Raw genomic sequence first — 144,179 nt, forward strand, 5'->3', positions numbered from 1 at the left:
TTTCTCCTTCTCCAGGAGGTGAAGGCCATCAACACCATCTAGCTGCGTAGGCTCATTCTCCTGGGCAACGTGAACCCCATTGTCACTGGCTTTGCTGTCATGGGCTTGCCCAACTGCAAGGGGGGGGCATTGACGGTATCCACTTCCCCATCCAGGCTCCTGACCACCAGGCATCTAACTACATCAACCATAAAGGGTACTTTTCCATGGTTCTACAGGCCATTGTGGACCACCGTGGCTGCTTCATGGACATTAATATTAGGTGGTTGGGGAAGGTGCACAATGCCTGCATCTTTAGAAACTACAGCCTCTACCAGAAGATACATGCTGGCACTTTGTTCCCCGACTGCACCATCAAGATCAGGACGTGGACATGCCAATGTGTATCGTGTGGGACACACGCTACCCTCTGCTCCCTTGGCTTATGAAGCACCACACCAGATGCCTGGACCCCACCAAAGAACCCTTAAACGCCAGACTCAGCAGGGTCTACATTATGGTTGAGGGTGCCATTGGGCATCTCAAAGGAAGGTTTCACTGCTTCCTCACCAGCCTGGAACCGAGCAAGCAGAACATCTGCCAAGTGGTAGCAGCATGCTGTGTCCACCACAATATTTGTGAGACTAAGGGGGAGACATTCCTGCTAGGATGGGTAGTAGAGGCTGAGCGGCTTGCCAGAGCTTTTCAGTAGCCACACACAGCTGCCATCTGGCAGGCCCATCAGGAGGCTGTGCACATCTGGGAGGCCCTGAGGGAAAGTTTCAGATAAAGACACCTGTAAGACTCTCCCCTGGGCCTCCCACAAGGAGCCTCTGCAGTGTCCCAGTGTGCCTTTTCTCCTTCCCCACCCTCACTTTCCCTCTTGCTCCCCCTTCTTCTTCCCCTTCCCTTCCCTGAAGCTATAAGAGAGCAGACTTTTTGGTTTGGAACAATGAACTATAGTGTGATTTTTTTTTAATTTGGGGTAACAACAACTGGGAGGGACTGAGGAAAGAACCTGGAAGGGGGAGGAGGGAGGTGGAAAGAGGAGGAGAGGCTCAGGGACGGGGCTGGGAGCAGAGCAAAGAATATACATTGATGCATAAACAATACTGTGGAATAATTAATTCAAACAAGGAAAGCAAAAGGCAAACATTGTAGGGACCAGGAACATAGGAGAACTAGAAATGTTATAGAACACAGATAATCTTATCCAAATGAAAGATAAACCAAAGGCAAAGCATGAATGGAAAGAAGACCGACTGAGATAAAGAGAGTCATGTTCAAGGAGACTGTGAGGCATGAAAAATTTAAAATGCAGAAGAAAGGAGTGAACTCTAAAGAAAAAATATGAAATAATTACCAACTTTTTCTAGACAAGGATGTAGCAAAATTAAGAGCATAATCATGCGCTAAGTGTTTGGTGTAGTTCAGTTGTTTTAGTTCAATAGTCAGACTTCATCCTTAGACCTTCTCCTGATAGGAAGCGGCAGCAGATAAAGAAGCACCACTAAAAGTGTATGTATACTTTAAATGTATCTAAGATAGAAAGATGCAGAATGCCTACATTTGTCCCAGCACTGTAGTAACTTAAGCTCTAGTTAGTTTCCCTCAGAGAAAATTTGCATAAGGAATGGAATACTTAATTACCTAATGGGGACACTAAGGAGCTAATTGTCCCACCGGCTGAGAGAATCAGATAAATAGTACAGCAAGGCATTGCAGAGCTGAGAGAAAAGGGATTTCAGGAGGGTTGGATCGTTCCCTTAGAAACTGCTGACATATGAAAAATGCTGTAGACAGAGCTGCTGCACAGGACACAAACCACAAACTGAGGTGTTTTTAACTTGGGGTAACAAAAACTAGAGAGAGACTGAGGAAAGAACCTGGAAGGGGGAGGAGCGAGGTGGAAAGAGGAGGAGAGGCTCAGGGACGGGCCACACTTAAGAAACCACACTGAAGTGTTAACATGCTAAATGTGATTATTCCCCTTTATTCAGCACTGGCGAAGCCACTTCTGTAGTATTGTGTCCAGTTCTGGGACCCCCACTACAGAAAGGATGTGGACACATTGAAGAGGGTCCAGAGGAGGGCAACCAAAATTATTAGGGGGCTGGAGCAGTCTGGACACTCCGCAGTCGACAACTCTGTTATGCCTCGTGAAATGAGGTCTACTGGTGCGGTCAACAAAGGCTTCCATTGTCAACCATGGAGCATCCAGACTGCCCCGCTGTACCGCCAAACAGCTGATCGGCACAATGCGGTGGTCATTTTGATGTAAATGAAGTGGCAATTATTTAAATCGCCACTTCATTTTCCTATGTCTAGTAAACTCATCTACATGGTTCTGTCGACAGAGCCATGTAGTCTAGACATACCCTTAGAGACTAACAAAGATAAATATATATATCATGAGCTTTTGTGAGCAAAACCCACTTCCTATGAAGTGCAGTTCAGGATAAAGGAAGTTCAAACCAGTTAATTTAGGTGTGGGGGAGGGAATTTGAAAAGGTGACATTGGGGAAACCTTGGGTTTCATAGAAAAAATCATCTGAAATGTTATATAATAATTAACCAGATATTCAGGAACAGATTCTGTTCAGGATTTTTAAAATAATGCCTTTCCATATATACAGAAAATCACCTAGAAAAATATATTAACTGAAGGATATAATGGTTATATTCTGACATGTATTGGACTTTCTCTAATAAAATATACATATGGCTCCTCAGATTCAATGAAAGTAAGGGTATGTCTACACTACAAAGTTAGTTCGAACTAACGGACGTTAGTTCGAACTAACTTTCATAGGCACTACACTAGCGCTCCGTTAGTTCGAACTTAATTCGAACTAACGGAGCGCTTAGTTCGAACTAGGTAATCCTCATTCCATGAGGATTAAGCCTAGTTCGAACTTACTAGTTCAAATTCAGGGCTGTGTAGACCCTTAATTCGAACAAGTGGGAGGCTAGCCCTCCCCAGGTTTCCCTGGTGGCCACTCTGGCCAACACCAGGGAAACTCGTCTGCCCCCCTCCCGGCCCCGGACCCTTTAAAGGGCCACAGGCTGGCTACGGTGCCCGTGCCAGGTGCAAGCCTGCCAGCACCCAGCCAGCAGACCCTGCACCTGGCACGGCTCGAGCCACCCACCCGATGCCCCCCAGCCCTCCCCCTCTTCCCGGGACCAGGCTGGCAGCTCCCGGGAGCTTGCCCGGGACCGCAAGAGGCGGGCACCCGCCTGGGCTAGTGTGGAGATCGTGGACCTCGTCCACGATCTCCGCACTAGGCACAGGAATGTGGCCAGCTAGGGCAAGAGAGCTGCCAGCCTGGCCACCCAGGAGCAAGTGTGCATGAAAATCAAGGGGGTCCACTGAGACCCCCGACCCTGAGCCCTGAGCTTACAATGGCCGTCCTGGGTCAGACCAAAGGTCCATCTAGCCCAGTAGCCTGTCTGCCGACAGCGGCCAACCCTAGGGACCTTGGAGGGGATGGACCGAAGACAGGGTATGTCTACACTACCCCGCTAGTTCGAACTAGCGGGGTAATGTATGCATACCGCACTTGCTAATGAAGCCCGGGATTTGAATTTCCCGGGCTTCATTAGCATAAGCGGGGACCCGCCATTTTTAAATCCCCACTGCTTCGAACCCCGTGCAGCGCGGCTACACGGGGCTCGAACTAGGTAGTTCGGACTAGGTTCCTATTCTGAACTACCGTTACTCCTCGTGAAACGAGGTGTACCGGTAGTTCGGAATAGGCACCCTAGTCCGAACTACCTACTTCGAGCCCCGTGTAGCCGTGCTGCACGGGGTTCGAAGCAGCGGGGATTTAAAAATGGCGGCTCCCCGCTTATGCTAATGAAGCCCGGGAAATTCAAATCCCGGGCTTCATTAGCAAGTGCGGTATGCATACATTACCCTCCTAGTTCGAACTAGGAGGGTAGTGTAGACATACCCTCAGTGACCAAGCCATTTGTCTCGTGCCATCCCTCTCCAGCCTTCCACAAACCTTGGGCAGGGACACCACTCCTACCCCCCTGGCTAATAGCACTCCATGGACCCAACCTCCATGACTTGATCTCACTTCCCTTTAAACTCTGTTCTAGTTCTAGCCTTCACAGCCTCCTGCAGCAAGGAGTTCCACAGGTTGACTATTTGCTTTGTGAAGAACAACTTTCTGTTACTAGTTTGAAGCCTGCTACCCATTCCTTTCCTTTGGTGTCCTCTAGTCCTTCTTTATGGGAACTAATGAAGAACTTTTCTGTATGCACCCTCTCCACCCAACTCCTGCTTTTAGAGACCTCTATCCTGTCCCCCCTCCGTCTCCTCTTTTCTAAGCTGAAAAGTCCCAGTCTCTTTAGCCTCTCTTCATATGGGACCTGTTCCCAATTCCTGATCATTGTACTTGCCCTCCCCTCTCCCCCCCTCTCTCTTTCCCTCTCCCACCTCCTTTTCCCAGTCTCCCCCAGTTTTGTTCAATAAAGACAGATTCCATTTTTGAACACAATTGTCCTTTATTTTGTACGTCAAGAAAAGGGGCTAGGGAAGGATAAGTGGAAGGAGGTGAGGGAGGAATGGGGTACGAGCCCCCGATGGGGAGGACTGGGCTGGCTCTGCGGACTTCTGGGTGTGGAAGCTCTCCTGCAGCCCCCCAATTGCCCCCTCTACACAGATGGCAGCCTGCGGCAAGTGCAGCCAGGCTGATGGCCGAGTGGTGTGATGTGCCCAGTGTGGGTACTCCGGGCACTCCAAGCCAGGACTGCTTTGCAAGCGGGGCACCCTGAGAACTGTCTGTCTGGGGTGGGGATCGGGACCCTTTAAGCACAACCCTCGGCTAGCCTGAGACAGCATCTCCACGCTCTAAGTCTTCCTCTGATGCCCTGCCGGCACTGCTTCCGGCCATCCTTAAGCCTGGTTCAGGGTCCACTTAATGTGGACGCGCTAGTTCGAATTAGCAAAACGCTAATTCGAACTAGTTTTTAGTTCTAGACGCGTTAGTTCGAATTTGCTTAGTTTGAATTAACTAATTCGAACTAAGTTAGTTCGAATTAACGTTGTAGTGTAGACGTACCCTGAGGGATCATGTGCTTGGCCTCTAGGAAAAATAATTGCAAATGCATGGGACACTTAAAGCACATCTAGAATCCGTCTGCATGGCATATGTTCTCAGGCCTACTACTCAACACAGTAATAACTTTAAAAAATATTGGGTCAGAAATCTCCCCAGCTCTGGCTATGCCCTAGTACTCAAGCAGCTGCAACTGGCTCCTTTCAGTCACCCCTGTTCTCCACTGGAATCTTGACATTTACTATATGTGTGCATGTATGTGTGTAAACTAAGCATCCAGATTGCAAGCACTCACACATCCCCCGTTGGGAAGATACTAGAAAATTTGAAGAACGAGAATTTCTGAGTCAAATGTCAGTGACCTATTGCATTGAAATATCGGGTTTCTTAAAACCAGTTTCTCTATAATATCACATATTGGATAAAGGTACAGACATATCTCATTTTCTTATAAAAAGCCTAAATAAATACACATATTGACAGTACCAAACCAGTTTTGGAAATAGAAAACCACATTTATTCTTGCCAAAGTTTCTTTATGACAAACAAGATTCTTCATATTACAAAGCAGTAATTTGGAAATGCATGCAGATTATATTTGCAAGTATACTAATAGAAATATTGCTATGTAAATATTTCCTTTTATGCTTTTAATTTGCTGTGTTTGCATAAGTGGATCATTTAGCCTGGAAATCTTCCCATCTATAAATTAACACAATCTATTAAATTAGACTCCTCAATGTAATATGAGATGTTAGAAACACGGTCTTGAAAGGAAGGGAAGGAGAAAACTTTCAAATAGCTTGTTGATTAACATTGACTGAAGTATGTTACGTAGGCATAAAAGGTAAACATAAAAAATAATATCAGATTGCTCGCTATTATGTATCAAATTGTCAAAACAAAGCAATATCTGTCTATTTTAGGTACTTGTATGGCCCCTTTTCCTGCTCATCTCACAGTCATAGATGCATTTCTTCTTGCACAAACCCTGTGAGGTAGCGGAGTGCAGTTATCTTCATTTTATAGATGGACACCTGAAGCGCAGACAGACTGTGGCTCACTCATGATCACACAAGGTATTTGTGGTGACATAGGAATTGAACCCAGTTTTTGGTCTATCTAGACTAGAGATAGTCCTGATCTGAAAAGTTTGGTTTTAGATTGAGGGGAGGAAGCTGGTAGGCTAGACACAGGGCTGAGGTTCAGACAATGGAAATGGCATCAGGTAGGAGAGTTGAAATTTGGATTCAAACTGCTCCTGCCTTTCCATGTTATTTGGACATGGGCTTTTAACTGCAGGCCCATCTCTCACCTGAATTTACCAGAACTCCGAGTGTAACCTCATTACAGTAATGTTTTCATACTTCCTCTTTTAAGCATTAATTGTCGTGTAGAAGTTATTTAGTGCAAATGCTAGAAACTGAATCATTAGGCAAATGCTAATTTATAACTGAGATATTATTGGTTACCACATGCTGGTGTCTTTATTGTCTCACATTATCTCATACAGAATTGGGGGTCTAGTTTATTTTTCAAAAGAAATGCAAGAACAGTGAAAAGAACAGCTGACAGCACCACAGCTGTAACAATAAATGGTGCCTAGGAATGACCAGCAATAGCAGGAACTGAACCACGTGAATCTACATCTTCCTGATGTTTGGAATAGTCCAGCTCTGTGAAATAAGAGAAAGAGTTTTGGTTTCATTTTGTTCTCTGCTCTAGTTATTGCCAAAGATATCATGACAAGGCCACTTGAATTAAAAAGTTACATTCTAGATCAGGTCAAGAAATAAATCAATTTCATTCTATTTTATACAGGACATTCTAGACACATCAATCCATGACATGCCAACTACAATACTTGAACAGTTTGGGGAGAGTTAAATCAATAGAGCTATAATGAGACAGACTGCATCTCATCTTTCTTCCTGATGGGTAGCTACCTGGACTATCTGTGAAAATTCTCAGAGAAGAATTTGAACAAACTCTACATGTAGACTGCCTATTGTACAAAAGCCTATATAACTGACTCTAGACAGACTTTCACAAACCAGCAGCCTCATCATCTTTATTATGAAACTGACCTAAGAACTTTACTTACATCTGCATGTATAATGATCTTTGATTATAGTAAATCTTTCTTTTCTTTATTAATAAATCTTAGTTTAGTTAATAAGAATGGTCTGTAAACCTTTATTTGAGTCAGATCTGAAATATTCATTGACACGGTTGGTAATAGTGTCTGATCTCTTGGGATTGGTAGAACTCTATGATGAATAAGGTTTTAAGTCAACCTCACTGTATAGACTTGGCTGTCTGGATGGGAGCCAAATTCTGGATTGCTTAAAAGGAACTGTATTTTCATCTTTTGGAAAGTGTTTTGTTACTAGTTTGGTGAATCTAATTATAAGAATAAATCATCAGTTTAGGAGATTGTGTGCACTATTTTTTGCAGTTTGCCCGCACTGAGCATTCTCAAACTGGCCCCTCCAATGACCATAGTCACACTTAAACATTAGAGAAGTGTTTACACAATTTACCAGCATTCCTGTTCTCCATGCGATCTTTCCGAAGCTGAATGGGCCCAACAATAACATCCACTTTTTCCTGGTAAGAGCTTGTATCTCTCTTGTGCCTGGGTATGCAGCCCCGGTAGCATCGGGAATAACCATCATCTACCCTGCATACCACCATTTTAAACTGCAGGTAAACGGATGGATGTCGGTTAATAAATGTGAAGGCATTGAATTTGAACCGTATGATGGAGCTGGAGGGTGAATAGTATGTAGTGTAGGTAGCATCTCTAGGACACCTAAAATAAATACATAAAATGCAGTAAGTCTTCATACATACACACAAAGATAGATCACTGACATCAAACATGCCCTGTGTGCAAAGATAAAAAATAAAATAAAATAAATTAATAATGCATTGACCAAAAAAGGGAGAAAATATATAATTACAGTAAGACTAGAAAATGAAAGAGGTTAAAATAGTGGCAGTGACTAGTCTGAGAGCAAAATGAACAATACTGATTTTCCCTAAATATACCAGGTGTTTACATGCCTGTCTAACTCTAAGCGCGTGAGTAGTTTTTGTGAACTTGCATGCTTAGAATTAAGCTTGTGCATAAGTCTTTGCTGGATTAGGGCTCAGGTCTCACAACTGGCTAAGAGGGCCCATAGAAGTATCCAGGCAACAAATCTATTAAGAGAGCCCAAAGTTGCTCATTTATGTCTCCAGCCTGCAGGACCCCTATAGAGCAGCGGAAGCAAAAGGTGTTTATTGTTTTTATTAAGAGAACAATGAAACTAAGATTTAAGTCCTTAAATGAGACTGACCAGAAACCAACAATTCCATTTCACACACAATTTTGAAATTTGCTTTTGTTTCAATGCAGATGAAAAATGAAGTATTTCAATTTATTAAAAAAAACCACACATGTGAGAGAGATCCAACTCACACAGGAAATGCAGAGTCAAGTGTCTGCTCCACATAATTCGGAACAAGGACTTGAATATGGGCCTTCTATAGCCTAGGCAAGCAGCCTAACGACTTGGTGTGGGTTTCTTTCTTTGTCTCACCTGATAAACCCTCCTCACTGACAGTTCAATCAAAACTGATGCCTCTGTGAAACATTTTAAATATCTAATATTTATCTTCTGCAACAGATGGGGTATTACATACTATCATATAGCTTGTTTTAAACTTAACTTCTGTATGCCTTGTAGCTCTAGTGCTACCTGGCTGAATTATTTTGAAACTTCACTCTTATTCCCTATTATTTATATGCAATTAGGATTGCACCAATACATGAATGAGTCATATATTCATTGATAATGGACCCTACTCAAGAAAGACTTGTATGTTCTTGTACGTGTAGAGTTTAACAATGGAGAAATTCTGGCAGGTAAAGCAGAGAAACATAGACATTACTATTCTAGATGAAATCTATCAGGGATGATCTTCTAGACGGTACTGGTCCTGCCTTGATGGCAGGGGATTGGGCTCGATGACCTCTTGAGGTCCCTTCCAGTTCCAGTGTTCTATGATTCTGTGATCAGTGATTTTGTTTTCTTGCCACATCTAAGAATCTAATTTGTTTTCTATCATTTTTTATCTGACTTTTCCACAAGAAATGTTGTAAACTGAGCCTGGTGAACAATTTTGGGTTGTCTGAGTGGCATTAAAATTAAATTAAATTAAATTAAATTAAAAAAGAGAACAATTATGAAAGGAAACTGACAATATTTTCTAAAATGCAGAAAAGCAGGAAAATCAAACATTAAACTTCAGATTTGAATCATACATTGCTTTACAAGTAATTTGAAATAAAATTTTCACTATGCTACCCCAACACAAAAATTCAAAAAAAAAACCCACACACAAAAAAACCCAACAACAACCCTAGGCCACGAAAGAATGATTTTTTCTTTTAAAAAATTGAGCAGAATATTTTAAATATACACAGTTTAATTCTATAGACAAACTACAGGTTGAACCTCTTTAGTCTGGCACTCTCTGGCCCGGCAACATCCATGGTCCAGCATGATTTTAGTTAGCTGGATGTCTACTTACCATAGTAGTGATCAAATTTCCTATAGTCCATAAAGTTTGTTTACAGCCACTAGTTGTGGCTGTCAGTGTTCTATGCTGTTATTTAGCTCTAATTTACCCCTAACTGTCTTCTAAGGCTACGTCTAGACTGCAAGCCTCTTTCAAAAAAGAGCATCTAGACTACAACCAGTACTTTAGAAAAAGCAAGTCGCTTTTTCGAAAGAGAGCACCTAGGCAGTCTGGATGCTCTCTTTTGAAAAAGCACAGTTTGCACTTTCAAAAAAAGGCATTCTACCTTGTAAAATGAGGTTTTCCGTGGTCGAAAAAACTGCCACATTCTTTTGATTTACTTTCGAAAGAATGCGGCAGCAGTCTAGAAGGGGAAGTTTTTTAGAAAAAAGTACACTTTTTTTGAAAAAACCCTGTAGTCTAGACACATCCTAAGAGCCCAGTAAGCAGTGGAAGTGTTGGTAACACTGCTAGACAATATTGACCTCCTGTGGTTTGGCAAATTTTCTGGTTCAGCAGTTCTCAGGTCCTGAGGGTGCCAGACTAGAGAGGTTCAAACTGTATTTTGGGAGTGAATTAAATCTTGAGGTTGGCAGGTGGAAATCCACTGACATCAGTGATGGTTGAGGTTACTCCTGTTTCTATCAAAACTGAATTTATTTCTTTAGTTGCTACGTTACATCCTTGAATGGAATCACTGATGCAGGGTTGCATGGTGTAACCATCATTTCTATTGTTTCGATTGATTTCTCATTTTTGCCAGGATTTGCCAAAAACGTTTTTTAGTATATGGACAAGGGAAACTGAAACTAAGTCCTATTGGCCCTGTTCAAATCTTACTATATATTTTGGAAATTTGCATCTGTCTGTCCATCTGTATGTGAATCTGTTTGTTCAATAATTCCTCCTAAATGATAAGAGCTAGGACCACCAAATTTGGTATGCAGTTTCCTCTTATCATAACTTGAAGTGAAGTAAGGGTTTGGCACTGCTAGGACAATTGGATACACCTTGAATTTGACAGTTTCTCATAAAACAGAAAAGGAGGAGTGTGGTAGGAAGAACAATCATACTATAGAATGGACACAGAGAACAGCAGTGGGCCAGAGATGGGGTCCAGAACCTCTATAACCCTGTTGGGCCAGCAGGTGATGAGTGTGTGTGTTTGTGTGTGTGTGTGTGTGTGTGTGTGTGTGTGTAGGGGGACAATAGCTAGCTATCTACTATATATTTGAGAGAGTTTGTCTGTGTGGGTATGTCTACACTACCCTCCTATTTCGAAGTAGGAGGGTAATGTAGGCATACCGCAATTGCAAATGAAGCCCGGGATTTGAATTTCCCGGGCTTCATTTGCATAAACTGGGCGCCGCCATTTTTAAATCCCTGCTGGTTCGAACCCCGTGCCGCGCGGCTACACGCGGCACGAACTAGGTAGTTCGAACTAGGCTTCCTAGTTCGAACTACCGTTACTCCTCGTGGAATGAGGAGTAACGGTAGTTCGAACTAGGAAGCCTAGTTCGAACTACCTAGTTCGTGCCGCGTGTAGCCGCGCGGCACGGGGTTCGAACCAGCAGGGATTTAAAAATGGCGGCGCCCAGTTTATGCAAATGAAGCCCGGGAAATTCAAATCCCGGGCTTCATTTGCAATTGCGGTATGCCTACATTACCTTCCTACTTCGAAATAGGAGGGTAGTGTAGACATACTCTTGGTGTGTCTGTGAGGGGGACATGCATTCCTCAACCAGCTGTGTCCACTGCACTTCCAGTGGCCGTGGAGAGGTACTTCTCACCTGGCCCCAAGCTGCTGCAATGAGAGAGGGCTCAGGCTCTCCTGTCCCCCAGGGCAGCCAGCATACAGAACCCCTCATCCCCAGTCCCCACCCCAGAGCAATGCAAAAAAAAAGCTTATTTGAGTTCAGGACCTGAGCGATGCCAGGTAAATCTTCTAGTTATTCCATAAACAAAAGAGATACAGAACTACATGCACAAATTCACTGTAAACCATTTCTGAGACTGTTCTTACCCGCTCCTGACAATGGTATAGGTTATTCTTGTAAAATCATTGGGATCAGGTGATGCAACACACGTGTCCAAAAACAACACCAGATTTGGGTCAGAACTGTGAATTGAAGCTTGAAGGAATAAATTCTGATTCAAGTCAACGTAGTACGGAGACGCATACACTGGTCGTAAGAAAGACGATGATTCGTAAAATGAAATGTTCATATCGTATCTGCTGTACTGCAATTCATTCACTTCAGTAATATCATCTGCAACATACATTTTTTCTATCCATTTATTCTGGAGCATTTTGCAGGTGATGTGCAAGTAAAGATCTTTTTGCCTTTTGATTATGTAGCCAGAAGAGATTGCTTTGATCAAGTTGGAATAGATGATAGTGTCGTTGTTTCCCTGTTTTGCACATTAAATACAGAATTAGCTAATGTGGCCACATTTTTGCCTAGGTCACAATGACCATAATGGTTACCAAGCACCCATAGAATAACATGGATTTTCAGGCCCACTGTTGGGGGTGACAAATGTGGCAGTTGTCCCTGTGCCTAGCAATTCAAAGGGACCTGGGGCTTCCGGCTGCTGCCACAGTTACTGCTATATGCTCTGTGTGGCTCTGAGGGTTAGGGAGTCAGGGGCGCCATACTCTGGGTGGTGCAGAGTGCTGACTTCCCTGGCCCCTCCCCCTTTCACTGGGATCCACCCTTTCCAGGAGTGCAGAGTTGGACACCTCCCCCACTATCTTGAGGGGGGGGCACATAGGCTGTTGGCTCCCTTGTGCATTTTAAAAGCATTGTTTCCATTGGCAGTATTTTAAAACATGTGACTTTGATCATTTCTATTCACCACACATTTTAAAAGACTTTGCTGGCTGTATGTGCTAGTGCAGTTTTTCTCCAAGTGGTTCATGAACCCCACTCTGAGAAAGCTGCTAATGGTTCACTCTGGTTTGTTTACCTACCAGCTCCACAGCCACAGAGCCTCATGGCTCCCATGGGCTCTGGTTCACCGTTTACAGCCAAGGGGAACCATGGGAAGCAGCAGCCTAGGCTACTCTGCTTCCCACGGCTCCCCTTGGCTGGAAATAATTTACTGGAGCCAATGGGAGACATGAGGCTCTGTGGCTGTGGAGCTGGTAAGTAAACAAACTGGAGCAGCCCGTTAACAGCTTTCTCAGAGTGGGTCCGTGGACCACTTGAGAAACACTGCTCTAGCAATTACGCTGAGATATGAAAAATATTTTTTTTGAAACTAACCACAGCCAAGTTAGTTAACATTTGTGCAAAATTTTGAACATGTAATGCACAAAGGTCCTGATTCAGTAAGATACTTAAATACAACTCTAATGTAAAGCACTACAGAAGTGAATGCTTTAAATTGGTACGTTGTTGAACTGTGGCCTATGCAAGTGCCATGTATTATTCTATTTATAAGCACCATCTCATGCTCAAAAAATGTCTGGGAGCATAGGCTAAGGTTGTTCACATATCTTTACTTTCCCCCAATATTTCCCATAAGGTCAATCTACAATAAGTGAGGTGTTCTCAGCAGGCCAGGTAAGAATAGGTGGGAGTGGTCAGTGCATCCGAACCTTCAGCTGTTGGTTCACTTGTAGCTCCTGTGAACCACAGGAAAGGTTTCTGTTCATGACCCCTTTCCAAATGAATTGTGCAGTTTGCACAGACCTATTTACACAGGTTGCTAAATATTCAATTTCATACCTCTCGGCTTGTGCCACATCTATTGTACGGTATGTTGAATATAACATGGCTTGGTGTAATTGTTGGTGTACAAGAAGTATCATTCAAGCTGACATCCCATGCACTGTAGCCATGTGAGCGGAGATAGGCTCGGCTGACAACTGCATGCATGTATTCTGGCAAACACAGAAGAGCTGGTGGGTGGATAAAACATACATTATTAGTGCATTCAGGCATACAGTAATAAATAAATGTTGCAATCTATACATATGCTGTTATCTATTCTGTTATTCTGTGTTTATGTTGGGAGAGAGCAAACAACATAAGCCAAACAACATTATTTTACTACCTTATGTCTTAAAAATTGAATTATGCATCAGGGGCATGTGGGTTTTGGTTGTGGATTATTATTACTATGAAAATCCACAAATCATAACTTCTCTTCCTGTGATCAGAAAGAGTCTCATCAATGATGACAGTTATTGAAGCACAACATTTTTTGGAATCAGGTAAAAGTCCCATTGATGTTGCTTAGAATTTTGCTTGAATAGAATTTAGAACAGTATTAGCAAAGTGATTATAGAGCACATAAAATAAAGTGTTTCAGTAATTATGGGAGAGAATAATTTAAAACACAGGCGGTAGTGAAGACAAAAGGAACTTGATGTGGTTGTCAACAGCAATTTATGGATGAGATTTTGCTATCTTAAATTATACTGATCAGGTAATGCAACTAACAAGTTATGCGCTCTTCAATACGATCAAGGGTTACAGAATCAAGTATTTGTATATATGATCTCATATATGACATGAGAAGTCATTCTTCCGCTCTATTCTGCATTGATTAAGTCTCAATTTGAGTATTGTGTCCAGATCTGGGCACCCCATTTCAAGAAAGATGTGGAGAAACTGGAAAAGGTCCAGAGAAGAGCAACAAGAATGATTGAAGGTTTAGAGAACATGACCTATGAAGGAAGACTGGAAGAATTGGGCTTGTTTAGTTTGGAAAGGAGAAGACTGAGAGGGGACATAATAGCAGTTTTCAGGTGTCTAAAAGGGTGTCACAAGGAGGCGGGAGACAAATTATTCTCCTTGGCATCTGAAGATAGGACAAGAAGCAATGGGCTTAAACTGCAGCAAGGGAAGTTTAGGATGGACATTAGGAAAAACTTCCTAATTGTCAGGGTGGTTAAACACTGGAATAAATTGCCTAAGGAAGTTGTGGAATCTCTGTCTCTGAAGATATTTAAGATATTTAGACATCTATCAGGGGTGATCTAGATGATACTTGGTCCTGCCATGAAGGTAGGGGACTGAACTCGATGACCTCTTGAGATCCCTTCCAGTCCTAGTGTTCTATGATTCCATATGAACCATATGGGGTTTGGAGCTGCATGTGCAGAGGCCGAATGAGCGTCCAAATTAAGGATATTAAGAAGTGGGTACTTGGGTAATCATGTAGTTGATACAATTTGTATTGACTACACAATTAGTTGATAAGGGAAGGTGCTCAGTCCTGGTCCAGGAGCTACCCCTGCTGCGGCTCTGCAGTTTAAATGCAGAAAGAGCCCCCCAGCTATTACTACATTTAGAATGCAAAGCCGCAGTGAGGGTAACTCCAAGACATGGCACAAGCAGCAGCTCCTGTCCATGGGAGAGGTCACAGCTCCCCACTTGGACCCTCCGCAGAAAGGGGCTATTCTGCAGAATGCGGAGACGCCTCTGCTCACAGTGAGCTTGCTTCCTCTAGGCAGCAGGATGGTGGCAGGGGGGCAGGCAGCACCACAGAGATAGTACTGTGGGTGAACTGGCTTTTAAACTGGCTCCCTCCCAACACCTGCCCCTGCTCCCTCGCACCTCGCACCTTTCTGCCTCTGACACAGAAGCAGCAAGGGAAGAGCAAATGGGAGTAGTCGGGTACCGGATAAGCCTAGGCTTCTTGGATAGTCAACAACTCGACTAGTCGCTTACATTCCTAATCCCAATGAGCATCCAAGTGAGAGTCATTCATTGGGAAACAGATCCTATGGGCTTTAGTTGGGGGGAAAGCACATTAAAAAGAATTTGAGTCTTGCCTGAATGAAGACGTAAGGATCAGGCTTTGTATGCCTATGAAAGAGGTTCAAGTTCACCTCTACAGCTGAAGAGGCAGACAAATTATAAACAACTCAGGAAAGAGCCTCAAAAACTGGGAAAGGAAGTGGAGGGACTTATTCTAAGTATAAATAATTCTAATATAAAGCATGTTCCAATAAAATGCTCAACAGGCACTGAGCTCAGATAAACAATAACTAATGAGTTGGGGGGAGGGAGAGGACATGAAATTGACGATGTTATTTAAAGAGGAGTGCTCGCAATGAAAATTTTGCCGGAATCAGGAGTAGGATCACACCCAGAGTGAAAGAGCAGTTAGGTTGTACAAGAGGTGGTAAATAAGAGTAATGAGCTGATATGAAGAAAAAGTAACTTTAGGATGAATATCAGAGAAAACATCATAAAATAATTAATTTTATAATAACAAACATTAATTTTGCTTAAATATAAAACTGAAAGTAATAGGTCTATAATCACACAGTATGAAAGATAACAATGAGTGTGCTCTACTGAAGTGCTTCGACAACATTAATAAATGGTTATTTAGCAACATAAAATCAATAAATAGGCTTGTCTGCTGAAAAGCAAAGTTCTGTATTGAACATGAACTTACTAATATTCTGATCTGCTGGAATGGTGTAATACTCAGCACGAAACCCTGTGTTTGTGACACTCGAGTCACTGTGAAATCGAACTGTCATCAAGTTTGAGGATGATGTATATGAGAGGTAGGAGCCATAACAAATTTTTGCTATTAAGGGGGATGTATTGAGTGGCCCATCATATATCTCAATATAATCATACCGGCAGTTACCATCTTCTGTCCTGGGGAATAAACATGAACATTTTGTTATCTATTTTGTTAACTCTGATTTAACTAGTCATTACTAAATCACAATTTACAACCTTCATTCTGCAAGGTGTTTGTGACAGAGATTGTTTTCAGTTTGCATGTTGTAGGACTAACAAATAACCACAAATAATACTATATTCATACACTCTTCATTTTAGATTTACTGGTAAATTTACAACTATTAAAACCTGATGAGGAATGTCCTTGAAATGGAGAAAGCATCATTTTCAAAATTCCATGATTTTGAACCCATGAATTGCCTGGGAAATTAGTGCTTTACTTACGCTATATCTCTAAACAAGAGAGTTATACAGAAATTGTTCATGGCTTCTATTTCCCATACACAATCTGCATTGTTTGGATAATTTCCAGGATAGAATGGGCTGCTCAATGTCCCAGATGAATGTTGAAGGACACCACCACAAGTATATCTCTCTGCTGAATAAAATTTAAGAAAAACATATTTATGAGTTATTTATATGTACAGGTTGCACCTCCCTTAACCGGGACACATCCATGGTCTGGCAGGACCACAGATGTTCCTGGACTGCAGATCCCAGGTACTGGGAGTCTGGCTGTGGGGCAGGAGAGTGGTGGGGTGGGGAAGGGACCGTGACACAACCAGGAGCCCCATTTTGGTAGAGAGGGGGTGTGCCTCTGAGAGATCGTGTCTCAATGGCCGGGCAGTAGCAGGGGGCTAGCAGCAGCAGCTGTGGACTTCCTGCCCAGCCACGCGTACCAGCCACGAAGCTCTGGCTCCAGTTGCACAGCTCTGGTCCCAGCAACAGTGGGGCCAGACAGCAGCAGGGCTGGGCTGGAGCCCTAGCAGTGGGGCAGTGTTAAGCTCAGGCCATGAGAAGAGGGACTTCCCCTGGTCTGGCAAATCTCCTCATTCCGGACCGGTTAGGTTCTGAGGGTGCTGGACCAGAGAGATCCAACCTGTACTTATCTGCACACATTCATATATGACTAATCAGTCAGAATCAAAGTCTACTGAAGTTAAAGGGAAAGCCTCCCATAACTTCAATGGTCTGAACCTGGGTATGTCTATACTACAGCGCTATTTTGAATTATCTTAATTCAAAATAGTTAATTCGAATTAAACTAATTCGAAATAATGCAACTATACACAAAAGCTATTTCAAAATAGTGCATCCACACTTAGGACTTAATGTGTGGGGCTGCTGCCTGAGGCTAACTGAGCTCCATGCTTAAAGTGACCCTACTCCTACCCCGGACAGACAGTTCTCAGGGTTTCCCGCTTGCTTGTCTACCTCGCTGAGGGATAGCACAGCAGTCCTGTCTTGGAGTGCCCTGAGTACCCACACTCGGGACACCACAGCACTCGGCCGCATGGAGCCAGAGCTGCCCCTGGGCATGCCAGTGCATCTCATGAAGTCATTGCCATCAGCCCAGCTCCCCTTGCCGCAGGCTGCGATCCGGGGAGTCTATCGGGGGGCTGTTAGGATCCAGGAGGCCCTGAGAGAGAGCATCCACCCCTCAGAGCCCTCGGAGTCTCCCCGGTCCTCCCCACGAGGAATGGCTCATGCCCCATTCCTCCTTCACATCCTTCCACTTACCCCTCCTTAGCTCCCCTTCCTGATGTCAAATAAAAGACACGTATGTTCAAAAATAGAAACTGGGTTTATTGAACAAAACTGGGGGGGGGGGGATGGACCTCTGGGGAGACTGGGAAAAGGAGGTGGGAGAGGGGAAGAGAGAGGGTGGAAGAGGGGTGGGGGAAACCTGGGAGGAGGGAGCTGTAAGGGGGAAGCAAGCGGAAGAAGGGGGAGGGGAAGCTCAGGGCTCAGTGTTGGGGGTCTCATCGGGCCAACCTGACTTCCATGCAAACCTGCTCCTGGGTTCGCATGTGGCCTTTGGTGGCCAGGCTGGCAGCTATCCTCCCATAGACGACCGTGTTCCTCAGTCTAGTGCTGAGATCATGGAAGTTGGGGGCATCCCCCTCAAACCTGAATAAGGTCCATGATCTCCACCCTGGACCAGGAAGGTGCCCGCCTTCTCCAGCCCCTGTCAGGCTCCTGGGAGTTGGCAGACTGCGAGGAGGGCTGGCTGCCAGTGGCTTGCTGGCTCATGTTTTGGGGCCACTGGATCAGGGACCCCAGTGGCCACTGCTGGCTCTGTGCTGGCAGGCTTGGTGCTGGCACAGGCACTATGGCCAGGGTCTACCCCTTTAATGGCTCTGAGGCTGGGGAGAGGAGAGTAAGTTTTCCCGGTTGTGCCCAGAGTGGCCACCAGGGCTCCCTGGAAAGGGCTGGAGCCCCCCTATTTCGAAGTGTACACAGCACTTAATTCAAAATTGTTATTTTGAATTTGGTGTTATTCCTCATAGAATGAGGTTTACCAAATTCGAAATAAGGGACCACTATTTTGAATTTATTTCGAAATAGCGGTCTGTATGTGTAGACGCTATTAAAGTTAATAACTGCTGTCATTTCGAATTAACTTTGTAGTATAAACATACCCCCTGAGATCTATAGAATCCATTCAAAATCTCATTCAATGCTCAGAACTCTTAAGATTAGGCACTACATGGATTCATATGAAGACAGAAAATAAAGGCCAAAGAAAATGTGCAGGGAAGAAAGAGTTTGCCTTTTTCCCTTTGATAACCTTTTGAAGAAGCACTTGGTGCTCTGGAGGCAAAAATTACAGTCTGAATGAAAGTAGCATCTACAGCCAACTTTGCAATGTAATAATTTTTATTTAATGTAGAGCTTTAACTGACATAAGGCTTATATAAAAAAGGAGAAAAAAATCTAGGAAAGTCATTCTCTTGCTGAGTGACACAGAGAAAAAATATTGGATTTTTATTTTTTTCACCTGCAAAGCACACCAGAACTGACTTTAATTGCATGTATTTGTTGATTGTTAAGTCTCTGTTTTATTTGGTCCGGTGATTGCCCCAATCCTGAATCCATAGTTAATTCTACTGACATAAAGAGTTTAATTGAGGACATTGGGACCAGTCAAATTTGTCAACTTAAGCTCATACATATGTGTTTGTATTATTGGGTCCTAAGTGTTTCCTTTAAAATAAAAATGACTTAAAGTATCTCACTGTACTACTCTATTCTTATTTAGAAGTACTAGCTGCCGAAAGAAATAAAAAGATGCTATTCAAAACATGTATTGCCTTTAGCCTGAAGATAGCTTGCAAAAAGTAGTAAGATGCATCACCATACAGTGATTATTTTCCTGCCAAGGAAGCTGATACCATTTATAGGAAAATAATGTGTGGATTACAATGAGGTAATTAAGATGACTACAACATACAAATAAAGTAGTAAGATAATTATGAATTACCTGTTGAAGACAGCCATGATGTAGTTGTAGTAGGATCTGTTAATACAAGGAGAACTATACTTAAATGGACAGCATCTTTAACAGAGACATATCTAGTTTCTGAATACTGTGCCAAATTCAAGATAATGCTAATAAAATCATACAACTAAACTGACAGTATAATTCAATGGGCCTCAAACTGTGTGTTGGGACCCCAAAGTTGATCCATGACTGCATTTTAATGGGGTTGCCAGGGCTGACTTAGTCTTGCTGGGACCCAAGGCCAAAGCTGAAACCTAAGCCTCAGTACTCAGAGCTGAATCCTGAGGTGAAACAAAAATGGATCATATAACAGAAAGATTGGGAACCCTAAAAAATTAGTTCATCTATCCAGATTCACTGAATATATGCGCCATGCTAACCAACGTGCCTGAAACAAATTTACCAGTAATTGACCGACTTACCAGACCTGTGGGCCACAGTTCTAAACCCTTTTTTTTCTCTTTCTTCATCATCATTGGTAATAAGTATTTTGCTAAATAAATTATGCGTTTCATAACAGCTGTGCAATACAATTGGTTTCTCTGGTTTTTCACAAATTTACATACAATATTAAGGAATTTGGTACATACACTTTTTGATGATGAAGGGTTAACAGGATTAAAATGCAATAAGCACTTATTTGTGTCATTGACCGGTCAGCAAATCTGACTGAATGAACAGGCAGTAGATGTTCTGAGGTAGGAATATCATTGCACAGTCATTCTTCAAAACAAACTACATTCTTTAACCTTTGTAGAAAAAAATGAAAAATCTTAAATCAGCTCCAGCAGAGGTCTCTATTGCATAGAGCACAGAATTATATTCATGTGTTTGTGACCAAATACTCCACTGTGTTCACACCCTACATACCACTATAATAATCTTTATAGTGAAATCTAATAACCTGCTGGTCCATAATTTCACAGTAGAATGTGTGTAGCAATATTATAAGTAAAGTTATACTGCATGCTCATACTGCAGCCCAGGTATAAAAGTCTGGAGAGAGGCTCAGTCTGGGCTGACTGCTGGGGAGGAAGGACCTCCATGGGGAGCTCCTGACCAGCAGCAGCCAGCCAACCAGAGGGCGGACAGCAGCGACCCGAGCGCCAGTTGGGACGTCTCTCCTGCAGCCGATGAGGGAGAAGTGGCTCCCAGGGAAGGAATGGACCCGGCAAGCACGTGGGACGTTATCTCACAGAAGCAGGTAGGAAGTGGCCCAGGGTGGGGACAGAAGCTGCCTCTCCCGTCCCAGAGTCCTTGGTGTGTTTTGGATGGATTCCCCATAGAAGGAGTAGTGAGTTCTCCTGCCACTCACAGGGCCCTGGACCGGGATCAGGTGGAGTATGATGGACTTGGGTCCCCCTACCAGGGGTGTAGTCCCTACCTGTGACATTGTGTATTGACTCTGGCCAGTGGGCCAGTGGATCCAGCTTTAAAGGACCAGTGGGCCTTTCTATATGACCAGTTCTGGTTGTGCAGCCCATCAGGCCCCAGAGTTGGGCCCAGAGTAGAGAGCGCGGGACAAACAATAGACCTGGGAGGGGGAAAGAGAAGCCGCCCCGCGTCACCCTCCCAGTCTGAATTACACCTCAGAATGTGATAAGAGTCAAGGCATCCACAGCCCCTAGTTTGAGAACCACTGAGGTAAAGAATAGCATGGTTTTGTGTACAAATCTGCATCAAGCTGTTATTTCTGCCTCTTCTTCTGAAGTCAATGGAATTCTATGGTCCAGATGTCAATAAGAACAAATTTCAACCTAAACATTTTTAGAAATCAGTCATTAACTTCTCAAAGTTTAATGAATGCTTCTGGTTTTGATCTGGAGACATTTGCCTCCTTTCACAAAGTTGCTTTTTAACCATCAAGTTAAAGGAGCCTAAAACAATCATGCGTGCAGGAGGAACAGCACTTCTGAAAATCTGGCCCTTAAAACAAAAATTGGAACAATCACAAATGTGCCTTACTGTCTGTGGGTAATGATAGGGAACAGAAGTGTGAGAGAATGGGATGCACAAAAGAGAACTATATTTATTCTCCACACCTCATGCTCTGACTATAAGAACATAAGAATGGCCGTACTGGGTCAGACCAGAGGTTTATCAAGCCCAGTAGCCTGTCTGCCGACAGTGGCCAGCGCCAAGTGCCCCGGAGGGGGTGGACAATGATCAAGCAATTTGTCTCCTGTCATCCATCTCCAGCCTCTGACAAACAGAGGCCAGGGACACCATTTCTATCCCCTGGCTAATAGCCTTTTATGGACCTAACCTCCATGAAATTATCAGGCTTCTCTTTAAGGACTATAAGGACTATAGGACTATAAGGGTATGTCTACACTACCCCCCTAGTTCGAACTAGGGGGGGGTAATGTAGTCATACGGAGTTGCAAATGAAGCCCAGGATTTGAATTTCCCGGGCTTCATTTGCATAAAGCCGGACGGCACCGTTTTTAAATGCCGGCTAGGTCGGATCCCATGCCGCGCGGCTACACGCAGCACGGACTAGCTAGTTCGGATTAGGCTTCCTATCCGAACTAGCTAGTCCATGCCACATGTAGCCGTGCGGCACAGGGTCCGACCTAGCCGGCATTTAAAAATGGCGCTGGCTGGCTTTATGCAAATGAAGCCCGGGAAATTCAAATCCCGGGCTTCATTTGCAACTCCGTATGACTACATTACCCCCCCTAGTTCAAACTAGGGGGGTAGTGTAGACATACCCTTATAGTCCTAGCCTTCACAGCCTCCTCTGGCAAGGAGTTCCACAGGTTGACTATGCGCTGTGTGAAGAAGAACTTTCTTTTATTAGTTTTAAACCTGCTACCCATTAATTTCATTCTGTCAACGGAGCCATGTAAAGTAGTTTACCCGGCATAGTCAAAGAAGCGGGAATTTAAATAATCCCTGTTTCATTAAAATAAGAATGGCCGCCGCGCTGTGCCGACAATCAGCTGATCTGACACAGCTCTGTAGTCTAGACGCAGCGCGGTCAACAAGAGAAGCCTTTGTCAACCGCTCCGGTAAACCTCGTTTCATGAGGCTGATCTTGCAGAAAAGGGGGGTTTTGCATAAAAAGGAAACGTCCACATTGCTTGCTTTTGTGCAAAAACCCCTAGCACAAAAACGGATCAGCAGAAAATATGCAAATGAGATCACAACTCATGCAAATGAGTCCATCGTTAGCATATATTTTGCTGAGAAAACTCATAATGTAGACATAGCCTTAGAGAAACAGAATGAGTTAACACTTACCAGTAGTTGTGTACCAGGGCCATGGTGGGTCATATGTTGTTGCATGTGCTGGAAGATAAGAAGTAAAATTAGAGATTATGGTGAATTTTCACAGGTGGTCAAAAGGTATTCCCCTTCGCCAAGTTCCAGATTCCCTGCATCCAATCATGGAGGCATGTGGGCTGCTCTGTGAACAATTTTTGATGTGGGCAAAATAAGTGATGATGTTTTTGAAAACAGATGAACTTATGTATTGGAAACTTCCCAAAATACATGAATCTGTGGCAAATATTCAGCATGGGTTTGAGCCTAAATGGTGACAAAGTTATAAGAAGCTGAAAACTGGATCTTATCATAAACAAAAGTTTTAGGCAACCTCAACTAAAATGACACTGACAGTTCTGTCTTAAATACATTTCAGTAGAGATCATATACATGTTAATTTCAGCATATTCAAATGTATGTGATGATGGATAATATGTAAATGATGTTACCCATTGACATAAATGTTGTATACCCAGAAGCTTCTAGGATGACACATGAGAAATGTTAGCATCAGTTAATAGTGTCTTATAACTAGCACTGGTTAAAAAAATAGGCCAAAACTTTTTCCTGAAAAAAATGTAGATTCAGCAATATCAAGCCATTTTGTAATTTGTTTAGCACTGAAATTGTAAATTTAGAAGCAATGTACAATGCTATTGGTCACCTAAAGGTGACCTGAAGTTATTTTTCTTGCAGTCAATCTATGTCTTTCATCAGTAACAAGACTTAACACTAGGGCTACGTCTACACTGGCACCCTTTTCCGGAAATGCTTAAAACGGAACAGTTTTCCGTTATAAGTATTTCCGGAAAAAGCGCATCTACATTGGCAGGATGCTTTTCCGGAAAAGCACTTTTTCCAGAAAAGTGTCCGTGCCAATGTTGACGCGCTTTTCTGCAAAAAAGCCCCGATCGTCATTTTCGCAATCGGGGCTTTTTTGCGGAAAATAAATCTGTGCTGTCTTCACTGACCCTTTTCCGGAACAGTTTTCCAGAAAAGGACTTTTGCCCAAACGGGAGCAGCATAGTTTTTCCGGAAAAGCACTGATGATTTTACAGTAGATCGTCAGTGCTTTTCCGGAAATTCAAGGGGCCAGTGTAGACAGCTGGCAAGTTATTCCGGAAAAGCGGCTGATTTTCTGGAATAAGTGGCCAGTGTAGACATAGCCTAGGAGTGGGTGAAAGAAGGAGTTTTAAGTTCTCTGGCAATTTAAAAAAAATAATTAAAAAATCCATTTGGGTTGACCTGAAACTGAAAGTGCCAAAAAAAATCAAAATGATGAAAACATTATTTTAGGTCAAATGAAGTGATTTTGGGAGCATTTTAAAATAAAAGCAGAGAAAATAAAAGATTAGATTCACAAAACAATAGGAGGAAGTGGTAGCTGCTCCCTAAGGGTACATCTGCACTAGCCCCCTAGTTCGAAGTAGGGAGGCTAATGAGGGTGACTGAAATTGCTAACGAAGCACGGGATTTAAATATCCCCCTCTTAATTAGCATAATCCTGTCCGGTCGCCATTTTGGAAATTGACTAGCCCGAAGTAACTGCCTGCATCTAAGATAATCCTCGTGGAATGAGGTTTGACAGTTAATTTGAACTAAGGGGTTTATCTCAGAATCCCACTTCTCTGCCGCGTGTAGACGCGGGCAGTTACTTCGGGCTAGTCAGTTTCCAAAATGGCGACCAGACTGGATTATGCTAATCAAGCGCGGGATAGTTAAATCCCGTGCTTCATTAGCAATTTTAGTAACCCTCATCGCCTCGCTAGTTTAAACTAGGGGGCTATTGTAGACATACCCATATACCCTTAAGCTCAATGGCTTGGACACTTACTTTGGATGTGGGCAGGGCCGGCTCTAGGCACCAGCAAAGGAAGCATGTGCTTGGGATGGCACATTTTCAGGGGCCTCATTCTGGCCCACAGGAGGAGCAGGTGAGGAGCCCCATAGAGGCTGCCCCGAGCTGGGAGCCCCGCGCCTGGCTTCTTGGAGCCTGTGCCTGGCCCCGGGGCACTGGGAGCTCTGCGCGGGCAACCTGCTGGGGCACTTCCTGGAGGGTAGCACAGGGCCCCGGCTGGCCACCCCATCCCGTGTGCCCCCCCGCAACTCCCGCTCGCTTGCCTCCCACCCATGGGCCCCCCAGCCAGCCACCCCCTCCCCGTATTCTCTCCCTCACAACTCCCCTGCCCGTGAAACCCCCTTGCCCGGCTGTCCCCACCCCTTGTGCTCCTGCCCTCTGTCCCACGACCTCTCCATTATCTCCCCCCTTTCATCTTCTCCCCCAGCTCAGTCTCTGCCCAGCAACCCTGCACCCCACCTCCTGGCCCACTGCAACCCTTCTGGGACCCCATCTCGACTTCTACTCCCCGCCCACCCTGCCTTCCTGCTGCTCACTTGGATCTCCATCTCCTGTCTGGCTCTTTAAACAATCCTTCCTCCCCCTGCTCTTGGGGCCCTGAACCTTCCCCCCTCATATGCACACGCCTGCCCAGGATCCCAGCCTCCTTGTGCTGTGTCCTGACAACCTCACCCTTGCCTGGGACCCAGGTGATTCTCCCTCGCTCTTTGTCTGACGAAGGGAAACTCTGGTGTTCCCAGTGCCCGGGTCCCCAAGTCCCTTCCTATCTGGGGCAGGAGAGCTTTATTAAAATTGGAACTGTGATCCCATTTAAATAGGCTTTGTTTTAAATAATATACCTTTAAAATTAAATTAAAAATGGTTATGGCCTACATTTATCATGACCTATTTAAATAACTTATGAATTAAATTTAAAAATTAAATAGAACATGTGTCCCATCAACTTTTAAAGACATTCTGCTGGTTCATTAGTGTAAGCTGCTGTGTAAACACCCAGAACCAGTGTTTACATCAGCAGTAGCTTCTTCTGCAGGTGTAGAGAGAATGTTTTATCAGTTTGGTTTATTCAGCTAGTTCAATTCAATGATTAGTTCATTCACCATTGCAAAACTGAGAATTGACGAAGCAGAAAAACTTGTTTTGCTCTTCTCAGTAAAAAAACAGGTTATGAGAGCATTCTAACATGTTGAAGAACATGATGACTAGAATCAATCTGTTAAATTCACTATGGCTATTTCCTTTGTTTAATAAATTAATTTTAGATGCAAAATGTGTTTGGATACTTTTTTGTTATGTATCCTTCACATTTAAGGTAGTTTTATTTCATACAAAAATTAAATGCTGGTTTTGTTTATTTTAAATAGAATTTCCGTCCAGAGAGAAGTAGATGAAAATCGTATCTTTTAAAAAAAAGTAGCTACCACTTAGCAAATAATAAATGGGGTAAAACCTGTCTCCTAAGTGTTCCTATTATACACCATTTTGTAATAGAATAAAAATGTAAAAATTAAGAATCTGATTACATGTAAGTTACACAATTATTTGGGCATTTATTTAGTTGGTATCTGAACTGAGTGTATTTTCTTGGGATAGTAAATAGAAGTACCAAATTTGGCATAAAGGTTATATTTAGTTATAAATCAACATGTTTTAAAGGTTGCTAATCAATAAGACTCAACCATACTTTAGAAAAATATTTTAAAAGTATAATTTAAATGATTAATTGCTCATTTAAATCAAGGTTTTCTGCTTGCTGGTTTAAATCATGATTAAAATTAGAGATTTAAATCGAAGCTATTTAAATCAATCCACCCTGCTTCAGAGGCTGTTTGGACCATCCCTGAAGGAAAAAACACAGGGCTGTGCTCATGGAATAGGTCCTAGGCTAGTGGGGTTTTGTTATCTGGTGCCTGTCTTGCTCTGGACAGTTGAGCTGGGGAGTTGAAACAAAAGTTCTCTTAATCCCTTTGAACTGTCTCATTGTATAGTGAGGCTGATTTTTGTCCATGGACACCAAGAGTTGGGGTGTGTGTAATATTTCATCTACCCTGTGTACACTATGATAACTTTAGGCATATCTGCTTATACAATTAAAATATATTTAATGAAATATAAACTGGGTGATTCATTGTGCATCTGGAGTATTATATCTGAAGCACTTTAAATATACATTTTAGCAAGAGAAACCACATTCCTCCTTCATTCACACCATGAACACAAAAATTTGGCAACATTAAATCAGTAACTTACAACATATTGATTGACTTGATTGTAATTGTAATACAAGCCCTTAACACAAAACCCTACATCATGGGAGCAAGGTTAAATTAATCATACTAAGCAGCACATTTAAATGGTTCAAATAATAGTTACGGTCAACTAGCATCCTTGGCTCATATTTTTCAATAGAACAAAGCTGTGCCATCCAACGTGGCCCTATACTGACACTACCTTTAATCTTTGCACAAAACTCCAATTGCCATGACTGGAAGTTCTAGATGTGGACCCAGTGAAAACAAGCAGAACTTGTCGTTACATTTTTGTAAGGATGGCTTTGCGAGGACTATAGTCTTTTTTTTTTTTTACCTGGAGTTGTCTGCAGAATTGCAGAAATTAACAGACACAGCCAAGTGAAGAACATTGTGGTACTCATCTCGTCAGGATTCCTGACAAAAGCTGCACCAGAATTTATAGGGTCTCACTATGGGATTATGGATGGGTGAGGCTCAATATTCTGTTTTGCCTCAACATTAAGTCAACAGAAAGTGTTTTCATTTTAGCCTCAAAGGGAGGTGTGTTTCATTTGTTCTCAGTTTTATTTTATTTTATAAGTTCCTGGTTTCTTCAGAAAGAATTTGAACAATAGCACATCTCACTTTTTCTAGAACTTTTGGCATAAATTGCCTCACATGCTTTTTACTCACGTTACCATTCACAATTCTAGGATGATCTGGGTGCTTTATTCTTCCTGGTTACTGCCTGGTGGCCTGAAAGGGTTGAGGCTGCATATGGTGATGATGTCGGCTTGCGCAGGCCCTTCAGATTTACCTTCCTTCAAGAAGGAATGGCATTTGAAGAGCCAGTTGTCTCCAATTCATAGTTAAGAAACGTGACTGAGTCACGGCATCATAAATAAATTACTGTCAAGTATTAGTAGAATATTTTATTAACATCTTGCCATTATGATGTTTCAAGGCTCACTCAAGCCAGTTTTGGGTTCTATCACTTTCTACCTTGTAATGCTGGGTGTCTTGTGGCTGTGTGGCTTTGGTTCATGGTTTTGACCCAATGCACTAACTGGCTTTGCCCAACTTGATTACTCCTTGCAGGCTGTACTTATTGCCCTGAATTGATCCCCAAACTCATCCTACTGCTTCTCTCTTGCAGATCCCTCAGAGAAAGAATTAAGTTCATTGCCCCTACACAGACAATAAAAGATTCCAACTGATTAGATTTCTAGAAGCACACTTTACTTATCTTACACTGTCCTGCTGATAGCAAAAGCTTGTGAGCAGATGGACATGGATAAGTGATATCAAGTAAAAGGGATGAAATTAGAAATGATGTCAAGCAAATAAAAGTGATAATATGCTTTCAAAAAACTAAGGCTACGTCTATACTGTGCAGCTTACAACTAAAGACTTGCTGCTGTAAGGCATGCAGTGTAGCCTCTTTGTTGGCAGGAGAGAGCTCTCATGCTGACAAAATAAAACTACCCCAATGAGGGGCAGTAGCTTTGTTGGTGTGGTAGCATCTGCCATGGACAAAGAACCGCTCGCACAGTGGCTTGTCATCCATAAAACTTTTGTCAGCTGTGGTATGTTTTTTTCATATCTCTGAATGACCAAAATTTTACCGACAAAAGTGCAGTGTAGACATAGACTAAAACTTAGTCTGCTCAGATATAGTTTTTGTTCAAGATGGTTTCTCTGACCCAGGAAAGGAGCATAATAGCACTGTTGCAATGGAATGGGGAAATGGAAAAAGGAAAAAAGAAAAAGGTCAGAGATATAGTATGAAATCTTGAAAGCAAAGCACAAGCAGTATAACTGATAAGTTCTATAATAAAGAACAGCCGAAGGCCTAGGCTATGCGTCACTCATTAAGTAAATAGGATGCTGGTTCTTCTGTGTTCAAATAACTGCATTTGCTGGTGAATGAGGACACTTAAGCAGGAACAAATGTATTTGGTATTCACCACTCATAATTTTCCAACTTCAGGCATCTTGGTAGAAAACAGAATCACACACAAAGTAATGAAGCAAAAACAATGCAGAAGATGTCATTTCCTCTATTAAAACTATTATGAATAGCAAATAAATTAATAAAAAATCCATTCATAAACGTCTCAGGGGGTAGCCATGTTAATCTGTAACTTTAGAAACAATGAGTAGTCCTGTGGCAACTAAGGGTATATTTACACTACAGGACAAAACCAAATTAAGATACATAACTTCAGCTATGTTAATTATGTAGCTGAGGTCACCGAAGCTTAACTTGGCTTTTGGCGCTGTCTACACTGCAGGAAGTTGAAGGGAGAGCACTCTTCCTTTGACTTCCCTTATTCCTCATGAAAACAGGGTTACCGCCATCGACCGGAGTACCCCTTTCACTTCGAATTATCTGTCTTAACTAGATTGCTACTTTGAACCCTGGAAGATGGACAGCGGCAGCTTTGATCTTCCTCTGTAGTTTAGACATACCCTCAGAGACTAACAAAAATATATAGTATGAGCTTTCATGGGTAAAACCCACGCCATCAGATGATGAACTTGAGTGGAAATAACAGAAAACAAGTTATATATAACAGAAAAAAAAGGTACCTGTCAATTATAGGATTGGTGCTAATGGGTATGTCTACACTACAATGTTAGTTCGAACTAACGGACGTTAGTTCGAACTAACATTCATAGGCGCTACACTAGCGCTCCGCTAGTTCGAATTTAAATCAAACTAGCGGAGCGCTTAGTTCGAACTAGGAAAACCTCATTTTACGAGGATTAAGCCTAGTTCGAACTTACTAGTTCGAATTAAGGGGTGTGTAGCCCCTTAATTCGAACTAGTGGGAGGCTAGTCCTCCCCAGGTTTCCCTGGTGGCCACTCTGGCCAACACCAGGGAAACTCTATGCCCCCCTCCGGCCCCGGACCCGGACCCCTTAAAGGGGCACGGGCTGGCTACGGTGCCCGTGCCAGGTGCAAGCCTGCCAGCACCCAGCCAGCAGACCCTGCACCTGGCACGGCACAGAGCCACCCACCCGATGTCCCTCAGCCCACCCCCTCTTCCCGGGACCAGGCTGGCGGCTCCCGGGAGCTTGCCCGGGACCGCAAGAGGCGGGCACCTTCCTGGGCTAGTGCAGACATCGTGGACCTCGTCCACGATCTCTGCACTAGGCACAGGAAAGTGGCCGTCTAGGGCAGGAGAGCTGCCAGCCTGGCCACCCAGGAGCAGGTGTGCATGAAAATCAAGGGGGTCCACTGAGACCCCCGACCCTGAGCCCTGAGCTTACAATGGCCGTCCTGGGTCAGACCGAAGGTCCATCTAGCCCAGTAGCCTGTCTGCCAATAGCGGCCAACCCTAAGGACCCTGGAGGGGATGGACCGAAGACAGTGACCAAGCCATTGGTCTCGTGCCATCCCTCTCCAGCCTTCCACAAACCTTGGGCAGGGACACCACTCCTACCCCCTGGCTAAGACTACTCCATGGACCCAACCTCCATGACTTGATCTCACTTCCCTTTAAACTCTGTTCTAGTTGTAGCCTTCACAGCCTCCTGCAGCAAGGAGTTCCACAGGTTAACTCTTTGCTTTGTCAAGAAGAACAACTTTCTCTTACTAGTCTGAAGCTTGCTACCCATTCCTTTCCTTTGGTGTCCTCTAGTCCTTCTTTATGGGAACTCATGAAGAACTTTTCTGTATGCACCCTCTCCACCCAACCCCTGCTTTTAGAGACCTCTATCCTGTCCCCGCTCCATCTCCTCTTTTCTAAGCTGAACAGTCCCAGTCTCTGTAGCCTCTCTTCATCTGGGACCTGTTCCCAACCCCTCATCATGTTAGTTGCCCTCCCCTCTCCCAGCCTTTCTCTTCCCCTCTCCCACCTCCTTTTCCCAGTCTCCCCCAGTTTTGTTCAATAAAGACAGAGTCAATGTTGGAAGAAACATTATCTTTATTTTGTACATCAGGAAGGGGGGCTAGGGAAAGGTAAGTGGAAGGAGGTGAGGGAGGAATGGGGTACGAGCCCCCGATGGGGAGGACTGGGCTGGCTCTGCGGGCTTCTGGGGGTGGAAGCTCTCCTGCAGCCCCCCAATTGCCCCCTCTCTCCAGATGGCAGCCTGCGGCAAGTGCAGCTGGTCTGATGGCCGAGTGCTGTGATGTGCCCAGTGTGGGCACTCCAAGCCAGGACTGGTTTTCAAGCGGGGCATCCCTGAGAACTGTCTGTTCGGGGTGGGGGTCGGGTCCCTTTAAGCGCAGCCCTCGGCTATCCTGAGACAGCATCTCCACGCTCTAAGTCCTCCTCTGATGCCCTGCCGGCACTGCTTCCGGCCATCCTTAAGCCCTGTTCAGGGTCCACTCAATGTGGACTTGCTAGTTCGAATTAGGAAAACGCTAATTCGAACTAGTTTTTAGTTCTAGACGCGTTAGTTCGAATTAGCTTAGTTCGAATTAACTAATTCGAACTAAGTTAGTTTGAATTAACTCTGTAGTGTAGACGTACCCAATTAGGCTAATTAAGTGGGCTGGAAGTGTCCCATACTTAGCTTTTGATTTTAAAAATGCAGCATTAAAGACAGGGGAGACTGCCTTTATTATTTGCCATCCAATTAATGTCTTTATTCGAGCCCAGGGAAACAGTATCAAATTTGTAGATGAGTACCAATTCCACTCTCTCTCTCTCTGTAAGGGTTTGTCTACACTACCCCGCTAGTTCGAACTAGCGGGGTAATGTAGGCATACCGCACTTGCAAATGAAGCCCGGGATTTGAATTTCCCGGACTTCATTTGCATAAGCGGGGAGCCGCCATTTTTAAATCCCCGCTTGTTCGATTGGCTGCACGGGGCTCAAACTAGGTAGTTCGGACTAGGTTCCTATTCCAAACTATCGGTACACCTCGTGGAACGGCTCCCCGCTTATGCAAATGAAATTCAAATCCCGGGCTTCATTTGCAAGTGCAGTATGCCTACATTACCCTCCTAGTTCGAACTAGGAGGGTAGTGTAGACATACTCTAACTGACTGGTGAAATTCCTTTGTATAAGAATGGCTACCTTTAAATCCATGATTGAGTAACCAGGCAGGTTAAAATGTTCCCCTACAGGTTTATGCGTGTTACCATTCCTGATGTCTGATTTGTGTCCATTTGTCCTTTGTGGCAGAGACTGTCCAGCTTGGTCAATGTACATGACAGAGGGGCATTACTGGCACCTGATGGCATAGATCACATTAGAGGATATGCAGTTGTATGAACCTCTGATGTGGTGGCTTTTGTGATTAGGTCCTGTGATGCTGTCACTTGTATAGATATGTGGACAGAGTTGGCAACGGGGTTTGTTGCTGGGGTAGGTTCCTGGGTGAGCGTTTCTGAGGTGTGATGTGCAGCTGCTGGAAAGTATTTGCCTCAAGTTAGGGAGCTATCTGTAAGCAAGGATTGGCTTGTCTCCCAAGACCTGTGAGCGTGAAGGATCATTTTCCAGGATAGGTTGTAGATTATCAATGATGCATCGGAAGGGCTTAACCTGGATGCTGTAGGTGATGACCATCACTAAAAGGGTACAGAAGATTAATCAGATGATAACCACTATACCTTTAAGAAAACCTCTGTTTGAAGAGGCAAAGCATAACCTTCATAATGAGGGACCGGCCCCTTGACTTCTTATTGTGGCCCACCTTTATGAAATAGTAATAGTATGGTTCACCTGATATTGTATGGGCCTAGAAATCACCATTCTGAGGTTCTACTTCCTGGCTCTGCCCTGACTTTGCTGTGTGACCTTGAGCATGTCACTGATTGCAAGACTGCTCCCAGTTCAAATCAATGGAGAAACTCCCAGTGATTTCAGTGGGGAAGGATCAAGGCCAGCATGCCATATACTCTTAGAAGCAGGCTGACTCTGAGCCTCCAACCTATAGCTGTTACAAAGATAGACACAGTAAGGATTTCCTCCTTTTATTTCCTCCTCTTTTTTATATTGTGTGTGAAATTGTGAGTGGCACAGAAGAACAGAAAACAATCTATGAAGACATATGGAAGACCATTGCTGACAGCACATCAGCACTATGGGTGTGTCTAGACTACAGGGTTTTGTCGACAAAAGTGGACTTTTGTCGACAAAACTATACCTGCGTCCACACTGCCTTTGAGTTATGTCGACATAACATCGACAAAACTCAGCAGTTTTGTCGACATATGTAAACCTCATTCTACAAGGAATAACGCCTTTTGTTGACAGAGTTCTGTCGATAGAAGGTGTTATTGCATCTACACTGTCCTTTGCGTCCACACTGTTATGTCGACAAAGCGGCTTGCTTTGTCAACAGAACTGGATATAGTCTAGACGCTCTTTGTCGACAGAAGTTTTGTCGACAGATACTGTCGACAAAACTTCTGTCGACAAAGAGCGTCTCGACTACATTGAGTTCTGTTGACAAATCAAGATGCTTTGTCGACATGGTAGTGTGGACGCAAAGGACAGTTTACATGCAATAACACCTTCTGTCGACAGAAACTCTGTCGACAGAAGGCATTATGCCTCGTAAAATGAGGTTTACCAGCGTCGACAAAACTGCTGAGTTCTGTCGACGTTATGTCGACAGAACTCAGCGGTAGTGTGGACGCAGGTATAGTTTTGTCGACAAAAGTCCACTTTTGTCGACAAAACTCTGTAGTCTAGATACACCCTGACAGCTCAGAAGATGCCAGTACTACATCTGCTCATGGAACATCCTAAAATCCAATTGCACAGTATCTGGTGGCAACATTTTCCAGCATTTGTAATTAAACCCAGCTGCTCCAAGAAGCCAGGCACCAGTTAATTCAGTCTGCCTGGTGCTGGATTTTAATTGGTTAATACAGAACCAATGATTTATTAAATATGAAGATAGGGATAATTTGTCTGTTTATCGAGCAAACTGATGTTTGGTGTATAGCACCAGTTAATTATTTACTATATTATTCTATTAAATAGTCATGTAAAAAAAGATCTCAAGTCATTTATCTGACTCTTCTATGCAAATAATTTATTCAACATAGGCAACTTCGTTACATAAAACCATTTATAAACTTACCCAACAGTTATCAAAGTAATCTGTAAAAGTCACAAGTGTGTTTGTGGACAATTCATAAACAAAAATAAATGAATTTAATTCACCGTTAAGGTTGATGGATCTGACCTCCAGCTTGGCACAATCAACCATACCTACTTCAGTTTGTAGCCCTTTCCCCAGAGCTCTGATTATCCTTCATCACAAAAAAGGGAAATGGAACATTAACAAAAAAAAAACAGTCTTGTTCTCAGTTGATATTATGAGACCCTCTGGCCTCTGATAGTTAATGGGCTAGACCATCCCTCAACCTAGGGGTGTCTGCAAGGCTAACTTGTCTTCCCACAGCCTTTTGCTGTAGCCACATTAGAGTTCATTCTCTACCCTCCTCTAGCCTCAGGCACCGCTATGTCCTAGCTTGGAATCCTTGGACCTCATCGCTAAACATTGTTTAACCGGGCCAAATGATTCATGGCTGCCCCCTCTCAATAATGGAATCACCTTCTTCCTGTGTTCCTTGAGCCTTAAAAGAGGCAGACCAGTTTGCTACACACTGTATTTTTTAGAGAACTGTTTACATTATTCTAATCTTTACCTTTATCTTCCTCCCTCTGCTTTGTCCATCCACAATTTTCAGTCCTGACTATGACATCTGGTCCTGCCCTTAAATTATTCAACATCCTTTAGAGTAAATCCTCCATTACAATTTTTCCTCTTCGTTTAACCTCTACCCCTTCCATACTAAAGAACTCTGCCTCCTCCCTTGCTAACTCAGGTGACTACTGTCCTAATTAGCTGTCTGACCGTCTCTAAAAATGTCCCATGCTCCTTTCCCTCCACCAAAAATGGCTGAGATTGAGGGTGACTCGGGAGGTTGCAGTAGTAGGTTGCCCACCGAAGATTAAAGGCCACGTGCAACATTCTGAATCGTAGAAGGTTTTATAGTCATTTTCAAAGGAAACGGAAATGTAGAACAATGACAAGTGCCTGCTCAGGGTATAGAAAGATTGACAGACATGCAACTATGGGATGGTGCCTGAGCACCTGGGGAGAATGATGGTGGGACAGTGGATATGAAGAGCAATGTAAAGAGCTGCACAGAGGAATAAGAGCAAGACAAGATGTTTTATTGGTCCTATTAACCCTAGGAACCATGCCACATATTTTTGAGTGCTGTGTATCTATTAGCTCTTTGTCTAATACTGACTGACGTACATTTAGAGAACTCCTGTAACAGGGGTGTGGTTGAAAGCTAGGGAAAGTGAGGGAAAGATTAGGACATCTGGATGAAGGGGCTGAAGGAAAAGGGGAAACCCTTGAGCCAGCATTGGATTCTTTATCGTGTGTCCCTTTCAGGTACCCAGACTTCCTCACTTGTATCCAATAGGAAGAGCAGCAAGAGAGAACCTGATCCTCACCAACCACTGGTGGCTAAAAGGAACTGCTGCAGAGAAATAGCTGCAATGTGCTGTAGCCCATAGGCCTGTGTGAGAACTGATCTGCAGGCCAGAGTCATCTGAGCTGCATGACTCTTGCTAGCAGTGCAAATCCAAGCTTCTCTGGGTATTATATTATTTATTACCAAAAAGTACACAAAGAGAACAAAATCAGACATGTGAAGTTTATTGAACCACAGCCTAGTTTCCAAATAAGAATAGGTTTGATCCATTCCTGAGATAGTTCACTACACCCTCCTTGCTATAAAGCAATAAAATGAAACCCTGAGTTTCAGCACCATGAGATGTAAAACATAAACAGATCCTGACATAAACAAGGTGACATATTTGAAGTTCATCTGCTTGTAGCCTTCACACATCATACCCTCAGCCCATTGCTAGAAAAATCCTGCTTTTTTTACTGTATATTGATAAAGTGATTTATTTACATATTTTCAACAAACTGGCAGAATTACTTGGCCAATTTAATATAATAAGAAAGAGAGAGAAGAAAAGGAAGCAGATTTGTTTCATTTTAGTTGAAAAATGTGGGGACTGATTCCAGGGTTTGCCCAAGCAAGTAGGTTCACAGATCATCTAGTTAAAATTAAAGAGATGCAATTAAGGAAGGGGAAAACTGGATGCATTTCGACCTGTTGTCTGGGTTTTTTCAGAGCCCAAAGCAGGGGTAATTTAACTATTTCACTCCAGATAGCATCAGAAAGACATCCATAGGAACATAGTGCTTCCTGCTGATAGAAGATTGATACAAGTAAGTGTGCTCTCACAGAAAATGTTTATTTATTAGATTTAAGCACACACAGATATGAACAACAGATTAAGAATATATCAAATAACTACCTAAAATCTGACATGGCAGAGAGTAATTAGCAGCAGATCAGCGATGGCTGATCAATTCCCAGGTGGTCAGTTTGGTGTCAGGAAAAGGTCTCTCAGGATAGCTTCAGAGAACTGCTCTATTTGGTCACTACTTCTCAACTACTTATCAACAAAATAATCTTAACAATCTTTACCATAAGAAACTTCAATTTCAGAGGTACCCAAACTCAAGGTCTCCATCCATTTTTTTTCTTTCAGTCTCATAATGTCTTGACTCCTTTATCCCCTCTCTTATTCTGCAGCTAGTATTGGACCTTGCCTCCAAAATCCCTGTTTGTCCAAATTAACCCTTAACTATATGATGTTCTATTTCATTAATCCATGGTAGCTGAAGGCACACAATCAGGCAGCAATTAGCTTGATCAAATTCTGTAGTAACATTCCCCTGAATAGTTTCCCAAGGAAGTAGAGAAAGCCTCATTACTTGAGACATGTTTTCATTTGGACAAAAGATGGGGAAAAGTACTGTACGGAACAAACCTGAGCTAGCAAGGGGAAGAGATTGAATAGAACAAGTCTATCACTAATATTTAGGGATCCCTGGTTTATTTGGCACATGTATCAGGGCTAGTATGGGTTTCTGAGACCTTCATACTGTGTGAGCGATAAATTTTTCCATGTATTGAAATAGAATATCCTCCAGCATAATAGCGCTATTCACAACATATTCCACAAATGCTATGCCAGGCTCTCAAAGTGCTTTGCAAACAGGAAACTTTTAAAATCCTCTTGGGAGATAGTATGATGAGTTCGCATTCTGCAGAAATACTGACCTTGGAGATGGAGACTCTAGAACCTTTTAGCCAACATTATCAGAAGCTTCTTACCAGGAACTGGAAAGATGAAGTGTGCTCTAATCTGCACAGTATACTTACCTGAGGGTGTATCTACCCTGCACCATAACTCAAAATAAGATACGCCATTTGAGCTACCCAAATTGCGTATCTTATTTCGATGCTATTTCAAAATAGCTTATTTCTTCATTTGGCGCTGTCTACACAGTGCCAAATTTCAAATTAAAGCACTAGTCCGAAATGTCCCTTCCTCTTCATAGATTGAGCTTTACAGGGACATCAGAATAGTGAGCCTGAAATAATGGGCTTGCTGTGAAGATGTGGAATAGCTATTTTGGGATATCCCAGTATCCCGAAATAGTGTTGCAGTGTAGACGTACCCTAAATGGCAAAGGTTGTGTACAGCTCTGCTGAATAGTACTCTGGAAAAAGTTACTGCTATTTAGAATGCAGTATAAAAAGATAAGAAAGAGACATCAGGTTGCATCTTATTTACATTTGTCAAAGACTGAGGTATAGAGATTTCAAGAGAGATTTGAAAATGATTGTAGCTTTTAAAATCAGGAGACTGGGTCCAGTCCCATGCCAACTGAAGTCGCTGTGACTTTGGGCAATGTGCATTGCAGGGGATTAGGCCTAGTGCTTTGGAGTTTGCCCAGAGCCTCATTTTTCTCTCTTTGCAGATACACAGTAAAAGTTGTTATCCGGCACTTGGTTAACCAGAAAACTTGGTTAACTGACATTGCCCTTAAGCCACAATACCCACGTCTTCAAATGCACATGCCTGACTGCTGCCTTGATGCCTCCAGCCACTGTGAGGTTTCTGACAACTGGCACTGCCGACTGATGTCATTATCCTACCCCCTCAGCCTGCCTCCAGCCTCATTGTCTGCTACAGGGGTCTCAAACTCTTGGCCTATAGGTCATCTATGGGTTGGAGCATATTCACGATCCAGCCCAGGAGATATAGCAACCTGGGGTGCATGTTCAAACCCATCCCCCTCACCCTGCCCATTGCCACCACTGCCCCATCCTCTCCCATGGGACCTAGCCTCAGGGATTACTGTGGGGGCCTGGTATCGGATGGCAGCAGCAGTTGGGTCCCCTGCACAGCCCACAGTGGCAGGAGACATGGGGAAGTGGCATGAGTGTGCTTGCAGAGTCCCATGGTGGAGCAGTGGTTGGAAGGGGCTGGGTTTGGGGGAAAGGTCTGAACATACATTCTCAGGATGCCAGATTGAGCAACTGCTCCTGCCCATAGATGGCTCAAGGCCTGGGAGTTTGAGACTTTTGGTCTACTGAGTAGGATTTGGGACTGTTTGAGGATCAAGAGATCTGGGTTGAGAGTTTCAAGGCTAACTAGCAGATTTATCGACACAACTCCCATCAATTTCAGTGTGGCTACATTTCTTAGCTCTGAAAATAGCAACTTGGGGCTCTGTTCCTGATTCTGCTGCTAGCCTGCTGTGAGAGAACTTAGGACAGTTACTACTCTGTGGCTTGGATTCCCCTTCTGTAAAGCAGGGAGAAAGTTACTCTCCTTTGTAAAGAGCTAGGAGGTCCATAGATAAAATGTGCTATATAAAAGCTAATTTATTATGTGAAGCCCAATAGAAGACTACAGTTAGTACATACTGATCACAGCAGCTAGCGGAGGGCAGTGGGATGTCTGATACTCTGATACTGGGTGTCAGCATTATATGTAAGATGCTCACTGGTATTGCTTGGACTAACTAAGCCATCTTTGCAATCAGTGGATATTAATTCTGAAATCCAAGAAGCTACAGCTTGACCAATTGAATTTAGTATGTGGAGTACTGGTGGAGGGGGCCTGTGATATACAGGTGGTCAGACTCTGGGGTATCTAGTTTTGGCCACTGTTGGCAGACAGGATACTGGGCTAGATGGACTTTTGATCTGACCCAGTATAGACGTTCTCATGTTCTTATCTGGTGGGCCCTTTTGACCTTAACCTCTATGACCTTTCTGAACCCAGCAGGAGTGTAATTGAAACCATCCTAGTGTAAGACACTAGCCACTAAAACATATTGCAAAATAAAATATACTATAGACTAGTTTATAGTGTTACTATAATAAATGCACTAGTATTTACTACATCACAGTAAAATGTAGCTTGAAAGGAATGTCAAAGTTGCAAAGACAAACATTCAGAAGTTAAGATATGCCAGAATATCTCAAATACATGGAAAAGAAAACATTTTAAGAATATGAATCATGATTCTGGAAGAAGTCATGCATCTTGATAGGACAAGAAGCAAGGGGCTTAAACTGCAGCAAGGGAGGTTTAGGTTGGACAGTAGGAAAAACTTCTTTACTGTCAGGGTGGTTAAACACTGGAATAAGTTGCCTATGGAGATTGTGGAATTTCCATCTCTGGAGATATTCAAGAGCAGGCTAGACAGATATCTATCAGGGATGGTCTAGACCAGTGTTTCTTAAACTTTTTGAGACCATGGAACACCAAACAATAATATATTTTTTATGCAGAACACCTATGAAAATTTTCTTCAGAATAAATTGTTGTCAGACAAAAAAGTCAAAAGCAAAGAAGTAACAAAAACAAAGAAGAGGTTGCGGCACACCTGCAAGTTGTTCACAGAACACCAGTGTTCTGTGGAACATAGTTTAAGAAACACTGGTCTAGACGGTACTAAGTCCTGCCATGAGGGCTGGGGACTGGACTTGATGACTTTTTGAGGTCCCTTCTAGTTCTAGTATTCTATGATTCTATGACCTCTTAGTTGTGTGTCTTCAATTCCCACACCTTCAATGATTCAGTACCTCATAGGAGGCCCTAGGCCCCCTCAAAAAACATTTACACATTCTAAAGTCTGGTCTACATATAAAAGTTTTATTTCAGTTACAGCAATTATTTTTACAAGAATAGTTTTACCGGTAAATTTCCAGTTACGCACAGTTACACCTGCAAAGTGACAATTCAGGGATAATCATTACTCCTTTTTTATGGGAATAGCTATATTGATAGAATACCCCTTTACAGATATATTGCTGAATCCATGCCTTGGTGGATTCTATGCCTTAAAGTATTCCTGTAGAGCTTTCTAGAATAGGCAAGTCCTACCTAAAATTAGATTGTGAGGTTTAGAAAATGGAATTAGAAGTTTAATAACAGTTGATTTACGTAAGCAGTAGTAAGGAAATATGCACACAAAGAAGTAATACACATTTTCAGCAGTGTGGGAAAGACACAAGATACTGTATAGTTAAGGACTAGCTGATCTACCAGTCCTTATGGGGATTTCATGCCATAAGAGCAAAAGAACATAAGAATGGTCATACCAAGGGTCCATCTAGCCCATAATTCTGTGTTCTGACAGTGGCCAGTGTCAGGTGCTCCAAAATGAATGAACAGAATAAGCAATCATCAAGTGGATCAAGTGGGGCAGAAATTGTTGAAATCCCAGTGGGGACCATCCCTGCCCCCCTGGCTAATAGCCATTGATGGGCCTATCCTCCCTGAATTTATTTAGGTTTTTTTTGAACCCCTTATAGTCTTAGCTTTCACAACATGCCCTGGCAAAGAGAGTTCTGAAGGTTGACTGTGCATTGTGTGAAGAAATGCTTCCTTTATTTGCTTTAAACCAGCATCAATCTATTTACAGTGTGTTGCTCAACTTCAATATTGATTGAAGCTATTGTACTGGCACAATCTCTCACCTTTTCACTGGCTAAATCTTTCACTCCGTGTATCACTGACCTCTTTCTTTTTTTTCCACGTCCCTCATGACTTGGCTGTGGCAACACATTTCTGAAGCCTTGATCCTTATTTTGGAAGATTCATTCAAGATGTGGGTCCTGAGGTGTCGAGCATCCTTCAGCTCCTTGGGCTTTATTTGCTCTCACACTGTTTGTTACCAGCATTTGTCAGAGATCAGTTTCTCTCTATCCAAGGAGCCCTTCAGCAGTCATCTGAAATTAACCATCTAGAAGGTATAGCAGCCGTTATCTTAAAAGCAGATTTTATTGAAAAGAACAGAAATGGAAAGAAAAGCATGAAATAAGTTGATTAAAATATACTCTCTTGTAACATCACTATAGGAAGCATCAGTAAAGAGGTCTCAGATCTACTTTAGACACAGCATTTAATAAAGTCAGAAAGTGAATATGAGCTGCGATACTGAGCACCTAGCCATGATCCAAGTCCCACAGTCTGTATATTTCAACTAAGTTGCTTGTTGAAGAACAGCCTGTGTATATAGAGTGGGATTTCAAAAGCATCCATGTCATTTAGAAATCGATGTTCTATTAACCAGAAAGTTGTACTCCCAAATTACAGAGGCACTTCTCAATATGCTATCCACAGTCTTCTTTCCTTTCAGTATTTTTGGCTGCCATCACTTGAGTCATTAAACAGCCTTATTCCACTACTGTACAGTTTAGGGAAGTTAGCTTTCATGTTCAGATTCCCCTTATTCTAAAATCTTCTCTTTTTTCACTGGAATCATTCATCAGAAAGTCTCTTTAGCTCTCAATTATCTTCCATGCTTTTGGGGAGAGTTTCCTAGCCTTGCAAACTGTAACTCAAACTCATCTATCCTAACACAAAAATTCATGGGACAGAGCATAAGTATGTAGTACAATCACTAATAACTCTGCAGCAGGCACAGATTACAGACAGCATAAAGACAGTTTCTCACAAAGGCATGTCCTGCTGCAAATGCACCAGCAACAACTTCAAGAAAGGAGGGTCAGGAAGGATTCATTGCTGGCAAGAACCCACTTTCCCCAAAGTTTTTGCTTATATAATTATATAATATATATTTTTAATTTAAATATAATCTGAAGCATTACAAAGCTGATGTTTTTGTAGCACTGCAATATCTATGAGGCTTTCTAAAGCATATCCCAGATGTCCAGTTTCTTTCGGTGGGTGTTGCACAAGACCCTATGTTAGAATCTCTGTAAGCTTTACTTAATGTTGGTATGTGCATACAGATGCCATGTGAAAGGGTTAGCTCATGTCCCCCACACAGTATTAGTGTAGGTGCCTTTATTTATAGAGCCAGTGAACAAAAATGGGGTTCTCCTCAAGGGAAAAAGGTGGTGGAGTGGAGCTACCCCAATTTAAACTCTCTAAAATAAAAATATCCCCTGAGTTCTGTTCTGATGCAGCCAATCTCTTCACTCCCCATCACATTCTTCCTAGGGCAAAACCCTTACAATAGCAATCCAATGGCAACTCCCAAACCTGTATAGAACCTCCCACATGGCAATGAGATTCACACCAATTAAAGAACCTGCTGTTTATTTTATAGATGGTACAATATAAGAAACTGAACATGAACAGCATGGGTCTCACAGTAGTGCTGTGGCAGACGTCATTATACAATACATCTCTATTTGAAGTTGGTTAATAATGTACTACTTTCAAAATCAGGTTAGACATTACCTGAAACACACAGCAAACAAACCAGTAGGTACTTCATGATTTTTTTTTTTGGCATATTAACCTACTAATTTCTACTAGTCCCATGCTCTAGGACAACAATGCACTCAATTTGTCATTTAATACACGCTGTGTTGTAAGAGTTCATTAAAAGAGTCCATTTATTGCACCAAATTATTAGTCCCATATGACAACATGAAAAATTTAATCTGCCTGATCTGGTGGAACATAAAACACCCTTGAACAATTCATAGCAGAGGGGAAACGTCATAGGGAAGGAAGTTTCCAAAACCCTATACATCTGTAACTCCCATGTGCAGGGTTTCTTGAAACTTCCTATGAAGCGTCTGGTACCGGTCACTGGATGGTGAGCCATAAGTGGACTATATATTTGGATACAGTATGGCAGTTCCAAGAGAGAGGATTCAGGTGCAAAGTTCAGTTCTAGATTTCCAACACTTCACAGTTTGTAAGAGACTGGATTTAGAGGTTTGGGTTTTTCCCATCTTTGCCTTATGTATTAAAATAATGTGGTGAGGGTTCCACACGTAAATAAGTCCAACACAATGTTTTCAGTAAATAGCTTTATTCCAGCCAGAAGAGTGCACGGAAAGGTTGCCAACACATAGCTCCACTAGACAGATGTGGGAAACTCTAGCCTAGTGCTTTACTTATGCAACATGGTCAAATTGGAGGTTTATGTAACCTAGGGAGCTCTTCACACAGTCTTGGACTGATGCTTGAGAAAGCTCTGACTCCTGTCCCGATGAATGTTGTGCTTGAAGAACTGAGTTGGTGACCACAGTCTCCAAGCTGGAGCTTTGTGACATCTTTTAGCTATCCAGGGCCCAGGACATTGAGCACCTGAAGTCAATCAAAGTTCCCTTCCTGAAATGCCTGTAGAAATGTGGTAGACGCCTGAATAAATGAACTAGAAAGGAAGAAGCAGAATGATCACTATGGCTACGTCTAGACTACATGCCTCTGTCGCCAGAGGCATATAGATTAGGCTACCAGGCATAGGAAAATGAAGCGGCGATTTAAATAATCGCCGCTTCATTTAAATTTACATGGCTGCCGCGCTGAGCCAATCAGCTGTTTGTCGGCTCAGCGCGGTAGTCTGGACGTTCGGGTGTCGACATCAAAGGCATTTGTCGACCACCCAGGTAAACCTCATTCTCATTCATTTAAATGTATGAAGCGGCGATTATTTAAATCACCGCTTCATTTTCCTATGCCTGGTAGCCTAATCTACATGCCTCTGGCGACAAAAGCATGTAGTCTAGACGTAGCCTATGATTCAGTTATACCCCACCTACATCTGTAGGTATGCCTACACTACAGCACTAATTCAAATTAACTTAATTCGAATAACGCATCTAGACACAAAAACTAATTTGAAATAGTGTTTTTCTAATTCAAAATAGCGCGTCCACATTGAGTTGACCCTGAATTGAAGGCAAGGCTGGCCGGCACCAGTGCCGACAGGGCATCAGAGTCGGACTTAGTGTGTGGGGCTGCTGCCTCAGGCTATTTGAGGTCTGTGCTTAAAGGGACCTGACCCCCCATCCCGGACAGACAGTTCTCAGGGTTCCCCGCTTGCTGATGTAAGCGGGGTCAGGGTAAACTCTATCCTGACATCTGGTGGTGAACTGTGGCAAGTGGTGCAAAGAGACTTCAGGGGCTGAGCCCAATTTGCACAGACACATCCACCCTGTCTAGTATGTGCTCACAGCAGCCCAAATGGTCACTTTGGCTACTGTGGGATCCCCAGTCTCTCTGTTATTGAAGCAGGGGGGATAAAAGTGTTGTTACCCTGATTAGGCGAATCAAGGACAATGGAATGGTAGAACTGTTTATGACTGAGGGATTCACCATAAACTAAGTAGCACTCGCTAGACAAGGGGCATGGGTTCCAAACCCAGTCAAATTGAGAGAGGTTGGGGGTAGGTCTTTGTACTTGGTAGTGAGGCCCTGTCTGAGGGCCTAAACAACACTGATTGCACCCCCTCCACTGTGGGATATCAGAGTTAATTTGGATTCCATTAGGAGTCTAGTTGTGAGCTGTGGAGTTAACGTCACTGTGGGCCAGTGGAGCACTAGCGCTAAGGCTCCTCTGTTATGAGCTGAAATCACTGTGTGCTGTGCTGTGGACGAGAGCTGAAATTGCTTTGGGGAGCCTGGAGCTGTGCTGTGGACAAGAGCTGAAATCACTGTTGCTGAGGGGAGCCTGGTGCTGAGCTACTAGCAGAGCAGCTTGCAAGGGACATCCAGCAAGCACAGGTGGACAGCAGAGCGGTTTGCCGGGACGACTGCTGAGTGCAGGCGGACAGCAGAGCAGCTGACGGGGACGACCTGCGGCCGGTAGGAGAGGCAGCAGACAGCCAGCGGAGCAGCGGCAGGAGCAACCAGCTGGCAGCCAGGGGGTGGACCGAGATGGCTGGCGGAGCCGGACAGTGGAGGCGGCTCACTGGACGGCAGGTGGAGTGTGGCGGAGTGACTCATGGCGGCGGCAGAACCCCACGGAGAGGTGGAGCCATCGGCGGAGCCACCAGCGGACCACGTAAGGTGTATCGATCCCCGCCCCTCCATGTTGGGATGGTGAAACCCTGCCGGGTGAACTTTTGAACCCTGGGGCTTCACGAACCCGGGGCAGAGACTTTTGGGGTGTTGGACTTTTGGGACTTTGGGGGGGATTTGTGGCTGGGGGGAGGGCCTTTGCTCATGTTTGGTCTGTAAATCCGAGTTGTGGTGTTTCCCAATTTAATGCTGATGTCGGTTACCTCATGTTATTAAAGGTTTGCTACTATACTGAGGCTCTGTGCTTGCGAGAGGGGAAGAATTGCCTCTTTTGAGGCACCCAGAGGGGTATGTAAGATTTCCCAGGTCACGGTGTTGTATTACCTTGTTGGGAGGAGACCCCTAGATACTGAACCCGGCCCTTGCTGCTATTTACTCGGCCTGGCAGAAGGGCTACACTGGTCTACCTCGCTGTGGGACAGCAAAGCATTTGTGTCTCAGAGTGCTCTGCTTGCCCTCACTCGGGACACCATGGCACTCTGCAACATGGAACCAGACCTGCCCCTGGGGACTCTGCTGCATCTTGTGGACATGTTGCCAGCAGCCTGGCTGCACTGTCTGCAGGCTGCCATCTGGGAGGACCATTGAGGGGCTGTCAGGATCCAGGGGGCCCTGCAGGAGAGCTTCCACCCTGAGGAGCACTAACAGTCTACCCGGTCTGCCCCACTGGGGGCTTGTGCCCCATTCCTCCCTCTCATCCTTCCACTTACCCTTCCCTAGCCCCCCCTTCCTGATGTCAAATAAAATACGCGTATTTTCAAAAATAGAAACTGTCTTTATTTAACACAACTGGGGAGGGGGAATGAAACTCTGGGGAGATGGGAGAAAGGAGGCAGGAGAGGGCAGGAGAGAGAGTGGGAGAGGGGAGGGGAATACTGGGAGGAGGGAGCTGGAAGTGGGAATCAAGGGGAAGAAGGGGGAGGGGAAGCTCAGCGCTCAGGGGTAGGGGTCTCGCCGGTCCAACTGTCTCTCAGCACCATGGGGGAGGGGGCCTCGGCGTCCCCGGGGGGATGGGGAGGAGGGTGCGGAGGTTGAGGTGGGGTGTGTGGAGATTGAGGAGGAGGGTGTGGAGGTTGAGGTGGGGTGTGTGGAGATTGAGGAGGAGGGTGTGGAGGTTGAGGAGGAAGAGGTGGGAGAGGGGGCAGGAGTGGGAGGAGGAACAGTAGCTGGGGGGGCAGCAGGTGCAGGACCAACACGGGGCAGCATGCTCTGCACCAGGGCCTGCAGATAGTGACAGATGGCACGACCCTAGGCAAGCAGCTCCCACTGGAACTCCCGGTTGTCCTGCGCCCGCTGCTCCATGATCCGGGTCTGGGCTCGCAGGGCCTGCTTTCTATACCCCTGCTGCATGGTGGTGGTCCTGCTGAGGCCGCAGGTGCGAGAGCATGTCCCAGGCAGGGTGGTGCGCCCTGCACGAGCAACTGGTGCAGCTGTAGAGAAAGAAGAGAAGTGGTCAGTTCTCCCTGGGGACACAGTGGATGATGCCCCAGCCCTCCCTGTGTGTTGAGGGTGACCGTGCCCTGCACTGTCAGAGCCAATGTGCTTGCACAGAGGCCATGGTCAGCATGTCCGGCTCTGCCCGGGAGTGGGAGCTGCCCCTGTGCTGTGTATAGTGTGGCCGGAGTGGGAAAAGAGATGTTCCCTGCCGCTGTAGGGGGCATGTGAAGGGAGGTTGTCTTGCTGTGTCCCGCCCCAAGGTTTTTTACCTTCCTCTGTAGCATGGGGCATGGATCACTTGCTGGAGGATTCTCTGCATCTTGGGGTCTTTAAACCATCATTTGAGGACTTCAGTATCTGAGATATAGGTGAGAGGATTATTCCAGGAGTGGGTGAAATTCTGTGGCCTGCATTGTGTAGGGGGTCAGACTAGATGATCATAATGGTCCCTTTTGACATTAAAGTCTATGAGGCTGGGAGCGTGTCGGGTCTCTTCACACATATGTGTGGCTAGCGGGCCACAGCCCCTGTGTGGCATGCAGCTGGAGCCACCTGCCCAAGGGTGGCATGGCACGTGCCCGCACGTGCACAAGTGGCTGCATGATCCGTGGGAGGCATGACCCACACATGCAGTCCCTGGTCTCCCTCTCTGCCTCCCCACTGGGTAGGGGACAGTGCTGGCACTTACCTGCTATGACCTCCCCGGACGACCCTGCCAACTCCAGTGCCGGGACAGCTGGTGGTGGTCCCTCTGCTGTGCCCAGGTCAGGGCCCTCAGCTCCCAGCTCTCTGCCCCCTGTGTTGGCGCGGACAGCCCAGCCCCCCCCCCAGGATTCGGTTGAGGGCGGGGAAGTAGGGGCAGGTGTCAGCCCCTTCTGTGGCGCCACCCGGGATGGCCTTGGCGTATGCCTGCCACAGCTCTTTAACCTTCAGGCGCACCTGCCCCTGGGTGCACCTGTGTCCCTTGTGGGCCATGGTGGCCACTATGTGGCCATAGACGGCCTCATTCCTCCACCTAGTGCGGAGATCATGGACATTGGGGGCCTCCCCCCAAATCTCAAGGAGGTCCATGATCTCCGCACTAGTCAAGGTGGGCGTGCGCCGTCTATGGCCCCTGGCTGGCCCCTGGGTGCTGGGGGACTGGGCAGGGGACGGCTGGCTGCCACTGTCTGCCATTGTGCGGCGGCCAATGAGGGTCTGCTGTTGCTGGCAGGCCCGGCTCCTACATGTGCTCAGTGGCCAGATTCTACTCCTTTAAGGGCCCCGGGGCTGAGAGAGAGAAGAGTTTTCCTGGTTGTGCCCAGAGTGGCCACCAGGGGAAACTGAGAAGAGCTGGAGGCCCCCTAATTCAAAATAAGTGTCTACACAGCACTTATTTCGAATTAGCTATTTCGAATTTGGTGTTATTCCTCATAGAATGAGGTTTACCAAATTCGAAATAAGTGCTCCGCTATTTCGAATTTATTTTGAAATAGTGGTTTGGCTGTGTAGACGCTATTAAAGTTCATTCAAAATAACGGTTGTGCTACTTCTCGCAAAGCATTTTAAAAACAAGCAAAAATGTTGCAGCAGCCATACAATAGCATTAGTAAAACAAAAGCTCATTAAAAGCAGTGAGAACAAAACAAATCCATTACCCATAAAGGTGGCAATAATGCTGGTGTAGGCACAAGTAAGTCTTACATTAACCATTCCACTACATATATATTACAAGTTTATAACAGCATATTGCCCCTTTTCCTGGAGATCAATAAAACATGTTTATTGACACATTTGATGACATATTTTATTTTACACTCTGTGTATCATTCTTTCACAAATTGCTGCCTGCACAAGACAGCCTTTCTCTTTCAGCTAGTGAGGATACAGCTTTTCTGAGGCTAATTTGTTCACAGTACAAATACCATAGGAAAGACTCGGCAACCACAGATTACAGCAAATTCATTAGCTTGCTTTCCCTAGCCACATCTCATCAATATGAATATAGGCTCTGTGGTCCACTCCTGCAGCCTGTTGTCTTCTATGTCAATTCAAAAGGCAGCTGGCCCATGAAGAGGTTCTTTTCTCCCAAATTTCTCAGCAGGTAACTTACCCTTTCATACCTGTTTCTTTCTCAATCTATATGAAAATATTTGTTTCACATGAAGAGAACTGACCCACTTCCATTCATTAATTAGAGAAGTGTTTTGCAATGGGGTTTCACAGAGCTGGTTTACTTGGCACTTCTGGCTGATGTACAATGCTCTTTTCTTAAGAGCACTGATCTACAGAATTTACAAACTGTCACACAGCCCTGCTTAACCAGCAACTGTTCTTCACTGCAAATCACATTCTCATAACTAAAACACAGATCAATCTGTGCCAAACAAATGTCATTCATCATTGTTTAGAGCTGTTTGGATACAGCATGAATCTTTGTTTAGTCATTATTCTGCGCTTGTGTTTACTTTCCTTGAACTTTTGAGTGAGCAAGTTTCTTTGATGGAAACATTTGTGAAGAGTGAATTTCAGAGTTGCCTGGACCATTGTTCTGAGATCAGATTTTTAACTCTTACCTTGGAATGTTCTTACGAATGGACTTGTACCATCATTCCCTCAGGGAACAGATACACTGATAGGGTATGTCTACACTACAGCACTAATTCGAACTAACAATTCGAATTAGTTAATTCGAACTAAGCCAGTTCAAACTAGTGCATCTAGACCTAAAAACTAGTTCGAATTAGGATTTTTCTAATTTGAACTAGCATGTGCACATTGAGTGGACCCTGAACCGAGGTTAAGGATGGCCGGAAGCAGTGCCGGCAGGGCATCAGATTAGGACTTAGAGCGTGGAGCTGCTGTCTCAGGCTAGCCGAGAGCTGTTCTTAAAGGGACCCGACCCCCACCCCGGACAGACAGTTCTCAGGGGTTCCCCGCTCGCTTGTCTAACTTGATGAGGGACAGCAAAGCAGTCCTGGCTTGGAGTGCCCTGAATGCCCACACTCGGCACATCACAGCACTCGGCCATCAGCCCGGCTGCACTTGCCGCAGGCTTCCATCTGGGGGAGGAGGAGGTCAATCAGGGGGCTGCAGGACAGCTTCCACCCCGAGGAGCCCGCAGAGCCACCACAGTCCTCCACATTGGGGGCTCGTGCCCCATTCCTCCCTCACCTCCTTCCACTTACCCCTCCCTAGCCCCCCTTCCTGATGTACAAAATAAAGGACACGTGTGTTCAAAAATAGAATCTCTCTTTATTGAACAAAACTTGGGGAGACTGGGAAAAGGAGGTTGGAGAGGGGAAGAGAGAGGGTGGAAGAAGGGAGGGCAACTAAAATGATGAGGGGTTTGGAACAGGTCCCATATGAAGAGAGGCTAAAGAGACTGAGACTTTTCAGCTTAGAAAAGAGGAGACTGAGGGGGGATATGATAGAGGTCTATAAAAGCATGAGTGGTGTGGAGAGGGTGCATAAAGAAAAGTTCTTCATTAGTTCCCATAATAGAAGGACTAGAGGATACCAAATGAAATGAATGGGTAGCAGGCTTCAAACTAATAACAGACAGTTCTTCTTCACAAAGCAAAGAGTCAACCTGTGGAACTCCTTGCTGCAGGAGGCTGTGAAGGCTAGAACTATAACAGAGTTTAAAGAAAAGTTAGATAAAATCATGGAAGTTGGGTCCATGGAGTGCTATTAGCCAAGGGGTAGAAATGGTGTACCTGGCCTCTGTTTGTGGAAGGCTGGAGATGGATGGCACGAGACAAATGGCTTAGTCATTGTCTTTGGTCCATCCCCTCCAGGGTACCTAGTGTGTGCCACTGTCGGCAGACAAGCTACTGGGCTAGATGGACCTTTGGTCTGACCCAGTACAGCCGTTCTTATGTTTTTATGTTCTAAGCTCAGGGCTCAGGGTCGGTGGTCTCACTGGACCACCTTGATTTTCATGCACACCTGCTCCTGGGTGGCCAGGCTGGCAGCTATCCTGCCCTAGATGGCCACTTTCCTGTGCCTAGTGCAGAGGTCGTGAATGAGGTCCACGATCTCTGCACTAGACCAGGTGGGCTCCCGCCTCTTTCGGCCCCGGGCAGGCTCCTGGGAACCGCCAGCCTGGTCCCGAGAAGAGGCGGAGGGCTGGATGGCAGCGGGTGGCTGGTTTGTGCTGTGTCAGGTGCAGGGTCTGCTGGCTGGGTGCTGGCAGGCTTGCACCTGGCCCGGGCACTGTAGCCAGACCGTGTCTCTTTAAGGGCTCCGGGGCCGGAGGGGGGCAGACAAGTTTCCCTGGTAGTGCCCAGAGTGGCCCAGAACTAGCCTCCCACTAGTTCGAATTAAGTGGCTACACAGCCCTTAATTCGAACTACTTAATTCGAACTAGGAGTTAGTCCTCATAGAATGAGGTTTACCTAGTTCGAATTAAGTGCTCCGCTAGTTCGAATTAAGTTCGAACTAGTGGTTTGTATGTGTAGCGCCTATTAAAGTTAATTCGAATTAACGTCTGTTAGTTTGAATTAACTTTGTAGTGTAGACATACCCATACAGAGGCTAGCTGAATGAACACAGCTATGACACAAGAACACACAACGCCACAGCAAGTACTATACATTCAAAATAAACTGTTGGCAAAGCAGACAAATAATCCTGGGATTTAACTTCTATTTCACATAACCTCCAGACAGAATAAACACGCGTAACAACATAGTTGAAGTATCTAGCATACATACTGGAAAACAAATAGACATGATTTTATTCCTGACCAGCTATTTGCCAGTGGTTGTCACTCATACTAAGCTGGTGGTGAGTGTGGATCCTGGATCCCATTCTCACATGCCCGCCATACAACAGTCACATGCCATCCTTTCCTTGATACATGGTTGCTCAGAGAGCTGTGACTCAAGTTCATTTCCACACCATTAGGAACAATATGGACGTCTGGCCACTCAACAATCCCTACGTTTACTATATTATCTTTCTAGTTTCCTCTCACAATTGCCTTTTAACTCATTTGTCAATAGTCCATGTGCCCCTATACCCACACCATTGTACAGCTGTCAGACTGCCTAGATGAATAAATGTCATGCTGCTTAGATGAATAAATATCTACAGATTGTGGGGGGGCACATGTAAGCTACACAGAAGATAGGCGTTGCCACAGTCAATCTTCCTGGCTTCGATTTAGCAGGTGTAGTATAGACCCACTACTCAGTGGTTCCCAAACTTTTCGGCATCATGCCCCCTTTTTAACTTTTGAAAAACCCTCACGCCTCCCCCTCCAAAAAAATAGTAGCAAAACTTGTTGAGAAAAAAGAGGGGAAAAAAAGGAACTGACTGGGGCAGCAAAACTTGATGGGGGGAGGGGAGGCTGGGTTGCCTTGTACCCTCCCTGGAATTTCTTCATGCCCCCCAGTTTGGGAACCCATGCACTAGATCAAAATCAAAGGGTTCCCCATTGGTGCTGGTACACCTACTCCTCGTGAGGAGTAAGGGAAGCCAATGGGAATGTGGATTAACATTAGGATTATATGGATCTCCTGCTGTGTGGATAGGGTTTTAAGATAGGTCTACTCCAGATACGTAATGTATCTGGAGTTGTGTGTCTTACTTCGACCTTCCTTTGTAGTGTAGAACAGACCGGGGAGTGCAGCAAGGTTATTGCATTGGATGATCTCAGCTCTCCCCCTAGGGACCAATATAAATCGCTATGCTCAATACAATACTGCAAACAAAGGGCCAATCCAAAGGGCTGTTGAACTCACCCAACTTCCATTGGTCCTTGGGGGGGGAAAAAGACACGGTCAGGATGGGGCCCACAGCTAGTACTTTATTGGAAATAAATCACAGTGTCACAAATCATGGGTAGTGTGAATGGTTGGTATGAGTGAATTAACAGTAAGTGAGCTGAAGAGAGGCCATACTATGGTCTGAGTCAGTGCTCCAGTGGATTATGGACTTATTGATCACTCTGGAAAAAAAAAAGGCTGTGTGCTGAGGAAGCAAAACTGCACAAAAGGAGGCAAAGTCCCCAAATAAGAGGAGTCATTGAGGGAGGAACCTGACCAAGGACATTCCATTGCTTATGGCTCGTGGCTAGGTAAGCATATTGCGTGTTGTAAGCAGGAGGTTCCAAGATGTTGTGAAAACACCCACAGGGTGGGGTGCAAACAGTAGACATCACCCCACCCAAACTGTCCCTCACCAAGGGGCTATATCCCACACCAATTTGCCACACAGGTCAGAGTCCATCAATTCGGCATATTGGGGTGACGTGCACATCGGACTTCTGTCTCAATGCAAACTATTGAAAGTTATATTTTATAGTTTACATCAAAATCCACTAGAGTGCGCCCAAATTCCTTGTAGCACTCATGACTACAAGCAGGACAGGGAAATAGGAAAAGAAAATCTAAAATTCACAATTAATATATCAAAAAATTTGTGAAATTAATTATTTAAGGAATGTTCTCCAATCAGCTCTGTCATGACTAAAGTTTCCATAGGTCCTCTTCAATCAATAGCACAAACAAAATACAAAGATAGATGAACAATGCTGTAGAAAAATCAATCAAATCAGGAAAATGAGCAATGCCAGGGCCAGGAAGGGAGGTGAACTAGGTTACAGAACACAGATAATTTTATTAAAATGAAGGATAAGCTGAAGGTGAAACATAGAAAAAGGACAGTGAAGGAAACTGACTTAAAGCAGATCTCAAAAGAAAAACATTGAAATCACGAGGTGGCGGTGTCCCCTGCTCAGTACACTCACCAACTCCCCTCTCTCTTGGGGGTAGGTGTCTGGCCAGGGAGAGGATGCAGGAGTGGACTTGGGGCAGGGTGTCTGGCCAGGGGGAGGGGACAGGAGTGGGCTGAGGCTGCAGGATCTCAGTGGAAGGGGTGAGTGAGAGGGATGGAGGTGTGGGGTCTCAGGAGGGTGGCGAGTGAGGAGACTGGGAGGGTGGCATTTCAGCTTGGGGCAATTGAGTGAGGGGGCTGAATGAGGGGGATGAAGGTGCAGGGTCTTGGCAGCGCGGTGAGTGAGGGGGCTGAGGGTGCAGAGTCTCGACAGGGTGGTGAGTGAGGGGGCTGGGTCTGTGCGGCACTCCAGCCTTGCCCTCCCCAGCCAAGACCTCCACCCCCCACCCTCCTCACTCACTGCCCTGCTGAGACCCCATCCCTTCACCCCCTCACTCATTGCCTTGATGAAACTCTGCACCCCAACCTCCTCACCTCCCTGCTGAGACCCTGAACCCCCAATCCCCTCACTCGCCTCCTTGAAGTGCATCACACTGCTTCTGTTCCTCCAGCTGGGGGAGAGGGAAAGGTTTGTGGGGGGGAAGGGGGGGCAAGGCCTGTCTAGCTCGCGTGGGCTTGGGAGAGTATGCCTGAGCCAGGGGCCTGGTCCTGGGTCACCAGCACATGCTGGAGCTACTCACTCAGGAGGAGTTCTGTGGCGTGGCGTTCCCTTTGCACCAATGCAGCATTTCCAACATGGGCTGCGTTGGGCAGGACAGGCCTGGCTGGGTCCGATCTCGGTCCCTGGCATGAGTGGGCTGCACCACAGGCCTCACACCTGCTGAAGCAGCCCCCTTGAGCTGCGTGACAAGTTACCCAAAAGGCTATGGCCAGAGCTGAGCAGGCAGGAGTCTTGGGAGGCAGAATCTGTCCAGGCCAGGGTGCCAGGGTGCCAGGAGGCTTTGCCAGTCCCCAGTGTTCAAGACAGAGAGCCCATGTGAGGTTGGCTAACAGGGGTGTATTTGTCCAGAAATCATTTACTCCCCGTTCTGTGTCAAGGGAAAGAAAAACAATGCACGCCTGCATTTGGGAAAGACCCTTCCCAGGCTGGCAGCAACGGCGCCTTTTGAGACCAAAACAGCAGCAGCGAGGGGCATGAACAGCCAAGAGCCTGTTGACGCTGATGACGTTATGAAGTCATTCTCTTGTTCCACAGGAAAAACTTTTATATATATAGAGAGAGATTACTAGCATGTTCTAGAAAAGGAAGTAGAAAAGGGAAAAGCATGATTGTGCCCACACAAGTGTTCGGGGGAGTTCAATAGTCAGGCTTCATCCTTAGACTTTCTCTCACAGGGAAGTGGTAACAGACAGAGAAGCGCCACTAGTAAGTATGGCTACGTCTAGTAAGACAGCCGTTCTTCCGCAAAAACTTGCCGGCTGTCTACACTGCACAAGTGTTCTTCCAGAAGTAAATTTACAGTATAGCGTTGTAAAACTGGGCTTCTTCCGGAAGAGTTATTCCTCTCCCCATGAGGAATAAGCCCTCTTGTTCAAGAGCTCTTCCAGAAGAGGGCAGTGTAGACAGGCAAAATGAATTTCTTGCGCAAGAAGCCCCTATGGTTAAAATGACCATCAGAGCTTTCATGCACAAGAGAGTGTCTACACTGCCATGGATACTCTTGCGCAAAAGCACATCTCTTGCACAAAAGCACATGGTAGTGTAGACGCGCTCTTGTGGAAGAGTTTTTTCACAAGAACAATTCCGCAAAAGAGTTCTTGCGCAAGAATCTGCCAGTGTAGACGTAGCCATGATGTTTATTGGATACTTTGACAGAATCAAGAACCAAAATCTGTCTCAGGTGTCTGGTCACTTAAGCTCTGATTAGTTTCCCTCTCGCCCTACCCCCAACCATGAGAAGACTTGATTGAGGAATGGAATACTTAATTATCTTATAGGATGGGGATGCGAAGTACTAATTGTCCCATCATCTGCAGGGATAGTGCAGTAGCACGGGAAGGTAGTGAAAAGGGAGAAAGGGATCCCAGGAGGGTGAGATCTAGCTTGTGAGGACAGGTGATATCTAATGAACATTAGACAGAGCAGCAGCACAGGACTGTGTCAGTTGTAGTAATAGTAATAAACCACATAGGGAGGTGTTAACAAGCAAGAGGCTTATGAGACTGTTTTTATGGGTCACAGGACAGGCCTGTGGAGTCTGGCCTGTTATGGTAATTAGATGAATCCCTTTAACTCCAGTATCGGAGCTACTCACAATCCTCAGTGTGCTTACACTCACCCCTGTGAAGCAAGAAGTACTGTTATTTGCCTTTATTTAGCCTTGGGGGTTCTCAAAACTTTTCCTCCTGAAGACCATGTTTACTGAATAACTTCTTTTCCCATTTCCTATGCTCCCTGCACCATCTGTTAATAGATAACTTCCCTGTGGCAGTTAATGCAATTGCTCATATGAAATCTGTAATGTATTTTAGCTTCTGTTTCTGCTGGGAGATCTGTGCCTCTGTGGATGCGCAAAATTCATCTGTCCTGAATAATTTTGATTTTTCCCTCATAAAATACATTCTGCCCAACAAATACTGCGGTTCCAGCTTTTGCCCACCAGAGGCCGCTATGGTGCCAGAACAGCCAGCTGCATGCCCAATGCTGCAGAATTCCCACAGGGGTAGGATTTTATCATCCTGTTCACGAAGCCAGTTTAGGACACAGTGGGCCACTCATGGCTTCTGGGGAGTCACCAACTACGAGGAACAGGCTGGGGATTGGACTCAGGAGCTAGTCAGGTAGCAGTTTTGAGCCTGGGAATGGAGGAGGGGGCTGCATGGGCATATGGGGAAGGAGAGACCCAGGGGGCTGGGGAGTTTAGGGTCACGGTAGATGTGCCTAACTGGATGGGAGAGGCTTGGGGTCAGCCAGGGTCTGCATGGGCAAGGCTTCCCAAAGCCCTAACAGTGCCATTAAAAATATCCTGCCACCCATACCAACATCCCTCCAGATTCATTCCCATACTCCTTCCCATCTCATCTTCTGCATTATCTCTGACACTCCCCATACTTTGCATTGCTCCTGACATGTGCAGAAAATACATCTCAATTGTAATTCAAGTGAATTACTCAACCCTCTGTATTAATATGCCAAAAAAGGGATCTATTGTCAAAAATATTATCAGAATATTTTTGGTCTTGGTGACAGATATTTTAAAATAATTTCCCAGAATAATTGAAACTGGCATAATGATGTATTCTTCTGATAAAATACACAAATGTTGTGTGCAGAATTTTTACTGTTTGAGCACAGAATTCCTTCAGGAATAATCTTTGAAGGCAGGTTACTAGCTAGAAACTAGGAACAAAGCCAGCCCCCAAATGTACATGAGCTAGTCAAATCTACATGAACTGCCCCCAAAAGCTGGGTAGAGCAGCATGAGATTCGCAGACTGTTCCATTCTATTTCTGTTAATCCTACCGACAGATTAAGGGGTCTCTTCTCCCACCAGTACTAGTAGCACACAGTCCATCTCATATACAACATTTTCTCAGACCGCTTTCCCCATCACTATGAAGTGCTGTTCATCATAAGGGAAGTTCAAACCAATTGATTCAGGGGAAGGGTTGGAAATTTCAAAAACTGGCATCAGCAAAACCCTTGGATTTCATGGAATCATAAATATTTTAAAATACAATACTTGACCAGATATTTAGGAACAGATTCTATTCAGGTCTTACACTGGAAATATAATAGCTGTAGGGGATAGTGGTTACATGTATTAGACTAAATATATGTCCGGTTTGGCCCACTGACAGGGCATACAAACGAGGCATCTGCACCAGGATCTGACAGGGCTCCCAGCTGCCACTATGGCTACTGAGGCAGTGGCCAGCGCCTGAGACCCTTTAAACGATGCTGGAGCCCCATGGAATCAGAATTGCAAATGCACGGGATATGCTCAGCTGGTGTAGCACTGATATTACCAGCTGCTCTGCTACTGTCCATGCAACCCTGCCTTTGGTGACATTGAGGAGCTGTGATGGGCACAGCCAGAGCAACAATATGCTCCAGTGATCCTTGAGCCATGGATGGCTCTTCCGAGGCAATAGTCTACTGGTATCTTATATGATGAGACTCAGGGGATCAGAGAGCTGCAGTTGGGGGCTGCTCCCCACAGCAATCTCAAAATGGATTTTTTTTTTTTAGAGAGAGAAAATTTCTGAGTCAAACATTGAAATAGCTGACTTCTTATATCCAGATTCTCCATAATGTTTTGCATTGGATAAAGACAGAAATATCACATTTTCATATAAAAACCTATTTAACTGTACTTACTGATTTTACCCTCCTTGTTTTGGAAATGGAAAAAAAAAACAGATGCACAAATTGATGATTGGAAAAGTTCCTTTATGACAGATCCTATTCTGAATTTTGCAAAGTGCTAGTTCAGAGCTCAGATGCATAGACATTTTATTTTCAAGTACACCAAAAGAAATATTGCTTTGTATATACTGCCACTTCTGATTTCAAAGAGCTGTGCAATTCATTTAGACTGAAAATCATTTAGACTGAAAATCATCCCAATTTACAAATTATTACAATCTATTACATTTGTCTCAAAGAAAAGCTAAACCTTAAATAGCAATGCTTAAGAACATCTGAAATGGTGTTTAGCAGTGCCATATGTAATTGGAAGTATGCTTTCTGTATTTCTGTTACGGGCATGGCTGATTACTAAATACAAACATTTCTTCTACATAACCACCTTGGATCATTTGGTGCTGCCACGTGCAGATTTTATCCCCATCTTTTCATTATAATTTCCATGTCAGAATATTGGAGCTGCTAGATATTGTACACTGGCCTGGAATATAATTGAAAGGAGGATTATGCGGGGGAAAATTTGCTCTAACATCTAAATAGGTTGATGATCTGCAGTGACTGAAATGTGCCAGGTATTCATGAAATATAGAAAACACATAACAGAGTGCCCTTTTCATGTAAAAAGTTGCCAACTCACAGTACTAGCTAATGATCTTAGGTACTCATAAATCTCCCTTCATGGTAATATCTGAACAGCACCCGTGAGAGGTAGGGAAGTGCTGTTATCCCCATTTTATAGATGGGGAACTAAGGTCCACAATGACTCAGCCAGGGCCACAAGCAGTTTGTGGTGACTGTTACTCACACCCAAGTTAGTGCTCTAACCTCTGGATCATTCTTCCTCCACACACGTTTGTTGTTTTCTAAGGATTACATGAGTTGTTTTATCAAATCTCACTGCAAAATACCATGAAAACAGTGGTACAATAGTTTTGGTTTATCTAGACTAGAGTGAGTCTTGAACTGCAATGTCTGGTTCTAGGCTAAGAGGAGGGAGCTGGTGAGTCAGATATTAGACAGGGATTCAGTCCATTATTGGAAATGGCAGCTGGTTGGGGAGTTGGGACCTCGATTCAAACTTTTCCTAACTTTCCATATTACTTGAATGTAGGGTCATAACCTCAGGCCCATCTCTAGCCTGAATTTATCAGAACTCAGAGGGTAGACTCTGAGGGTAAACTTATTAAAGCAAGTTTTTCATACTTTTTCTGTGAAGCACAAATTGTCATGTAAAAGTTATTGAGTGCAAAGTCTAGAAACAGAATAATTAGGTACATGGCCTGAGATAGCACTGGCTGCCAGACACTGGTGCTTTTACTATCTCACATTATCTGGTATGGAGTCTCTTCCAATAAAAACCCCATGAGAATCCGTGTATTCCTGATGTCCAGAATAGTCCACCTCTGTGAATCAAGAGAAAGTCTGTTACAATTTGTTCCCTGTTCTAGTCATTGCCAAAGATATCAGGACAAGAGAACTTGAATTAAAAATGTTGCATTCTAGATCAGGTCAGGAAATACAATTCATAGATCATTCTAGATCAGGTCAGGTAAATCAGTTTCACTCTATTTCATGCATGACATTGTAAACATCGATCCATCTTTGTATTAGCAAAGATTATTTAATGAACAGGGCCATTTTAGGTTCAATATTATCAGAAGAGTTAGGGAGTAGAAAATGTTTTCAAGAAAGGTTAGGGGTTCACTTAACTGGAGATGTTCAAGCCTAGGCACGCCAATCACAATACTTTAAGGCTGTGTCTACACTGGCGTGAATTTCCGGAAATGCTTAAAATGGAATACTATTCCGTTTTCAGTTTTTCCGGAGAAGGAGCGTCTACATTGGCAGGCTGCTTTTCCAGAAAAGCCCTTTTTCCGGTAGAGCATCTGTGGCCAATGTAGACGCGCTTTTCCGGAAAAGAGCCCCGATCGCCATTTTCGCGATCTGGGCTTTTTTCCAGAAAAGACTACTGGGCTGTCTACACTGGCCCTTTTCCGGAACAGTGTTCCAGAATAAGGACTTATGCCCGAGTGGGAGCAGAATAGTTTTTCCGGAATAGCGGCTGATTTTGTACAGTAGAGCATCGTTGCTTTTCCGGAAATTCAAGGGCCAGTGTAGACAGCTCACAGCTTATTCCGGAAAAGCGGCTGATTTTCCGGAATAAGTGGCCCAGTGTAGACACAGCCTAACAGTTTGCGGATAATTAAATCAATGAATCTATAGTAAGGACATGGATTGCATCTCATCTTTCTTTCTGAAGAACTAATTCGAGTAGCATTTTTTAGATGTGCAGATTAAAATGGTGGATTTGAATTTTGCAAATAAGGAACTATTGTAGATGCTATTAGTTTATAATTGAGTTGTTGATAAACAAGTAAAAGAAAGCTACTGTGCTAGAAATTGGAAGTAAACTGATACACAAAGATTTTGTGAAGTGAAATGTAAAGTTATTTACAGACCATTATACTAAACTCAAGAGAAGATTATTTCCATTTACCAGAATTCGTGTTCCTAGTGCCATGTCTCCGAAGCAGAATTGGCCCAACAACAGCCTCTTGTTCCTGATAAGAGCTTGTATCCCTCTTGGACCTAGGTACACAGCCTTGATAGCATCGGGAAGAATAATCATATACCCTGCACACCGCCATTTTACACTGCAGGTAAACTGATGGATGTTGGTTAATAAATGTGAAGGCATTGAATTTGAACCGTATGATGGAGCTGGAGGGTGAAAAGTATGTACCAAAAGTAGGATCTCTAACACACCTAAAATAAATAAATAAATAACTAAATAAATAAATAAATAAATAAATAAAATTAGTCTTCATGCTTACAGAACCACAAAAATAAATTGCCAACGTGAAGAATGCCATATAGGCAAAGATTTTAATAACTTAAAAATGCATTAACAGAAACGGAGAAAAATATGTATTTGTAGTAAGATGAAAATGAAAGACTTTAAAATATTGTAGAAAATGAAAGATTTTAAAATAGTGGCAGTGACTTGTCTGAAAGCAAAACATACAATATTCCTTTCCCTAATTCAGCTAGGAGAGCCTTCCTGGTCCAGGGTGGAGATCATGGACCTTATTCAGGTTTGAGGGGAAGGTCCCCAATGTCCATGATCTCCACACTAGATGGAGGATCGCGGTCGTCTATGCCAGTCTGGCCACCAAGGGCCACATATGAACCCAGAAGCAGGTTTGCATGAAGGTCAGGTTGGTCCAGCAAGACCCCCAACCCTGAGCCCTGAGCTTCCCCTCCCTCTTCTTCCCTTGCTTCCCCCTTCTAGTTCCCTCCTCCCAGGTTTTCCCCTCCTTTCTCCCACCCTCTCTCTTCCCCTCTCCAACCCTCCTTTTCCCAGTCTCCCCAGAGGTTCATCCCCCCCCCCCCCAGTTTTGTTCAATAAACCCAATTTCTATTTTTGAACATACGTGTCTTTTATTTGAAGGGGGCCTACGGAGGGGTAAGTGGAAGGATGTGAGAGAGAAATGGGGCACAAGCCACCAGTGGGGAGGACCGGGGAGGTTCTGAGGGCTCCTTGGGGTGGATGCTCTCCCTCAGGGCCTCCTGGATCCTGACAGCCCCTCGATGGACCTCCTGGATGGCATCCTGCAGCAAGTGCAGCTGGGCTGATAGCAACGACCCCACGAAATGCACCGGCATGCCCAGGGACTGCTCTGGCTCCATGTGGCCGAGTGCTGTGGTGTCCCGAGTTCGGGCACTCAGGGCACTCCAAGACAGGACTGCTTTGCTGTCCATCATTGAGGTAGACAAGCAAGTGGGGAACCCTGAGAACTGTCTCAGGCAGCAGCCCCACACTAAGTCCTAAACTGATGCCTTGCCGGCACTGGTTCCAGCCAGCCTTAACTTCAGTTCATAGAATCATAGAATCATAGAATAATAGGACTGGAAGGGACCTCGAGAGGTCATCGAGTCCAGCCCCCCGCCCTCAAGGCAGGATCAAGCTCCGTCTACACCATCCCTGACAGATGTCTATCTAACCTGTTCTTAAATATCTCCAGAGAGGGAGATTCCACCACCTCCCTTGGCAATTTATTCCAATATTTGACCACCCTGACAGTTAGGAATTTTTTCCTAATGTCCAATCTAAACCTCCCCTGCTGCACTTTAAGCCCATTACTCCTTGTCCTGTCCTCAGAAACCAAGAGGAACAAATTTTCTCCTTCCTCCTTGTGACACCCTTTTAGATATTTGAAAACCGCTATCATGTCCCCCCTTAATCTTCTTTTTTCCAAACTAAACAAGCCCAGTTCATGAAGCCTGGCTTCATAGGTCATGTTCTCTAAACCTTTAATCATTCTTGTCGCTCTTCTCTGTACCCTTTCCAATTTCTCCACATCTTTCTTGAAATGTGGCGCCCAGAACTGGACACAGTACTCCAGCTGAGGCCTAACTAGTGCAGAGTAGAGCGGCAGAATGACTTCACGAGTTTTGCTTACAACACACCTGTTGATACAACCTAGAATCATATTTGCTTTTTTTGCAACAGCATCCCACTGTTGGCTCATATTCAACTTGTGGTCCACTATGACCCCTAGATCCCTTTCCGCCATGCTCCTTCCTAGACAGTCGCTTCCCATCTTGTATGTATGGAACTGATTGGGTCCACTCAGTTTGGATGTGCTATTTCGAAAGAGCAAAACACTATTTCGAAATAGTTTTTGTGTCTAGATGCGTTATTTCGAATTAGCTTAATTCGAATTAACTATTTCTAATTAAGGGTTAATTCGAAATAGCGCTGTAGTGTAGACATACCCGAACAGCCTAACCACTTGACCTGGGATTCACTCTTTGTCTTAGCTGAGAAACATGTCCAAATGACAGTTCTTTCAGAATTGATACATCTCCATGAAACATTTCAGCCGTGATGAACAGCTGGATTTTTAACAGGCAAAAACTTGTCATTTTTTCCCCTACTAGCTGTGTTTTGAAAGGCAGACTCTGTCTCTTTACTAAATGGTTACACGGTGGGGCCCCTAGTGCCTGTTTGGGTTTTCTAGAGCTACTGGATATGAACAATAATAATGATAAAATCCTTCTTCCATTCTGTGCCATCTTAGCCAACTGACTCTCACTCCTCTGATTTCTGCTTTGGATAGAAGAAGGAAGAAAGTCAATGTTTCCAGTGAACCCAATTGCTAATACATCAATTGCATAGGTAGGGTGACCATATTTCCCTATGCAGAATATGGGACACCAAGGGGGGGGGCCTGCCAGTGCTTGGGACTTTAGCTCAAAGGGGGCACTGCTGGTGCTTGGGCTGCAGTCCCACCAGGGGGGAGGGGAGCCACCAGCATTCAGGGCTTCAGCCCTGCAGGGGGCAGGGGAGGAATTGCCAGTACTCAGGGCTCCAGTGGCTGTAGCTCTGAGTAGCCGAGGTAGCCTGCCCACCCTGCCCCACTGCAGGGATGAAGTTCACCCCCACAGCATGCAGAGTGGGGAATAAGGTGACAGATGATCACCCTATCCACAGGGGCATCACAGCACAAGATTTGAATCTGTATTTTCCTGTCAGTGTTGATCACTGCCAATATCCCATGCCAATGCATTCTGATTCAGTGTAACCACCATAGAATGGAACTCAATGTACCTGGTATCACACAGCTACTATCTCAGAATAAGATGCAGAGCTGCCAGATTGTCAACATATTTCACAGAAAAAAAATTAATGATCTTAGTCTCATAATAATGATCTCATGGTATGAACTATCTATATAATAATCATAGTTTTTACTTGCTTCTGTTATATTCATGCCAATATTTGTCTCACCTATACATAGTTGGGATCAGTGTTCCCTCTAAGCTGTGCTGCAGCATAGCTTCACAGGTGATTAATCAGCCTAACACAGTGGGTCACCTTCATGCAGGGAGCCCTGAGCCTCTGACGGAGTGGGGCTGATTAATCACCAGTGAAGCTGCGCTGTTGCGCATCTTAGAGGGAACACTGGTTGAGATGGTTGAATTTAGAAATGAATTTAGCTGCATAAGATAAAAATTAAGTATTAAGACCAAACCTTTTAAAAACAGTATGATAAAATCATTCAGTGCAGAAAAAGTCAAAATATTTTAAGCTGAATAATATTTATTTAAATTAAAAGCCCATAAAAATGTGCTTACATCACAACTGAATTCACCTCCCTAGTTACTACATAACATGCTTGAGTGGATTTGCTCTTGCATGATTGCAGGGTCTAAACATCATTTCTATGGTTATTTCTCATTTCTTGACAGAATCGGTTAAAAATGTTTTCAAACATTTTATTGGCATAGGGAACTGAAATTACCTCGCAATGTCCCTATTTATTTCATAAATAAAACAGATACAGAACTGCATGCATAGATCCATTGTAAACCATTGTGGAAAAAGTCCTTACCCGCTCTTGATAATGTCATAAGTTGCTGTTGTAAAATCATTGGGATCAGGTGATGCAACACAAGTGTCCAAAAACAACACCAGATTTGGGTCAGAACTGTTAATTGAAGCTTGAAGGAATAAGTTCTGGTTCAGGTCAACATAGTATGGAAAGTCAGTCACTGGCCGTGAGAAGGATGGCGATTCATATAATGAAATGTTCACATTATATCTGCTGTACTGTGTTTCATTGACCTCATTATAATCCTCAGCATTATACATTATTTCCTTCCAAGTGTTTTGGAGCATTTTGCAGTTGATGTGCAAGTAAAGATCTTTTTGCCTTTTGATTCCATAACCGGAAGAGGTTGCTTTGATCAAGTTGGAATACATGATAGTATTGCTGTTCCCCTGTTTGACACATTAAATATAGAATTAGCTAGCATGGCCATTTTTTTGCCCGAGGTCATAATTACCATTAGGTTTGCTAAGCTTTTGATGCACCCAAGAATAACACATTTTAAAAGCATTGCTTCTACTGGCAGTACTTTGAAAACAAATGTGACTTTGGTCCTTTCTACTCACTACACTTTTTAAAGAATATTACTGGCTGTACGCTATGGTGATTATACTAAGATGTGACAAATATTTTCTTTCAACTCAAATACAGCCACGTTAGTTCACATTAGTACAAAGGCTGAACATGAAATGCACAAAGATCCTGATTTAGTAAGGTACTGAACACTAACTTAACACACATGAGTAGTGCTACTGAAGTAAATGCTTTAAATTAGACATGTGTAACTGCCTTACTAAACTGGGGCCTAAGTAAGTGCAAAGTGTTTTGGCTATTCAAGAACATCAGCTCATACTCAACAAAAGTCTGTGAACACGGGTGGAGATTCTTCACGTATCTCCCTGGCCCACAATATTCCCCGTACCGTGTTCCCTGCAGGCAGGGGAAGAATAGGTGGGAGTGGTCAGTTAATCTGAACATGCAGCCATTGGCTCACTTGTAGTTCCTGTGAACCAAAGCCCATGTTTCCATTCATGACCCTTTTCAAAATGAATGGCGTAGTTTACCCAGAGCCCTTTTTCACACTCTTAATTAAATATTCAGCTTCATACCTCTCGCCTTGTGCCACAGCCACTGTATGGTATGTTGAATGTAATATAGCTTGTTGTAATCTTTGGTTTACAAGAAGGGTCAATCAAGCTGACATTATCTGAAACGTAGCCTTGCGACTGGAGATAGGCTCTGTTAACAACTATGTGCATGTATTCTGGCAGACACCGAAGAGCTGGGAGGTGGATAAAGTACATATTATTAATACATTCAGGCATAAAATGTAATGAAATGTTCAACCTCTAAATATACTGATATCTACACGTTGTGTATGGTGAGAGAGAGAAGACTGTTCATAAGAGGCGGACTCACAACTGTTAATGTCAAAGTGATAGTCACTCATAGAGGATTGGATCCTGTATAGTCTCTTCCTGGGCATAAGGCAGATTGAAATGAATAGGAATTTTGGCTGAATGAGGACTTAAGGATCAGGCTTTGAATGGCTATGAAAGGTGTTCAAGGTCACATATGGGCACCTCTGAAGATGTGGACAAATTGCAGGGGATTCAGGGAAGAGCATCAAAACCTGGAAAAGGAATTGGAGGGAATGAATTTAACTGTAAATAATTATAATACTAAACATGCATCAGTACAGTGCTAAACAGGCTGTGAGCTCAAATAAATCATAGCTAATGAATGGGAAGAGCAAATGACATTGACTTATATTGTATGAAGGAGGGTGATTGCAATGAGAGTTTTGCCTGCATCAGGACTAGGATCAGACCCAAAGAGAATGAGTAATTAGGTTGTACAAGGGGCCATAAGTAAGAGTATTAAGATGAGATGATGGAAAGGTTAATTTAGGCTGAATATCAGAGAAAATGTCCGAAATAATTTGATAACAACAAAGTTTTATCTTTAAAAAAAAATCAAACTGTCTGAAAGTAAAAGGCCAGTAATCACACACTGTGAAAGATAACAGTGAATGGTATTTTACTGAGGTGGTTGAACATTAATCAATGGTTATTTAGCAAATACAAATAAATAAGTGGACATGTCTGCTGAAAAACAAAACATCCTGCATTAAAGATGAACTTACTAGTATTCTGATCTGCTGGAATGGTGTAGTAGTCAGCATGAAACCCTCTGTTTGTGAAACTTGAGTCACTGTGGAAGCGAACTGTCATCAAGTTTGAGGATGATGTATATGTAAGATTCGAATTGTAACAAATTTTCCCCAATAAAGGAGAAGTGTAGAGTGCTCCATCATATATCTCAATATAATCATATTGGCATCCACCACCTTGAATCCTGGGAAATAAACATGAACATTTTGTAAACTATTTTGTAAATTCCTATTTAGATATTCATCACAGAGCAGCTCAGAAATCTCAGATTAAACCCTTTGGACTGCAAAGTGTTAATGGCAAAGATTGCCATCATTTGCATCTTGTATGGTACTGTGGCAAAGGCCCCTCTTTCCCTGGCCAGTGTTTGGGCTGGCCGCCTTCCCCCTTTGCCAAGGGTTGGGTTTTCTGCTGATTTCCAGGTAGGGAGTCCAGCTACTCCTTTTGGGACTCCCTTCTCTGCTGTCTAGCTCTTTAACTGTTGGTACTTTGTATGAGTATGTCTCTATTTCACTCCCACTCCCACTCCCCTTCTGTCCTCTGCCTCTCTTTCTCTCCTCCCACTCCCCACTGCCACCTTTTAACTTGAGATCCTTTTGTAGGTCTCCAGCAGGTCTTTGGCAGGTCTGAAGTGGAGTCAGCTTGCCTCAGTCTGCCTGGGCCAGCTCCCTGACAGCCAGGAGCAGTCCGAGGCTGGCTGCAGCAGCTGGCGCCCCAGGCGGAAGGAGCGATTGGCACCCCCACCTGCATTGCTGTCAATGGCCGTGACGTCATCATCAGGCGCCCAGGTGCCCCGTGACGTCATCATCGGGTGCCCCGGGCTGGTGTACCCTAGGCGACCGCCGAGTCTGCCTACGCTCAGAGGCCGCCCCTGCTGACAGCTGATCCTAACTGTCCTGCAGCCACCCACCTACCTCTAATAAACAGGCCTTTTATCCTGTTTGGACTGCCTTTCCTCCCTCCCACCCCCTTCCCCGTAGCAGCCCTCTGGCCTGTCCTTGTCACAGTACCAACCACTTTGTTCTGACTCAATAAATAACAACAAATAACATTCCATTCATTGCAATTTTCATCTTAGGTTTCCTGATCCCTTAAAACAGTTAAGTCATAAGAACAGAAGTACGGCCATACTGGGTCAGACCAAAGATCCATCTAGCTCAATAGCCTGTCTGCAGACAGTGGCCAATGACAGAAGCCCCAGAGGGAGTGAACAGAACAGGTTGATAGTTATCAAGTGATCCTTCTCCTGTCATCCATTTCCAGCCTGTAACAAACAGAGGCTAATGAGTATTGATGGACCTAACCTCCAAGAATTTATCTAGTTCTTTTTTTTTTAACAATGTTGAAGTCCTGGTCTTTACAACATCCTCTGGCAAGGAGTTCCACAGGTTGACTGTGCGCTGCATGAAGAAATAATCCTGTTGAAAAACATCCTTCAAATGCAGAGGGTACCAACTTGAAAAATCCATGACTATGAACCCATGAATTGCCCAGGAAATTAGTGATTTACTTACGACATATCTATAAAGGAAAGTGTTACACGGTAATTACTCTCGGCTTCCAATTCCCACACACAATCTGCATTGTTTGGATAATTTCCAGGATAGAATGGGCTATGAAAAGTCCCAGAGGAATACTGAAGGACATCACCACAAGTGTATCTTGCTGCAGAATCAAATGTAAGAAAAGACAATACATACGAGTCATTTATATAGGTGTATATTTGTACAGGTTGGACCTCCCTTGTCATGCATCCTCGGGACCTGACCCATCCCAAATGACCTGACCCATCCCTACCACTGACTTCCAGGACACTCCCTCTCCTTGCAGTTGGCTCGGCTCTGGTTCCACTGTCACTAGGCTCCAGTCAGCAGAGCTTGGACTTGGGCTCAGTCCTTCTGGGGATCTCCAGGATAGAGCTCCCCAGCTGCTATGGCCCCGCTTCTACCCCGGAGGACAGGGGATCCCTGGGGACAGGGGTTGCCAGTTGCCCAGCTTTTGCCACTCCCTGGTCCCACTGCTGTGCCCAGCCAGGACTCCCTAGGATGGAGATCCCCAGCTGTGGCCCCGTTTCTCCCACATTCAACCGGGGATCCCTGCTGGGAATGGGACTTGCTGGTCCCACTGCTGCCCTGCCTGGCTGGGGCTCCCTGGGGATGGAGCTCCCCAGCTGTGTGACCCTGCTTCTTTCCCACTCAACCCAGGCTGCCCAGGGACAGGATTCACACTCGCAGGAACCAGGGATCTCAGATCTAGCAACATCCATGGTCCTATCGAACCAGAGAATCCTGGATTTCGGAGGTTCAACATGTATAATATGATTTATCAGCCAGAGACAAAACCTACTAAAGTTAAAGGAAAACCTCTCATAACTCCATTGGTCTTTATAAAAGGTGGTCTCTGATCAGGATCTGTTCCTAAGATCTGTGGAGTTCATTCATTCTCATTCAATGCTCAGCACCTCTCAAGATTAGGCGCTAAATGGATATAGCTGAAGATAGAAAATATGGGCCAAGAAAAATGTTCAGGGAAGAAAGAATTTGCCTTTTTTCCTCTGTTGACATTAGATTCTTAATTCAGATTGGAAGTAAATTTTTTAAAATACATTTTACATGAGGGACAAAAATTACAGCCTGAATGAAAATAGCATCTGCAGCCAATTTTGGAACATCACAATATTTACTTAATGCACAGCTTTATGTGCTATAAGGTCTATAATCAAATTTGTCTCTAAGGAACACATATGAAAAGGAGAAGAATTAGAAAAAAATATTATATTGTTGGGGACACACATATAGGTCTTGTGTTCTTTTTTGTTGGTGGTGATCTTATGCAGAATAAAACAAATTTTAAAGCCTCAGAATTATTATCCAAGCTGGAATTCTTGTTTTTCAGCCACAACCTGTTGAGAGATGAGTAAGTACTGTATAGGGATCAAAAATCTGAAGAAAGCATAGTGTTATGGAAATGACATGGGCCCTGGGAGTCAGTTCTATTCCTCACCTCTGCATTCATGTAATTTAGCACTGTAATCCTACCATATGCCAACAGCTGCAAACTGAGATTGGGGATGGATATACACATTCTCCTCTCTTCTCCACAGGGTAAGCACAGAATCATGACAGGGTATTAGAAGATGGCAGAACACAAGAGAGCAATTCAACAACCGTACCAAAAAAGCTTTATGGCCTGAACCAGTTTTGATATTTAGTCCTTTAAATTGCTATTTCAATTTTTCCTTGCTCTCATTTCAGTTCTTGTGGCAACGGCATTATAAAACTATGAGCTAATTAAGAATCCAAATATCTCTAAAACAGACTCCCATAGGAGAAAAACATATTAGTAAAGCCCAAAGGAGTTAGCACTCACCAGTAGTTATGTACCAAGGCCATAATGAGTTGTATCCTGGTCTTCCTGCAGGAAGAGAACAGAAGCAAAACTAGAGCTCTGAGTATTATGCAGGTAAAACATGCAAGAGCAGAAGTATGCAATGGACCTATACAGTTCAACAAATGTACAGAGAAATGTTTATTGCCTGTAGAACATTTGAAATTTGTCATTTGCATTGCTATGCTATCTGTCTTTTCTGTCATTTTAGTTCATGTAGTAATTCTACTATAAAACCATAAACTTGAGTTTCCAAACATTTTTAGTGAAGAACCCTACCAGAGAAAAACATATTAGTGAAAGCAGAATGAGTTAGCACTTACCAGTAGTTGTGTACCAAGGCCATAATGAGTTGTATCCTGGTCTTCCTGAAGGAAGAGAACAGAAGCAAAACTAGAGCTCTATGGTGAATTTTCACAGGGATGGCAAAATAAACATCCCATTTACCAAATCCCCACTCCAAAATATTGAGTTAACGGAACTCCTCAGTGAAAAAGTTGGAAGAATTCTTTTGTGAGACACTTGTAAATTCTTCACACTTACTGGAACAGATGGCAACCACATGTTCAGAATAACCACAGGTATGAGAGACCAATCCTAAATGAGGACGGTCCCATAGACTGTGTCCTGGGGAATGATTTATTTAGATGTTTGGATTAAAGGAACTGAAGTGAGAGACAGTTGGATGAATTAAAGAAAATTATATTTGGTCTCCAAAACTGAGTATTATGCGGGTAAAACATGCAAGAGCAGAAGTGTGCAATGGACCTATACAGTTCAACAAATGTACCGAGAAATGTTTATTGCCTGTAGAACATTTGAAATTTGTCATTTGAATTGCTATGCTACCTGTCTTTTCTGTCATTTTAGTTCATGTAGTAATTCTACTATAAAACCATAGGCTTGAGTTTCCAAACATTTTTAGTGCAGAACCCTACCAGAGAAAAACATATTAATGAAAGCAGAATGAGTTAGCACTTACCAGTAGTTGTGTACCAAGGCCATAATGAGTTGTATCCTGGTCTTCCTGAAGGAAGAGAACAGAAGCAAAACTAGAGTTCTATGGTGAATTTTCACAGGGATGGCAAAATAAACATCCCCTTTACCAAATCCCCACTCCAAAATATTGAGTTAACAGAACTCCTCAGTGAAAAAGCTGGAAGAATTCGTTCGTGATACGCTTGCAAATTCTTCACACTTACTGGAACATGGCAACCGCACGTTCAGAATAACCACAGGTATGAGAGACCTATCTTAAATGCGGACAGACTCATAGACTGTGTCCTGGGGAATTATTTATTTTAGATGCTTGGATTGAGGGAATTGAAATGAGACAGTTGGATGAATTAAAAAAAATTATATTTGGTCTCCAAAACTGAGTATTATGCAAGTAAAACATGCAAGTGCAGAAGTTTGCAATGGACCTATACGGTTCAACAAATGTACTGAGAAATGTTTATTGCCTGTAGATCATTTGAAATTTGTCATTTGTATTGCTATGCTACCTGTCTTTTCTGTCATTGTAGTTCATGTGGTAATTCTACTATAAAACCGTAGACTTGAGTTTCCAAACATTTTTAGTGCAGAACCCTATCAGAGAAAAACATATTAGTGAAAGCAGAATGAGTTAGCACCTACCAGTTGTTATATATTGGGGCCATGATGGAGTGGATTGCAATGTTCCTGCAAAAAGATAACAGAAGCGTAACTAAACATCTATGGTGAATTTTCAAAGGAATAGTAAAATGAACATCCTTTTGCCATTTTCCAAATCCCCACACTGAATCATGAGGCAAAGGAGCAATTCAGACATGTGGAAGAATGTTTAACCTGCACAGAACATGTTTTCCTTAAACTTATTTGTGAAACAGCTGAAATGTTTCAGTTGAAACTTACCAAAATACATCAGTTTCTGGCACAAAAGGATTGGAGCCTTAATGGTTGAAATTTGGCAAAGTAATAACAACTAAAATTTGGGTCTTATCATGGAAAGTGTTAGGTAACCTCAACTATAAATGGCACCACCATTGATACATTTGTCTATGACACATTTCAGTAGTGAACCTGTATCATTACAATTTTATGTCTTGATGGATAACATGTTAGTGATGAGTTACTGGTTGATGGAGATGTGTATCCAGCAGCTTCTAGAGTAAAATGTGAGAAATTATAGTTCCAGTTATTAGTATGTTGGAACTGGACAAAAATATTTTGGGCCAACATTTTTTCAACAAATTATAGATTCAGCAATATCAAAACATTATGAAATTTATGCCAGTTTCAGTTCATTGTTCCATTACATTACAATTTCAATCAGCCCACTAAGAATAATGTTGCTGTTATTCTTTTTATTATTATTATTACTAGAATAACCATGATACTAAACTGTTTAAGATAGTCAAGACAGAAGTAGACTGTGAAGAACTTCAAAAAGATCTCACCAAACTGAGTGATTGGGTAACAAAATGGCAAATGAAATGTAATGTGGATAAGCGTAAAGTAATGCACATTGGAAAAAATAACCCCAACTATAAGGACAGTATGATGGGGGCTAATTTGACTACGACAAATCAGGAAAGAGATCTTGGACTTATCGTGGATAGTTCTCTGAAAACTTCCACACAGTGTTCAGCAGCGGTCAAAAACGCAAATATGATGTAAGGAATTATTAAGAAAGGGATAGAAAATAAGACACGGAATATCTTACTGCCCCTGTATAAAACTATGGTATACCCACATCTTGAATACTGTGTACAGATGTGGTCTCCTCATCTCAAACAAGGTATTTTGGCTGTGGAAAGAGTTCAGAAAAGGGCAACTAAAATAAATTAGAGGTTTGGAATGGGTCCCATATGAAGAGAGGCTAAAGCGACTGGGACTTTTCAGTTTAGAAAAGAGGAAACCGAGGGGGGATATGATAGAGGTATATAAAATCATGAGTGTTGTGGAGAGGGCGAATAAAAAAAAGTTATTTATTAGTTCCCATAATAGAAGAACTAGAGGACACCAAATGAAATTAATGGGTAGCAGATTTAAAACTAATAAAAGAAAGTTCTTCTTCACACAGCGTGTAGTCAACCTGTGGAACTCCTTGCCAGAGGAGGCTGTGAAGGCTTGGACTATAACAGAGTTTAAAAAGAAGCTAGATAATTTCCTGGAGGTTAGGTCCATAAAAGGCTACTAGCCAGGGGATAGAAATGGTGTCCCTGACCTCTGTTTGTCAGAGGCTGGAGAAGGATGGCACGAGACAAATTGCTTGATCATTGTCTTCAGTCCACCTCCTCTGGGGCACCTGGCGCTGGCCACTGTCAGAAGACAGGCTACTGGGCTAGATGGACCTTTGGTCTGACCCAGTATGGCTATTCTTATGTTCTTATGTAATGTTTTTATTAAAATGTCAAAGAAATATTTTGTATTAAATAACTTTTAGTTTCAAAATTCGCTTATTTTGGAAAAAATGGTTAAACTAGTAGAAATTAAATCAAAATGTTACTTTTTTTCAAATAAAATATTTTGAATTATTTTAAACATTATTTTCTCAGCTTTTTTTATTGTGAAAATTTCAAATATTTGGTTTCTGATGCAAACCAAAAATCATTTTTAATGTGGATATATTAATAGCATTTTAAGTGCAAATTGCATTGGAAGCTGCATGACATTCTAGAAGGATGCCATGTTTTCAAACAAGTAGAGCAACACTTCAAAAACACTATGTTTATAATATCTTTTAAGGAGTAATTATAAAATATTGTCAAATATGCTTGACTACCACTGAGGTCAATGAAAATATTCCCCCAAACTTTACCTTTCCTGATGGCAAAAGATTGTCTAACACTTGAATAAGTCTTTCATCTCTGCGTATCTAAATACTTCATTAGTCTCATTATCCATATTTCACTTGTATAACTGAGGCATAGTGACATGGCAGAATCATGAATCATAAAACTAGATTTCCTCCATCGCATTTCCATCCCCAGTCCAACTTTCACAGGAAGTGTGGTTAACAGAACTGAAAACTAAGCCATATTGACACGTGCTCCTAAATAAATGCCATAACTACTTGGCCATCCATGGGATTTTATTTTGTTTTGCTTTTTTTTTTTTTTTTTCATATTCATCAAGGAAATGGCTGGGTGAAGCATGGAGCCCATGTTTGAGGAGATGGATAACTTGATGATTCCCTATTCTATTCATTCTGGGTACGTCTAGACTGCAGAGATTTTCTGGGATATCTCCAGTATCCCGGAAACGCTCTGCCGCATCCAAGGAATGCATCTGCTTTTCCTAAAAAAAATTTCGGAAAAGCAGACGCATTTTTTCGGCATCTCTGTAAATCTCATTCTATGAGGAAGAAGGGATGTTTTGAAAGAGTCTTTTTTTCCAACATTTGGTCCATGGTAGATGGGCCAAATGTTGGATAAGCCTCTTTCAGAAGAAAAGTGGAAAAAGACACAAATTGCGGTTCACGATTTGTGTATCTTTTCCCAACTTTTCTTTGTAGTCTAGACACAGCCTCTTTCTGGAGCTCCTTGCATTGGCCACTATCAGAAGACAGGTTACTGGGCTAGATGGACCTTTGTTCCAACCCAGGATGGCCATTCGTCTGTTCCATTCTTCTGTTCTTATGTGTGGGGTTACCATATTTCAGGTTCCCAAAAAGAGGACACTGCCAGGTGGGAACTAGGGGTAGGAGATGGGGAACTGAAGGGAGTGTAGCTGAGGGAGCTGGTAAGTTGGTGCAACTCAGGAGTGTCACTCTCTGTCATGATGATGCCTGGCCACAAGCCCAGCTGTCAATCACCACCTCCCTACAGGAGAGAGCTGGAGTCTGAGTGGGCAAGATCTGTTAGCTCTGGCTTGCAGGGCAATGGACTAATCAGCTGCAGATTCAGGGGAGGGACCTAATCAGGAAGTGGACCAATCAGAGCTCCTTCTAAAATGCAGCTTGTCTGCTTTCTAAAACCTCAGACATTGCTTATTTTTAAATACCCCACCCCTTCCCCAAACAGCAAAACGAAGCTGTATGGTAACCTTAAGTAAGTAGGTAAAAGATTCAGTCTGAAAAACTGTATATTGAAACCTTGGCAATGTGACTTTCAAAAACATTATAGACATGGTTAAAAGCATATTCCATGCCAATCATAAACCTGCAAGAAACCTGCAAACTCTGGATATTTACCTGAACAAATAACACCAGCATCCTCAATATGACCACAGTTATGAATGAGCCATCCTGCATGAAGGCAGTCCCATAGACTGTTTTCCCATCCTCTGCAGTTTACATCATCCAGGACAATATTTCCTGAGCCTTGACCGAAATAGGCACTGCCCTTTGCTTCAACAGCATGTCCACATCCAAGCTGCCCGCACACAACATTTGCGTCACTGAGATCCCAGGAATCATCACACACTGTCCCCCAGGATCCTTTATAATAGACTTCCACACGACCTTCACATCTGCTAGCTGAATTCACTAGTCTCAAGGCCAGCCCTAAATTAGAAGCAAGGCAATTATTATTAGCATATGAGATGTGGTTTTGTTCCTTTTCATAACTCTGTGGCAACTAGGGTGTATCCAATTCATGTAAAAAACAACAATTTACTGCTGTGACGATTATGTGGCCAAACCACACCTCTAGGTCAACCCTGGAAAAACACATTTGAATAAGTAATCCCAAGTGAGTATACAAAAAAGTGGCAATTAAACTATCTGTTACCACTCATGAAAGGGATCTTGGAGTCAGTTCTGTGAAAATCTTTGCTCAATGTGAAGTGGCAGTAAAAAAAAAAAAATCATGAATACTGCTTGCAATTCTGGTCATGCCATCTCTAAATAGACATTTTAGATGTATTAGAACTAGAAAAAGTACAGAGATGGGCAACAAATGGGTAGGAGCTGAAGAACAGCTTCTATGTAAGGGCAGATTTAAAAGGTTGGGACTCCTTATCTTAGAAAAGAGATGACTAAAAGGGTAAACGATAGAGTTCTATACAATCATGAATAATATGAAGAATGTGAGTATGGTGATGTAACACGTAACACAAAAACTAGTGTTCTGCTCACCAGATGAAATTAATTAGCAGCAAGGTTAAAACAAACCAAAAGAAGACGTCCTTCCTCGTCCAATACAGGATTAACCTGTAGAATGTTGTGAATGAAGATCAAAAGTTTAACTGCATTCAAAAAATGAGAAGTTCATGGAGGAAAGGTCCATCAATGGCTCTTTGCCAAATCATGTCAGGGACACAACCCTTGGGTGTCCCTACATCACCAGCCGCCAAAAGCTGGGGCTGAATGACAGTGGATGGATCTGTTCTGTTCATTTCTTCTGAAGCATCTGACCGCTGTTTGAAGACATGACTTGGGACTAGATCAGGAATGGACAATAAGCCAGATGCAGCTTGCCAGGATTAGTCCTGAGTGGGTCACCATCACTTTATTTACCTGCGCCTCCACAGGTACAGCCATTTGACACTCCCAGCCAATGGGAGTTGCAAGAAGTGGTGTCCCAGTCTGTACCTCTTCCCACGGCTCCCATTGACCGGGAGCAGCAATCTGCAGTGAACAGGAGCAACAAGCGGCCATACCTGTGGTGGTGCTGGAACATAAAGTGCTGGTAGCCCGCCAGGGGCTAACCCTGGTGAACTGCATCTTGCTTGCAGGCTGGTTATAGCCCACTACTGAGCTAGATGGTCTGACCTACTATGACTCTTCTTATGATCAGGTCGATGGGGTGCTGAATCCCACAATAAAAGATAAATTTTATTAAAATAAGATGAGACAGCACTTACCATTTAGAGAGGTGCTCGCTAGGGGGAAAGAGGTGGTTTCTGCAGTAAGACAAAGACACAATTAGAGAAAACATTTATGGTAATGATAGTGGATCCTTCTATTATGTTATCCAGCAGGTGAATGTTAATTTGCAGTAGATATCACCAATAATATATGAGAGCAGAGGCACAGCAAATCAAGCTCTAAATCCAGCCTTTGGTTGCACATTAGCAACTTCAGAAAACTGCCTAAACAATTTAAAACTAGGTATAATAAATACATATAATAATAGCAATATGCTGAGGTCATTTATGGTGTCTTGCATACTCAAAGTGCTCTACAAATAGCTTGATTGTAGGGCATGCCCTCAGAAAAGCAGATCCCCCAAATTCAAGTTCCAATTATTGACTTTCGATACAAAGTGGAACAGCTTCAAAAGAAGAGCATGAGTGAGTCCCACACCCATATCGCTCTCCTGCAACATAGGAGACAAAGCCAAATCCCTGTTTCAGTTCAGACAGCAAGGAGAATTAAACCAGGGCATACCACAGTCCAGGTTAGTGTCCTAACTGCTGGACTAATGGTTGGACCTCTGTTTGCTGTCTCCTTCTCTTGCCATTGACTAAAGATTTCTGTTAGGGATCTAATTCTACACACCTACTCAATGCTATCTGGATGAAAGATGCAAAAAATACAGAGGTGCCTGAAAAAGCCAAAGGTATAATGCATAGAAAGCAGTGCAAATAGTCACTCTTGGGCTCTGGAAAGCAGGGATGGAAGGATCCGGCAGTCGAAAAGAGAGTTGAGAGAAGAAGAAGCTAGAAGAAGCAGGAATCTGAGGTATGCTGGTGGAGGAAAGATGTAGAAAGCCAGAGGTGGAAATAAAGGATGGGGAGTGAGAGAAAAATAAAAAAAGAATAGAGAAAGGTGGCTAAGTGAAGACCTTCGAATTCATGGGAGACTAGCCACCTGTGTTGTAGGGAGCACAGGGGCAGCTCAGATTCCATGGCTGGTAGATTAGGAAGGATATTTTATGTTAGGAAAGGAACCAGACTTCAAATTTGTTCTGAAGAAGTTGCCCTGCTTTAAAGTTATAGTTAGGGTTCATACATATATCCTAACTCACCGGTTTTAACATGATGATTTATAAATACTCTGAAAGGATGAACACAAACTATAGCAGTCTTTACATATCTCATTACAAACCAATGGTCTAATGTAACTAGAAGTAATTATAATGCAGCTTAAGTACTAATTACAAAAATTACCCACACAATTTCCAGTTACAAAACCCCAACTTACATAACATCAGCTTTACTGGATTGTTTAGAATACATCGGTTCAAGCATTTTGAACAGGTTAACCAAACCCACCACAAGGTAATGAGAGAAAAAAATCACACGCAAAGGGAAAGATGCCAGCACAATTGTGTGTAATAGTTCATTTACCCCAGGAACACTATGGTATTTCACAATTCTATCTTTTTACATTTTGTTAAAATATCTTTAATAAAATATTAGCTGGGTGGTTCAATGGGCACCTGAAAGTACTTTACAATAAATATGTATTTTAACAAGAGAAATCACATTCCATAATTTATATCCTGAATACCAAGATTTGGAGACATTAAATTGTTAATTGACAGGATATTGAGTGACTTGATTTAAATTTTAATACAGGCCACTAAACACAAAACAGTGGGTGTTGGGAACAAGATTAATATCACCATATAAAGCAGTTTATTTAAATTACTCTAATAGTTACAATCAACTAGCTTCTTTGTCAACAGAATGGAGCTGTGTTATCCAGCGTGGCCGTACACAGACACTACCTTCAATCTTTTCACAAAGCTCCCATTGGCATGATTGGGCATTCTAGATGTGGACCCAGTGAAAATGAGCAAAAGTTCTCTTCGCATTTTTGCTTTGCAAGAATTGGAGGCATTTTACCTGTAGTAGCCTGCAGAGTTCCAGAAGTTAACAGAAACATCGAAGTGAAGATCATCATGGTACCCATCTTGTGAGAGCTCCTGAGGAATGGAGCATGAAAATTTATAGGCTCTGAGCACAGAGGGGTGGGGTTCAGAGGTCTGCTCTGCATCTACTGTCAATCAATGCAAAGTGCATTCCGAAAGTGTTTTTTATTTCAATCACAAAGGAAGATGTGTTTAATTTGTTCTCTTTTTCCTTTTGTTTTTAACCTCCTGGTCTTTGCTGAAAGATAATATTTGAACAAAACAACTAGCATTTCCTGAAGGAGACTTTTTGACTGAAATTCTGCCACAGGAGTTTGACTCATGTATGAATCCAAAGTTATTTTTGGTGTTTCTAGAGTGGATCCAGGTGTTTTATTCTTTCCAGCTCTTGCTGGAAGGGGGAGAATCTTCAAGACAGTAGGAAGTGGTGGGGAATTTTTCATGGTGGGGAATTTTTCGTGGTGTGATTGAGTCACAGCATCACAAATGAAGTACTACCAAATATTTGTAGAATATTTTATTAATGTCTTATTGACTAGTGACATTTTGGGGTTCCCCCAAGCCAGTAATGGGTTTGTTCACTTTTCGTCTTGTAATCCTGGGTGTCTTCTTACTATTCAGCTTTGGGTCAGAGCTCTGACTCCGGCAACTTGCCAGCAGTCCACTAGCCTCACACTGGCTATGCCCAACTTGGTTAGTCTTTACAGGCTGAACTTAGTACCTTCCAGCCCCAAATCAACCCCAAATCAGCCTACTGTACAGATCTCACGGGACACTCGCAAAGAAAGTAGTACATTCGCTGCCTCTATAACGACAGTAAACCAGTTCAACTGCTTAGCTTTCTGGAAGCACACAGTTACTCAACTAACATAGCACAGATGATTTATAATGACAGCAAAGAACAAGGATTAAGTGATACCAAGTAAAAAGGATAAAGGTAGAGATTGTTACAGGGAAATAAAAGTGAAAATATGCTTCTAAAAGACCATAACTTGACCTTATACACTTCTGGTTGAAGCTGGTTTCTCTCACTCACATTTCCTTTCCAGATTTTCTGCCTGGATCCATCACGGAGATCAGATTGCTTGGTTTCTTTGTCTGCTAAGGTAAAGAATAAAAGAAATCCTCATATCCCCAAAGGGACTATCTGTCTGACAAGTCAGGAAGATTTCCAGGGGATTCAGTCTCTTGTGCTCTCTGGGGCAGGAGCCATGTTAATAATGGCTCATAAGTGCCGGATCAGGATAACCACGGCTGGCTTAGCTCCATGGCATTGTTTACTGCTAATATGTAAATTGAGGAAAACCCACGTTCTTGTATTTAGGACAGACCAGATGTGTGCCTTCACTTAAGCTAAACTGTCTGGTCCTAAACATGTTGGCTACGTCTACACTGGCCCCTTTTCCGGAAGGGGCATGTAAATTTCACCAGTCGTCGTAGGGAAATCCGCGGGGGATTTAAATATCCCCCGCGGCATTTAAATAAAAATGTCCGCCGCTTTTTTCCGGCTTTTAAAAAAGCCGGAAAAGAGCGTCTACACTGGCCCCGATCCTCCGGATCCTACTTCAAAGTAGGAATAAGACCCTCCAGAAAAGGGCACTTTTTCCGGAGGATCGGGGCCAGTGTAGACGCTCTTTTCCGGCTTTTTTAAAAGCCGGAAAAAAGCGGCGGACATTTTTATTTAAATGCCGCGGGGGATATTTAAATCCCCCGCGGATTTCCCTACGACGACTGGTGAAATTTACATGCCCCTTCCGGAAAAGGGGCCAGTGTAGACGTAGCCGTTTTAATTATGTCATTCAGAGGGAATTTATAACTTCACATAGAACATTAACATATGAATTTTTTCAGTTGTATCAATACTCAGCATGCCGTTAGTTTTTATATAATACCCTGTACAACGCTTTTTGGATAAATACAATGACAACAGAATCTTGGCTGTAGTGAGTTGGATGGGTCTGATGAGTGACAGCCAGGGCTGCTGATGTGGGGGGAAAAGGGGCAAAGACAGCAATTATCCAGGAGCTCAGCAATTGAACAGTGCCTGGGCTCTAGGCCGCTGTCATCACTACAGCAGCCGCAGTGGCAGCTAAAGCCTCAAGGCCTTTAGATCATCACTGGAAAGTCTGTGTAGTGATGAGGGCTTGCTGCCCCTAGCCCCACCCCTTCTGTCTTGCCCCTTCCAGGGGGTCTGGAGCCAAGGTCCTCCTCCCACCCCCATCCCCCCACACACATTGCCCAGGGCCCAGTGAAGTCTGTTACTAGGTCTGGTGACAGCATACTCTATGCGTGTGAGCTTCTTAGGCACGTTACTGATTAGATTTTAGGGGCAAAGCAGACTTTGGAAACTGCTGGGCTCCCCAACATTTTCTCAACTATAGTCACAAACACGTTTGCCCCAATCAATGTCAGACACAAATGCAGTTGTCTTCACTACTCATCCTTCCAAAGAAAATGGATCATCACAGGGTACAAGCCCAATGGCACCAACCATGACCGTGAGATTGTGAAAACCAGCATAGAATCATAGAATCATAGGGCTGGAAGAGATCTCAGAAGGTCATCAAGTCCAGCCCCCTGCCTAAACCAGGACTAACCCCAACTAAATCATCCTAGCCAGGGCTTTGTCAAGGTGGGACTTAAAAACCTCTAGGGATGAAGATTCCACCGCCTCCCTAGGGAACCCATTCCAGTGCTTCACCACCCTCCTAGTGAAATAGTTTTTCCTAATATCCAACTTAGACCTCCCCCACTGTAACTTAAGACCATTGCTCCTTGTTCTGCCATCCGTCACTACTGTGAACAGACTCTCTCCATCCTCTTTGGAACCTCCCTTCAGGAAGTTGAAGGCTGCTATCAAATCTCCCCTCACTCTTCTCTTCTGCAGACTAAATAAGCCCAAATCCCTCAGCCTTTCCTCATGGGACGTGTACTCCAGCCCCCTAATCATTTTCTTTGCCCTCCACTGGACTTTCTCCAATGCATCCACATCCTTTCTGTAATGGGGGAGTTGATGCAGTACTCCAGATGTGGCCTCACCAGTGCTGAATAAAGGGGAATAATCACTTCTAAAGATCCGCCAGCAATGCTCCTCCTAATGCACCCTAATATGCCATTAGCCATCTTGGCTACAAGGGCACACTGTTAACTCATATCCAGCTTCTCTTTCACTGTTATCCCCAGGTCCTTTTCTACTGAACTGCTGCTTAGCCACTCTGTCCCCAGCTTGTAACAGTGCTTGGGATTCTTTTATCCCAAGTGCAGAACTCTGCACTTATCCTTGTTGGACCTAATCAGATTTCTTTTGGGCCAATTCTCCAATTTTTCTAGGTCACTCTGGACCCTATCTCTACCCTCCAACGTATCTACCTCTCATCCTAGCTTAGTGTCCTCTGCAAACTTGTTGAGGGAGCAATCCAACCCCTCATGCAGGTAATTAATAAAGCTGTTGAACAAAACCAGCCCTAGAACCGATTCTTGGGGCACTCCGCTTGAAACCGACCACCAAGCAGACATTAACCTGTTGATCACTACCCATTTGGCTGGACAGTCTAGCCAGTTTTCTATACACCTTACAGTTCATTTACCAATCCATACTTCCTTGACTTGCTTAACTTCCTTACCCACAGTTTGAGCTAGGCATAATGTTTGCAGTAAAACCTGTAGCTAACTCAACCTGATCTCTTTTGGGACTGAGCTTTGACTTGAGTTTGTGATAAAAAAAATATTGAGTGGAAGATGCTAAACTGGACCAATTGATTTGTTTGCATGAAAGCCATGAAGAAATCTGTGGATTTTACACAAAATCAAGTGAAAAAGCGTGGTTTTGAATATGTTTCACAAGGGGCCTCCATGCTCACTGAAATCTGAAATGCTGTGTTGAAAAGTAGCATTTGAATTGAAATTACCAAAATACTAGAGGACCGTGCCCTCTCCTCACTATGCTCACCAAACCCTCATCTCTGGGAGTAGGCAGGCCACTGGCCCCTCATGCCCCCACCCCCAGCCGTGAGGGAAGGAAGGGCTGGAGGCCGTGCCATCCCCAGACTCTTGGCTCCCCCCCAGCCTCTGGACTCCAGCCCCTCTGACCCTTTCCCCGGTCATGGCTCTGATCTCCTGGCCCCCATCCAGCCATTGGTGGAGGGCCAGGGCTGAGCCAGGAGCAGTAGGGGGGTGGAACCAGCAGCTCCTTGCTGCGCTCCAGGGCCCTTATGCTCCGGAACCTAGTGGGGAACCACCGCCTCCACCTGCCAAGCACGTGGACCACCTCCTGCCCATCCCTCCGACCTGCCCACACCCCCACCCTCCACAAGATTACGGCACCAGCACTAGCTTCCTGCGAGGGAGTGGAGAAAGGAGGAAATCCTGAGGCTCCGCACTGGATTCGGCTTGTGGAGAAGCGTGTGCTCTGCAGTGGGGAGGGGAGCTCCATGGCCCACAGGCCACCCCCCTCCTTCTATCCCTGCCCCCCACCCCCTGCCTCCATTCCTACACCTACCCATCCTCCCTAACCCCTCCTCCTCTTAACTCCCACACTGCCCATCCCCCTGCCTCCATGCCTATATCCCCCTCACCCCCACCATACCACTTTACCGCACTGCCCATTCCCACAAACACCCTATCCCCCTTCCTCCCTCTCTACACACACCCTGACCCCTCCTATGAATGGGCAACCTAACCAGCTAGGAAACAGCACCAATGGGTTGGCATCTGTCCGAATGATGCTAGGCTGCCTTTCTGTGATGCCTCAGGGGATGGAGGGGGAGAATTAGCCCCCCGATTCAAGCCATGCAGAGGGGCGGTGTGTGGGAGAGGGGGTTAACCAAACGCTTTCTTTTTGGAACACTTCCTACGATATACAAGTTTAGTTACAGTTGCCTTCCACTAACTCAACCACAATAGTTTAGATAAACTGAGAATCAATTGTGCAGATTATGAGGCAGGTTTTGAGGGTCAACGGTGGTCCCTGGGCCACATGCTGATAAACATGGAGATCATGTGGAATCATTGGCCTGATTGAGTTGGATGTAAAATGAGCACAGTTCGGTGGAAATCAATGGCGATCCACTTACATCAGCTAGAGAGTTAGCTCTATATGTACAGAATGTGCTCAACAACTCTTTTTTAATGCTGTGTTCTGTTTTACCTCAGTGAACATGATAAAAAATGTTTGGTGGAAATCATGGCTCCTGTTTCTGTCACATTTTACATGCTGCTCCTAAATGGATTTGAGCTTCAACAATGTTTTGTAAATATCTTATTTTTTTCAGCACTCAGAAAAATAGAAGGTGCTTCCTGAAACACATTAGGATACTGTCTGACAGTCTGAATTCGACAGAACATAGCAGGCGAGAGTCAGAAGGGGCAAAAAGAGAGGAGGGTACAAATGTTAGAGTAAAATCTCACAGTGTTTTCTTGTTTACCATAGTTCATGCAGACAAGATGGCAGAAATAAATATTTCAGCGGGACTATAATGGGGCAAGGGAGGTGGCTTAGTAAACATGTTTTGGAAGATGTCCTATACAAGAGGAACAGAAACGACGTCACAAAGATGGGTCCATTACAGGAACAAAAAGAAGTGTAAAGGTTGGCACTGTTATAATGGAATGGGGAAGTGCAAAAGGCAAAGAATCATAGCTATAGTTTAAATCCTTGAAAACTAAGCACAAGGAACTTAATACATAAAAGGGCACAGACAAGGCTAAGATTAAAAGTGCAAGTAAATAGGGTGCTGGTTCTTCTGTGTCCAAACTGCCATATTTTCACATGAATAAGAAAATTCACGCATGAATAAATCACTACTCACAATTTCCCTGTTTCAGACATCTTAGAAAGAGAAAGAACCAATATTGAATGGTTTGCTAATCTCTCTCACACTGATTAGCAAAGGAAAAAACACCTCAATATTTCTTCCCTCAAATTTTTAAAACTATTAGGAATAGCAAATGTATTAATAAAAAAATCATTCACAAATGGTTCAAGCAGAAGAAAGGCTAAACAGGTCAGGTAATTTATTCACAGTCCATAATTTTGCCAACTCTTTTCTCCAGCTCAGACTTCAAAATGTTTCCAGTTGCTTTCTCATGGATTACTTGTAGGAGAATTTCATTGTCACACAAGACTTTCACCAGCAAAGTGAAAAAAAATGGCAAATTAACATGTGCGTGTATTTACTACAAGTGCTTTCCCCTTTCTATCCAGACATTACAAGTGTCTTGTAATGTCTGGATAGATTTTAATGGGCTTTTCCTAATAACCATGAAGTCCTTTCTTTCACTATACAGAAGAAGAAATGCCACTAAGTTCTGAAAAAGCTAACAAACAAAAAACACGCTCCTGAAATCTGTGTTCTGTCAACATTCCCTGGCATTAAATTCAGTTGATTATTATTACCATTTTTTTCTAGTCACAGTGTTTCGGAGGCTATTCATGACCTTCATAATGAGGGCCTAGCCTCTTAACTACTCATCAGGGAAGAGCTGTATGAAATTGCCCTGTGTGTCTACCAGTTATAGTATAGCCTTGGAAATCAGCGCTCTTGGATTCTACTTCCTGGGCCTGTATGACCTTGAGCATGTCACTGTGGGAATAATGTTGCTCCCAGTTCAAACCAATGAAAAAGCTCCCAGTGATTTAAATGGGGAAAGATCAAGGATCTCTGGCCTTCAGCAGTTACAAAGACAGACACTGTAGGGAGTTCCCCCTTTTATTTCCTTCTCTTTCTATATTGTACTTGTGTGAAATGATGATTGGCACAGCAGGAAGCTAATGCCACCAGAAGAACAGAAAGCAGTCTGTCAGGCTCTAGAGCAGTGTTTCTTAAACTGTGTTCTGTGGCACACCCGTGTAGCACGAGGCATTCAGAGGCATTTTTTTTATGAGGAACACCAAGGCCCTCAATAACTTACCCCCTTACTCTTCTGCCCCCCCCCCCCCCCCATACCTTTTCTTGTTTCTTCTTTTTTTTTTTTTTTTTGCTCAACAAAAAAATCCTTGGCGTTCCTCATAAAAAAAATATTGTTTGGTGTTCCTTGGTCTTAAAAAGTTTAGGAAACACTGATCTAGAGCCACAGATGGCTCTTCAGAAGTTAATATGTGGCTCCTTGCTCAGGCACCGACTCCAGGGCTGCAGCGAGAGGTGACAAATTTCCAGTGCTCAACTCCTGGCTCCACTTCCTCCTCCAAGCGTATTGTAGGAGGCACAGGGAAGGAAGAGGAGACAGTGATCAGTGGGGCATCGGGAAGGAAGAGAAGGCATTGACTGGTGGGCAAAAGATGCTGGAGATGGGAGAGGAGGCACCTGATGGGGACTGCTGACAAATTACTGTAGCTCTTTGGCAATGTACATTGGTAAACTGGCTCCTTCTCAGGCTCAGGTTGGCCACACCTGGTCTATGTGAATAGACTGCAAACATATGAGAGACCACTGCAGACAAATGCATCAGAACTAGGTGACTTCAAACCCACCACTTGATTGAAAGAAAACAATGGCAGCTCAGAAGACGCTATAGTAGTTCATCAGTGTAGTGTCCTGAAAGGTCTCCTGCTCTGTCAGTAATTATAACCGTTCGACCATGTGCGTGTGTGCTCCTCCTGGGTGTTGTGTTGACTTTACTTAAGTATCCAACACAGCAGCCTCAGAGGCTAAGTCTACACTGAAAAGTTTTTGCACAAAAACCCGCAGAGCGTCCACACCTCAAATGCACTTTTGTGCAAGTAAATTGACAGTAAAATGGCAGAACAGAGAGCTTTTTCCACTGTAGGTAAACCTTCTAAAAGGCATAACTCCTTTTTGCACAAGAGTTCTTGCACAAAAAGGAAAGTGTGGACATTCTGCAGGGATTTATTGTGCAAGAAACCCCTATGGGAAAAAGCACAGGTGCTCTGATGGCCATTCTGTGAATGGCCATCCAAGCTTTCTTGCACAAGAGTGTCCGTGCAATGTGGATGCTCTCTTGTGCAAAAGCACATCGCTTTTGTGATGTGCTTTGAGGTGTGGACGCGCTCTTGTGCAAGAAGTTTTTGCGCAAAAACTCTTGCGCAAAAGGCTTCTTGCACAAGAAGCCTGCAGTGTAGACATAGCCCGAGAAAGCCTCCAAAGAAGATAAAATCATGTAAGGATTGAAGGTGCCCAGCCAGGTTTATTGTCAAACAAAGTACAGGAATATTTGTCAGGAGACTCTACCAAATCTCTGTGCATATGTACTCCCTACAATAGACCAGATCAGTCAATGAGAGGCCCCATTGTACCCTAGGCCAGACAAAGACAGCCCCTCCAAGACACAACCCTATATACAGGTACAAACAAGTTACACATCACTCCTGATGTATCAGGTTTTCACCTTCTGACGTGATTTAGATACCAAACGTCACCCTGCACCTAGTGGTTTGATTAGAAACCATCATGCTGTCATTTTAGACCCAGTTCTGAACCTGGGTCAGTATGTTCGTGTTATCTGTGAGGAGGGTGTAGGGACCAAGTTCCTCTTTTATGAGATATTGTTATAACCCTTCTGTAATGTGCTTTTACCTATGCTCAGGAACAATTACTGTTTTATAGCTGGTACCTCATACCAATTTCAGTTTTAAATCTGTACCTAATACTAATGATTGTTTTACACTATCAGCCCTGTTTATGCCAAATTCTGTGACCAGGGGCCTGTCTCTTGCTCACAGCTTAACTTTTCTTTCTATTAATAAAGTTGTGACCATTGTTGGCTATGCCTCAGGCTTCACACCAGACCTGTACTACATGGGTTTCCACTTCAGACCCTCATCTTACTACATCTGATGATGGAACATCCTAAAGTCAGTTTGCACAGTATCGGCTGTCATAATGCCAACATTTTCCTGTATTTGGAATTACAACCAGTTGATCCAAGAAGCCTGGTGCCAGCTAATTTGGTCTACCTGGTCTACCTGGAACTGGACTTCAGTTGGCTAATCCACTGATTTATTGATTATGACGATAGGGATGATTTATCTTTTGATCGAGCAAACTGATGTCCAATGTATAGGACCAGTTACTTATTTACTACTTTATTCTATTATAATAGTCATGTAAGAAAAGATCTCAGCTAAAAAATGTCCCAGAACATTGATCTGACTTTTGTATGCAACTCCATTGCATAAAACCATTCCAATACTTACCCAACAATTATCAAAGTAATCTGTACATTTTGTAAAAGTTACAGGTGTGTTTGTGGTCAATTCATGAACAAAAAGAAAAGGCTGGTGAACCTGATCTCCAGCCTGGCACAAACCATCAGCTATGCCCACTCCTGTTTGTAGCCCTTTCCTCTAGGCTCAGTTATCCTTCAACACAAAAAAGGGAAAATGGGAAAAGTAACAGTCCTGTTCTCAGCTGATTGAGTCGTCCCTCTGCCCTCTGAAGGGCCATGAACCACCTAATGGGTTGGACCACCCCTCAGCCTATAGGTGCCTGAAAGTTTAGGCTCTCTTTTCATAGCCTTCTGCTGCAGCTACAAAAGAGTACACACTCAGCCCTTCTCCATTGGTCCTTGGAAGCCTCATGGAGCTGGCATGTTCCTTCATATCTCTTGGCTCAGACCCAGTCACTAAATGTTGTCTAGCTGGGTCAAATGATTCCCAGCTCCTACCTGCTGTGCTCTTGTCAATAAGGGTATGTCTACACTACAAAGTTAATTCGAACTAACGGACGTTAGTTCGAATTAACTTTGATAGGCGCTACACTAGCGCTCCGCTAGTTCGAACTTAATTCGAACTAGCGGAGCGCTTAGTTCGAACTAGGTAAACCTCATTCTACGAGGACTAAGCCTAGTTCGAACTTACTAGTTCGAATTAAGGGCTGTGTAGACCCTTAATTCGAACTAGTGGGAGGCTAGCCCTCCCCAGGTTTCCCTGGTGGCCACTCTGGCCAACACCAGGGAAACTCTACTGCCCCCCTCCCGGCCCCGGACCCCTTAAAAGCACCCAGCTAGCAGACCCTGCACCTGGCATGGCTTCAGCCAGCCACCCGATGCCCCCCAGCCCTCCCCCTCTTCCCGGGACCAGGCTGGCAGGAGCTTGCCCGGGACCGCAAGAGGCGGGCACCCGCCTGGTCTAGTGCGGACATCGTGGACCTCATCCACGACCTCCGCACTAGGCACGGGAAAGTGGCCGTCTAGGGCAGGAGAGCTGCCAGCCTGGCCACCCAGGAACAGGTGTGCATGAAAATCAAGGTGGTCCACTGAGACACCCGACCCTGAGCCCTGAGCTTACAATGGCCGTACTGGGTCAGACCAAAGGTCCATCTAGCCCAGTAGCCTGCCTGCCGACAGCAGCCAACCCTTGGGACCCTGGAGGGGATGGACCGAAGACAGTGACCAAGCCATTTGTCTCGTGCCATCCCTCTCCAGCCTTCCACAAACTTTGGGCAGGTACACCACTCCTACCCCCTGGCTAATACCACTCCATAGACCCAACCTCCATCACTTTATCTCACTTCTCTTTAATCTCTGTTCTAGTTCTAGCCTTCACAGCCTCCTGCAGCAAGGAGTTCCACAGGTTGACTCTTTGCTTTGTGAAGAACAACTTTCTGTTACTAGTTTGAAGCCTGCTACCCATTCCTTTCCTTTGGTGTCCTCTAGTCCTTCTATTATGGGAACTAATGAAGAACTTTTCTTGATGCACCCTCTCCACCCCACTCATGCTTTTATAGACCTCTATCCTATCCCCCCTCAGTCTCCTCTTTTCTAAACTGAAAAGTCCCAGTCTCTTTAGCCTCTCTTCATATGGGACCTGTTCCAAACCTCTGATCATTGTAGTTGCCCTCCCCTCTCCCACCCTCTCTCTTCCCCTCTCCCACCTCCTTTTCCCAGTCTCCCCGAGTTTTGTTCAATAAAGAGAGATTCTATTTTTGACCACACGTTTTCTTTATTTTGTACATCAGGAAGGGGGGCTAGGGAAGGGTAAGTGGAAGGAGGTGAGGGAGGAATGGGGTACGAGCCCCCGATGGGGAGGACTGGGCTGGGCTTCTGGGGGTGGAAGCTCTCCTGCAGCCCCCCAATTGCCTCCTCTTCCCAGATGGCAGCCTGCGGCAAGTGCAGCTGGTCTGATGGTCGAGTGCTGTGATGTGCCTAGTGTGGGCACTCAGGGCACTCCAAGCCCTGCTTTGCAAGCGGGGAACCCCTGAGAACTGTCTGTCTGAGGTGGGGGTCGGGACCCTTTAAGCACAGCCCTCGGCTAGCCTGAGGCAGCAGCTCCACACTCTAAGTCCTCATCTGATGCCCTGCTGGCACTGTTTCCAGCCATCCTTAACCCCGGTTCAGGGTCCACTTAATGTGGACATGCTAGTTCGAATTAGCAAAACGCTAATTCGAACTAGTTTTTTAGTCTGGATCCGTTAGTTCGAATTAGCTTAGTTTGAATTAACTAATTTAGTTAATTTAGAACTAAGTTAGTTCGAATTAGCGCTGTAGTGTAGACATACCCTAAGAGAGTTACTTGCTTACTTGGCGCTTAGAGGAACAGACTGCCCTGTTACACACTGCCTTTTGGGGGGGAAGGGGGAGAGGAATTGCTTATACCACCTTAGTAATAACGGGTATGTCTACACTAGCCCCCTAGTTCGAACTAGGGAGGCTAATGTAGGCATTCGAAGTTGCAAATGAAGCCCGGGATTTAAATATACCGGGCTTTATTTGCATCGTCCCATCTGGGCGCCATTTTTAAATCTCCTTAGTCCGAACTAACTGCCCGTGGCTACACGCGGCAGTCAAAGGTCAACTCGAACAATTTCAGACATCTGGCATAAAACTAAGACCATTGGGTTATATATATATATATATATATATATATATATATATATATATATATATATAAAGAAAGCCATGATCTTTAGGAATTATTTTCATTTTGGACATACTGTGTATTGATTTTGCAAACCAGACAGAGTATCTTTCAGATGAACAGTTTTCTCATGGTGAACTGAGGTTGGGAATCTCTCTTTCTGAAACAATGAATGAACTGCTACGGTGTCAGGGAAAGACTAATCCTTATAAAATAGATCAAATTCACATTAGCATAAGCAAGCTGAATTTGTTAATTTATTTTTTAATGTCACCTCTCAGACCCTTGCACCATTGTTTGTAAAAATGCAGGTTTTCCAGTGTGGCTTGCCGAAAGACAGGAGGTTAAATAAGGCAAGAAATAATTAAATTACTGTGCATTGATAAAGTGATTAAGTTCCATGTTTTCAACACACTGGCAGAATTACTTGGCCAATTTAGTGTAATTACTATGAGAAGGAAGACAAGAAAGCAGATTTGTTTCATTAGTTGAAAGACATGGGGACAGATTCCAGCACTTGCCTAACCCACAGTACTATTTTACCACAAACACAGCTTGGAGTTGTGAAATGGAATTAAGAAAAGGAAAAGTAAGAGAGAGACATCACACTGTTGTTCTGTCTTATCCACAGCTGTCACAAGACTGAGAAATAGAGATTTTGAGAGAGATTTGAAAATGACTGAAGTGTGATGTTTAAAATCTGGCCATTGGGTTCAATACCATTCCTGCTGAAGGTCCTGTGACTTTGAAACAAAATACAGGACTATGTAGCACTTTAAAGACTAACAAGATGGTTTATTAGATGATGAGCTTTCGTGGGCCAGACCCACTTGTTCAGCCCCCCAAAGACCCCAACTACCTTACCCATTACAAAGATAGCTTCCCCAATTATCACCTCTAATACCATTAGCTCACAGACATCTACCTTTCCCCACCTCTAATATCATTAACTCACAGACATTTACCTTCCTTCCCCCCTCCCCCGGCATCTCCCTTCTGTTCTGAAATGTGATTTGTTCTTTTCATATGTGTTCACTTTTTTTTTGAATTGCATCCTCTGGTATACATGGTTGTGACTATTTTCTTCCACTATTTGATCTGAGGAAGTGGGTCTGGCCCACGAAAGCTCATCATCTACTAAACCATCTTGTTAGTCTTTAAAGTGCTATATAGTCCTGTATTTTGTTTCAGCTACACCAGACTAACACGGCTAAATTTCTATCACTGTGACTTTGGGTTGTGTTCACAGCATGGAATTGGCTTCAGGGCTCTGAGTTTTGTTAAGGGCCTGTGGTTTCTCCCTCTGTGCATGTATTGGAAAGTCACATGAGGTCCATTTTACAAATGAGGTTAGGGCAAAAACTTGAGCTGCATTGTCAAATGAGTAGGATTTGGGATGTTTGAAGGTCAAGAAACCTGAGCTGAGATTTTTAAGGCTAATTCGTGGATTGAGCCACACAACTGCCATAAATTTCAATGTGGCTAAATTTCTTAATGAGCTTTGACAATCACAACCTGGTATTCTGTTCCTGGCTCTGCTGCTAGCTAGCCTGCTATGAGAGACAATCACTGCTCTGTGGCTTGGACTCTCCTTCTCCCCTGTGTATGGAGTTTGAAGATTCACGGATAGAGGATGCTGTACAAAAGCTAAGTATTATTATCCTTATTTGAGGGGGTTGTACAGGTTTCTAGAGTAGGCAAGCTCTACATGACATCCTGAGGTTTAGATGATAGGGTTAAGATTTTACTGACAGAAGATTCAAGTAATCTGTCAAACTGTCATTCCTGTGGTATTATCACTAGGAAACATTCACACAGAGAAGTAACATGCACTTGTAACAGTGTGGGAAAGGTATAAGATATTATGCATGTAAGCAGGGTCTGAATCAATGCTTCCATTACAGCCAGCTGGAATAGGAAAGAAATCCTGGGTGTGTTCAGGTAAATGCAGTTTGCCCCTGCTTTGCTTAGATATTAGATATTCAGCTATTACAATGGTATTTTGCTCATTGTAATCAACTTGGGTCACAAATTTGGTTAATACTAATTGTAATGCTGGTAATTATTGGGTGCATGCAAAAGAAGAAAGTCTGTGCTTAACCTCATGCAAACTCTCCATTTAAAGAATGAGATTCTGAGTATGTGCATGTAAATACAGTTCACTCAGTTTGCTTAGGCCTGCGAGATATTCAAGTGCTAAATTCAAGCTAAATAACAGCACAGAACACAGAGCCAGGACCAGTGGCTGTCATCAAACTTTATGGGACCTTGGGAAATTTGGCCACACTCATGATACAATCATGCCCGACTACATATGTTGTCATACCAGAAAGTGCCAGACTAGAGAGCTTCAACCAGTAGAAGATATAGCTTCAGTTATCTTATTTTATTGCAAATGTATATCTATGGAGAAACAAGCATGAAATTACTTGAAATAACTGCCCAGGGCCGCACCAGTCCCACCACTGCCCCCAGCCTCCAGAGATGCAGCTAGCCCTGACCTCTCACCCCTGCTCCCCCCAAACCCTAGCAGCATCAAGCCCTGGCCTCTCACCCTCCCCTTCCGGCCTCTCAGCCCTTCTCTCCAGTCACAGCCCTGACTTCTGGACACCCCTCCAGCCTCTCAGCCTCCCCATGTCCCACCCTGGTCACAGCCCTGTTCTCTTTTCCCCCCTCCGGCTGCCAGAGGAGGGTTGGGGCTGAGCCAGGGGCCAAGCAAGGTTCAAGGCTAAAGTACTAGGCAGGCAGAGGTGCCAGTTCCCTACTGTGTCTCGGAGTGTCGAGCCCTGGAGTGCAGTGAAGAGCCTCTGCTGCTACCCCCTGGCCCTCCTTTAAGGGAGCTGGGGGCCAGTGGAGCACCCAGGGCGCCCCCCCAAGGAGGGGCTGAGAAAACCCTGAGCCATGGCCTCCACTTCCTGTTCTGGGGACTGTGCTCAGGCTGGGGGGCGGGTAATACAGAATGACGTGATGATGTCACTGTCACCCTGCAGGAAAAGTTTTTTTATATAGAGAGATTATACTCACTTGTAACACCACTGCAGAAAAGAGAACTAAAGTCTAATTTAGATAAGAAAATCAGGAAGTGAATACTGTAGCAATTCCTTTTTGTGACTCAGAACAACAATACCGAGCAGCTCCTTTTCCAGCTCCAAGTCTCAAAGGGCTCATCTAGACTACAGTCGAAAGAGGCTATGCAAATTTTGCAGAGCTTTTAAAAGTGAAAGTAGTTTAGATGCAACTTTTTCTGTGAGCTTCCCCCCCTTTGTCGAAAAGCCACATAAACCTCATTTATGTGTATGTTTCAGGCAAGAGGCTGTGTTGGAAAAGAACCTGTGTATATTGGGTGGGATTTGAAAAGCACCTATGTGATTTAGGAACTTATTGACTATAAAAATAATGAGACTCGTATTCCCAAATTACATAAGCACTTCTGAAAATCCCACCCATAGTCTTCTTTCCTTTCAGTATGTTTGAGTGCCATGACTTAGAGAAATTAAACAACTATTTCCATGAGCAATCTGGATAAGTTAGCTTTCATATTCAGATATATGCATATTTTCCCCTTATGTTGCCCTATTCTAAAGTCTTCTCTTTTCCTACTAGAATGGTTCATCAGAAAGTTTCTTTTGCTCCCAATTATCTTCCAGTGTTTTAGGAGAGAATTCCCTAAGCCTGCAAATGGGAGGTTACATCCAGCCTAACACAAAAATGCATGTGACAGAGCACAGCTAAATAGTACAATCACTGGTAGATCTGCAGCAAGCACAGAGTACAGCCCGTATGAAGACAGTTTCTCATAAAGGCAAAACTCAACACAAATACAACAGCAAAAACTTCTGGGGACTCATAGACTCATAGACTTTAAGGTCAGAAGGGACCATTATGATCATCTAGTCTGACCCCCTGCACAGTGCAGGCCACAAAATCTCACCCACCCCTCCTAGAATAATCCTCTCACCTATATCTCAGATATTGAAGCCTTCAAATACTTTGAAGACCCCAAGATGCAGAGAATCCTCTAGCTGTGGTTTCTCCATGTACTTCCAAACCATGTACTTCCAAACCCTTCTTCTCTGGGATGACCAACAGGACTGTACCTTAGAGTACTTTGATTTCATAATCTACCCAGGATATTATGGACACCTTGTCACTTCTCATGGTGTCTGCAACTTTATTAAATGCTTTGTAAATTCCTGTGCAGTAGGACTCAAATTATTTTTAAATGGTTCAGTTTTAAGCATGACAAATCCGCCCTAGTATTTTGTATGAGTGTATATATAGGTGAGGCTCTAGTAGCCTTTGAAAAGTATTTCTCAAACTATCCCTTTGGTGGATGTCACATAAGATCCTGTGCCAGAATCTTGGTAAACTTTACTTAATCCTGATGTGGGCACATAGTCCCTTTAAAAGGAGTCTATCTCGAGTCCCACATAAAGCGTCTGGTGGGTGCTTCTATGTATGGAGCTAGTGAACAACAATATAGTTTTCCTTGAGAAAAATGGTGGTGAAGTGGGGCTAGCACGGGTAGAATAAATGGCATGAGAAACTGTTCTCAAGCCTGAGGAAAAGATCCAGATTGTCCTACTCAGTATTCTTACCACTGAGAAACTGGCAAATGAGGAAGGAGGAAGGACTGGGGTTTCCTCACCTTTAAGAGACAACTGAAGGAAGAGTGGGCCAAGGAGTAAAATAAAACAGAGTCATAATGAAAGGCCTGCAAAATGTCAAGCAACAGGAACATTTCACAGGAGGGTGGGAGTCACTCTTGGATTTAAAGGACCTCTGAAGGAAACCACCTGCTAAAAATTGAGTGACAAAGGGCTCCAGAGAAACCATGTGCAGGAGGTAAAATAAATTTAATACAGAGATATGGTTTAAAGGCATGCTCATGGGCCCAAATTCATCTCAAAAGAACTTTACCAGCAACTGATTTGGCCCAAAGTGAATTCTTAAACTTGCTGCTCTGAAAGAATGTTTTTCCCCCAGATTACAATAAATCTAAAATAAATAAATCTCCTTAGTCTTGTGCTGATGCAACCAATCTATTGATTACCTGTCACCTTCACCCTTGGGCAAAGCACTTACGATAGCAATACAATGAGGACTGTGCACAGCACATAGAATGGACCTCCCACAGGGCAATGAAGTTTGCATTACTTAATAAATATTCTTTCATTAATCTTTCATAGCTGATGTGAAATAATAAACTAAATACGAGCAGGTTAGGCTTGCTTGTTGCATGCTAGCACTGAGAATCTGACATTATTTGCTACATTTCTGTTTGAAATTGGGTTATCAGTTTACTAATTTCAAAATCAGGTTAAACATTGCCTATAACCAGTGATCCCTCTAAGCTGTGCATTTGTGCAGCTGCTTGGGAAAGATTCAAATGCCATCCTGCTGATTAGCAAATCATCTATAGCTAGGCTTTTTTTGTTTCTACTGGTGGTGCACATTCAAACATGTCTCAGTGCACATAAAAATTACTCTGCATATGGATGGAAAAGATATGAGGGAATGTTGCCTGTAAAATATGACAAACAGTCTCATAATGTACTTTAAAAGGGTTTTTAATTGCACATTAATCTACTAATTTCTATTGGTACCCTTTTCTATGGCAATGATGCAACTAATCATTTAATACAAATAGTGTGGAAAGAACTCATTTAAAGGTTCTATTTATGACATTGAATTATGATTCCAAATGCTACCTGTGCAAAATTCAACTTGCCTGATCAGGAGACACATAAGCCAACTTCCAACCATTACAGGCAAGCAGGGAGCTTAATAGGGGCAGAAAGTTTCCAAACTCCCATACTTCCGTAACTCCCAACCTCAGGGTTGTTTGCACCTTCCTTTAAAGCATCTGAAAACAGGATAGTGAACCATAGTTACGTCACAGATTTCATCAACTATGGCTGTTCCTAAAGAGAGTGTAAAGTTCAGTTTTAGATTTCAATCACCTCACGTTTTGGAGAGATTAGATCTAGAGCTTAGGTGTGAGCCCAACTTCACCATAAGTATCAAAATTCTTCAGTAAGAGTTCTACATTCCAGCCAGAAGAGTGCACTGAACTGTTTCTTGCCCATAGCTCCACTAGCCAAATGTGGGGAGAACTCCTTGACTCTGAAATTAATCCTGATTTGTATCTGCCTGGCAATTGACAGCCCTCAAGCAAATTAGTAAAAGGTAATTAGAGACACCTCAAGTCACTATTGCCCAGCTTGTCCAATTTAGGAGCAAAATAAATGCCACTTCCCTGTGTCTCATACAGCACCAAGCATGCTGTCCTTGTCATTATTAAGTAAATAATAATTAATAATTATTATGTAAATAATAGCAGACTGCTCCTGGGGAGTGGTGAAGGGCTGGCTGCCAGTGGCTTACTGGCTCATGTTTTGGGGCCACTGGGTCGGGGCAGTGACTGCTGACTCTGGGCTGGTAGGCTTGGAGCTGGCACAGGCACTGTGGCCAAAGTCAACCCCCTTAAGGGCTCCAGGGAGGGGAAAGGGAGAGGAGTGTTCTTGGTTGAGGCTGGAGTGGCCACCAGGGTACCCTGGGAAGGCTGGAGGCCCCCTGTTTCAAAATAAGTGTCTACACAGCACTTATTTCAAAATAGCTATTTCGAATTTGGTGTTATTCCTCATGGAATGAGGTTTACCAAATTCTAAATAAGTGCTCCGCTATTTTGAATTAATTTCGCTGTGTAGATGCTAGTAAAGTTATTTTGAAATAATGGCTGTTATTTCAAAATAACTTTGCTGTGTAGACATACCCGCAGAGAACTGAGCCACCTCAGATATTGTTTCCACATTAGCTCTGCTGCAGGACCTGATTCCTGACAGTACCACATTCTTGAGGGCTTCCCAGAGTACTTACTGTAGAACACTCACACTAAGTCCAGGGTGTGGATGTTTTTCACCCGTTCCCAAGTGCACTTGTTTGGACTGTAGTCTTCCCCATCAGGAGGGTAGTACAGCCTTCACCTATCTTGATGAGAATTAAGGATTTAATGGACCAAGTCCTCCTAGCCACAGAATGCTAGGAGGGGATGGGGATGGTTGAAGCAGTTTCAATATGGGTTCTCAGTGCAGGGTTTTAAAACTGAAATGTGAAAGATGGTGAGGCATTTCAAGGATTCAAGCAGACGGAACCACAGGGTTTATCCATTCTATAATCTTGATGGGGCCCAGGTGCTGGTGGCCTTATTTGTTGGATTGGTCATGTTCAGTGTAAAAGTTTGGAAACTGAATCACAATGCCACCAGATTTAGGGTTAATTAATTTTTGCTTTTGTTTATAAAATTCAAGACAGAATTAATGTCACTTATAGCATCTGGATATATATTTATACCAGACAAATAATAATAATAATAATAATAATTAATAATAATAGAAAAAGTGTAGTAAATGGCCTAAATTATAACATTCTGGGACATCAGAAAGTTCTTTCACCCTCCATGATAGTTGTCACCATCTCTGATTCCTTGGTCTAATTTTTCAAACCTGTTCTTTGGGTTGTGATCTGCTGCTCCTTCAATTTAGGCCCATGTTCACGCTGTTCTTTTGTAGAATTCTACATTGCAGATAACCTAATCTATATCCAGTCATTTTTAGCACATCATCCTTTTGGATTTTAAGTAACCCAAACACTATTAATGGATAAGCTTAATTTAGCCAACTTTTGTATTTTTTCTGTTGGCTTTCAAGTTTAGTAATTCTATGTAAAAGAATTGGCAAACCATAACTTATGCCTGCAAAGCATTGACCTAAAAGTTAACTCAGCTATACTCATTTACTAATTACAAATCATTAAAAATATAGATCTCATCACTTTTAATCTTGCCATTAAGAATTCTGGAAAACATTAATTACCATTAAAGATTATGGCAAACATAGTGATTCTTTAATGTTGACATTTCTTATCTTCTTTAAAAATGGGTTTTTCATTCAAAGTTCAATTTTGTTTGTGAGTCATTACAAAGAAACTTCATTAGACATTTTCTTGCCAACACATTTTGAGGAGTGTCTCAGTTTTAGAGTCTTGCTATTTAGTTACTTTTAATGGTTCCTCATAAGCAGCTCGATTTAAAGTTCTAGGCAGAGAACCCACACCTTGTCCCACACCACAGCCTGATGGTCTTCTCTGCATTGTATTTATAGACTCCCATGGCACACTGTAAGTGTTCTTCGTACTCCCAGTGCATACCCAGGTGAGAGACTAAGGGTACGTCTACACTGCATGCTTATTTTGAAATAAGTTATTACAGAATAGTTCCCTACACTACAAGGAAGCCTCAAAATTAGTCTGAGGCAGGCTTCCCTAATGTAGACATGATATCTCAGTTTAGAGCCCCAGAAGGCACTGGGGAGGAATAACTTAGAATGGCCCAGGTGTGGAGCTATTTTGAAATAGCATCAGTGGAGCGTCTACACACACCTTATTTCAAAATAGCTATTTCGGAATAGGTGTTAATCCTCGTAGACTGAAGTTTACAGATTTCAGAATAAGCCATCCATTATTTCAAAATAATTTCAAAATAACAGAATGGCTGTGTAGATGCTCACATTGTTATTTCAAAATAACACTAGTTATCTTGAAATAACAGTGCAGTATAAATGCACTCTACATTTATGAAAGATGTTACTGAAGAACTTATAGGCAAGACTGGGTAGGAATACTAGTGAAAGCCATAGTTTCCAAAGAATAAGCTAGGTCTTAATCAAGATATAGATTGTGTTATGATACATAAATTTTGCTAAGCACAGCAGGAAGAACCAGTCATCTTGCTGGTAACTCACAAAGCAGTAAAGGCGCTGCTAATGGATTTTACTGACCCTCTCCATTTGTCCATTACTTTTCAGGTGATAGATAGACAAGGCCAGAATAAAATACCTACCTGTAAGAGCTGCACAGCCATAGTTCCTTAAGCTATGATACTATGGAGATACAATCCATCATAAGCTATGCAATGTCAGATTGAGTCAATTCTTGGATAGACATCTAATAGGAAAACCCAGGGGTGATTCAGTAGCTGGCACTCTTCACTCAAACAGACACATATTATTCCCCAGCACAAGATTATCATCCGGGTTATTGTGATATGTTCTGGGTAAGACACGAAATAGAATTTCTGACTATCAGTAACCACTAAATAACCCATCCAATGCCCCCCACTACTCCCCAGTCTATACCATGTAGAGACTAGGGGATCTAGAACCCTGCATCTTTGCCAAACCAAATTAATTTAAATATTTTTACTGATTAAAGTCCTCCTAAAGTTTCTACTTCTTGTCCCAAACTGTTGAGAATCATTTCTCTATGTTGAAAACTTCTTCATTTCTCATCAGAGATAACTGCATTTCAGTAGTAGATGAACTTCATATATAGGTTGAAGTAGGCATTTAGGAAATACTTCCGGATAAAAGGTACCATAGCAATGTATGATCAACATCTATAACCATTATGTCACCTACTAGCCTAGTTTTTTTTCTTTCGCCCGAACATTTGAGAGAGCCAGTTTCACTGGTACAAGGAAAGCAAACACAAGAGGAGGACAAACACTTTTTTAAAAAAAATTCTGAACAAACAGTCATATTGTAGCCAAAAGTCACTCTTAGCAACGGTGAAAGGTACTTGTTGGGTAGCGATTGGTTTGAGTTTCAGTTGAAGGGATTTGATATGCAGTGACGGGCAGTTGATGGTTAATTTTGCATGAGCATGGACCCAGCAGGTGTGATCATTGTTAAATCCTGTAAAACTGTGCTCTTGAGAAAAGACTATTGTGCAGCAACCACTAGTGCTATGTGACACTGTAGAATTTCAAAGTTGCTTGACCAGCTATTCAGAGATCTCAATATTAATTCTCACCTTGGAATACTCTCATGATTGGGCTTTTACCATCATTCACTCAGGGAACATGTGAGTTAAATGACCAAGTACAGCTATGCAACAAGTATAAACTACACTCAATTCCAATATTGAGCATTAAATATTGTAATACAGCAAAACCAGGAAGTAGTAAGAGAGTGCTAACAGGGATATATATAAGCCCTAAGCCAGTGCTCTCCAACCTTTTTAACCACAAGATCACTTTTTCAATTTAAATGCAATGTAAGATCTACCTCAAACCCAAATACCCTTGCCCCGCTTCCTTCCTGCCCCTTCTTTGAGGCCCTGCCCCTGCTCCAGCCCTTCTCCAAGGCCCTTGTAGGAGGGGCTGTAGGCTTAGCCCAGGTTGGAGGATTGGGGTCCAGGAAGGGTTTCAGGGTGCAAGCTCTGGGAAGGAGTTTGGGTGCAGGGGAACTCACGTCTGGGGCAGGAGGTTGGGGGCAGGAGGAGGTTCAGGGCTAGGACAGGGGATCCGGATGCAGGCTCTGGCTGAACACTATTCAATTGAGATGGCTCCCAGGTGGTAAAGTAGTGGGGTTAAGGCAGCTTACTCCTGCCCTGGCCCTGCACCTCTCCTGAAAGTAGCTGGCATGTACAGCAATGGCTCCATGGCACCACATGCTGCCCCTCCTCTACAGGACTGAGCCCACAACATCTATTGGCCACAGTTGCCCGTTATGGATCAATGGGAGCTACAGGAGTGGTGTCTGCAGGCAAGGACAGCATGTGGAGACCCCTTGTTCTGCCTTTCTCAGTGGCTGCAGGGACATGCCAGCCACTTCCAGTAGCAGCAATTACCACAGGGATAATTACTCCAGCCACAACAGGTTAGGCATTTTAGAACTCACTACTCAAAGAATTACATTTACACATAAGAGAGAAATCAAAACTATGAAATGCACAGACCAGTCAAAAAGCAAACATAACACAATTTTCAAGCAGTAAAAGAAGTAACAACAACCCTCTACATGTGTGTTGGGCTGGGAAATGAGTGAAGGAGAGTATGTATGTGAGAGAATGACACACACACATACAGGGTGTGAGCGTGACAGAGATTTGCATTGCCAACCTCCCTCCATCCCCTTCTCTCTGTGAGAAAATAGGGTACAGAAGTGGAGGGAGGAGGGACACCCTGACATCAGCACCTCCCCCTTCTCCCTCCCACACTCTGCACAGCAAGCAGGAAGCTCCCAGGGGGACAGCTCCAAGGCAGAGGGCAGGAACGTCATGACAGTGGGTGAAGGGGCAACTGAAGTGCCAGTGCTTGATAGCTCCCTGGCCAAACTAGTCAGGATCACCTGTCAAAGGCTCCAAGATCTACTGGTAGATCCCAATCTACTGGTTGGTGACCACTGCCCTAAGCTAATGTATGAGTGGTTCCCTGTAAATTAGGAAAAGCTACTATGGGCTAATTGAAGTACCTATAGCCATGTTTTCTCAGGAATCTACTGTAATACAGCAGCCTAATAAAGGTGTGGATCCCCGTAGGCCATCTGAAGAACCTGTAGCCAATTAGGGCCTGTTAGGAGCCTAATTAAACCTCCCTGCTTCAGGCAGACAGGGAAGAGTGAGGAAGGAAAAAGACCAGAGAATTGGCAAAAGGGAGACTCCCTTCCCCCATATCAAGGGCCAAGGATAATCCTACTCAAGTGAAAGAGATTCAGAAACCCACAGAAATTGAGAGGGGCTGGGGCTCAGTCTCTTTCCCTATTTTCCTTCCTGAGCCACAAGTGGGGCCCGCCACATCCCAAGAATGGCGATGTCCTTGTCCCCGCCAACAAAAGCATAGGACCCACTACTCAAACATTTTCCCCTTTCCAACAATACCATCATAAAACTGTCCACATTGGAGCAAAACACTTCCTGGGCTTTAACTGCTACTTTGCATAGCCTCTAGATGGAACAAACATGAGCAACAACACGGTTGCAGTAACTAGCATACATGCTGGAAAACAAGCGGACATGATTTTATTCCTGACCAGCCGTTTGCTAGTGGTTGTTACTCATACTAACCTGGTAATGAGTATGGATCTCTGGATCCCATTCCCACTTTCCCACCCAATGGAAGCTACACTCCATCCTTTCCTTGATACCTGCTGGTTCAGTGAGCTGAGACTCAAATTCATTTCCACACCATTAGGAACAATATGGGTACTCAACAACCCATACCTTGACTATATTACTTTTCCAGTTTCCTCTCACACTTGCCTTTTAGCTCATTTGTCAATAGTCCATATTTCCGTGAACCTACACTGCTGGACAAGACAGCTGTTAGACTGCTAGGATGAATATCATGCTTCTCTTCTACACATTGGTGATACTTCTAGACTACAGGCTTTTGTTGACAGAGGCTTTGTTGACAGATACTGTCGACAAAGCTTCTGTCGACAAAGAGCGTCTGGACTACATCCAGTTCTGTCGACAAAGCAAGCAGCTTTGTTGACATGAGAGTGTAGATGCAAAGGACAGTGTAGATGCAATATCGCCTTCTGTCGACAGAACTCTGTCGACAAAAGGCGTTATTCCTTGTAGAATGAGGTTTACCACCGTCAACAAAACTGCCAAGTTCTTTCAATATTATGTCGACAGAACTCGGCAGTAGTGTAGACCCAGGTATAGTTTTGTTGACAAAAGTCTAGATACCCTGGGAGTGCAGCTAACTAGGCTATTGCAGTGGATGATCTCAGCTCACTACCTAATGGCCAGTATAAACAGCTATATTCATTACCAAAGTGCAAACAAAGGGCCAATCCAGAGGGTTGTTGAGCTCACTCAACTTCCACTGGATTTTCAAAACAAAGGGCACAGCTACAGAGAGGATGGGGCCCACAGCTAGCACTTCAATTGATAATGACTCATGATACTACCCAAAAGATGATTTAACTGGACATGTAAGATGTGGCTTATATTATAATAATACTTAGCTGTTACATGGCACTTTTCTTCTGTAGGTCTCAAAATGCTGTACAAAGGACATAAGCATCATTAACTCCATTTTAGAGATGGGAAAACTGAAGCACTGGAAGGGGGGTGATTTGCCCAATGTCACCGAGGGGCAGATTGGAAATAGAATGTCTAAGATTTAGTTCGGAAGGCTGGATCCAAAAGGCTGATGGGTCAGATCCAGCCCAGAGGCCATTTTTTGTCCACCCTTGATCTACACAGTACGGCTGTGTCTAGACTGGCAAGTTTTCCACAAAATCATCTGCTTTTGCAGAAAAACTTGCCAGCTGTCTACACTGGCCGCTTGAATTTCCGCAAAAGCACTGATGATCTCATGTAAGATTGTCAGTGCTTTTGCGGAAATACTATGCTGCTCCCATTTGGGCAAAAGTCTTTTTCCGAAAAACTTTTGCGCAAGAGGGCCAGTGTAGACAGCAGAGATTTGTTTTCTGCAAAAAAGCCCCAATCGCGAAAATGGCGATCGGGGCTTTTTTGCGGAAAAGCGTGTCTAGATTGGCCACAGACGCTTTTCTGCAAAAAGTGCTTTTTTAACGGAAAACTTTTCCATTAAAAGCATTTCCGGAAAATCATGCCAGTGTATACGTAGCCTACATGTTTTCAGGCCAACTACTCTACAGAAAATAACTTTTAAAAAATGGATCAGAATCTCCCCAAAGTTCTCATCACACTGTAGTGCTGGAAAGTTGCTGGCTATCCCTAGTTAATGATTCATTTGGTGTGGGTCTAGTCTGTTGTAGAGCTGGTATAACGAGCTGCTATGGTATTGTCCTTGCAACCTGCCTTTGAGGCACAGAAAGGGTGAGATTGGCACAGCCAGAGTACCAATATGCTCCAGTGATCCTTTACACATGAATGATTCTATTGGGGGCATAAGCTGTTGGTGTATTATAAGGTGAGCCTCAGGATAAGGGAGCTGCAATAGGCTACTCTACCCCCTGTAGTCTCAGGCTACGTCTAGACTGTCATGATTTTCCGGTAATGGTTTTAACGGAAAAGTTTTCTGTTAAAAGCATTTTCGGAAAAGAGCATCTAGATTGGCACGGACGCTTTTCCGCAAAAGCACTTTTTGCAGAAAAGCGTCCGTGCCAATCTAGACACGCTTTTCCGCAAAAAAGCCCCAATCGCCATTTTTGCGATCAGGGCTTTTTTGCAGAAAACAAAGCTGAGCTGTCTATACTGGCCCTTTTGCGCAAAAGGACTTTTGCCCGAATGGGAGCAGCATAGTATTTCCGCAAGAACACTGACAATCGTACATGAGATCGTCAGTGCTTTTGCGGAAATTCAAGTGGCCAGTGTAGACAGCTGGCAAGTTTTTCCGGAAAAGTGGCTGATTTTCCAGAAAAACTGGCCAGTCTAGACACAGCCTCAATGTTGAGGTTTTGTTTTTCACACTTGGAAAGATGACAGATAAATTTGGAGAGAGAAAATTTCTGAGTCAAAGATCAGACACACATTGTAATAATTGTTTTCTTAAACCCAGAGTTTCCATGATATTTTATACTGGATAAAGGCATAAATATCTCATTTCCTTATAAAAGGCTATTTAAGCGTACATACTGATTTTACCCTCCCTGTTTTGGAAATGGAAAAAAACAAAAGCACAAATTCATCTTTATATATCTTTATGACAGAAGCATTAATTCAGAGCTCAGATGCATAGACATTTTATTTGAAAGTACACCAACAGAAATATTGCTTTGTACATACTTCCACTTCTGGTTTCAAATGCCATATTCATCTGTGAAATTCATTTAGACTGGAAGTCATCCCATTTTACAGATTACTACAATCTATGAAATGTGTCTCAAAGAGAAACTACATCTACATCTTAGAGAGCAATGCTCAGGATCATCTGAAACAAGATGTTTTTGCAGCTCCAGCTATAAGTGGATGTATGCTTTCTGTATTTCCTTTAAAGGCATGGCTGATTACTAAATGAAAATACTTTCTTCTACATAACCACCTTGGATCATTTGGTGCTGCCACATTAGATTTTATCCCATCTCTTCACCATAATTTCCATGTCAGAATATTTGAAGTGTTAGATGCTGTACACTGGCCATGAAAGGAGGACTATGAAGGAGAAAATTTGCACTGACATTCAAATATCTTGATGATCAGCAGTGACTGAATGTGCCTGATATGCATGAAACATAAAAAACACAAATCAGAGTGTTCTTGTAATGTATAAAGTTACCAAATCACAGTATTATCGATCTGAGGTACTTCTATAATCCCCTGTCATGGTAATAGCCGAGCAGCTCACAATCTTAACTCGACAGCTCTGAGAGGAAGTGAAGTGTTGTTATCCCCATCTAACAGATAGGGAACTAAGGCCCAGACTAACTCATCCAAGCCACACAAGCTGTTTGAGGTGACACCATAGCTCACATCTTAGGCTAATGCTCAACTCTCCGTACCATTTTTCCTTCATACATATTTTTATATTGTAGTTATTACATGAGTTACTTTGTTGAATTTTGTTGCAGAATACCATGAAAACTATGGCATAGACTAGACATAGTCCTGAGCTGCAGAGTCTCATTCTAGACTGAGAGGAGGGAGTTGATTCAGTCAATTGCTGGAAATGGCATCAGGCTGAGGAGTTGGGACTTCTTAACTTTCCATGTTATTTGGGTGTTTTAATCTCAGGCCCAGCACTAGCCTGAATTTACCAGAGCTCAGAGAGTAGCCTCATTACAGCAATGGGGTTCCTACTTCATTTTTGAAGCACAAATCACCATATAAAATATAATAAGTGCAAAGGCTAGAAACTGAATTATTAGGTATATGCTCTGAGATAGCACTGGCCTCCAGACGCTGGTGCCTTTAGCATCTCACATCAACTGGTATGGAACCTCTTTCCTGAGTTTACTGTTCAGAAGTAACCCAAGAAGAGTGAAAACAGCAGCTGCAAGCACCACAATCATAACAATAAATGGAGTCTGGAAATGATCAGCAGTAGCAGTAAGTGAACGGTGGGAATCCATGCGTTCCTGATGTTCAGAATTGTCCAGCCCTGTGAATGAAGAGAGAGAGGTTGTTATATTCTATACTCTGTTCTAGTTATGGCCAAAGGTCTCAGGATAAGAGAACTTACATTTAAAATGTTACATTCAAGACCAAGTCAGTAAATAAATCAATTTCACTCTATTACACACATGTCATTGTGAACATCAATCCATCTTTGTATTAGTAAAGACAATTTCATGAACTACAGCAGGGTCATTTTAGGTTCAATACTAAGAAAATATAACTAGTAGAAGAGTTAGGGAGTGGATCAATTTTTCAAGGATGGTTGAGGATTCACTTTATTGGAGACTTTAAAGACTAGACATGCCAATCACAATGATTGAACAAATGGTGATAATTAAATCAATGACGCTATGATAAGGAGATGGATTGCATCTCCTCTTTCTTCCTAAATAAATGATTCAGTTAGCATTTTTGAGCTCTGCAGATTAAAATGATCAATCCAGAAATGTATGAAATAATGAGCTAACCTAGATGATATTAGTCAATACACAGACTCCTGATGTTTATAGTGGAGCCATCGATAATAAAATATCAAATGCAAACAGACATGCACAGATTTTGTGAAATGAAAAGTGATTTACAGACACTTATACTAACACATGAGATTATTTGCATTTACCAGCATTCCTGTTCTGGATACCATCTTTCTGAAGCTGAATTGGCCCAACAACAACATCCACCTTTTCTTGGTGAGAGCTTGTATCTCTCTTGGACCTGGGTACACAGCCCTGGTAGCATCGGGAAGAATAATCATATATCTGGCACACCACCATTTTACACTGCAGATAAACTGATGAATGTTTGTTAAGAAACCTGAAGGCATTGAATTTGAACCGTATGGTGGAGCTGTAAGGTGAATAGTATGTATTGTAGGTAGGATCTCTAATGCACCTACAATAAAGAAAGAAAGAAAATTAATCTTTATGCCTCAAAAATAAATTGCTGATATCGAGCATGCCGTATATACAAAGATCCGAATAATTTAACAATGCATTAACAACAGGAAGGGAGAAAAATATGTATTTATAGTAAGACTAGAAAATGAAAGATTTTAAAATAGTAGCAGTGACTTGTCTGAAAGCAAAACATGCAATATTCTTTTTCCTGATTCAGCTAAAATTGTATGTACATGCCTAAGGGTGTGAGTTGTTTTATTGAAATCACATGCTTGAAGTTAACTTTGTGCATAAGTCTTTTTGTACAATCAGGGCTCAGGACAGTCAAGTTGCAAAGGAGTCACCAAGAAACCATTAATCGATGGAAAGAGCCCAGAGCTGCTTATTTATATCTCTAGGGCTATATCTAGACTACACAGTTTTGTGGGAAAAATAGCCATTTTTCCAACAAAGCTTGAGTTACGTCCACACTGCAAGCACATTCTTTCGACAGTAAATTGAAAGAACAGAGGGCTTTTTGCGCAATTAGTAATCTTCATTCTATGAGGAAGAAGCCTTTTTGTGAAAGAGCTCTTAAAATTAAAATTCAGTGTCACTTGCAAAACATACATTTGAATCAAGCATTGAAATACAGTACAAAATTTGGACAACATAAAGAATGAATATTTAAAAAACACAATATTTTGAAAATACACAGTTGAATTCTATAGACAATCTATTTGAGGCTGAATTCAATCTTGATGTAGGAAGGCAAAAATTCATTAATCTCAATGGAGTTTGTGATAAAACCTGCTTACATCATAACAGAATTCACCTCCCTAGTTACTACATAACAGGTTTGAGTGTAATCACTCTTTCATGATTGCATGGCCTTAACATCATTTCTATTGCTATGACTCATTTCTTGACAAGATTGGCCAAAACAGTTCTTTTAAGTTTATTGATACGGGGAAGTGAAATCAATTTGCATTGTCCCTCTTCAGATTATTCTGTACAGAACAGATACAGAATTGCATGCACAGATTTATTGTAAGCCATTGTTGAGAAAGTCCTTACCCACTCCTGATGATATCATAGGTTATTGTTGTAAAATCATTGGGATCAGGTGATGCAATACAAGTGTCCAAAAACAACACCAGATTTCGGTCAGAGCTGTGAATTGAAGCTTGAAGGAATAAATTCTGGTTCAGCTCAACGTAGTACGGAGACTCATACACTGGCCGTGAGAAGGACGATGATTCGTAAAATGACATGTTCACATCATATCTACTGTACTGCGTTTCATTGACCTCCTTAGTATCCCTAGCAACATACATTATTTCTTTCCATGTGTTTTGGAGCATTTTACAGATGATGTGCAAGTGAAGATCTTTTTGCCTTTTGATTACATAACCAGAAGAAGTTGCTTTGATCAAGTTGGAATACATGATAGTATTGTTGTTCCCCTGTATGGCACATTAAATATTGAATTATCTAATACAGTCACATGTTTCCTGAGACCACAATTACCATGATATTTACTAAGCTTTTGGTGAACCGATAGAACAATATACATTTTAAAAGCATCCCCTGGAAGTATTTTCAAATAAATGTGACTTTGATCCTTTCCGTCCACAAGACATTTAAAAGAACATTGTAGGCTGTGGGATACTGTGATTACACTGAGATGTGAAAAATATTTTCATTTAACCCAAATACAGGCAAGCTGTTTAACATTAGTACAAAGTTTGACTATGAAATGCACTAAGGTCCTGATTCAGTAAGGGTACATCTACACTGCATACTTATTTCAAAATAAGATATTCAGGAAGAAATAGTCCAAAATAGCTTATTTTGAAGTAGCGCATCTACACTGCAGGGAAGCCTCAAAATAAGTCTGAGGCAGCCTTCCCTAATGTGGATGCACTACCTCAATTTAGAGCCCCAGGAGGTACTTGGGAGTAATTAGTTTGAATGGCCCTGGAAGGGAGCTGTTTTGAAACAGTCGAGTGTCCGCACTACTGCTATTCTGAAATAGCTATTTCTGAATGGCATTATTCCTTGTGGAATGAGATTTACAGAAGTAGGAATAAGTTGTCCGTTATTTTGAATTTATTTCAAAGTAACAGAATTGCTGTGTAGATGCTCTTATTGGTATTTCAGAACAATGACTGTTATTCCAAAATAATGCTGCTGTGTAGATACACCCTAAGGTGTTTAATCTTGTATCGAACTTAATGCACATGAGAAGTGCTACTGAAGTGAATACTTTAAAGTAGACGTGTGTAAGTACCCTGCTGAACTGAAGCCTAAGTTTTATTACTGTTCAAGAACATCAGCTCATGATGGGAAAAAAATCTGTCAACATTGATTGAGGTTGTTCATATATCTGCCCTGGCCCAAAATATTCCCCATAAAATCAAGCTACAACAATTGAGGTGTTCCCTGCAGAAAGGGGAAGGAGTGGTTACCGCATCTGACACTGCAGTCATTAGTTCACTTATAACTCCTGTGAATCACAGAGCAGGTTTCTGTTCATGACCCTTTTCAACATGAATTGTGTAGTTTTGCACAGACCCGTATTCAAACTACTTGCTAAATATTCAACTTCATACCTCTCGCCTTGTGCCACAGCCATTGTATGGTATGTTGAATGTAATATAGCTTGTTGTAATCTTTGGTTTACAAAAAGGATCATTCAAGCTGACATTCTCTGAAGCATAGCCTTGTGATTGAAGATAGGCTCTGTTAACAACTGCGTGCATGTATTCTGGCATGCACTGAAGAGCTGGTGGTTGGATAAAACACATATTATGAGTGATTCAGGCATATAAAAATTAAATGTTGTTACTAATATATATGCTGCTACCTATTCTGTGTGTATGATGGGGCTCAGGAGAAGGTGTTCATAAGCCATACCACAATATTTCACCTCTCTTCTGTCTTAATTATCAATTTATGCACCAGGGGCTTCTGGTTTAGGCTGTGGGTTACTATCACTAAGAAAACCTGCAAATTATTTTGATTATTTTGATTAGAGCGAGTCCATCATCAGTGATAAGGATCATGCATTGCATCAAAGTGATAGTGATTCAATAGGGACTGGATTCTGTATAGTCTCTTAGTAAGCAAAAGGCACATTGAAAAGGAGTTTCATTTGAATGAGGACTTAAAGATCAGACTTTGAAAGGCTGTGAAAGGAGTTCAAGATCATATGAGGGGACCTCTGAAGCAAAAGATATGGACACATTGCAGAAGATTCAGAGAAGAGCACTAAAAACTGGGAAAGTGCAAGGAATGAATCTAGAGGTAAATAATTCTAATACTGAACATGTATCAGTGAAGAGCTAAATACCACTGAGCACCGATAAATAATAACTAATGAGTTGAGGGGAGAACATGAAATTGACTCATGTTGTATGAAGAGGGGTGATTTCAATGAGAATTTTGTCTGTGTCAGAGCTAGGATCAGACCAAAAAATAATCATTAAATTGTACAAGGGACCATAAGTAAGAGTACTGAGATGAGGTGATGAAAAAGTAGATTTAGGCTGACTATCAGAAAAAATGTCCAAAAATAATTTGATAATAGAAATGAATAGCTTTCTATTTAAACAAAATCAAACTATTATCTGAAACCAAAAGGCCAATGAACACACACTGTGAAAGATGACAATGAGTGGTATTATACCGAGGTGGTTGAACATTAATCAGTGGTTATTTAACAAATAACAAAATAGACTTGTCTGCTGGAAAGCAAAGTTCTGTATTAAAAATGAACTTACTAGTATCCTGATTTGCTGAAATGATGTAGTAGTCAGCGCGAAACCCTCTGTTTGTGACACTCGAGTCACTGTGAAATCGAACTGTCATCAAGTTTGAGGATGATGTATATGTGAGATAGGAGCCATAACAAATTTTCCCCAATAAAGGAGAAGTGTAGAGTGGTCCATCATATATCTCAATATAATCATATTGGCAGTTACCACCTTCTGTCCTAGGGAATAAACATGAGTATTTTGTAAACTATTTTGTAAACTCCTATTTAGGTATTCATCACAAAGCAACACAGAAATCTCAGATTAAACCCTTCAGACTGCAAGGTGTTTGTGACAGAGTCTTCATTGCACATCTTGTGTGGTACCAGCCACTTTGTTAGGACTCAACAAGTAACAACAAATACTACTCCATTCATGCAATTTTCATTTTAGGTTTACCCATTACTTAGAACTGTTAAACCCTGCTGAGAAATGTTATTCAAATGCAAAGGGTACCAATCTGAAAACATGACTATGAACCCATGAACTGTCCATGAAACTAGTGATTTACTTACGAGATCTGGCTAAACGAAAGTGTTACACGGTAATTGTTCTCTGCTTCTATTTCCCACACACAATCTGCATTGTTTGGATAATTTCCAGGATAGAACGGGCTATGAAATGACCCAGATGAATATTGAAGGACACCACCACAAGTATATCTTGCTGCTGAATAAAATGTCAGAAGAAAAAATACATATGAGCCTTTTATATTTACTTTTGCATATATTTGTGTATGATATAAGGGGCAGGGATAAAATCTATTGAAGATTTAAAAAAACTCATTAGAAAAACATTGGATCTTGAGAGCAGCAGATCACACTCAGTCTGATTTAGTTCTCAGCACCTCTTAAGATTGGGCATTAAATGGATAGAGCTAAAAGCAGAAACCATGGGCCAAACAAAATGTTCAGGGAAAAAATATTATGATTTTTTTCCTTTGATTATGTTATGTTCATAATACATGTTAGAAATAAGTTTTTGAAAAATGATCTGGTACACTGGAGACAAAAAGTACAGTCTGAATGAAAATAGCATCAGCAATCAACTTTGGAACATCACCATTTTTACTTAATGCAGAGCTTTAAATGACATAGGGTACGTCTACACTTGCTCCCTAGTTTGAACTAGGGATGTAAATGTAGGTGACTGAAATTGCTAATGAAGCGGGGATTTAAATATCCCGTGCTTCATTAGCATGATCTCGCTGGCACATTATTCACAAAATGAGGAGTAATGTTAGTTCGAACCAAAGGGTTTGGTTCCTACTAACACATCTTGGTGCGCACTTTCACTTTTGAAACAGCTGTTGAGCAGAGTAACGTGCTGGATAGATCATGCTAATGAAGCATGGGATATTTAAATCCCAGCTTCATTAGCAATTTCGGTCACCTACATTTGCATCCCTAGTTCGAACTAGGGAGTAAGTGTAGAAGTACCCATGCAGCTAATACAGTCCATCTCAATTTTGTCCCTGGGGAACACACAAAAAGGAGAAGAGCTAGAAAAGTCATTATTTTAAGGAGGGATACACACACACACACACATATATAAAAAAAACAGGATTTGATTTTTGTTCCCATGAAGAATGAAAACAAATTTTAGATCCTCAGAATTATTTTCCAGACCAGAATTCTTGTTTTGCAGTCACAGACTCTTGACAAAAGGGTAAGCACTGAACAGGAAGCAAAAATGAAGGAAGCATGGTATAATGGAAATGGCATGGAGACTGGTCTCTGGTCTACACGAGGAATTTATTTCAAAATAACCACCCTCCACAAAGGCTGAATTTATAAGTGAAGCATCCATACTACCAAGCCCGTTATTTTGAAATAATGGGCCATGGAATTCAAAATCTGTACTCCTGCTTTTCATCAGGAATAACGCTAATTCCAAAATAGTTATTTCAAAATAATGGTAATGTGGATGCTCTGGTGCCACTATTTTGAAATAATTACTCCACAGAGTAATTTGAACTAATTACTCCCCAATGCTTCCTGGGACTCTAAGTCTGAGGTAGTGCATCCACATTAACAGAGCCTGCGTCGAACTAATTTCAAGGCTTCCCCATAGTATGGACTCACTAGTTCAAATTTGTGAAATCAGGAATTTTTAAGGCAAATTTATTAATTTTGAAATAGTTTTGTAGTGTAGACATGGCCTGGGAGTCAAATATCTTGTTTTTATTTCCCACTCTGCACTCATGTAATTTAGCAACTTAATCATACCACATGCCAATAGCTGTATATGGTGACTGACATGCATGTTCTCCTCTCTTCCTCAGAATCACAGGGGGCGCATGCAATTGTGACAGGGGTTAGGAGGCTGGCAGAACACAAGCAAAGAATCCTGCAACACAGAAATATTTAGTGAAGCCAGAACAAGTAGTACTTACCAGTGGTTGTGTACCAGGGCAATGATGTAGTGGATTGCAGAGTTTCTGAGGAAGAAAACACAAGCATAACTAAGGATATCTGGTAATTTCTCATGAGAATGGAGAAATGCACACCCCTTTTAGCAAAACATGGAGGCACGAGATCTCTTCAGTGAAACAACTGTAAGAATTTTTTCAAGCTACCTCCAATCAGTATTTCCCTGAACAGATGACATTGGCATCTATAGAATGACCACAGTTATGAGAGAGTCATCGTGAATAAGAATAGTATTATTGACTGTCTCCTGGGAAATGACTTATTTAGATGCTTGGCAGAAAGGATAACCGAGTTCTGAGGGTACGGGATGCAAGAGCAAGACTGTGTAATGGCCCTGTGTAGTTCAACACATGTGCTGAAAAATATTTATTGCCCGTACCACATTTGAAATTTGCCCTTTCTATTGCTATTCAATTTTCTCATTTCCATTCATGTGTCAATTACACTATAAAACCATAGGTCAATGATGTAGTGGATCCTGGTGCTCCTATGGAAAGAGAACAAAAGCACAACTAAAGACCTCTGGTGACTTTACACAGGAATGGTAATATACTTGTCCATTCTGCCAAACTCCAAATCCCCACACCTAAACATGGGAAGATTGAAGCTCTTCAGTGAAATAGCTGGTAAAATTTCTTTAACTTGGGCAAAACAACATGTCCTCTCCAATCTTATTTGTGGAACAATTGAAATGTTTCAGCTGAAACCTGCCAAAATACACCAGTCTCTGGCACAAATGTATTTCAGCCTTAATGGTTGAATTTTGTTAAAGTAAGAAGCATCTAAAATTTGGGTTTTATCATGGAAAGTCTTAGGCCACCTCAGCTACAAGTGGTACTGCATGCTCTGCCTATAATACATTTCAGCAGTGATCTTGACATGCATTTCAGCATATTCAAATGTTATTTGATCATGGATAACATGCAAGTGATGGGTTACCTAGGGATTGAGATGTGTATCCAGCAACTACGAAGAACAAACATGAGAAATTAAAATTTAATTTATTAACGTCTTGGTGCTGGGCAAAAACATATTGGATATATTTATTCTATGCAACCACAATCACATTCACCAGAGAAATAACTGACTGACTACTTGAAGCATGGAACTAAAGTTTGAGGATGTAGGAAGGATTCGATGCCACAAACTGTATTTCAGATTCTGTAATCTCAGATGTTCAAACACATCTTAGACATGGCGTTTTTCATGCCAATCATTCACCTGCAAGAAACCAGCAAACTCTGGCTACTTACCTGAACAGATGACACCAGCATCCTCAGAATGACCACAGTTATGATTGAGCCATCCTCTATGAGGGCAGTCCCACAGTCTGTTTTCCCATCCGCTGCAGTTTACATCATCCAGGACAATATTTCCTGAGCCTTGACCAAAATAGGCACTGCCCTTTGCTTCAACACCATATCCACATCCAAGCTGCCTGCACACAACATTTGCGTCATTGAGATCCCAAGAATCATCACACACTGTCCCCCACGATCCTTTATAATAGACTTCCACACGACCGTCACATCTGTTGGATGAATTCACCAGTCTCAAGGCCAGCCCTAAAACAGATGCAAAACAATGAGTAGTAGTACACAAGCTGTAGTTTTCCTCTTTTTCATAATGTGGAGGCAACTGAGATGTATTTGATGCAGGCAGGAAACAATAATTTTACTGCTGGGAGTAACTGTGATCAAATCACACATTTGGATTAACATTAAAAACACATTTGAAAACGTCTCTCACGTGTGTACAAAAGTTGTCATCTAAACTACCTGTTATGTCTCAAGGAAAAAACCATGATGTCATCATGGGTTGTTCTTTGAAAACTTGTGTTCAATGTGCAATGGCAGTCAGAAAAATTAAAAATATGTTAGCACACATGACGGAGGGCATAGAAAATATCCCAATGCTGCAATAAAATCCATGTCATAGCCACATTGTGAAATGGGTTCTAATTCAGGTCATGACATTTCTAAAAGGATGTATAAGAAAAAGTACAGAGAGTATGATAAATTAATTAGAGTTATAAGAGATTTTCCTGATCAGGAGAAATTACAAAGACAGAGACTGTTCAACTTCCAAAAAAGACCACTTAGGAGACGTAGGATAGAGGTCCATAAAAACCATGAAGGATACGAAGAAAGTGAGTACAGAGATGTTATTTAAGCCTTCACATAACACAAAACTGGGGAGTTTTCTGCTATCATGGCTGCTTCTCGTAGTGCTCTTTGCTGGGCTTCATGAATGAATAGCAGACTTTGGGGTCCAGCACTCTGAACCACTTTTCCCACACCTGAAATTCATTTCACCTTTCCAAGGTTTCAATTTCATTGCAATCAAAATTTAATTCACAGGTCAGCATCGTTTTCCAAGCCAGAACACAGAAAGACGTTAGCTAACTACATACCGCTGTCAATTAAAATATGTAGAAATGTAAATATAATATATGTAAACAGACTCACAATCGCCCGCATTACCAACTGAAAAAAAAAAGAAAACACAACACACATTCTATCAGTACGACATACTTAGGCTTTTAGAAACCTTTTTTATTTTCCCTTTTAACTGCAGTAACTTTTTTCAGAAAATGTAAATTTTTTGAACATCCAATGTTCTCTGGTATTAGAAAGAGGACTAGAAAAAACTTCATACAGAAACTGAACTGTGTGGGCCACAGAATCGCACTCATGGTGCTCCCTGACAACGGGCAGGTTGTTCTTTGACTACATTATCTTCCAAGAAGAACGGCTGCTTCCAGACTGGCTGGAGAATATCAGAGCAGCTCTGATTTTTTATTCCTGCTGCATCTGAAACCCTCCTCAGGCATAAGTTTCTGCAAAAACTCTGTGATCACTATTGTAAAAGTGGAAACATTGTTGCATATCATGATACTTCCTCAGGCATTCATCATTCTGTTTTTCAGCCATGTGATAATATTTAGACCCAGGATAATACTAACTGATGTGGCCAACGAATATTTCTGAGACACAGGTCAGATGCCTTACATCTGAGTGCAGATACATGGCATACACTGCTTTCTTCACTGACTACATTCATTCGTCATAGAAACTGATCATTAAACTGTAAAACTCTATTCTCTATTTTCAGCAGGTGGGTACAATATAAAATAGATACAATTTTAGTAAATCAAGAATAAATCGGAGCTTACAAGTGGTGGTAAATAATGGCTGTGTACTTCTAGTAATGCCAGGAACGAGTGTCGAAGTTTCATAAATAGGTGTTGGGCTCCCTTGAGAAAACAAAGACAAAATTAGAGGCTACATTAGTAAGGAGGGAAGAATTGGTGGTTTTATTGCTTAATAAATACACATTCTTGCATTAACCATTATTAAAAATGTAAATTACTTTCTTGGGAAGCTTTTATTTTGATCATTATTGCGGCATACATTGAATTTCTTCTTTCCTGAATCTTCCATGGGCAGCCCCTTGTCACTGGTGCCGAGGCAGGCTGCGTTGTGCCTGCACGATGCAGGACATCGTGCTGCACTCTTGAAGCGGCCAGCAGATCTGGCTTGTGGAGAGGGGTCATGAGGTCTCTCAGCCCACAGATCCCTGAGGTTCCTCTGCCAAGAACCTGGACCTGCTGTACTAGCTGTTTCACTGCTGGCCAAGGTGCAGTGCTGCCCCAGCTGCAAGGGGCCCCTCTTTCCACATGGGGCAATTCCATGCTGGGGATGCCTAGAAGAGATCCTTTCTTGCTGGCCACAGCACCTCTGGAACTTGGGAAGAGGCATATCTCCTCCCTGCTGCCCAGAGCCACTGCACAGTGCTTCGTAGCCTCTCCATGGGGCTTAATGGGAGCAGTGTGGAAGAGTGGGCAGCAGCACCATACCATGCCAGAGCTTGAGGGGGCTGCTGAGTGAGGGCCCAGCCCTGTTGGCAGCAGGGGAGAAGTAAAGCTGGCAATACTAGGCCATGCCATTCTTATTTCGGCCCTATTACTGGCAGTAGTTCTGTCATCAGAGCTGCGATATCATGCAAGTGATGAATTACCTGTCGACAGAGATGTGTTTCCAGCAGCTGCTAGGAGGAAACAAGAGAAATTATAGCTTCTTTAGTTAACATCCTGGAGCTGGGCAAAATTGTTAGACTAAAGATTTTTTCCCCAAAACTACAGATTTGGCAACACCAAAACATTGAACAACTCCTGCCTTTTCAATTCATTGCTCAAATGTATTACAATTTCAAACACCTCACGAGAAATGTTTATTTTTAATCAAGTTAAAATGTCATTTTTGTATGAAACCATTTTGTTTCAAAAGTACTATTAATATTTTAATAACCACAAATGCATAAAAACAGGTGAAGTCAAACCTAAATATTACAATTTTGTTCAAATAAAATGTTTTGAATTATCTGAAACAGAGGCATAAAGAAGCGAAGTGGCATGGCAGACACAGGAAGAAGATTTAGGTTTCCTACATAGCACGTATGAACTTCAGAGTGTTATATTCAGGTTTTGGCCATTGTGGGTGCTTCTTCCTTCCCTGCCGCATGCCATTTTTGTGGTGTATTTTTATTCTGCACTACCACAATCACATTCACCAGAGAAATAACTGGCTGGCTACTTGAAGCATGGAACTAAAGTTGGAGGACCTGGGAAAGTGGTTTCTACATTACAGGATTCAGTGCCACTAACTGTATTTCTTATTTTGTAAACTCAGCAATGTGACGTGCAATCACATCTTAGACATGGCATTTTTCATGCCAATCATTCAACTGCAAGACACCAGCAAACTTTGGCTGCTTACCTGAACAAATGACACCGGCATCCTCGGAATGACCACAGTTATGAGTGAGCCATCCTGCATGAGAACAGTTCCACAGGCTGTTTTCCCATCCTCTGCAGTTTACATCATCCAGGACAATATTTCCTGAGCCTTGACCAAAATAGGCACTGCCCTTTGCTTCAACACCATATCCACATCCAAGCTGCCTGCACACAACATTTGCGTCACTGAGATCCCAGGAATCATCACACACTGTCCCCCACGATCCTTTATAATAGACTTCCACACGACCTTCACATCTGCTAGCTGAATTCACCAGTCTCAAGGCCAGCCCTTAAACAGATGCAAAGCAATTATTATTAATACATGACTGGTAGTTTGTCTCTTTCATAACAATGGAGCCAATTGAGATGTGATGGATGCAGACATGGAAAAATAATTTATTACTGGGAGTGATTGTGACCAAATCACACATACGGATTAACATTGAAAAAAACATTTGAAAAATTCTCTCACATGTGTATTCAAAAGTTGTCATCTAAACTACCAGTTACCTCTCAAGGAAAAAATCTGTCATAATGGATAGTTCTTTGAAAACCTTCGTTCAATGTGCAGTCAGAAAAGCTAAAAATATGTTAGCAAACATGACGAAATGCACAGAAAAAAGTAAAGAGAGTATGAGAAATTAATTAGAGTTATAAGAGATTTTCCTGATCAGGAGAAATTACAGAGACTGGGACTGTTCAACTTCCAAAAAAGACCACTCAGGAGGCATAGGATAGAAGTCCATAAAACCCATGAAGGATACGAAGAAAGTGAGTACAGAGATGTTATTTAAGCCTTCACATAACACAAAACTGGGGAGTTTTCTGCTATCCTGGCTGCTTCAGATAGTGCTATTTGCTGGGCTTTCTCCATGAAGGAATAGCAGACTTTTGGGTCCAGCACTCTGAACCTCTTTTCCCACATCTGAAACTCACTTCACATTTCCAGGGTTTCAATTTCATTGCAATCAAAATCTCATTCACAGGTCGGTGTCGTTTTCCAAGCCAGAACACAGAAAGATGTTAGCTAACTACATACCACTGAAAATTAAAATATGTAGAAATGTAAAAATGATATATGTAAAAAGACTCACCATCGCCCACATTACCAACTGAAAAAAAGAAAACACAACAAACATTCTATCAGTACAACATACTTAGGCTTTTAGAAACCTTTTTTATTTTCCCTTTTAACTGTAGTAACTTTTTTCAGAAAATGTAAATTTTTTGAACATCCAATGTTGTCGAGTATTAGAAAGGGTATGTCTACACTTGCAGCCTATTTCGGAATGAGGTTGCAAATGTAGGCATTCAGAATTGTAAATCGAGCCCGGGATTTGAATATCCCATGCTTGATTTGAATCTTCCCAGCAGGGCGCCATTTTTTTTTTTTTTTTTTGAAATTTACAAGCTTAGAATAAATGCCCGCATCTATACACGGCAGAGAAACGGGCATTCGAAATAAAGCCCTATTTCGAACTACCTGTAAAACCTCATTGCAGGAGGAATAACAGGTAGTTTGAAATAGGGCTTTATTTCGAACGCCCGTTTTACTGCCGCGTATAGATGCGGGCAGTTATTCCGGGCTTGTAAATTTCAAAAATGGCACCCGCCATGAAGATGCAAATCAAGCACGGGATATTTAAATCCCGAGCTTGATGAGCAATTCCAAATGCCTATGTTTTTAGCCCTATTCCGAAATAGGCTGCAAGTATAGACATACCCAAATAGACTAGAAAAAACTTCATACAGAAACTGAACTCTATGGGCCACAGAACCGCACGCATGATGTTCCCTCACGAAGTGGCAGGATGTTCTTTCACTAAAGGTCAAAGTCCAGATACATGGCATCCACTGCTTTCTTCACTGACTACATTCATTTGTCAAAGAAAGTGATCATTAAACTGTAAAACTCTATTCCCTATTTTCAGCAGGTGGGTACAATATAAAATAGATACAATTTTAGCAAATCAAGAAGAAAACGGAGCTTACAAGTGGTGGTAAATAATGGCTGTATTGTCCTAGTAATGTCAGGAACGAGTGTCGAAGTTTCATAAATAGGTGTTTGGCTCCCTTGAGAAAACAAAGACAAAATTAGAGGCTACATTAGTAAGGAGGGAAGAATTGATGGTTTTATTGCTTAATAAATACACATTCTTGCATTAACCATTATTAAAAATGTAAATTACTTTCTTGGGAAGCTTTTATTTTGATAATTATTGCGGCATACATTGAGGTTCTTCTTTCCTGAACCTTCCATGGCCAGCCCATTGTCGCTGGAGCCAAGGCAGGCTGCGCTGTGCCTGCACGATGCAGGACATCGTGCTGCACGCTTGAAGCGGCCAGCAGATCTGGCTTCCGGGACAGAAGCATGAGGTGTCTCAGCCCACAGATCCCTGAGGTTCCTCTGCCAAGAACCTGGACCTGCTGTACTAGCTGTTTCACTGCTGGCCAAGGTGCAATGCTGCCCCAGCTGCAAGGGACCCCTCTTTCCACATGGGGCAATTCCATGCTGGGGATGCCTAGAAGAGATCCTTTCTTGCTAGCCACAGCACCTCTGGAACTTGGGAAGAGGCATATCTCCTCCCTGCTGCCCAGAGCCACTGCACAGTGCTTGGTAGCCTCTCCATGGGGCTTAATGGGAGCAGTGTGGAAGAGTGGGCAGCAGCACCATACCATGCCAGAACTTGAGGGGGCTGCTGAGTGAGGGCCCAGCCCTGTTGGCAGCAGGGGAGAAGTAAAGCTGGCAATACTAGGCCAAGCCATTCTTATTTCTGCCCTATTACTGGCAGTAGTTCTGTCATCAGAGCTGCGATATCATGCAAGTGATGAATTACCTGTCGACGGAGATGTGTTTCCAGCAGCTGCTAGGAGGAAACAAGAGAAATTACAGCTTCTTTAGTTAACATCCTGGAGCTGGGCAAAATTGTTAGACTAAAGATTTTTTCCCCAAAACTACAGATTTGGCAACACCAAAACATTGAACAACTCCTGCCTTTTCAATTCATTGCTCAAATGTATTACAATTTCAAACACCTCACGAGAAATGTTTATTTTTAATCAAGTTAAAATGTCATTTTTCGTATGAAACAATTTTGTTTCAAAAGTACTATTAATATTTTAATAACCACAAATGCATAAAAACAGGTGAAGTCAAACCTAAATATTACAATTTTGTTCAAATAAAATGTTTTGAATTATCTGAAACAGAGGCATAAAGAAGCGAAGTGGCATGGCAGACCCAGGAAGAAGATCTAGGTTTCCTACATACCACGTATGAACTTCAGAGTGTTATATTCAGGTTTTGGCCATTGTGGGTGCTTCTTCCTTCCCTGCCGCATGCCATTTTTGTGGTGTATTTTTATTCTGCGCTACCACAATCACATTCACCAGAGAAATAACTGGCTGGCTACTTGAAGCATGGAACTAAAGTTGGAGGACCTGGGAAAGTGGTTTCTACATTACAGGATTCGGTGCCACTAACTGTATTTCTTATTTTGTAAACTCAGCAATGTGACGTGCAATCACATCTTAGACATGGCATTTTTCATGCCAATCATTCAACTGCAAGACACCAGCAAACTTTGGCTGCTTACCTGAACAAATGACACCGGCATCCTCGGAATGACCACAGTTATGAGTGAGCCATCCTGCATGAGAACAGTTCCACAGGCTGTTTTCCCATCCTCTGCAGTTTACATCATCCAGGACAATATTTCCTGAGCCTTGACCAAAATAGGCACTGCCCTTTGCTTCAACACCATATCCACATCCAAGCTGCCTGCACACAACATTTGCGTCACTGAGATCCCAGGAATCATCACACACTGTCCCCCACGATCCTTTATAATAGACTTCCACACGACCTTCACATCTGCTAGCTGAATTCACCAGTCTCAAGGCCAGCCCTTAAACAGATGCAAAGCAATTATTATTAATACATGACTGGTAGTTTGTCTCTTTCATAACAATGGAGCCAATTGAGATGTGATGGATGCAGACATGGAAAAATAATTTATTACTGGGAGTGATTGTGACCAAATCACACATACGGATTAACATTGAAAAAAACATTTGAAAAATTCTCTCACATGTGTATTCAAAAGTTGTTATCTAAACTACCAGTTACCTCTCAAGGAAAAAATCTGTCATAATGGATAGTTCTTTGAAAACCTTTGTTCAATGTGCAGTCAGAAAAGCTAAAAATATGTTAGCAAACATGACGAAATGCACAGAAAAAAGTAAAGAGAGTATGAGAAATTAATTAGAGTTATAAGAGATTTTCCAGATTAGGAGAAATTACAGAGACTGGGACTGTTCAACTTCCAAAAAAGACCACTCAGGAGGCATAGGATAGAAGTCCATAAAACCCATGAAGGATACGAAGAAAGTGAGTACAGAGATGTTATTTAAGCCTTCACATAACACAAAACTGGGGAGTTTTCTGCTATCCTGGCTGCTTCAGATAGTGCTATTTGCTGGGCTTTCTCCATGAAGGAATAGCAGACTTTTGGGTCCAGCACTCTGAACCTCTTTTCCCACATCTGAAACTCACTTCACATTTCCAGGGTTTCAATTTCATTGCAATCAAAATCTCATTCACAGGTCGGTGTCGTTTTCCAAGCCAGAACACAGAAAGATGTTAGCTAACTACATACCACTGAAAATTAAAATATGTAGAAATGTAAAAATGATATATGTAAAAAGACTCACCATCGCCCACATTACCAACTGAAAAAAAGAAAACACAACAAACATTCTATCAGTACAACATACTTAGGCTTTTAGAAACCTTTTTTATTTTCCCTTTTAACTGCAGTAACTTTTTTCAGAAAATGTAAATTTTTTGAACATCCAATGTTGTCTAGTATTAGAAAGGGTATGTCTACACTTGCAGCCTATTTCGGAATGAGGTTGCAAATGTAGGCATTCAGAATTGTAAATCGAGCCCGGGATTTGAATATCCCATGCTTGATTTGAATCTTCCCAGCAGGGCGCCATTTTTTTTTTTTTTTTTTTTTTTTTGAAATTTACAAGCTTAGAATAAATGCCCGCATCTATACACGGCAGAGAAACGGGCATTCGAAATAAAGCCCTATTTCGAACTACCTGTAAAACCTCATTGCAGGAGGAATAACAGGTAGTTTGAAATAGGGCTTTATTTCGAACGCCCGTTTTACTGCCGCGTATAGATGCGGGCAGTTATTCCGGGCTTGTAAATTTCAAAAATGGCACCCGCCATGAAGATGCAAATCAAGCACGGGATATTTAAATCCCGAGCTTGATGAGCAATTCCAAATGCCTATGTTTTTAGCCCTATTCCGAAATAGGCTGCAAGTGTAGAGGTACCCAAATAGACTAGAAAAAACTTCATACAGAAACTGAACTCTATGGGCCACAGAACCGCACGCATGATGTTCCCTCATGAAGTGGCAGGATGTTCTTTCACTAAAGGTCAAAGTCCAGATACATGGCATCCACTGCTTTCTTCACTGACTACATTCATTTGTCAAAGAAAGTGATCATTAAACTGTAAAACTCTATTCTCTATTTTCAGCAGGTGGGTACAATATAAAATAGATACAATTTTAGCAAATCAAGAAGAAAACGGAGCTTACAAGTGGTGGTAAATAATGGCTGCATTGTCCTAGTAATGTCAGGAACGAGTGTCGAAGTTTCATAAATAGGTGTTTGGCTCCCTTGAGAAAACAAAGACAAAATTAGAGGCTACATTAGTAAGGAGGGAAGAATTGGTGGTTTTATTGCTTAATAAATACACATTCTTGCATTAACCATTATTAAAAATGTAAATTACTTTCTTGGGAAGCTTTTATTTTGATAATTTTTGTGGCATAAATTGAGTTTCTTCTTCCCTCAACCTTCCATGGGCAGCCCCTTGTCACTGGCGCCGAGGCAGGCTGCGCTGTGCCTGCACGATGCAGGACATCGTGCTGCACTCTTGAAGCGGCCAGCAGATCTGGCTTCCGGGACAGGAGCATGAGGTCTCTCAGCCCACAGATCCCTGAGGTTCCTCTGCCAAGAACCTGGACCTGCTGTACTAGCTATTTCACTGCTGGCCCAGGTGCAGAGCTGCCCCAGCTGCAAGGGACCCCTCTTTCCGCATTGGGCAATTTCATGCTGAGGCTGCCTAGAAGAGATCCTTTCTTGCTGGCCACAGCACCTCTGGAACTTGGGAAGAGGCATATCTCCTCCCTGCTGCCCAGAGCCACTGCACAGCGCTTGGTAGCCTCTCCATGGGGCTTAATGGGAGCAGTGTGGAAGAGTGGGCAGCAGCACCATACCATGCCAGAGCTTGAGGGGACTGCTGAGTGAGGGCCCAGCCCTGTTGGCAGCAGGGGAGAAGTAAAGCTGGCAATACTAGGCCATGCCATTCTTATTTCTGCCCTATTACTGGCAGTAGTTCTGTCATCAGAGCTGCGATATCATGCAAGTGATGAATTACCTGTCGACGGAGATGTGTTTCCAGCAGCTGCTAGGAGGAAACAAGAGAAATTACAGCTTCTTTAGTTAACATCCTGGAGCTGGGCAAAATTGTTAGACTAAAGATTTTTTCCCCAAAACTACAGATTTGGCAACACCAAAACATTGAACAACTCCTGCTTTTTCAATTCATTGCTCAAATGTATTACAATTTCAAACACCTCACGAGAAATGTTTATTTTTAATCAAGTTTAAATGTCATTTTTCGTATGAAACAATTTTGTTTCAAAAGTACTATTAATATTTTAATAACCACAAATGCTTAAAAACAGGTGAAGTCAAACCTAAATATTACAATTTTGTTCAAATAAAATGTTTTGAATTATCTGAAACAGCGGCATAAAGAAGCGAAGTGGCATGGCAGACCCATGAAGAAGATCTAGGTTTCCTACATAGCACATATGAACTTCAGAGTGTTATATTCAGGTTTTGGCCATTGTGGGTGCTTCTTCCTTCCCTGCCGCATGCCATTTTTGTGGTGTATTTTTATTCTGCGCTACCACAATCACATTCACCAGAGAAATAACTGGCTGGCTACTTGAAGCATGGAACTAAAGTTGGAGGACCTAGGAAAGTGGTCTCTACATTACAGGATTCGGTGCCACTAACTGTATTTCTTATTTTGTAAACTCAGCAATGTGACGTGCAATCACATCTTAGACATGGCGTTTTGCATGCCAATCATTCACCTGCAAGAAACCAGCAAACTCTGGCTACTTACCTGAACAGATGACACCAGCATCCTCAGAATGACCACAGTTATGATTGAGCCATCCTGCATGAGAACAGTCCCACAGACTGTTTTCCCATCCTCTGCAGTTTACATTATCCAGGACAATATTTCCTGAGCCTTGACCAAAATAGGCACTGCCCTTTGCTTCAACTCCATATCCACATCCAAGCTGCCCGCACACAACATTTGCATCATTGAGATCCCAAGAATCATCACACACTGTCCCCCACGATCCTTTATAATAGACTTCCACACGACCTTCACATCTGTTGGCTGAATTCACCAGTCTCAAGGCCAGCCCTAAAACAGATGCAAAGCAATAAGTAGTAGTACGCAAGCTGTAGTTTTGCACTTTTTCATAATGTGGAGGCAATTGAGATGTATTTGATGCAGGCACAGAACAATAATTTTACTGCTGGGAGTAACTGTGACCAAATCACACATTTGGATTAACATTAAAAACACGTTTGAAAACATCTCTCACGTGTGTACATAAGTTGTCATCTAAACTACCTGTTATGTCTCAAGGAAAAAACCATGATGTCATGGGTACCTCTTTGAAAACTTGTGTTCAATGTGCAATGGCAGTCAGAAAAAATAAAAATATGTTAGCACACATGACGGAGGGCATAGAAAATAGCCTAGAAAATATCCCAATGCTACTAAAATCCATGTCATAGCAACATTGTGAAAATGGGTTCTAATTCTGGTCATGCCATTTCTAAAAGGATATATTAGAAAAAGTACAGCGTGTATGGCAAATTAATTAGAGTTATAAGAGATTTTCCAGAGTAGGAGATATTATAGAGACTGGGACTGTTTAACTTCCAAAAAAGACCACTTAGAAGGCATAGTACAGAGGTCCATAAAAGCCATGAAGGATATTAAGAAAAGGCGTACAGAGATGTTATTTAAGCCTTCACATAACACAAAACTGAATTTTCTGCTATCATGGCTGCTTCTCATAGTGCTGTTTGCTGGTCTTTCTCCATGAATGAATAGCAGACTTTGGGGTCCAGCACTCTGAACCACTTTTCCCACACCTGAAACTCACTTAGATTTCTAGGGTTTCAATTTCAATTTCATTACAATCAAAATTTAATTCACAGGTCAGTATCATTTTCCAAGCCGGAACACAGAAAGATGTTAGCTAACTACATACCACTGTAAATTAAAGTGTGTACAAATATAAGAATAATATATGTAAACAGACTCACCATCGCCCACGTTATCAACTGAAAAAAAGGAATCACAATGTGCACTATATCAGTAGGCTTTTAGAAACCTTTTTTTCTGTTTCTAATTAACTGCAGTAATTTGTTCAGAAAATGTAAATTTTTCTTACATCCAATGTTTTGTGGCATTAGAAAGAGGACTAGAAAACACTTCATACAGAAACTGAACGGTGTGGGCCACAGTACTGGTCTCATGGTGCTCCCTGAAAAATGGGCCAGATCTTCTTTTGAATATATTATCTCCCAAGAGGAACTGCTGCTTCCAGTATGGCTGTGGAATATCAGAGCAGCTCTGACTTTTGATTTCTGCTGCTATTCCGTGCAACATCTGAAACCCTCCTCAGGTATCAGTGTCTGCAAAAAGTCTGTGATCAGTATTGCTAAAGTGGACACATTGTTGCATATCCTGATACTTCCTTAAGCATTCGTCATTCTATTTTCTAGCCAAGTGATAATATTTAGGCTCAAGATAATACTAACTGAAGTGGCCAATGAATATTTCTGAGACACGGGTCAGATGTCTTACATATGAGTCCACATACATAGCATCGACTACCTTCTTCAGTGACTTCATTCATTCATCGAAGACAGTGATCATTAAACTGTAAAATTCTATTCTACAATTTCAGCAGTTGGGTACGCTATAAAATAGATACAATTATAGTAAAGCAAGTATAAAATGGAGCTTACGAGTGGCGTTGAACAACTGCACTGTAGTTGCAGTTGTGTCAGGCATTGATGTCATATATCCATAAGTAGTTGTTGGGCTCCCTTTGAGAAAACAAAGACAAAATTAGAGGCTAGATTAGTAAGAAGAGAAGAGTTGATGATTTTATTTCTTAATAAAAACACATTCTTGCATTAACTGTTTTTAAAAATGGAAATTACTTTCTTGGGAATCTTTTATTTGTAGAATTATTGCTGCATACATTGATTTTCTTCTTTCCTCAGCCTTCCATGGGCAGCTCCTTGTCACTGGCACTGAGTCTGGCTACGTGGTACCTGCATGACACGGCACATCATGCTGCATCCCAGAAGCAGCCAGGAGCCTTTGGAGGAGGGGGCTTTCCCTTGCCTAGAAGCTCGACCTGTTGCACTAGCAATTTCACCTCTGGCCCTAGCACAGAGCTGCCCCAGCTGTGAGGGGCCCCTCTTCACCGCCTGGGGCAACTCCATTCCGGGGCCACTTAGTAGAGGCACCTTCTTGCCTTTCCAGCAGCCTGCAGAAGTAAGGGTAGCAATATCATACCATGCCCTCCTTTACTTCTGCACTGCTGCCTGCAGAGCTGGACAGTCAGGGCATGGTGGCTGCTGACTGAAGGCCAAGCCCTGCAGGCAACAGTGGAGAAGGAAAGCTGGCAATACTAGACTATGTCATTCTGACTTCTGCACTATTACTGAGAGTGGTTCTGTCTTCAAAGCTGGGCTCTAAACTAGCAGCTTCTGCTCTTGAGCTACCCAGCTCAGAAGGCATAACTACTACCAGCAGCAGAGCATGGGTAAAGGTAACAGTACTGCAACACTCCCTATAATAACTTGGCAACTCCTTTTCGGGTCAGGACCCCTATAACTGCAACAGTGTGAAATTTCAGAATAAAATATTTGAAATCATTAAATTTATTATTTTTAAATCCTATTACCATGAAATTGACAACACGGATTATATACTTGATAGGGTTCTATTCATATTTCGAGACCATTTATCCACCCTTTCCTCACCCACTTTCTGAGAAGTTATCACCTCCAGGGTTTTTCATCTGTCTGCAGACACATAACAACTGGACCACTGAAACTGCCAAATAAATGCTTCAAATAAACATGTCCCTGTTTGCAAGCAGCAGGTATAGTAAGGACAAGTTTAGCTACGCATGCAAAAAGAAAACCAGCAAACTGCTTATTTATCTATGAACACATCAGATTTGCTTGTGCAAATTCTTGTTTGTAGATGAAATTTTTGAAACAGTCAAGTCTCAAAATTCTAAAGGTCATACTATGGATTTGGAATCAAAACACAGTGCTAATGGTCAATTAAAGTTCCCTGAAGTTATTTTTCAGCTTCTCTGGCACTTTCACAAAATAACAATAATTTAAATCTGTTTGAGTTGACCTGAAACTGAAAACGCTTAAAAATAAATCTTGAAAATGACCCATTTATGGTCAAATAAAAAGTGTTTCCAAAGCTTTTTTTAAAATAAAACCTAAAAAAACAGACTTAGATTACAAGCTAATAGGTGCAGGATGGTGGCTGCTTCCTTAATGCCCTTTAGATCAGTGGTTAGGGTGCACTCTCAGCAGGCAGTGGTGTCTCAGATAGTCTCCTGTCTCCTCTGGCCACAAACATAAGCTTTTCATGAGGGATGTAATTCTACACACTTGCTCATTGCTACCTGGGTGAAAGGTGCAAAAAATACAGGGTTGCCTGAAACAGGCAATGGCATAATGTATAGACAGCAGTGCAAATAATCTCTCCTGGCCCCTGGGAAGCAATGATGTATGGACAGGGCACTATAGCGGCTACATCTAGATTATAGGCTTCTTTCGGAAGAAGTTTTTTTCAGAAGAGATCTTCCAGAAAAACTTCTTGCGAAAGAGCACATCCACACACAAGAATGCATCGAAAAAGCACTTTTTCAAAAGAGAGTTCCCGGGCTGATTGAATGCTCTCACATCAAAGGCCACCCAGAACCACTTCAGGCAGGGATTGAGGTCACCAGTTGCTTCTGAGTGCTGGTGCCGGAGCCTTGCAGAGACACGTGCTTAAAAGGACCCCCCCCCTGGACATGCATTTCTCTGCTTCTGCTGCGTGCTTGCTACCTCTTCGAGGAAGAGCAAAGCTCTCACAGTGCCTGCTGTGGTTGCCCTGCTTTTGTGGATGTCACTGATTTGTTCTTCGTGCCATGGAGCCGGAGCTGCCCCTGGGCATGTGATGGCCCCACATGGCCATACTGCAGTTTTTGCAGCACTGGTCCTGCACAAGCTCAACTCCGAGTTCATTTTTGGCATCCTATCTTTGGGTGCAGGAACTACAGTCTGGCTACTGCGCCCCACAATGGAGAGGAATTGCTGGAGGCTCAACACCAGTTTAGATTGGTGGGACTGACTAATCATGGAGCCATGGGGCAACCATCAGTGGCTCCAAAACTTCCACATGAGGAAGGCCATCTTTTTGGAGCTATATGCCTGGCTCACCCCCGCCCTCCGGAGACATGACACCCACCTGCAGCCCACCATCCTCCTGGAGTAGTGGGTCACCATTGCCCTCTGGAAGCTCACCACCCCAGACAGCTACTGGTCAGTGGGCCAGTGGCATGGGGAAGTCCACTGGGGGGGCTCCTCCTCATGGAGGTAAGGCACTCTGGGGCTGCAGTACCTACGCTAGCTGGGAGGGGAAAGGAGTCCTGGAAAAGCGGGATCCTAGGGAAAGGGGGATTGGGAGCTGTGGGGGATGCTGTGGTGTCGGGGGAGAAGACTCATCCCCAGGGGGTTGTACCATCCTGCCATCACACATCCCTGCTGCTGGGGGGGAGACCTCATAGGGGGTGGCTCCTGGGATGTTTGAGGGGGGAGGAAAGGAGATCAAGCACCGCCCAAGGGCTCAGGCAGCCCCTCTCTCATTCTCTGTTTTGTGTGGTTCTTTGCAGGTGGTGAGGGCCATCAACTCAATCCTGCAATGGAAAGTCATCTGCCTGGGAGACCTGGACCTGATCGTGGCTGGATTTGCTGCCCTGGGGTTCCTGAACTGCGGGGGAGCGATCGATGGGACCCACATCCTGGTCCACGCACCAAACCTTTGAGCGGCCCCGTACTTTAATTGCATAGGCTACTTTTCTGTGGTGCTGCAGGCCTTGGTCGACCAACTTGGACACTTCACAGACATTTTTGTTGGGTGGTCAGGTAGGGCACACAATGCCCGCATCTTTAGAAACTCCAGCCTGTACTGCAAGCTGGAGGTGGGAACATTCTTCCCCTGCTATGAACTTGCCATTGGGGATGTGCAGATGCCACTGTGTATCGTGGAGGATGCGGCATACCCCGTTATGCCATGGCTGAGGAAGCCTTGCACTGGCCATCTGGACCCCATCAGGAACCTATTTAGTGCCCGCCTGAACCATGCCTGGATCCAGGTCGAATGCGCCTTCAGGCGCCTCAAGGAATGGTTCAGGTGCCTGCTGACCCTCCTCTACGTGGGGGAGCACAACATCCCTGTGGTGGTCGTGGCATGTTATGTCCTCCACAATGTTGTGGAGAGGAAGGGAGAAGTCTTCCTCTTGGGGTGGGGGGTAGAGCTCTTTAACCTTACTCAGGACCTGTTCCAAGGTCTGGGGTGGCATCAACACTCTGCCAGGGACTTGGCCATCCAGCCATAAATGTCCACATTGTAGCGCTTGGCCCGGAGATCCTGCAAGGTCTCCTTCTCGCCCCACAGCTCAAGGAGGGACAGTTCTCTGGTCCAGACCAGGAGGGTGCCTGCCTCTTGGTCCCCCTGGGTGGGTCCTGGGACACCTGGGGCTGCTCCCTGCAAGGGCCAGAGAGGTCACAGAGGGCTTGAGGCTGAGCCATGAGTGGCAAGGCCTGTGACAGGGAGAGCCGCGCAGTGAGTTGCTGCTCTCAGGCCAGCTTCCTGCCACAAGGCTTGTCCAGGGTGCCTGCAGCTTTAAGAGAGGCCAGGAGACAGGAACTATAGAGTTGTGATTACTTTGTATGGAGTGTCCGTCAGGGCATCTACTATTTCTTGGAGGCCTCTTTAAAAAAAAAAAAAAAAAAAAAAAATCTGTCCTGTCCACACATACCTTTTTCTGAATGAGCTCTTTCGGAAAAGGAATTCTTCCTCATAGAAAGAGGATTACCAACATCAGAAAAACCCTTCTGTTCTTTTGATTTACTTTCGAAACAACGCAAGTGCAGTGTGGACATTCTGCAAGTTTTTTTGGAAAAATGGCTGTTTTTCCAACAAAACTCTGTAGGGTAGACATACCCGGGGAGAGCTGAGAGAAGACGATACTGGAAGAAGATTGAGAAAGCAGGAACATTCAGGGTGAGGAAAGATGTAGAGAGACAGAGGAGGAAATAGAAGATGGGGAGGAAGAGAAGCGGAGAAATAAAGGTGGCTAAGTCAAGAGCTTCAGATACTTGGGTGGCCAGCCAGCTGTGTAAGAGGGAGTACAGAGGTAGCTCAGATTCCGTGGCCCATAGGTTAGGAAAGATGTTTAATGTTAGGAAGGAGCCAAACTGAATTTCTTCTGAAGAAGTTGCCCTTCTTTAACATTACAGTTAGAGTTCACACATATTTACTTACTCCCTTCTTACATTCATTCATAAATATACTGAAACAACACACACAAGCTGTTGCACACTCACCCTTGACAAATCCCGTTTAACTAAAGGTGTGATGTGAACAGAAATAACTATAATGTCGCTTCAGTTCTAGTTATGAAAATTACCCGTATTGTACCAAAGACCAAGCTATATAACATGAGCTTTACAGGATTCTTCAGAATTGGTTGGTTCAAGAATTTTAAACAGGTTACCCAAACTACTCACAAAGTAACAAGAAAAAAATCATTTACAAAGTGGGAGATGCCAGCACAGTGGTGTGCAATAGTTCATTTAGTCCAAAAACACTGTTTCACAATTCTATCATTACAGTTTGCTAAATTGTATTTAATACAACATAAGTTGGGTGCTTCAGTGTGCATCTAGAACTGTTACTTTTGAAGCACTTGGAAATAAATATAAATTTTAACAAGCAAAATCATATTCCTTCTTAATTCACATCCTGGACACAAAGATTTGGACACATTAAACTGTTAACTTACAAGCTATATAGTGCAACTTCATTTTAATTGTTGTACCAGCCACTAACACAAAACACTAAATGGTGGGAACAAGGTTAATTTCACCATATTAAGAAGTTTTTATTAAAAGGCTCAACCAATAGCTCAGTTAACTAATTTGTTTGGCTCACATGTTGCAACAGAATGGAGCTGTGCTATCCAGTGAGGCCGTACACTGACACTACCTTTAATCTTTGCACAAAGCTCCCATTGATGTGACTGGGTGTTCTAGATGTGGACACAGTGAAAGTGAGCAAAAGTTCTCTTTACATTTTTGGAAGAATGACTTTGAAAAAATTGGAGGCATTTTACCTGCGGCAGGCTGCAGAGTTCCCAAAATTGGCAGAAACAGCCACACGAAGATCATTGTGACACCCATCGTGTGAGGGCTTCTATGGAATGGAGCATCAGAATTTATAGGCTGTGATTATGAAGGGGCGTGTCTCAGCAGTCGGCTCTGCACGTACAGTCAATCAATACAAAGTGCATGCCAAAGGTGTTTTTATTGCAGTCACAAAAGAAGGTGTGTTTAATTCATTCCCCTTTTCTTTTTATGTTGTAACCTCCTTGTCTCTACCAGAAGACAATGTTTAAACAATAGCAATTCACACTCCTTTAAGGAGAACTTTTGGCATGAATTCTGACACATCAATTTGACTCGTGCATGAATTAAAAGTTACCTTTGGTGTCTCTAGAGTGGATCCAGGTGCTTTATTCTTCCCAGAGCCTTCTGGTGGTATGGAAGGGGGAGAATCTTTGAGACTGTAGGAAGTGATGGGATGGCCTTTCTCCAGGAAGGAATTTTTCATGGTGTTTGAAGGATCAATCTGTTGTATGCAGTACATAATTTAGGAATGTGATTGAGTCACAGAATCACAAATAATGAGCTACCAAATATTCGTAGGATATTATATTACTGACTTATGAGTTTCCCCCAGGCCAGTAACAGGTTCAGTCACTATTTGGCTTGTAATCCTGGGTGTCTTATGGCTGTGCAGCTTTGCGTCCTGAGCTTTCAATCCAGCCACCTGCCAGCATCCCCATAGCATTGCACTGGCTTTGCCCAACTTGGTTAAACCAAGCTTAGTATCTTCCAGCCCCAAATTCACCCTCAAATCATCCTATGGCAGGGACCAGTGCCTCTCTCTGGACCCTCACAGAGAAAGCATTACATCAATTGCTGCTACGAAGATAGTAAAACACTCCAACTGTTTAGCTTTCTGGAAGCACACAGTTTATTCATCTTACATGGCACAGATGATTTATAGTGAAAGCAAAATAAGTTTATTAACTGAAGAACAAGGACTAAGAGATACCAAAAAAGGGATAAAAGCAAAGATAGTTACAAGCAAATAAAAGTGAAAATATGCTTCTAAAAGTCCCAAACTGAACCCAGCAAGATACAGTCCTTGTGAAAGATGATTTCTCTCACTCAGTTTCCTTCCCAGCTTTTTTTTGTTTGTTTTTGTTTTTGTTTTTGGCCAGAACCCATCACAGAGATTAAATTGCTTTGTTTGTTTGTCTCCTAAGGTAAGAAATAAATTTCTTTGTTCCTCATATTCCCAAAAAGACTGTCTCTGGGTATGTCTAGACTGCATCCCTCTGTCGGCAGAGGGATGCAGATTAGGCAGGTCAACATTGCAAATGAGGCAGGGAATTAAATATCCCGTGCCTAATTTGCATAAAATGGCCACCACGTTTTGCCGACTCAGCACTTTGTCTGCAAAAAGTGGCAGTTTAGAGGGAGATCTGTTGAGAAAGAAAGACTTGTTTGACAGTTCCTATAAACATCCTTGCAGGTGTCTGATAAGTCAGGCCATGTTAATTTTGTCTCCTGAGTTCCAGATCAGGATAACCAGACCTGGCTTAGCCCCATGGTGCTGTTTGGTGCTCATATATAAATTGAAGTAAACCTACTTTCCTTTGTCTCAAAAATATTGGTTTAACACCTTTACCTGAGCTAGGCTGCCTGGTTTTAAACTTGTTTTACTAAAATGTCCTAGAGAGGGCATTTATAACGTCATATATAACATAAACACACACATTTTACAATGATATTAATACTCAGCATTTTATTTGTTGTTACAGAATATCCTACCCAAGTGATTATCAACAAGTGGATCATGATGAACTGGTCTATCCTGGCATCTCTAACAATTAAATGCAATTTCCAGCCATAGAAGCTACAGCTACACTGCCCAGTCTTGCGCAAAAACATATGCAAATGAGGCATGGCAATGATACCATCGTGCCTCATTTGCATACTTAATGAGCTGCCATTTTTGCTTAAGGGGCTTTTGCGCAAGAGCCGTTCTGCCTGAAAATAATTCATTGTCGCACCTCATTTGCATATGTTCTTGCACAACACTGGGCAGTGTAGACATAACCTAAAAGTCCAGCAGCAAGGAGGTTGCTCAGGCAGGTTGCCTGTGTGCCCAAAAATAGCTGGCTGCTAGCACATTTGTGTGGCCCCCTATGCATGAGATGGAGCAGCTCCACATATTCTCCCCACACCCAGGACCATCCCAGCTGACGAGAGCTGTGGGGTTGGTGCTTGCAGGTGTAGGCGTCTCAGGGAGAACCATTGCCCCCTAGCCATCAGGGGCTGCAGTGACATGGCCACTGTCAGCCCCTTCTGGGAGCAATGTGGGGCCAGAGGAGGCAGACTGCTTGCCTTAGTGTCTCACATCAGCACCTGGGATAAGCATCTCCAGGCTGGGGGCTGTAGCTCACATCTGCTCCTGCACTCAAACTCTCTCCCAGTGTCTGCAGCCCTCACCCACTCTGCACCCCAACACTCTGCCCCATCCTGGACCCCTCTTCTGCACCTATATTCCCCCCCAGAGCATATGTCCCTTACTCCTGCACCTCAACCCTCTGCCTCAGGTTGAACCCGGAGCACCCTCCCACATTCTGAACCCCTTGGCCTCAGCCCAGAGCCTGCACTGTACCCCCTCCTACACTCCAACCTCCTGGCCCAGCAGGGTGAAGTGAGGGTGGGAAAGAACAAGCAACAGAGGGAGGGGAAATGGAGTGAGCTGGGTGGGGCCTCAGGGAAGTGGAAGGGTAGATCCTGGGTAGATCTTAAATTCAGAAAGCAACCTTCTGTGTAAAAAGGTTGGTGACCACTGCTTTACACAATATCATTTGGATAAATACCATGACAACAGTGCTGGGTGTAGTGAGTTGGATAGGTCCAATGTGTGACAGCGTGCCCTATGCCCGTGGGCATCTAGGTTCTGAGGATCACATAACTGATAAGATTTTAGGAGGAAGGCTGTTTGCTTGCCCACATTTTAACAATAATTGTCAAACTCTTTTGCTCCAATTAATATCACATACAAATTCAGTTTAAAAAAAAGACAATACATTCAGTTGTCTTTACTATTGATCCTTTCGAAGATAGTGGATGATCACAGGGTATAAGCCCCATTGGCATGGCCAGGGACAAGGAGATACTTAAAATGATCACTGTTCTAGCTATGCAAAATGTTTGCAGTAAAACCTGTAGCCAACAGAAACTCATCTCTCTTTGTCTGAGTTCTGATTTGAGTGATTTAAAAAACATTTAGTGAAAGGTTTGCTAAATGGCATGAACCGGTGAAGTCATGGACAAATCTGTGGATTTTACACAAATTAAAGTGAAACTTCTGCTGGCATATTTCTCAGGGTCACTGGCACACACAAGGTTTCATATCATTACCCAAAATCTTGGAGTACTTTTTGGAGTACTTCACAAGATGTTCAGTTTTACAGGCTCTCTTTTCCCATATATCAACTTATTCCCAAAAGTTTAAATACATTGAGAACCAGTTGTGTAGAACACCAGAGGGTTTTTAGACTCGGGGTGGCCCATAGATCACATGCTGATCATGTGGGATTATGGCCTAGTTAAACTGAAGTCAATGGGGATACTTTTACATCCTCTAGAGATCTAGTTCTGGTTGTACAGCATGTGCATGACCTTTTTAATGCTGTATTTTGCATTATTTAGGTGAACTTGGTAAAAAGTGGTTGATGGCCATTCATTTGAAATCATGGTCCTTTTTTCTGTCACACCGCACTTCAATAAGTTTGGGTTACAATAGCATTTAGTAAATATATAATTTCTTGAGGACTCGGATAATTACTACAAGCTTCCTGAAGCACATTAAGGTACTGTCTTTGCCCTCAATAGCACACCATCCAAATTCAACAGGCTACAACAGACAAGAGTTGGCAAAAGAAGAAAGAAAGGTGCAAATGTTGTAGTGAAAAGAGCATGTGCACACATAATGAGACTTGTTAGTGTTGTACATTTACCACAGTTCATACACACCAGATGATGGAAGTAAATATTTTAGAAGGATTTCAGTGTGGAAACAGAGGTGGCTTGGCAAACAGGTTTGGGAAGATTTTCCATACACAGGGAACAATAAAGAATTCACACAGAAAAGTCAATGAAAGGAACACAAAAAAACATAAAAAGTGACACTGTTGCAATGGAATAGGGAAATGCAAAACAGTCAAAGATATAATTTGAAGCTCTGCAAACAGACCACAAGAAGCTTCATTACTATGTACTAGGGGACAGCCAAGACTATGATTAAAATGCAAGTAAATAGGATGCTGGTTCTGCATTTTCCTATGAATAAACAAATTCATGCATTACTCACAATTCCCTTGTTTCAAAAACATTTTGGCAGTTAAAAGAACCAATATTGAGTGGTTTTGCTGACAAATCACATACTGGTTAACAGAGCAAAAACAACCTAGAGGACATTTCTTCTCTCAGACTCTTAAAACTATTATGAATTAAAAAAATCTATTCACAAATGGCTCAAGAAAAAAAAGACTAAAGAGCTCAGACCTCAAAGTATTTGCAATTGCTTTCTCATGGGTTAGCTTTAGGAAAAGCCCTTCATTGTCAGCGTGAATAAATAAAAAATATAATGAAAGTTTAATCTGGGCACTTACTGAGTTAAATGTGCCTTCTCCCATCCTAGCCACAGTGTCTGTGTCTACTGTAATATCTGAATAGATTTTCATGGACACCTTCTTCTCTTTGGCTTTTCCTAATAATCGCAAAGTCTTTTCCTTCACTACACTGAAAAAAATATCCAGAACATTTTGAAACAGCCCTCCGCTGAAATCTTTTTTTCTGTCAACATTCCCTGATGTTAAACTCAATAGTGATTATTATCAATAACTTTTTTTCTAGTCCACATTTTCAGTGGAGTTCATTTAGCAACTATTGAAAGGGCACATAACAGCTACAACTTTAAGGAAATCCGTGTTTGAAGAGGCTGTTCATTACTTTCTAAGGAGAGAATGGCCCCTTGACTGCTTATCAGAGAAGAGCTGTATGAAATAGTAATGAGGCAGTGTAGTTTACCTGACACAGCAGGACTTTGGAAGTTAACACTCTCAGGTTCTACTGTTTGGCTCTGACCCTGGCTTTCCTGCATGACCTTGAACATGTTTCTGAGGGTGCTATATTGCACACAGTTGAAATTAATGGAAAGGCTCACAGATGATTTCAATGATGAAGGATCAATGCCAGAATTCCTTGTACTTTTAGGAGCAGGCTGATTCCGAATCGCTGACCTACGGCTGATACAAAGATGTACACCATTGGACTGCCCTCTTTTTAGTACCTCATTTTTATATTGTATATGATATGAAACCTTGATTAGCACATCAAGATGTTTCTGTTAAGATAAGCTCAGCAGGAGAATAGAAACTCAGTGCATGTGAACAGACTGCGCACATATCAGACCATTGCTGATAGCATATCAACACATTGTACATTCACACCATATTTGCCAGAAAACACTTGCCAAAAGAACTTCCTAGTACTACCTTGTACAATAACTGCTATCATATGCAAACATTTCACAGTATTTGGAATAACAGTCATACTAAGAATACAGGTGCCAATTAATTCAATCTGTCTTGTATTGGATTTCATTAATATAATACCATTTGTACTGGATTTAATTAATATACTACCATTCATTTATCAAACATAGGATAGTGATGATTAATCTACTGATAGAGCAAACAACTCTCTGATTTATAGCACCAGTTATTTATTGATTACATTGTTCTAGTACAACAGTCACGTAAGCAAATATCTCAGGTCAAAAGTGTCCCAGGGCATTGATCTGACTTTTGTACTCAATTAATTTATTCAACACAGACAACACCATCACATAAACCCATTCATAAGCTTACCCAGCAATTATCAAAGTAATCTGTAAAATCTGTAAAAGTCACAGTGTATTTGTGGACAATTAATTAAGAAAAAGAACATTAAAACAGCCGTACTGGGTCAGACCAAAGGGCTATCTAGTCCAGTATCCTGTCTTCCAACAGTGACCAGTGTCATGTGCCCAAGATGGAATAAACAGAACAGGTAATCAAGTGATCCATTCCCTGCCAATCATTCCCAGCTTCGGGCAAAGAGCTAAATTCACTACGTAGGTTGGTGAAGCTTGTCTCTAATCTGCCACAATCAATCAGACATGGTCAGTTTGTAGCCCTTTTCCCAGGGTCTGGTTATCACAAAAAAGGGAACCTGGAACAATAACAAAAAAGCAATAGTCTTGTTCTCCACTAAGATTATGAGACACTCTGGCTCTGATAGCTAATAGGCTGGACCATTTCTAGAGTATAGGTGTCGGCCAGGCTTGCTTGTCTTTTCACTGCCTTTTGCTGCAGCCACAAGAGTATATTCTCAGCCCTTCTCCACTACTCCCTGGAAACCTCTTGGAAGTGGGGTGTTCCTTTTTATTGGGTGTGTCAGACTGAATCACTAAATGTTTCCTAGCTCAGTAAAAGGATTTCCAAGACCTGCCTGCTGGGTTTTTGTCAATAACAGGGGCTTTCTGCAGATCACCATATAACGCTTTGTATTTTGGTTTGGGGTTTTTTGAGAATTGTTTATGCCACTTTAGTCTTAATCTTCTGGCTCTCTCACTGTTTTGTTTATCCACCCATCCTCAATCCTGCCCCTGACATCCAGTTCTTCTGGCCCTGCCCTTAAATCACTTAACACACTCTTCCTTTTCATTTAATGCCCATGTCTTCCTTGTTAAACAACTCTGTCTCCTGCCTTGCTAACTCATGTGTTTACTGTTGTCATTAGCTGTTCTCTATGTCTGAGTCTCCAAAATGTCCTTTCCCATGCTCCGTTCCTCCATGGAGAAGGGCTGAAATTGCGGGAGACTCAGAGGAGGGAGGGTGGCAGTACCAGGTCACCCACGGAAGAGTAAAGGGTGCAACATTCTGAATTGTAGAAGGTTTTATAGCCATTTTCAAAGGAAAGGGAAATGCAGATCAATGCTAAGTGCAGGGGTGGCCCATGCCTATAGGCAAACTCAGCAACCGCCTAGGGCGCCACGTTAAATGGGACGCCAAATTCAATTCCCTGCCACTTTCCCTTCCTGGCGTTGGCACCGGAGGAAGGCTTCCCTGTGCCGCAGGAAGGGTGAGTCGGCTCCGGAGGAGGAGCGCGGGGAGTTTGCCCCGGGGGAGGCACGCGCCAGCTTCCCCTGCACCGTAGGGGGCAGCAGTAGGCCCTGGAAGAGGTAGTGCACGCCGGCTTCCTTCTGGGGGGAGGGAGAATCCTGGGAGGAGGTGGGTGCAGGGGACTCTCTCCCCACCCCCGGCACCCTGTTCCCTCTCCCCTGTCCCCACTTCCCTGTCCCCAGCCACAGAACTCTATCCCCAGCCCCCCTTTCCCCAGCAAGGTGGTGGTAATGGCAGTTAAAGCAGGATAGTGTAATGGACTATTTTGGATTTGTAATAATAAAAATTATAATTAACATTTGTAATGCATTTTTATTTGAAATCATACTGAAATATCATCTAACTGTTGTGTACAAATCTATTCTGAAAATTTCGTGTCTCTATTTTATTCTGATCTCAGTAACATTGGTTGGATGGACAAACCAAATAATTATGCCTGTTTAAATAAATATGCTTAAAAAACATGAAATGGAAAATGGGGGCAAAATTTTCCCAGTTTACCAAAAACCTCAGCCTATATCTGCCCTTGGGGTTGGGGGGAGGGAGGCGCCAATTGCATAGTTTGCCTGGGGCACCAGTTGCTGCCAGCTAGTCTAGGGCCACCCCTGGCCAAGTGCCTGCTCAAATTAGGGTACAGAAGGTTGGCAGGCTTGAGGCTGTGTGCCTGGGCTGCTGACGAGGCTGGTGGTGGGACAGGTGGGTACTGAAAGCAACGTAAAGAGCTGCAGAGAGGAACGAGTGAAAGATAAGTCATTTTATTGGTCCTGTAAAACCCAGGAATTATGCCACATATCACTGAGCATTGTATCTATTAGCACCATATCTAACTACTGACGCATACACAGACGCAGAGACCTTCTGTAAGAGGGGTGTAGTTGAAAGCTGGGAAAAGGGAGGGAAAGCTTAAGAAAACTGGCTGAATTGTGAGGTGAGGGGGCTGAAGCTGTGGAAAACTGGAGGTGAAAGAGGGAAACCTTGAGCCAGCATTGGACTCTCTGTCTTGTGTTCCTCTCAGGTACCCAGACTTCCCGGCTTGGAGAGCAGCAAGACGGGATCTAGTCCCACACCAGCACTGGTGGCTAAGATAAATTGCTGTAGAGAAATAATTGCTATGTGCCAGTAGGCATATAGAGATATGCCTGAAGGAGAACTCACCTGTTCTGTAGCCCAGAGTCATGCATGAGCTGCGTGGCTCTTGCTAGATGTGGAAAGCCAAGCTCATTTGGATATTGTCATTTATTTATCATAATAACATACAAAGATAACAAAATCAGGCACATGCGAAGTTCATTGAAGCAAAGGGGCAGTTTCCAAAATAGAATGGGTTTGGTCTGGGCCTCAGAATTTCACTCTTCTCCTCCCTTGCCCCACCCCCAAGTTATTCGTGCTTAGCGTTGGGTCAATATGCCTCAGGTGGCATGTGACAAGGATTCATCACCAAATTTGGTCCACTGGTTGGATCATTATGTTCCACAGTACTGATGGACACAATGATGTGAACTCTGATCCATGTTCCCCAGTTATTCCTTACAAGCATTCTTCACACTGTGTAACAATAAAGAGAAAACCCCAATTTCCACACAATGAGCTGTAAAGGATCAGCAGGAATGGACGAGGAAGTGGGGAAAAACTAGTATCAGAAAGATGAATTTGTGGAACACTGTTTCAAATTTCGGAGCAGGCAGAGAAGGTTTTAGAACCCCCTGAACAATGGGCAAAACTCAACTGCTCCAGTTTTCTGGGTCAGATACAAAATAAAAAGCCTGATTATTTATAAGAACTGTTTAAACCTCTTCAGTCTGCTTAATGAGTCAGAAATTTCAAAACAACAGGCTTTTCTTGAAAGCTTTCCACTTATTTCCAGCTTCCCACAGAAGGCCAAGGATTGGCGGACCAAGCAGTTTGGATAATAACTTTTGAGAAATCTTCAAAAATATTGTGCATAAGATACATACTCAAAGCATCTAACACGGGGTGGGGTGCTATTGACTATTCAATACACACTTTCACTTCATCAAAACAAATTCCCATAAAGCTACAAATACAAGGAAGAAACCGAAAGGGAACACCAGCTACTGGAAGGCATGGGATGCGCAGTCCTAGGGATGGGGGTTCCACGTCCACCACCCCCAAAAGAAGACGATGGGTTGTGGTGCTCAGGGACTCCCTCCTAAGAGGGACTGAGCCCTCCATCTGCCGTCCGGACATAGAATCTCAAGAGGTGTGCTGCTTACCGGGAGCTCGAATTCAGGATGTGATTGAGAGTCTTAAAAACTGAATAAACCCTCAGATCTCTACCCCTTCCTGATTCTCCATGTGGGAACTAATGATACAGCCAAGAATGACCTTGAGTAGTTTACTGCAGATTATGTAGCACTGGAAGGAAGGACCAAAGAAATCGGAGCACAAGTGATGTTCTCGTCCATCCTCCCTGTTGAAGGGAAAGGACTGAGCAGGGATCATCGAATTAAGGAAGTAAATGCGTGGTTGCGCAGGTGGTGTTGGAGAGAGGGCTTTGGTTTCTTTGACCATGGGACTCTGTTCCGGGCACAAGGATTGTTAGGAAGAAATGGGATCCACCTAACAAAGAGAGGAAGGAGCATCTTCGTGGGCAGGCTTGCAAACCTAGTGAGGAGGGCTTTAAACTAGGTTCATTGGGAGACGGTGACCAAAACCCTGAGGGGAGTGGGAAAGTCGGATACCAGGAAGAAATGCAAAGAGGAATGAGCAACAAAGGAGGACCCCTGATTTGAATGGAGAAGGCAGGGCAATCAACTGGTTATCTGAGGTGTTTGTACACCAATGCAAGAAGCCTGGGCAACAAACAGGAAGAATTGGAGGCCCAGGCCCAGTCCGAGAAATATGATTTGATTGGAATAACAGAGACTTGGTGGGATGACTTGCATGACGCTGTCATGGAAGGATATAAACTGTTCAGGAAGAACAGGCAGGGGAGAAAAGGAGGAGTTGCACTATATGTAAGAGAGCACTATGATTGCTCAGAACTCCAGTATAAAGAGGGAGAAAAGCTTGTTGAGAGTCTATGGGTTAAGTTTAGAGGTGCAAACAACAGCAGTGATGTTGTGGTTGGTGTCTATTACAGGCCACCGAATCAGGTGGATGAGGTAGATGAGGTTTTCTTTGGACAACTGAGAGAAGCTTCCAGATCACAGGCCCTGGTTCTCGTGGTGGACTTTAATCACCCTGACATCTGTTGGGATACCAATATGGCAGTACACAGGCAATCCAGGAAGTTTTTGGAGAATGTTGGGGATAACTTCTTGGAACAAGTGCTGAAGGATCCAACCAGGGGCCGTGCGCAGCTTGACCTTCTGCTCACAAACAGGGAGGAACTAATAGGGGAAGTAGAGGTGGGTGACAACCTCAGAAGCAGTGATCATGAGATGATAGATTTCAGGATCCTGACCAAAGAAAGAAAAGAGAGTAGTAAAATACACACCTTGGATTTCAGAAAAGCAGACTTTGACTCCCTCAGAGACCTGATGGGCAGAATCCCCTGGGATGCTAACATGAAGAGGAAAGGAGTTCAGGACAGCTGGCAGTATTTTAAAGAAGCCTTAATGAAGGCACAGAAAGAAACCATACCGATGCATAGCAAGAGAAGCAAATATGGTAGGAGACCAGATTGGCTTACAGGGGAAATCCTTGGTGAACTTAAGCACAAAAAGGGAGCTTACAAAAAGTGGAAACTTGGACAAATGACCAAGGAGGGGTATAAATGTATAGCTCGAGAATGCCGGGGGGTTATCAGGAAGGCGAAAGCACAATTGGAATTGCGACTGGCAAAGGATGTGAAGGATAACAAGAAAGGTTTGTACAGGCATGTTAACAAGAAGAAGGTGATCAGAGAGGGTGTGGGACTCCTACTAGATGAAGGAGGTAACCTAGTGACAGATGATGTGGGGAAAGCTGAAGTACTTAATGCTTTCTTTGCCTCTGTATTCACGGACAAGGTCAGTTCCCAGACTAATGCGCTAAGTGACACAAGGTGGGATGAAGATGGACAGCCCCTGGTGGGTCAAGAACAGATTAGGATCTGCTTAGAAAAGCTAAACATACACAAATCCATGGGTCCGGACTTAATGCATCCGAAGGTACTGAAGGAGTTGGCAAATGTCATCGAGGAGTCTTTGGCCATTATCTTTGAAAAGTTGTGGCGATCGGGAGAATCCCAGATTATTGGAAAAAGGCAAATGTAGTGCCCATCTTCAAAAAAGGGAAGAAGGATGATCCAGGGAGCTATAGACCAGTCAGTCTTACCTCGGTCCCTGGAAAAATCATGGAAAGGATCATTAAGGAATCCATTTTGAAGCACTTGGAAGAGGGGAAAGTGATCCAGAAT

General features: G+C 43.0%; 2 protein-coding genes across 10 annotated transcripts; both read right to left on the reverse strand.

Annotated features, from left to right (window-relative positions):
• Nucleotides 1–5,653: 5,653 nt before the first annotated feature.
• LOC112545833 (scavenger receptor cysteine-rich domain-containing protein DMBT1-like) lies at nucleotides 5,654–64,438 on the reverse strand. Its single transcript, XM_075935785.1, has 11 exons — nucleotides 64,068–64,438; nucleotides 34,027–34,198; nucleotides 22,866–22,913; nucleotides 21,406–21,545; nucleotides 19,599–19,726; nucleotides 16,559–16,712; nucleotides 16,035–16,246; nucleotides 13,349–13,521; nucleotides 11,638–12,026; nucleotides 7,589–7,860; nucleotides 5,654–6,721 (listed from the first exon to the last, which is right to left on the reverse strand). The coding sequence occupies exons 1-11, from the start codon at nucleotides 64,436–64,438 to the stop codon at nucleotides 6,648–6,650; spliced, it is 2,133 nt and encodes a 710-aa protein (XP_075791900.1). The 3' UTR covers nucleotides 5,654–6,647.
• Nucleotides 64,439–104,612: 40,174 nt separating this feature from the next.
• On the reverse strand, nucleotides 104,613–132,752 carry LOC102451547 (scavenger receptor cysteine-rich domain-containing protein DMBT1-like). 9 transcript variants are annotated; one of them, XM_075935320.1, is made up of 22 exons: nucleotides 132,617–132,752; nucleotides 127,161–127,241; nucleotides 126,453–126,470; nucleotides 125,224–125,535; nucleotides 124,465–124,491; nucleotides 123,620–123,700; nucleotides 122,715–122,732; nucleotides 121,598–121,909; nucleotides 120,839–120,868; nucleotides 119,994–120,074; nucleotides 119,096–119,113; nucleotides 117,979–118,290; nucleotides 117,221–117,250; nucleotides 116,376–116,456; nucleotides 114,454–114,765; nucleotides 113,164–113,208; nucleotides 111,284–111,437; nucleotides 110,736–110,947; nucleotides 109,566–109,738; nucleotides 108,028–108,416; nucleotides 106,695–106,966; nucleotides 104,613–106,058 (listed from the first exon to the last, which is right to left on the reverse strand). In XM_075935320.1, exons 1-22 carry the CDS (start codon nucleotides 132,681–132,683, stop codon nucleotides 105,877–105,879), a joined length of 3,207 nt encoding a protein of 1,068 aa, XP_075791435.1. In that variant the 5' UTR covers nucleotides 132,684–132,752; the 3' UTR covers nucleotides 104,613–105,876. The 9 variants fall into 9 exon arrangements, with proteins under 9 accessions (XP_075791435.1, XP_075791436.1, XP_075791437.1 ...); XM_075935321.1 differs by having other exon boundaries at nucleotides 120,839–120,865; nucleotides 124,465–124,494; XM_075935322.1 differs by having other exon boundaries at nucleotides 117,221–117,247; nucleotides 124,465–124,494.
• Between the last annotated feature and the right edge of the window lie 11,427 nt (nucleotides 132,753–144,179).

This window comes from Pelodiscus sinensis, chromosome 8 (assembly GCF_049634645.1).
Source record: "Pelodiscus sinensis isolate JC-2024 chromosome 8, ASM4963464v1, whole genome shotgun sequence".
Lineage (NCBI taxonomy): Eukaryota > Metazoa > Chordata > Testudines > Trionychidae > Pelodiscus > Pelodiscus sinensis.

Bases quoted from the DNA above. Each gene is read 5' to 3' on its own strand.
- LOC112545833 (XM_075935785.1), bottom strand. From the start codon at position 64,438: ATGTATTCCAACTTGATCAAAGCAACCTCTTCCGGTTATGGAATCAAA. The intron at 19,727-21,405 runs GTTAATGACTGA...TGATTTTATTAG, and splicing joins CATTCATTAAACTTTGAGAA to CATTATCTTGAATTTGGCAC. The intron at 7,861-11,637 runs GTAAGAACAGTC...TATTTATTTTAG, and splicing joins TATACCATTGTCAGGAGCGG to GTGTCCTAGAGATGCTACCT.
- LOC102451547 (XM_075935319.1), bottom strand. From the start codon at position 132,683: ATGGGTGTCACAATGATCTTCGTGTGGCTGTTTCTGCCAATTTTGGGA. The intron at 127,242-132,616 runs GTAAAATGCCTC...GTTTTCTCAAAG, and splicing joins AACTCTGCAGCCTGCCGCAG to GGAGCCCAACAACTACTTAT. The intron at 114,766-116,375 runs GTAAGCTCCGAT...CATCTGTTTTAG, and splicing joins GCCATTATTTACCACCACTT to GGCTGGCCTTGAGACTGGTG.